Raw genomic sequence first — 117,484 nt, forward strand, 5'->3', positions numbered from 1 at the left:
ATTGCAGATTTGAGGCTGATTTGAGATGGGAGGCTCCAAACCTTAAAACAGCAGCATGATTGCAGGGCTCTTGATCATCTCTCTCAAGGCTGTGCTGGTTTCAGGTAATATTCAGGTTTGATGGGATATCATGTGCCATTACTGTACCTACTTGGCCTTTTGCTTCATCTCACCACATTAAATGATTAAATAATTCAATACATTCCTTTTTTTGTTTGTTTTCTTTTTCTGCAGCATCTTCTCTCAGTGATCAAGTTCACCAAACTCCGTATCACATTCTCGCGAAACCAGGAGACTCACCCAGCATCAGATGCTCTCACAGCATCAAGAGCTATGATGTTATCCTCTGGTACAAGAGATCAGAGGATGGACAGCTTCAGCTCCTGGGTTATATGTATAAAGAAAACAAAAATCCAGAACCTGGAGTGAAAGTGGAGATGGACGGGAATGCAGATAAAGACCAGAACTGCACTCTGACTATTAAAGAGCTCACTATAAGCAGCAGTGCAGTTTACTTCTGTGCTGCTCGCTACCACAGTGAGGCATATCACTGCTCCTTAGTACAAAAACCCTCTGTAATCTGTATAAGAGCTCTCAACCTCCTGCACCTGTGTGAACAGACACTTTTATTCATTCATTGTATGCAGGATTACGTATCAAACGCAGATGTTACACTAGCCTTAATCATAAAAACTTTCTATGGAGTTTGACATTTTCTTTTTGTGGATAGTTCAGCCTTTTCCAAAGACCAAAACTGTCTATTCTCTCCTACTCTGGCTGGTTCACTGCGGGACCAATGTTTTTCTCCAGGAGCCGGCCTGCAACCTGGAAAAGTATAATAATCACCCATCAACTGGACTTTGTTTTCCAAGTGTGAAGATGTTTCGCTTCCCATCCAGGAAGCTTTTTCAATTCAAAATGTCAAAATTAGCCTAACAGTCATGTTTTCTCGCTGTGGTTGGTTTAAGAACTATAAATTTTAAAATGTTATTTGTACATACAGTGTGGAGACTGTTGAGAGCTGACCTGACCTGTATTAATAACCGCTCCATTTGACACAGGTTCTTAGCCCAACATGATAAAGTTGTTGACATACACACTAATCTGAAGTAAAGAACAGAGTGGGAGGGTCAGAAACCTGTCATGTTTTAGTCTCAGGTGCAGAATCACACCTAATTCCTTTATATCTGATAATCTTGGAAATATAATATGTTATCTATTGTATATAACACCTGTTTACCCTACAGAACTGGTCCCTGCTTTTAGAAGACCCTTGTAAACCCAAACTCTTTGATAAAATGCTGTTTCTTTCAAATCAACAGCACACTGTGCATGCATAGGGGCAGCAACAAAACTCCATGCAAAATAAAAGGAAGATAATAAATGAAACTAAGATTTATATATATATATATATATATATATATATATATATATATATATATATATATATATATATATATATATATATATATATATATATATATATAAAAAAAACAAGTCTTTTCTATTGATTTTTCTGTTCCGGTGGGTCCAATCATTTTTTGCCTATTTTTATAAAAAAAAAAAAAAGAAAGAAACTTCAGTTTAGTCAGAAATGTTTCTGAATCTGTCTTATTAATTCTTGGTTAGGATTCACATTTTGATTGAGGTCTGGGCTTTGAATAGGCCATTCTAATACATGGCCCCTTTTGTTAAATAATTGAATAGAATAATAGAAAAAGTTAAAATAATTTTTTTTCTTCCTTGCATATCAACTCTCAGTGATCATTTTACTTCACACCATTTTCAGATTTAGAATACAATTCTTAATATTTAATTGGGGATAAACAAAACCCAGTTCCACAACACAGCCATATTTGCTGATAAATTGAGTTAATTGTTGATTGATAACAATATAATAATCCAACTTGACAAATATATACATTTAAGACTGGTAGCCTCTTAACCACAAAAAAAATTGTTGTGGTTTATTTAGGATTTGAGTGATGCATTGTTATTTATATTTTCCTATTATTATTTTAATAAATATTTATAATCAAATAAGAATACTTGCTCAACATTTGATTGGGTTAGATTAGAAGAAGAGGAAGTATGATGTCACACAATCATAAAAAGGATTTTTTTTTTTTCTCGTGTTAATGTTTCATCATTGGCTGAGGAACACAGCAGCATGTATGTTAAAGACCTACATTATCAGTCTGACTCATTCTGCAGAAAACTGAACACAATGATCATCATCTTCTGCTTAATGTGTAACATAATTCCAGCTTTAGGTAATATTACTGGTTTATTATTTTAAAATCTTGTTTCATATCTATGCATTATTTTTTTTGAATGTCAGTGTGTATTCTAATTAAATTAAGCTTCTTTCAAAAGGTTTTTCCCCATAGCTATGTTGTAATATATTCTATTTCTCTTTCTGTGTTCCATTATATTTGTTGAATCTCCCCTCATGGAATTTTATAGGACTCAATGCTTTCACATTTTTTTCCACAGGCTCTTCTCTCAGTGATCAGGTCCATCAAACTCCAGCTGACTTGTTCCTCCAGCCTGGAAAAGAGGCCATCATAAAATGTTGGCACAGTAATGAGAACTTTGATCGGATCCTCTGGTACAAACAAACCACCAACAACATGCAGTTCCTGGGATATAATGATGCTCTTACTGGATATCCCGAATCTGGACTGAATGTGAAAATTATTGGAAAAGCTAATAAAGACCAGAACTGCACACTAACAGTTGAGAATGTGAATATGATCAGCAGTGCAGTTTATTTCTGCGCTGCTAGACCACAGTGCTTCATATTAAAGCTCCTTGGTACAAAAACCCTCTAGTTGATCTTTGTTTTTTACCTCACAGCTCTTTGCAGCTGTGTTGCTTCCTTTCATGAGGTGGAGGTAAATTTTCACATAAAGTTCTTCATTCCTTAAGATAGCCCATTTATGCACAGGGAGAGGATGCAAACCTCAAGGAAATGGAAGAAAAAAAATGTTAAAATAAGGTATAGAAAAAGAATTCTTAAAAGCCATGGTGGTTGTTTATTCACGTTTATGCTCAGAATGCTTCAAACGCTTTTGCTCCTATTCTTTTTGTAAGAATATCTATGTCTAAGTTATATGAGGTGAGAACATTTCTTACAATCCCTTTTCAAAACTTACTACAGATTCCTAGTTTGACTAAAGTCTGGTCTTTGACTAGGCCGTTCTTACACATGTTGGATTTGAACAGCTGGCTGCTGTATCATTGGTGTCGTGCTGTTAAAAGGTGAAGCTCTATCTTTCAACCGGTCCATCTTTCTTCCAATTCTGACCAGTTTCCCTTTCTGTGCTAGAAAATATTCTCCACTTAAGTATCCTTCTATGTATCATTATATTCCACAGAGAGACCTGTGTAATAGAGATATTGTTCTTGGTCTTTTCTCATCAGTGCAGCTTCCTCCAAGCATTTGTTAAGTGCTCTAGGTAAACTGTAAATACGACCTCTTATGGTTCACCCCTCAACATTGACTTTGTCAGTCTTAAATATACCTTGGCTGTCACAGTTAACCAGTTCTCCATCGTTATCTTGTAATCTCTGCAGCTCCTCCAAAGTTACCATGGAGCTCTGGCCTGCCAAAAAATGTTCATCAGGCTCCTGCTGCTGCGATTTCCTTTAAACAGCAAACATTCAAACACCTACTTCTATATAATCTTGTCTTACGAACAACCTCCTGGGAAAACTGAGATGACTGTATTGGGCTCTGCTTGTCATTCAAAAAATGTTGTTGAGAATCCATTGAGGACAATGCCGGCTATTTCTTTGCAGCTAGAAAAAACTTCCCTGTTAGAAAAGAAACCATTATTTATCTCCTGATAATCTTATAAGCTTCAAGAGAACCACAGCAGAGGAACTGATCACACAGATATGAAATATTACTGTCCACTAGGAGGCGGTGTTTCTCAATATGTCATCTCATATGAGAGCATCTTTTTATCTGTTGATGAAAAATGAAGCTATAAAAAGGATGAAATTATAAGTTACACATACATCATTTAAAGATTAACATCCCAGAAAGCTTTAAAGGAACTTTGAAACCTAATTAAAAACTTCATTGTTTAGAGTTCCCTTTGACTGTGCTTTCTAAACATTGTTTTTAAGTCCAACCTTTCTTTTTTTATATACAATCCTTTTATCTTACTTGTTACATTTTTTAGCCTCTTTACCTCTGCAATGTACACTTTTTAAATAAACTTGACTTCCAGCATAACGTCTCACATCATAAAACCAGAGCTAATATGGAAATGTTTTGAAACTGATCAAAGCATATTGATATGTCAAAATGGCTCTAAGTCTAGGTAAAGATTCAATGGAGAGTCCAAGCAACATACAAAAATACTGTGTGCAGATTTTCTCCAGATTAACTCAACTAGAATTTTTTTTGCAAAGAAAAAACAACAAAAACCTCCATCATTTTGCAGAGTCATACCACAAGCCACTTCTAAATGTATGTCACACTTTTTTGGTGCCATCCTTTCTGCATAAAGATTATTTGCAGATGTTATAGTTTTTGAAACTGAGAAGAGATTGAAGATAAAAAAGACCACCTGCCTGTCTTTCCTCCTAGTGTGAAGAACAGGACAAACAGACCCACAGATAGCAAAACAAAGAGGTGGTTTTCATTCTCTGGTACATTATTTCAAACACTTCACAGGCCTCAGGAAAAATAAAAAGCAAAGGCTTTCTTCCAGAGTAAAACTCTCTCATTGATACATTTTATTTCTGATTACATTGCAAATAAATTCTAGATTTTGTTCTTTTTCTGTTTTTTTTTTTTTGTTTTTTTAGAGAGAGCTCATTCTCAGCAGCAGTGGAGTTTACTTCTTTTTTTTAAAATCAATCCTCCTCTTAGTGTTAATGTTATTTCTCATCTAGCAGACCTGTGTAGCTGTGCAAAATATGGTAATAGCTCTGAATCCGTTTTAACTCCGCCCACCTTTACAGTATCATTCTCTATTGCAGAACTGAGATTAACTTGAGAGGAGAGGCTCAAAACCTTAATTCAGCAGCATGATTACAGAGATCCTAATAATTGCTCTAAGGGCTATTCTGGTTTCAGGTAACTTTTCTTTGCATTGCATTGCACTACATTCAATAATTATTTAATTCGATACAATCTTGTTTTTTATTTGTTTTTTTCTACAGCATCTTCTCTGAGTGATAAAGTTCACCAAACTCCGTATCACATTATCACACATCCAGAAGACTCACCCAGCATCAGATGCTCTCACAGCATCCAGAGCTATAATGTTATCCTCTGGTACAAGAGATCAGAGGATGGACAGCTTCAGCTCCTGGGTCATATGTTTAAAAGCAACAAAAATCCAGAACCTGGAGTGAATGTGGAGATGGACGGGAATGCAGATAAAGACCAGAGCTGCACTCTGACTATTAAAGAGCTCACCATGAGCAGCAGTGCAGTTTACTTCTGTGCTGCTAGCTACCACAGTGATGCATATCACTGCTCCTTAGTACAAAAACCCTCTGTAATCTGTATTACATGCAGCTCTCACCCTCCTGCACCTGTGATAGTTGTGTATACATTGTATTCAGAAGTACTTTATCTAACTCTTTTTATCTACAGTAAGCATTGAGGTTGTGGATCTTCAGTTCCCTGTAGAGACCAAGACAATCTGAGGCAGAGATGAAGTCAAGGTTTAGTTTTCCTTCCAATCAGAAAAGGCCTATTATAATCCAAGCATGCACTACAGCATGAACTCAAGATGAAATGGAAGTGAAGTTATAAGTAAAGAATAAAATAAAATAAAACAAAATCAGTAAACCATGGTGGTCATTTCTTTTCAGCTTATTATTTAGATTGGTCCAAACACATTTATACTTGGCTTCTTCTCTTCAGTGAACCTCCCTCCAAGTCTTAATTGTTTCCTCCAGTATGGTTTTCTTTCAACATTAAATGTGTTCCTGTTGGTCTCAAATGAATCACACCCATCCATATTAGCAGATCTCCCACCTGAGCCACGGACCTCTGCAGCTCCTCCAATGTTACCATGGAGCATCTGTCTGCTTCTCTCCTGTACATTTAGTGCCTCGTCATTATAGGTTTCTGGTTCTCCTTATAGGTTTCTGGTTCTCTTTGAATTTTTATCTCTTTTATGATGTCTGATTAAACAGTGCTCTCTGTATTGTCTAATATTTAGGAAATAGTTTGTAGAACATAACCCAGTTGTTAACCTCTTTAAAATTGTTCTCCTTGACCTTTCTGCTGTTTCCCTTGGTCTTTATGATGCTGTTTATTCAATAATTTCTTTAGATTTTATTTAAAGGTGTCAGGAACTGGTTGGTATAGAAATATGTGTCACAGTTTTATGATTTTCATTCCATTATATATTATTGTAAATGTATGAATCACTTTGTGTTGTTCTTTCCCAAAACGTCTCATTAAAAGTCGCTTAGGTTTTAGGTTATATTGGACAAAATCCATTAATAGTTATGATCGACTCTGCAAGACACTGAATATTTGGCTGTGGCAGTGTTGTGTCATTCCATACATTAGATGGCAGTATTTGGTTTTACACTCTGAGGTGTTCAGAGAGTTGATCGGTTCAGATTAGAGGAAGAGGAAGTATGATGTCACACATCTGGATAAAGGAACTGCCTGCGTTCCTCATGTAAAATGCCTCATCATTGGCTGAGGAACATAGCAGCACGTACGTTATAGAGCCACATTATCAGCTGGACTCTGCAGAAAAATGAACACAATAATCATCATCTTCTGCCTAATGTGTAAAAGGATTCCAGTTTTAGGTAATATTGTCTTCATTTAAAATCTTCTTTTAAACCTTTTTAAGCATCATTATCCATATATCAGTCTGTAGTCTGAAGATATTTTCCTCATGGCTATGTTGAAATATATTCTACTGCTCTTTATGTGTTCCATTACATTTATATAATCTCTCCACATGGAATTTCATAGGACTCAATGCTTTCACATTTTTTTCCACAGGCTCTTCTCTCAGTGATCAGGTCCATCAAACTCCAGCTGACTTGTTCCTCCAGCCTGGAAAAGAGGCCATCATAAAATGTCGGCACAGTATTGAGAACTATGATCAGATCCTCTGGTACAAATACACCAACAAGCAGATGCAGTTCCTGGGATACAACAATGCTGCGAATGGATATCCAGAATCTGGACTAAATGTGAAAATGAGCGGCAGCGCTAGCCAAAACCAGGAATGCACATTAACAGTTGAGAATGTGATCAGCAGTGCAGTTTATTTCTGCGCTGCTAGACCACAGTGCTTCATATTAAAGCTCCTCAGTGCAAAAACATCTTATTTGATCTTTATTTTTCATCTCACAGCTCTTTGCAGCTGCGTGCTTCCTTTCATGAGGTGGTGGTATATTTTTCCTCCAGATGTCCACACTGCAGAGGAGAAGCGAAGCTCCTCCTACATGATAATGATTTAATACAAGGAGGAACTAGTAAAACATAATAAGTCCTCTCGAAAACTTGAAAGACATCTTTCTGATTCCAAGTATTTACTTGAATTGGATTCTGGTTCCAGGTGATGCTACAAACGGCCCTGTTTCTCATTCTGGTCTATCAGACACCAGCTGAAACCTTCCCGCCAGAGGGGGAAGAAGCAAAGATGTATTTTAGTGACTGATATCTAGCAATTATAATTTAAAATAATTTTCTATAATTATTTCAGCAAAGAATACTAAGTAGATAAAAAAAAAAAAAACCTTTAGCTGCAAAGTGAAGCTGCTGGTCAGATAAACTATTGTTCGGAAAAATTTGTACCGTTGTACCTCAAGGCCAAGTTCTTGATCCTCTTCTTTTATGTTTATTTGGTTTTGTTTTGTTGGGCAGCATTTTTTTATGTTTTCACTTTATGTACTTGCATTTTGAAAGCTGTTAACTATTCTTATTTTAAAACTTTTAAAAACTGACATATATTTACTTTATATATTAAGTGCAGTGCCTCGTTTAAACAGAATAGCTGAATAATCAGTGTTTTAGTATTAATTAACCTCATCAATTTCATGCAATTCATTGCAATGCTTAAAAACACCATTATATAAAACAAATATAAGTATAATCATCAGCAAGAGATGTTTTAATAATTGCCTTCTTTGCTGTAACAGTGCTTAACAGAGAGCTTTTCAACATTTTGAGCAACTATATATTTCAACATATTATAATCGGATTTATGCGTCAAACCACCACAAAGTAATGCATCGTTCTGAACTGGAAGGTATGAACTTAATTAAATGGCCAGAAGTCAGCATCCTGGGCAACCATTTTTCATATTTATAGCTGCATGTTTTTAAAGTCTTATATTCAAAAGTAGATGGCTCCCCGTGTATCTATCTAGCTAAATCGCATTCAACACGTGTTGGGACCTTCTGTGAGCACATTTTTAAATGATACTTTTTTACTTTTGAGGGATTAATAGTTGGATTAAATTCTGGATTTTGAGCTCCATCTTTATTCTCATCAACTCTGATCGATCTGCTGAGGGGCATGATTCCCCACAAGGCCTGCAACTAACCGTTACTATTCGATTAATAGTCGGATATCGAAATGTTCCTCAAAGAACCGTTTACACAGAATTAAACTAGTTAAACCAAAAAAACTTTTTGACTTGTGGAGTTCTGGATAACGCCTATTGACAGAGACAATCTAAAATGCTAAATATTAAAACAGTTTTTAACAATTTTGGTATAATTACTGCTCTAAGTGAGTTGCTTTGTCAGCTGAAGGCATATATACTCCAGTTAACGATTAAGTGATTAATAAATTAGTTAACAATTATTTCAATAATTGATTAGTCAGGATTAATCCGATGAATTGTTAGAGCCCTAATCCTTACAGTATGATGCTGGCACCACCATGTGTCACAGCAGGGATGTTGTTTTTAAGGAGATTAGTGTTATAAATTAATTTATAGATTAATATCAGTTGAATCCATGTATAATGCTACAGCATGAGTACCGTTGGGTATTAGTAGTACGGTAGTTGCTTTCCACTGCAACAAGTTAACAGTTTAATTGTATGAAAACCCTTTAAATATTTCTGTAATATACACCATGTTCCTTTTTTATTCTTAGAGCATGTTTAATAACTTGGCCTGATTAAACTGTGAGAAATATTAAACAAATATTCCTATAACCCTCAGACCAGGGTAAAGCACACAAATAGTTCTAAAAAAAATAGTTATGTGTACAATATGGTAACACTTTGCATTGTATTATTACACTCTTCACACACTTAGTTCCATGTTGATTTGTATGAAAAGTCAATTTATTTATAATCCTCTAAATCTGTGTTTATTTATTTATTCCTTACCTGCTTTTGATTTTACAAAACCTTCATCAGATTCTAAGTAGATCCTTATTTTGTCCACTAGGAGGAGATGTTTGCTTTCATCCATGAACATTTCCCCTCTTTATCGTGCATGAAATTAAAAGTGGAAACAATATCAGGGATCATTTAAATTGAATAAATTGTATTAATACTCTAAGGTCTCGGTATACTCTGATGTGCCATTGTGGTTCAGCATAAATATTCCTTTTTATCAAGGAAATGCAAACATTTAGTTTGTAAAGTTTGTTTTTAAATATTGTTTGCATTATTTCCTGGCTTAATCAGAAAGCTTAATTACAACATTTGTTTATATACTGTATAAACATTTAGTCATATCTTTTGAGGTGACAGGAACTCAGTTTATCTACAACAACTGATGCAGTTAATATGTAAAGCAGTGGAGCTAAAGACACCACCCACCTGCATAACTTCACATGCAGCCATGATAACACGACCAAAGACAATCTTATTGTGACAAAATGAGGATCTTCATTCTCTGCTGTTCAAGCCTGTACATCATAGTTGTTTGTGGTACAAAAGTCTTTCTTAAATGTATAATTTACACAGAAAACTGTCTCTTCAATCATCATGTTTTACATTTTGTTCTTGTGTGACCTGCAGGCTCTTCTCCAAGTGACCAGATTTTCCAGACTCCATCTGATATGTTCAAAAACCCTACTGAACAAGCTCAAATCTACTGTTCTCACAGTTTAAAGGACTATGATCGAATCCTGTGGTACAAACACTCAAAGCTTCACCCCATGCAGTTCCTGGGGTACATCTTGGGAGAAAGTGGAACTCCAGAGAAAGGAGCCAATGTGACCATTGAAGGAAATGCAAATAAAGACAAAAACTGTACTTTAACCATTTCAAATCTCAACCAAACCAGCAGTGCAGTTTACTTCTGTGCTGCTCGCTACCACAGTGCTGCATATGCCTACACCTCAGTGCAAAAACCTCACAGCCTTGTGCAGCTGTGTATCCAACAAGACACATAATAAAACATATTGGGCTTCTGTGACTCCGCCCACTCACAGGTCACATGTTAATTATGCTAACTGAAGGGTTTAAAAGGAATCAAACCACTGTGAAATCTATGAACAGCAACAACTTAAATAAAAACTATAAGGAACAGAATGAGAATCTTACTGTTCATAATCGCTCCCAACCTCATACTGGTTTCAGGTAATCACCCTTTTTTCAGAAGTACTTTGGTCGGTTGTTCTTTTAGTAAAAGATTTTTTGCTCTGCAATTAATTACCTTATTCTATTTACAAATGACTTTACAGCCACCCCAATCCTTGTTTGTGTTCTTCCACAGGATCTTCTCTTAATGACAAAGTCCTCCAAACTCCATTAAACATCCAGGCAAATTCAGGAAAAACAGCCAACATCAGCTGTTCTCACAGTATTCAGAATTATGACACAATCCTCTGGTATAAGAGATCAGAGGACAGACAACTTCAGCTCCTGGGGTATTACTATTTAAGCAAAAGCTACCCTGAACCTGGAGTCAATGTGGAGATGAAAGGGGGTGCAGAAAAAGGAGAGAACTGCACTCTGATAATAAAGGAGCTCAGTGTGAGCAGTAGTGCTGTTTACTTCTGTGCTGCTCGTTACCACAGTGCTGCATATCACTGCTTCTCAGAGCAAAAACCTCCAGATCACTGTTTTTTGTAATCTGTAGCACAGATCATCTGCTGCTGCACCTTTGTGGACTCTTCCTTTGTACACTGTTTATATGAGACACACAAACAAAAAGTTGTGCAAATCTATGAAGAAAACAAATAATTCATATAGGTGTGGAACTACCATTAGGGGAAACTGGCGATTTACCAAAATCTGTCCATGCACGTATGGTATTATGCTTTTGATTAAAATAATTTCACTGAAATGTCAGCATTAAGCGTGTATTCAGTCTTCACTGCATTGGATAGTCCGTCGCTGCATATGTGCAAAAAAGATCCAGGAAGACGGCAGCAAAACATATGAAAACAAACTGGGAGAAGGGATTAGAAAAGTGTTGAAAAATTGAGATGTGATTAAACTAATTCAGCGATGCTGTTAAAAGGAGATACGGTAGGAGGAAAGCAAAAAGCTGAACTCAAAGTTGCCAAAATTGATTAGCTTCGTTTTCCACTAACAGTAGTGAAATACTGACAGGCTGACAATGACAACCCATAAGTAGCAGCGAGTGCAACAATAAGTGCAACACCTATAAGGGAGGGTACATCATGGGGATATAAACACTATTAAATATTAAAACTGTCAAAGGGGAGATTTTTACCCTTTGACAGTTTAATTATTCATATAGCATTGAAGAGAGGAAAGCTTGTGGGCAATTTTGAACTAAGCTTTGAATTTTGATTGTCTTTGCTGTAGAGGATGAGGAATCAGTCATTCTTAGTTATCTTTTTGCGTTGAATTTAAAGGACAAACTTTAGGCTTTAAGGGTCAATCAAAATGAATTTCCTCATCATTTTGATTTTAGGGATAAAAGGGAGAATGTACAAAGACAACAACAAAAAAAGGGAAAAGAAAACAGGAGAGGAAGACAAGAAAACGACATGAAAAGAAAAATAATATAAATAAAGGGACAAATGAAGAAGAAAAGAAAAAAAAAGAAACAAATACATAGATTGATAAAAAGAAACAAAAGAAGGAGAAATATTGTGAGGAAAAAGGGACAAAGTTAGAATAAATAATGCATGTGCATTCTTCTAAAATGTCTCCCTTCTGTACAATTAACCTGTTGTTTTATATGTGTTCTTCCAAGTTCAGGGGGCCACATGCCTGCCTTCACCTTGGGCTCCAAATTTCTTAAACCCACCACTAGAAGTCATCGATTTATATTATATATATATATATATATATATATATATATATATATATATATATATATATATATATATATATATATATTCTTTTCCATATATATATATATGTGATAGGATGGTCACAAGTGATTGGTTTCTGTATTTGGAAGAGGAGGAGACAGTGATCCAACCCACAGTAAAGTTCATGCTCTTCTGACTGAAAGGTTTTCCAGGAGATTTCAGTCAAATGAAGGACAACTGATTCAAAACAGAAAATCAACAGCATGATTATCTTCTTCAACTTAGCCTTGAATGTTCTTCTTGTTTCAGGTAATATAGTTTTCTGGATTAGAAAGGGGTTGGTCCACTGCTTATTGTGAAGAGTTAAGTGAATCTTTGAAACTAAAATAATCAGCTCTCAGCTGTTTTTTTTTTTATAGTTCATTCAATCTTTTCAACAGGTTCTTCTCTCACTGACAAAGTCCACCAGAGTGCTGACATTTTCTGCAAACCTGCAGATAAACCTCAAATCAGCTGCAGACATGATATTAAGGACTACACTGTAATCCTCTGGTACAAACAACTAGAAGACCATCGGATGCAGCTCCTCGGGTACATGAATGTTGGAGATGGCTATCCAGAGAATGGAGTGAAAGTGACTATGAATGGAAGAGCAACTAAAGGAGAAACCTGCACTTTAACATTAGAGGGAGTCGACATGAGCAGCAGTGGTGTTTATTTCTGTGCAGCTAGTCACCACAGTGCTGCATGTTACTGCTTCTCAGTGCAAAAACCTCCCAACAGATTTGGTTCATCTGAGGCCAGCAGCTCACTGATCATTGCACCTGCTTTATTCTCCTTCAGATAGCATTGCCCTTCCCTCTGATACAGACATTAAGAAAAAGAAATAAATAAATATCTTGCAGTAGTTAGTTCTTATGTGATTGATGTCTATCAACCAGATTCTACATTTTTTCCCTCTTAACTTTGCACAAGCTCTCCTAATCTTTAATCTTTTGTCATCAATCCGCTTTAGGTGGAATCATAATATTTGTTGCCTTTTTGCTTCCATTTTGAATATTGTGCAGAAATATAAAATTTCTTCAGCAAGAAAAGGATGGAGGGACGGACATACAGATTTTAAGTTTTTTTCCAAATTAGGGTGGCGGGCCTAACCCTTGAGTTTTTTTGGGGGGGTTTTGGGTTTAAATTAAAATTTGAACAAAAAGTTATTTTACTTTATTCATATTATTTTAAATTTCATATTATACTTACACATTTTTTTATTTCTATTTTTTATTTCTTTATTACAAAGAGTGTTAAAAACATTTAGTTTTTGTTTCCCCTGTGTTTTTTAAATTTTTTTTTAAGTTGGCGGGGGGATTTTTTGATTTGGCGATTTGCGGGTTAACAGATGTCTTTTTAAGGGGTTTTGGTGGAGGGGGAAGGGGGGAACTGTGCAACAAAGTTTAAGGGAGAGGGGTTTTCCTTATCCTATGATGTATGAATGTTGGGGGGAAAAAATTCTGGTTTTCAACTGGGTTTTCGGGTTCCCCTCCCCTTTAGGGGTTTTAAAAACCCCATTGTAATCAGGGCGTTTCTTCAAAAAAGGGCTTGGAGAGCGGTTATTTGTTTTCGGGATGGGTTTGAAGTTTTTAACTAAATTGCATTTTCCCGGGGATCCCCATCTCCTTTGAAATGTAAAATTTTACAAAATTTTTCTCGTGTCTTTTCTTTTTTGCGGGTTTGCTGAAAAAGGGGTTTTTTTGGGTGTTTAAACCAAAACCTTAATTGGTCCTTGACCCGGTTTGAAAAGATACCCCGACGACCCCCAGGGCAGGTGGTGAGTTTCCAGTTTTAAGCCTTTTGGGGGCAGAGCAAAGAGCCCCTTTACGGGACGGGTCTCCCCCTTTTTCCCAATTTTGGGGTCCGACGGTTGAAGCATTTCGAGGACGCTTAAAAATTGTGAGTGTTTTTCTTTTAAAAAGGGGAGTGAGTAAATTTTTTGGAAAAATAAATTTTTTAAAAAAATATAAAAAATTTTTTAAAAATTTTAATAAATATAAAAAAAAAGCCCGAAGTGAAGGGCGTGGGGGGTCCGAGTTTCCCCTTTTGAAGCCCTTTCTCAGGGGGGGGGGTCACGGGATTCCCCTTTCCCCAAATTTTTTAAAACCTCGGGGAAGGAGGGGCGGGGGTCCTCTATTTTTAAATTTTTTAATTTTCCGCATGGGGTAACGGGGGCCCCCCTTTTTGTACAAAAACCCTGAAAATTTTCTAAAAATTATCGGGGTAAAAATAAAAATTTTTAAAAACATTTTTAAATTTTCCGCGGGGAGGGCAGGCCCCTGGGTTTGAAAGGGGCGGCTCCCCGAGTTTTTTAAATTTTAGTTAAATTTTTGCTTTGGGTTAGCGGCGGTCCTCTGTTTTTAAAAATAATTTTAAACAGAAATAAAGTAAATGTTAACTGCGCAGTGAGTGGGGGTTGTGTGTGGTTGTGTGGTTGTTTGGTGGGGTTAAGGGGAAATTTAAAGATATCACTAGTTATCTGTTTTTCTTTACCAAAAAGACAAGGGTTTATATTGGGGGGAGTTTTGTGGATGTTTGTAGCAAGAAAACCCCAAACCGAAAGGGTTGAATTTATTTTTTTACCCCCCAAAAAGGGTCGTTGATCACCATTTGTTAAAACCCCCAGTGTTTAGAACACGAAAAGGTTTTGGGGAAAACCCACTGGGCCCAAATTTAGAAAAAAAAGGGGAAAAGGGGGCCCCAAATTTAAAGAAAAACAGAAGTTTTAAAAGAAACTCCAGTGCAAAGATTGGAAAGCGTCGAAAAGGGATGACCCTTGGCGGTGGTAGAGCCATTGTGTCACGGGAAATTAAAAAATTTAGGGGTTTTAATGGAAAAATTGGGAGCACCCCCAAAAAAATTAAAAAATTTTGCAAAAAAAATAAAAACAAAAAGCAAAAATAAAGACACTTTGATGGCAAAAAAAGGGTTACAGGGAAAACCCCCTGGTCGGGAAATGTTTTTTGGTCGGGACAGAAAAGAAGGGGGAAAGGGGTTCCCAAAGAGCTAACGGGAGAGAGGGGGAGGGGACAAAGAAAAGCATTTAGAAAAATTCCCCTTTTCCAAAAAGAGGATGGGGGAAAAAAATGTTTAATTCAAGAATGGGTAAAATGGGTCACCACTTTAGAGATGAGGGGGTTGCAACACCCCAAAAAGTATATAAACCACCCCCTGCATGCAGAAAAAAAGGGTTAAAAAAAAAAAGAAAAAAGGGAAACCCACAATAAAAAGTTAAAGAACCCACGGGTGTTTTATCAGGGGAGGAGGAACTTTTTGTTTTATCAGCGGGCCAGAGGTGGGAGGCCGATGGCAGAGGCCGGGGAAAGGGGAAGGTTTTTGGGATCACGCTAAACTGAAAATTTCCCAGAGGTTTTTGGGTCTTGTGGAAAACAAAGGCCCCCTTTGTTAGACACGGTCAAAAGTAAACCACAAAAAGCAGGAAGCTGCGGGACTAAAATGATCAACCATTTTCTTTTTAGGGGGGTTTGGGGGTGAAAAATATGGATGTCTTAAACCTTTAGGAAGATTTTTTTTTTAAAGAAATTTTAAGACCAAAAAATATTTTTTGTGGTCCGGGGGCACCCCTTTTTAAAATTTTTTTGTGGGGTACAGGACCCTTTCCCAAAACCCAAATTTAAAAAACCCTTTCCCCTTGCAAAATTCCCAATGTAAAGATGTTTTAAAACCTGAAAAGGCCCTATTCAGCATTATTACAGCAAGCAAAGCACCCGGGCACAAGCAGTTTTTACAGAAAGGGCCCCAAATGCTTGGTGCTGCTGCTGCTTCGGGCTTAAACCCCAGTTTTGGGCCAGTTTCCTAAATTTGAAAATTCTACCGGCTTATTTTTCCTTTCCCCGCACCCCCCAAAAGGGGTTTAAACCCAAATTTGGGGGGGCCTGTGGGGGCTTGGTCAAAAGATATGGGGGGGGGCTTAATTCCCCACAGCCCGGGCCCCTAAACCCCAAACCCTTAAAATTTGGTGTTTCTTTAATTTTGAGCGGGCCAAATTCCTTTTGGGGGTCAGGGGCCAGCGGGAAAATAAAATTTTTTCCGGTCATGTTGGTTTTATAGGCCAGGGGCGGTTTTAAAAAAATTTGGGGCCCTGGGAAATGGAGGGGGCGGGGGGCCCCCCCCTGACAAGAAAAACCTAAAAAAAACCCATTTCCTTTTAAAAGATAGAGAAATTTTAAATTTAAAATTAGACTTCATTATTTGTTTAGGTTTTGTCCCTCTGTTCTTGCCCTTTTTTTTCCTCTCTATTTATCAGCCTCTGATGGCATTTTAGCCAAAGAAATTTTTACCCAAAAACTTTAAATTAATTTTTGTTTAAATAAGGATTAGTTGTTTTTAAACTATACATGTGAATAGCCCCCCAAAACATTTTTTCCTGTGTGACAGTGGTGCATGAAAGGGGAAAAACTTTTTAAACAAAAAATTCCAGGTGCTGGCAGGCCCTTTGAGACTGTCATAGTTTCGATTGCTCAAAGGTCTTTTAAAAGGTTTGGGGCAGGGAGTTTCCAGCTTGTGGGGGTTTTGAGGACCCTGAGGGACTCTCCTCCCGGTTTTGGTCTGAAACTGACTTTCCCTGAAGGGTCCAGTTAACCTCTTAGGCAGGGTTGCTTATGTTTTTTCTTGGGACAGAGGCTGGGCATCCCATCCCTGGTAGGGCCATATTGGTCTGGTGTCATTGTTACATGCTTTTTATGCATGCCTTTCTTTTTTTTGCTTTTGATAGGGCATCAAGTATGATGAGGGGAAAATTTTCCATTGTTTAAAAAAAAAAAGGAAAGCATTTTGTACTTTAATAAACATTTTTAAGAAACTACACTAAATAGTGCTGTTTATAAAGGTTTTTGGGGATTTATCACCCGGTTTCGGGTTGAAGGGGGGAATTAGGCTTTTTTCCCAATTTTGTAAATGTTTTTTATTTTGAACAACTGGGGACAGAGGGGAAAATTTTACAGTACTTTTTTGGGGGAATTATTTTGGAATCGGTGCAGATTTTAAAACCCACTCTTATTTTTTTCCCTACATGCTTCTTTTAAAAATAAAAAACTTAAATATAAAAAGGGTTGAACATGGGGGGCTGTAGTTACTCTGTTTTTCCCATTTCTTTTGAAATTTTTATTTGGGGCCCTTAAAAAACATAAATTCATATTTTTGTTTTTTTAAACATATTGTAAAAAAATTTAGTGATTATCATTAAAGGGAGTTTTGGGACTTTTAACACTTTAATATCATGTAAAATCTGGCTTTTTTCCGACAAAAGTAACCCAAACTTGGATCATTAATCATCCCAAAAACGGGTTAAAAAAAATTTTTTAAAAACATTTTGCAAATACGATTTAAAATTTTTTTTGTCTGTCAATAACTTCCGTTGGGCTCTTAAAGGGAGGAAATGTTTTGGTTTCACCTGGTTTAATGTATTTTTAATCTTTTTTCCCAGAACTTTTGGTTCCCAATTTTTTTCAAAAAATTTTAAACGATAGATAAATCGATTTACGAAATAATTTTTAGTTCCCTGTCCAAATTTAGTTAACTTTGGGCGTTTAAACTTAAACATTTCTTATTAAATACTTTGAAAGGGGGGAAGACTTTAACGAAACAAACTTTTTATTAGAAAAACCCTTCCCCTTTAAAATCCATGGGGCCCCCTATAGTAAACCAGAACATTAAACCAACCCTTTCCCAAATAAAAAAATTTTTTTTTTAAAATGAGTTTGCTTTTTTTAAAGTAATGATTTCCTCATTTTTAAAAACGGGGGGTTGAGGATTGATTGAGCTTTGAGCATCTTTTTTACGGGCATATGGATTTATTTTTATGCAAAAAACTTTTTTTTAAAGAAATGTTTTATTTTTTGGCCCTAAAAAAATTTCTTTCCAAGGAAATTTAAGACCAAAAAAAGGTTTCTTTCCCTTTTAAACCATTTTTTCCTTTCAATTCTGTTTTGGTTATAATAGATTTGTTTTCTAATGGATTGCAAGAAAGGATTTGTTTGTTTAGATGAGTTAAAAAAGTAAAATCCACTTTCTTAATTATTTTTGTGGAACCTTAACCCTAAGTTTTGGACTCTAGTTAATTTTACTTTGGTACCTGTTATAGAATACGCATTTGGGGCTCCTTCACCGACTTCAGAGGAAGTCCATCGTACCCAAAAGGGGGGGTTTTTAAAATTTTTTGTATACAACCGTCTCCCAAATTTTGGGGATGATTGTACACAAAATCTGCCGAGAGGGAAAAGGGAAATAGTCCCCTGTGTAAAAGATTACCCATAAAGGGAAAATTTTGAAGTTTTAACCCAGATGATGTTGCAATTTTTCTTTTTAGTTTTTTTTTTTTAGCTCTCACTTCCCGGGCAAGGTTTTTTTGTTGCCCCCATGAGGCCCGCTATTTGTTTTAAAAAGGGCGTCTTTTCTTGGGTATAACTTAATAAATTTAACCCGGGGTAGTGACTATTCCTTTTAAACATTCTTTGCAAAGATTTTTTAAAATTTTACCCGGGGGGAGATTGGGGGTTTAAGAAATTTTTTACCCTTTATCCCCGGGTTTTAGTTCAAAAGAACTCCCAAAAAAGTTGGGGGGTTTTCAGAACCACAGGACAGGGGGGAAAAAAAGGATCAATGGGATGGACATCTTTTGCTTTAAAAAATGGTGAAATAGGGAAAATCAGGGTTCACTGTTAAAACCCTGCCCCCAAAGTTTTTTTACTTGACAATAAACCCCACAGAAAAAACCCTTGAGAAAGGGAAAGGGGGTTTTTCCTCATTTCTATGTGCCGGTCTAGTGAAAAAGATCCATGTTGGGGCATTTTATATTTTTGCTCTGCCCAAAAGTTTTCACCCAAAAAGGAGATGAGATACAAGGGATTTCTTACTTCTGCCCCAAAGGGGAAAAAAGGGTTAAAAAATTTAAAATATTAATTTTACCCTTTTTAAAAAAAGTTTAATTTTTTTCAAGTCCCCCACTGGAATCTCGGGGCAAACAAAAAACGGCTTTTAATGGCAGGGAAAAAGCAGCTAAAAAGGGGTCTAATGATTGTCTTGTGTGTATGGGAGCCAGACCGCTGTTACGTGTGGTTCCTGCCACCATAACTCCTCAATGTCTTCTAAATATAATGAATTATACAGTTCCAACTGATAATTGCACCTATTGGGATAAGATCTATCCCCTGACCACAGATGAGAAGAAAAAACCAATCTTTTTGAAGAAAGTGGCTGTGGCAAATTTCACCTGTGTAAACAGGACCGGAGTGGGCCCAAAATTGGGTACACTAAATGAAAAACAATGTGCAAGCATTTTACTGGTATCCACCTTTTTTAAACCTCAATCCCGCAGTGACATCTGGTGGTGGTGTGGAGATGACAGATTGTTTGACAGACTTCCATGCAACACCACTGAATTGTGTGCTGCAGTCACCTTGATTTTACCTGTTTCTATTACTTCACTCACAATGGATGAATTGTTAACGACTGTAAACAGTATTTTACCTCACACATGGCATACTAGAAGAAGGAGGGCATCTGAAAATGCGTGGAGTCCAGATGACCCTACTTATATTGACAGTATTGGAGTACCCAGAGGTGTTCCAGATGAGTATAAACTAGTGAATCAAGTTTCTGCAGGATTTGAATCTTTCTTATGCTGGTGGTGTACTATAAATAAAAATGTAGACAGGATCAACTACATCCATTATAACGTCCAGAGGCTGGGAAATAAAACAGAACAAGGCTTCTCCGCCGTCCATGAACAATTGTCAGCTACCTCTCTGATGGCTTTCCAGAACCGTATTGCTGTTGACATGTTGTTAGCTGAAAAAGGTGGTGTGTGCTCTATTTTTGGAGATCAGTGTTGCACCTTTATTCCCAACAACACTGCTGCAGATGGCAGCCTCACAAAGGCCCTTGAAGGCCTTCGCTCTCTTAACAGCAAAATGAAAGACCATTCTGGAGTTGACACAAAAATGTGGGATGGATCTGGAGACATTTTTGGTAAATACAAACAACTGGTACTTTCTATTTTGATGTCTGTAGCTATATTTGCCGCCATCCTGACCTTATGTGGATGTTGTTGTATTCCATGTATTAGATTGCTGCTAAATAGACTAATTACCACTGCAATACAACCCATTAAAACAGAAATGTATGCCCTTATGTCCACTGAGGAACACCTATCGGATGATGAAGACAGCGAAGAGGATGAATTCTCTTTACACTTTCCTGACTTTTATCCTAATCCCAACGACAATAACCCACCAGTTTAAAGTACCTCTGAGTGTACCCTTTACAGCTAAAAAAAGAAAAAAGAATGATTTCTTAGTTGAAAATCTGAAAAGAAGTAACTATTGAATGATAAAAATAAATAGCTTAAAGTGAATAAACAGGAGGGAAATGTTGGGTTAATTAATTGAACATAAGTTATTCTACTTTAATCATATTACTTTAATCATATTATACTTACACATTTTGTTATCTCTATCTTACTCATATTACAAAGAGTGTTAAAACATTTAGTTTTGTTTGCTGTGTCATTAATGTTTTTTAAGTCTGTGCAGGAGGGATGTTGACTGCGACTGCTGTTAACAGATGTCGTTAAGGGTGTGGAGGAGAATGGAGAACTGTGCAACTAGATAAGGAGAGGGGTTCTCCTTATCCTCTGATGTATGATGTTGTACGAAAATTCTGGTTTCAACTGGGTTCTGTTCCCTCCCCCTTTAGCGGTTGAAACCACATTGTAATCAGGGCGTTTCTTCAATAAAGGGCTTGGAGAGCAGATACTGCTTCAGAGTGGGTTTGAAGTTGTAACTGAATGCAGTTTCTGATCCCCTCTCCTTGCAAGTAAAATATACTAAATTCTCTGTGTCATTCTTTGTGCAGGTTGCTGAATAAGGTGTTTGGTGTTTAAACCTAACAGTGGGCGTTCTACACTTGCTGGTATTTCAGTATTCAGAGAACCCACTTTGAAAGATTCACCTCTTCCCATCTTGACAAACACATTAACTCGTGTGCGATTTTCTCCAAGAGAACAACACAATGATCATACTGCTATATATAAGTTTTCATTTGTTTCCGCATTCAGGTAAAATACTTTTGCACTTTTAAAGAGGATTTTGTATATAAATTTGCAGAATAGTTTAATCTCTAATGCAGTGAATTATTAAACCTGCTTCACTATTTTTCACTTACTTTCAAGGTTCTTCTCCAAGTGACCAAGTCCATCAGGCTCCTGCACACCACTTTAAACTCACTAGAGAACCTGCTGTGATAAATTGCACTCACAATATTCAATACTATGATCGGATCCTCTGGTATAAACAATCAAAGGACGATCGGATGCAGCTCCTCGGGTACATGAATGTTAAAGATGGCTATCCAGAGCCTGAAGTCAAGGTGAAGATAACAGGAAAAGCAACTAAGGGAGAAACCTGCACTTTAACATTAGAGGCAGTCGACCTGAGCAGCAGTGGTGTTTATTTCTGTGCAGCTAGTCGACACAGTGCTGCAGGTTACTGCTTCTCAGTGCAAAAACTTCCCAACAGATTTGTTTCATCTGAGGCCAGCAGTTCATTGATCATTGCAGCTGCATGATCGCCTTTAAGATAATGTTATTTTGTGTCTACTTACAAAATGACAGCTTTAATCTTTTAAACAGCCAAACTACTTTTTTACCCGGCCTCAATTTATGCCTGAATATTTGGTAACATCTCAGTCAGCAAAGTGAGTCCACAGATATATGTTCAAATATGTTCACAGTTTTACAAGGTATATCTTTGTATTTCTAATAAAATAAAATAATTAAATGTGTTTTTATTCATTTTATTTTATCATCATTTTAAAACAGAGATGGAAATTCAGTTGAAATAAGCCTTATCGGGATGTAAACCAAAGCACAAGTACCTACAAACTTTCAATTATTTTTCCCAATTAACTTAAATGAATACACACACACACACACACACACACACACACATCTATATATATATATATATATATATATATATATATATATATATATATAGATACATATATATATATATATTAGTGCTGTCAAAATTATCGCGTTATTAACGCGTTAACGCGAGGCCATTTTAACGGCGATAATTTTTTTAACGTGAGATTAACGCTATGTGGTTTTATGGTACAATTTTTCCAAGTACATCCCGCTGCAGCCTGCGGGAAGGCGGGGCTATTTTCCCCCAGTCTATGCATTTCTCATAGGCTTCTAGAGCGGAGCTCCTCAAGGGAAAAAGACGCTCATACACTGGGTGACGCTAGTGCCTTTTCTTTAAGCCCCACCACCAACAAACAAGTTGAGTGTCTGGTAACTAGTAGCAACCTGAAATACGCTGAGAAAACTGATTACTGAGGTGAAATGGAATCTCGTAGCAGCCCTCTTGCCGTCTGTGTACGCAACAGGTCAGTATCGCGTGTGTGTGTGTGTGGGTGGGTGTGTCTGTGTGTGGGTGAGTGGGTGTGTGTGTGTTCTCATTTTTGTTAAGAGGCTGAAAAGTAACTTTCTAGAGCATAGACTACCTTCATCTAGTAATGTCGGTCTATTGATTTTTTATGTATTGATTGAAAATTGTTCATTATTACCTTGGTTAATTAACATCTAATGTTAACTCTACTGCATTTTATAGCGGTAGGGTAAAATGCTTGTCTTTGTTCAAAAGACTGTATTAACTGTAAAGACTGTCTTTTACATCAGCCTGTTTTCAGGGCCTTTTTTTTGGCTACATATTTGTTATTTTTTGCTACATGCCTCCCCATCTTCTTGCCATATGTTTCTATGGCATAAATCAGTATCTGTGACCTGTTTTCATTTTAAAAAAAGAACATTGGCACAAACCTAGCCTGTATGTATTTTTTTGTATGTCATCGAGAGTATTTAAATGATTTTCAATCAGGAAAAAAATGTGCGATTAAAATGCGATTAATCGCGAGTTAACTCAGGCATTGATGCGATTAATCGCGATTAAAAAATTTAATCGATTGACAGCACTAATATATATACATATATACAAGATGAAAAGCATAAAATGCTTAAGGTTAAAAGAATGAGAAAAATTGTTTTTATTTCATAATCAGTTATTGTACTTTGCACTTTTGCACTCATCAATACTTTTTAATAAGAGGGATACTCAGACAAAATGTTTTCTATTGTTACCTTGAAGCTTTGGAAAAAGCTGCCTTTGCAAATACAGTACTGTGCAACCAGCTCCCTAGATCAATGATTTTCATTAACACTTTTGCTCTTCAGCAGTTTTTTAAAGTGTGAGTCTCGCATTATTCTCTTAGTCCAAGTTGATTGTGCTTAACTTGCTCCTGGTTGCATGAAATAAAGGCTGCATATAAACTAAACTCTCAGTCAAAGAACAAACTTGAAAATGAATCATCATGGAAGATCGTTTATCAGCTCTGACAATTAAAATTTATTAATAACATCTAATATATCCTACTGTGTTTAGGCAAAGGTGCGGATATCTTAAAGGAATAGTACACCCAAAACATGATTAGCCTTAATTTTCTACTCACCCCCATGCTGAACAACACTCTGGAGTATTTTTTTGATATCTCAAATGCATCTGGAGATCTGGGAGGCTTCTTGCTGTCTGCTGACATTCAAATAATGGAGGTGCCCAGCGCCCGAGGCAGAAAGGTCCATAAAAGTCCACAAAAAACGTTTCAATATTCCTCCATACTGCTCGTCCAATGTATTCCAAGTGTCCTGAGTGGGTAACATCCAGAATTTACTCGAAACGAAGTCATTTAGAATGTTTTTAGAGCATAAACAGTAGTGTATAGGATTTCCTGAAAGCGCGTTCACGACGCTACGGAAACCGCGGCAGACCAAACCAGATGAAAGTGCGCATTCAGCTCGGCAAAGAACTCATGCTCTTCCTCAACACTGAAGTCCTCAGACATTTTTCTTTCGTTGTTTCTTTCTTTGCACAGGTAAACAGCACATTTCTTCTTCTACGCTTGCATTATTGGCAGAGCAGACGCTGAATGAGCACTTTCATCTGGTTTGGTCTGCCGGCTTCCGTAGCGTCGTGAACGCGCTTTCAGGAAATCCTATACACTACTGTTTATGCTCTAAAACATTCTAAATGACTTCGTTTCGAGTAAATTCTGGATGCTACCCACTCAGGACACTTGGAATACATTGGACGAGCAGTATGGAGGAATATTGAAACGTTTTTTGTGGACTTTTATGGACCTTTCTGTCTCGGGCACCATAGACCTCCATTATTTGAATGTCAGCAGACAGCAAGAAGCCTCCCAGATCTCCAGATGCATTTGAGATATCAAAAAAGTACTCCAGAGTGTTGTTCAGCATGGGGGTGAGTAGAAAATTAAGGCTAATCATGTTTTGGGTGTACTATTCCTTTAAGAGAATAGATGATGTTGGTCCTTCTTCATTTTCTTCCAATCAGTCTTATAGGATATACTAGAAAGTCCCTTTAATTTATTACATTTCATCCATTATATTTTTTTATATTTATCCAGTACATAATTTAATTTGTTACTGATTTTTAACAGGGTGGGAATCAAACTGGAGTTCTTTTTATTCTAACCTTTAGTTTTTTTGTTAAGAAATGCTGTTTAAAATTCTACCTCCAAAATCATTTTATCCACAAGGGGGCAGCGTTTCTCAACCAGTCCTACCTACTTTATTTTGTGAACAATCAGCCTATTGCAGAACAAAATCAAAAGTCTGATTGGATAAATTGTGCACCATGTCAAAAATACAGAACTTGAAGTGGATTTCCAATTATAAAACATGGGACCATTTTGGCAAACTGAATTTAAAAAACTAACCTGTACATTAGTGCTTGATATTTAAAAATATGTGAGTTAAACATGATATAAAAAGCTTGCTGTAAAAATTTTTATTTCACTTCATCCATCTCCAACTTATTCTGTCGGGGTTGCGGTGGAGAGGGTCTCTGACATTTTTCAGAGACGATTATATAGAGTTTATTTTGGAAATAAATTAACTTATCAATAGAGTAAAAACCTTTACAATGATTAATTATGGGAAATAATTTATCATTACTGTATGAGGAGGTACGGTAATGTTTAGATTATAAATTATTTTTTTGCATCGTTATGTCCTGTTTTTGCATGTAGTTTAGAGGTTATTGAGTGTGTTTTAACTGTTAATGCAAAGAGCCATTTTGTCTGTTTTATAAACTCACATGATGAGGTGAAATGACCACACCCACCTGTCTGCCTTTATATGCAGTGAGGAAAACAGAAGAATCAGTTCTTAGTAACATAAGATAATGTTGTTCATTCTCTGCTGGATAAGCTTGGAAATATTACTAGTTTCAGGTAAATGAAAGCTTCCATAATCACATTTGAAAAAATCTTTTTGTATTAAGTATTAATACAAAAATAACTTTAAGTATTAAAGTATTAAAGTATTAAAGTTATTTTCTTTCATTAATATTTAGGTTACCTCTTAGAGGTTTTGCCCATCAGAATGTCATAACATTGTTTCAGTGTTCTTTTTTTTTTTTTTTTTACTTTCTTTCAGGTTCCTCTCTAAGCAGCCAAATCTTCCAGAATCCAAATGAGATCGTTCAGAGAAATGGGGAAATGACCCAAATCAACTGTTCTCACAGCATCCAGAGCTACGATCAAATCCTCTGGTACAAACGAACAGAAAATCAAATGCAGCTGCTGGGATACATGCTAAGAAAAAGTCCATTTCTAGAGAAGGGCCTGAATGTGGAGATGACAGGCGGTGCAAATAAAGACGAGAACTGCACTCTGACAATTAAACACCCAACTGTGAACAGCAGTGCAGTTTACTTCTGTGCAGCTCGCTACCACAGTGCAACACATCACTGCTGCTCAGTACAAAAACCACCACCTCACTGTTCCTGTTATCTATATTATCAATCATTTCATCCTTATGCACCTGTGAAAACACAAAGTGATTCCTTCTACTGGGTTTAGTACTGTATACAAATATTTGTGCAGTATTAAAAAAAACAAAAATATATAGAAAATAAATAAATGCTAATAATGGTTTGAACAAAGCACAGACAAAGTCTTACTTTTTAAAAAGGTGGTAAAGTGAAATCTTGTAAATCAGAATGAATTTAGTTGGTCACAGGGCCTAAATTCAAAATGGTAAACAAAGAGGCAAAGGGAATGTTGTACCCAACATATTGTAGTATCTAAGGCAAAAAAAAGTGTTATTTGATGTGATAAACTGCCCTCTCACTAACCTCTCAAGTATTACTTTAAACTCCACGGGTGATAAAGAGAAATAAAGAAGAAATATTAAAATGTCAGTTTTCTTTAAAACATGCATGAAAGTTAAACTAAGAACTGTAAACCTTATCATGCAAAATAAACTTTTTGAGCTTTTATACTATAATGCTATATCTTCATCAAAATCATGTACAGAAGCACCCTGCCTAGTAAAAAATACTACCACTTTCTCAGATCAGGGTGGGGATGTTTGCAGCGCAGCTCATTTCTGCTCAAAGATTAAATAAAGGGACTCTTTAAGCAGCTAATCTGTACAGTGACAGCAACTGTTCTGTTTTCACCTAATGTCTACGTCATGAAAAATTGGGTCAAAGTCTATTCATAACGTTGAAGCAAATTGAGAGCCTTAAATAGGTATTGAGGAGGATTTCTGTCATTTTTTTAAAAGACCTGCCCTTTAAAAAAAAAAAATGCACACTCACAACCCTGTCCCCAAGAGGGAACGCCTATTAAACACTTGCAAGAGCAGGCATGAGCCCATTTCTCCTTGTCCACGCTCTGTTTTAAAGTTGCTGTTCTCATAGCTCATACAAGCTTACTGTGCTCGAACATCCACCCTAACCCCTAAATCCCTCAATTACTATATAGAGCTTGGACCATATATGGACTTTATAGCAAACTCAGTTAACCTACCGTCTGGACAGATGTTCACTGCTTTTTGCTTCCCGTTGGTTATGCAACTCCTCCTCAACCGTGCGGGGCCTGCGCCATGTTTGTTACTAGTCACTGCTGTCAGGTAGCGACAGCGGGCCACCGTGACAGCAAATCCTTTTTGCAAGGAGAGCTCTCCGCGCAAAGTATTCCTGGGATGTATCTGCCTCTTCTGAGGCCTTTCTTTTCTTCTCATACACTTCATAGACACTTTTTCTCTTAAAACCCTTGGACATTTTCAAAGAACCGCTGTTCTTCAAAAAGAATTTTAAAGAACTGTTGCTTTACTTTACTTTAAAAAGAATTTAACACTGAAATAAAATTAGGTTTTTATGCATCAATGTTATACATAAAATTTTTAAATAAGAAATAAATAAATAAAAATGTTCCATTTTAAAATCTTAAAGTGTTTTTTGAAGTAGAGAACAACAATTGTTCAGTTCGGTATATAGACAATTTCCTGACTTTCATATTTTTTAAAACACCTGAACTGACCTTTTGTTTTGTTTTCTTCTTTTTTATGGCTTAATGAGAGACAAAGCCATTCTCAAGCCATTCCAGGCTCATTGTGAGCTTATATATTCAAAAACTAAGACCGTTTGTTTAAATGATTGGATGCAAACTATTGGTACTTCAATATACAAGGAAGCAGATTTCTCATCTCGATCAAAATATTTATTTTATAATAAGAGGCTTAAAAGTTTAATCAAATCCAGTCAAAACACCCAAGAGCGCCTCTCACAAATTCAAAAGAAACTTCTTATCTAAGGCCTGGATGAAGAGATGCTGAGTTTAGAGGCAGAGAACAAACATAGTTCATAAAAACCATGTATGATCCTAATTATCCCTGATACAAAAATCTGCAACAAAACCAAAATGTTTGGACAGAAACTTAACATATGCTGGCTAGATGATGGTGGGGATTTTTTAAATATGTCATATTAAATTAAGCGTTTATTTCCGCATGTTTTGCTCCTGAATGTATTGATAATATAGCACATACTCTCCTTGAGCTCCGAGGAAGTCAGAGTGGAGCACTGGGAGCAACAGCGGAGGCTTGTAGGCTTGCTTTGCACTGGAGGTCTGGAGTGCAGCAGAGACGGAGGATGTGGGATTAGACACTGTCATCAGGCAACATGCGGTCATTTATAAATGTTTTAAATCAGGTTGGGTCCGGATTAGCCAGCAGGTGGTCCGCTAATCTGTGACCTCTACTCTATACCTTTAATATGCCTACATTTAGAAACAAGTAATCTTATAAAAGCAACTAGTAAGATATGAAAAAGCATATTACTGACTAATGATTTGGTTTGGTTTTAAAGAATTAGGAGAAAAATCTTAGAAGAGGAGGAAGTACATAGTGAGAACCCACCGATAAAGGGTGTGTTCCTCTTCTGTGGGAGTTCCTGCAGACACTTAAATACTGAACATTTGCTTGCTGTAGGAACATAATATCAGCAACTTTCATTTTAAATGCTTACAGCAAAGACAATGATTCTCATCTTCTACTTCATGGACATTATTGTTCAAACTTTAGGTAATATTATTGTATTTGCTATAATTTACCACAACAAGCATGTTGAAAAAAATGCATAAAAAAACAAAAAATATAAATTTTGTATCTACTGTGATAAAGTAATTTGGAAATTGCTTTGTTACTTTACAATTTAATATTAATTTTCCATGTTTAAACCTTTTCAACAGGCTCTTCTCTCAGTGATCAGGTCCATCAGTCTCCAGCTGACATGTTCCACAAGCCTGGAGAAAAAGCTCTCATCAATTGTTTACACAGCATTGAGGGCTATGATCAGATCCTCTGGTACAAACATTCAAACAACAAGCACATGCAGTTCCTGGGATACATCAGCGCAATGACTGCATTTCCAGAGCCTGGAGTGAAAATAAGTGGTAACGCAAACAAAAACCAGAACTCTACGCTGACAGTTGAGGAGCTAGATGTGAACAGCAGTGCAGTTTATTTCTGTGCTGCTAGATACCACAGTGCTTCATAATAATAGTCCTCAGCACAGAAACCTCTCAGCTTCTTGCAGCTGTGTTATTTTTGTAGGCTGGTGGTACTACATGTTTCCTCCAGACTTGTAGTGCTGAGATGAAGTGAAGCTTTGATTTGAGAAAGGGAGTCCAAAATTACAACTTAATGTTGCACAGAATGGCAGCCGAAAATGTTTTGTCATTGTCTCCTTTCTATCTCCTCTTTCTTTCATCTTTTGTCCTTTTTTTTCTCCTTTTCTTTTTCCTTTTTCTTCTTCTGTTTTTCTGCTCTACTTACTTTGCAGTGTCCATATAAACTGTTAAACTCCCTGCATAATTATAATAAAGCAATTTATATGCATGAAACAAGTGGAGCAGTATGGCAATTGCCATACCGCTACACTTGTGAAAGTAAAATCTGTTGGGCTCCTTTTGGCATCAAGACAATTATTCTTATTGCCACCTTGCTAGACAGGGCACTGTAAAAAAAAAAAAAAAAAAGAATGGCAGCCGATAATATGATGAATTAAAATGTTTACATGTCTCTATATTAAGTTAATTATGGAAGCCCTAAAAAAATTATATAAGTAAACTTCTACGTTTTTTTTTTTTCCGGCCCTAAAAACCAAGCATAATAAAGCTAATTTTTAAGTTTTGCAATTTTTTGCCACAAGAATCAATGACCTAAGATCTAAACTAGATTTTTTGCAAAGTAAAATATACAGATATTTCTGAGCAACATAGATTTGATTACAGTGGTGAACCTAGATATTTGCAGGAAAACATCAGGACTGATATCTCTTAAAAATCAAGATTGTATTCCCCAAATAACCTCAAAACTTGATGTCAATAAACAAAGCATTACAAAAACAATGACTTAGAAAAATTACACTTTTACTTCTTTACTTGACTTGCCTTTCAGAGTTTCCATAGTTGACAGTATATTACAGAGTAGTTTTATTGCATCTTTTTGATGTTCTTCTTTACATCAACGGGTTTTTCAGACTCCTATAAATATCCACAATAGATGAGGAGGGACTGCTAAGATCCACTGTTTTCAAAATATTCAAAACTACAACCAGATCCTCTGGTACAAGCAGTCTAAGAGAAGGCTGCTCCTCCAGGGTTACGTCTACTTCATTGGTCTTAACCCAGAGAAATGACTGATGTAAAGATGAAAAGAAGTGCAGACAGTGATCAGAACTGCAATCTGAGTCAGTCAGTCAAAAAACTCAACTCAAACATCAGCACTGTTCAATTCTTCGCCTGAAGTTGCCACAGTGCTGCACTCCACTGAATAGCTCTACAAAAAACCTTTTCACAAATTAGCATGTCTGAATCTAAACTAAAGGTCATACAAACTTTTCTAAACAGTTAAAAATAACATCTAATGCAGAATTAAAAACACTTTATTATGCAACATCCAGATTAAGCACAATAAATTTGTTTGAAGGTTAGTGGTATCAGCCTGTTTTTCAAAGAAAATAAATATATTGTTTATACACATTCACTAGTTGAAGGGGCCAAAGAGTCACAACCACTTAAGGTTGTTACTTAATCATATTTTATCATTTTTAGAAAAAAGGGACAAACCAAAAAGTTGCAGTGCAAGATAGTTGCATGTTTAAGTGTGCTGTGATCTGTGATTGGTTAACCTGTTTGGAAGAGGATGAGTCACAGTAACTTCATACACTCAAGCTGGAAAGAGCCATGTGTGCTCATTATAATCCAAATCATTTGAGCTACCGAGAATAAATCAAGAGAGAAAAGTAACAATTATGATCCTTATCTTTTGCGCAACCTTTCATGTCATGCTTGTTTCAGGTAATTTTTTTGTTTTGCTTGCAAAGTTTTTTTTCTGTCTGCAATAATTCTGATTTACTGTGTGAATCTACAGCCATTGATGTAAAATGAACGTTTTGAACAGGTTTTTCTCTCAATGACCAAGTCCACCAGGATCCTCCTGAATTATTCTGTATGACTGAAGACAAACCCAGAATCAACTGCAAGCATGAAATCCAGGACTACAATCGGATCCTCTGGTACAAACAATCAAAGGACCGTCGGATGCAGTTCCTCGGGTACATGAATGTTAAAGATGGCTATCCAGAGAATGGAGTGAAAGTGACAATAACTGGAAAAGCAACTAAGGGAGAAACCTGCACTTTAACATTAGAGGGAGTCGACCTGAGCAGCAGCGGTGTTTATTTCTGTGCAGCTAGTCACCACAGTGCTGCATGTCACTGCTTCTCAGTGCAAAAACCTCCCAACAGATTTGGTTCATCTGATGCCAAGAGCTTACTGATCATTGCAGCTACATTGTTTCTCCCAAATCAAACCTGTTAAAACATTAGCTTACTTATGCAGCACCTTATTTTTTTCACTTTTTTTTCTCTAAGATGCAAAGTATCTGCTTCTGTCAAAGGGAAATAATTTTTTACTAAAAGGTGGAGTTACGGAGTTACGTGACCAAAGAAGAGCGAAAATTTGTGATCATCTGTCCAAACAGTCAGTTAACTATAAAGTCCACTATATAGTCCCCAGTCTATATAGCGATTGAGGGATTTAGGGGTTAGGGAGGACGTTAGGACACAGACAAAGACTCATAAAACCAACAACTTAGCTGCCTCCTCACCATATGGCCAAAGGAGGTAGGACTAACAGTGCTGCGGAAACGCAATGGGTTATAAAGCTCACAAAATGGCCAAAATGAGGCAGCTAGGAACTAACAATGCTGGACACACACCTTTAACACACTAGATGAACTTCTAGGATGAAGCAGGAAAAGAGAAAATCTGCACATGCAAAGTCAATCACGCTCTCATTGACACACTTCCTGAAATTAGCATTAAGTTCAGAACTTTTTCGTATAAAACTCTGTCTCTTTAAGATCATGAGTGTTCAACGAAATGAATGCAAAACCTAACTAACTCTGTCTCGCCCAAGCTAGAGCTATTTATTTGAGTATCAGATGAAAATAAAAGGAAGGAGGTTTTACTATGTGTTTATTCGGTGGACGGGGGGGATTGAAGGGCGGTTTGGTTCGATCTGGCCCTGTCAGGCCCAGAAGCCAGTCCTCAGTACAACAGGCAGCTCTTGGAGAGCCTTGACTTAACCTGATGCAACAAACAAAGGATTTTAATGGGCTTTAATCAGTTTGGTAATTTACGGATGGGTCAGGAGCATCCTCACTCACGATGCAAGCCATAGCTGGATCGGCTCTGCAATGATGGGTCCTCACAGCAGGGGCTGTACAGATCTCAGTGGCAGCAGCAGAATAGTGTGGTTGACCTATGGCGGAAACTCACTTCAGCAGCAGGCAGGAATCGCAATGTCGACGCTGCACTCAGAGCTTCTAAAATGCATGAAAAGGGTCCAGTCTGGATTTGCTGGTGAACACAGACGCGTCAAAGGACTTTGTGTGGTCCGGCAGTGTTTGTAGAAAAAATAGTTATAAATCAAATAAAAAAATTTAAAAACCAGAGATTTTATTTTTAGGCCATATTGACCAGCCCTAAGTGAGGCTCTGCTGAAAAATGAACAACAGAGCCGTAAACTAGCCGTAAACTAGCCCCACCCACCAGCACCAAATTAATCTTTAAAACCTCTTTCCGGTCTATATGTCTTTAACTGCCTAGAATTTGATCTGGAAATCTTCACTGTAGTCTGTCTTCCCACAAGTGCAGTGGACCCAATGAGGGTCATTGTCTCCTTAGATGCTGTCTGTATCAACACACATGGATATAAATATTCTCTTTCTTTTGGCTTCGGAAGTTTTGGGGTACAGACTATTAGTGAGGTCAGTAACTGATTTTGGAGCAGAAGACTTCCTGTCTCTAATCTGATTTACTCCAAAGGATCTCTATCACTTTGAGGTCAAGGCCAAAGTTCTTCCATAACAACATCGGCCTTCTGCTGGAACAGGAAGGGCTCCACCCACAAAGCTAGGAGCAGGAAATTGTCCAAGATATCATTGTGGGAAACAACAGTAGGGTTTGCTGTTGCCATAAGTAAAGAGCCAACCCCAGGACCTTAAAAGTAATCCCACAATATAATCCCAAATCTCACAATTCAAAATCTTACCGTCAGGCAATCAGATACCAGACACAAGAATCAGTTCAAATACGTCTCTAAAGTCAGGTGAAAGTATGCTTGCTTTTTGTTTCCATTTATTGGTTAATGGAAGGTTGCTTCAAATCCTTCCATGATGCTTCTATACAATTTTGAGTTAATCTGACAGTCATCACATTTGGCAAGAAAACCCTCAATTCAATGACACAAAGGAGCATCTCAATACTTAATATTGTGCAGTTTTTAGAAGCTTTAAAGAATAAACCTGAATACCGTCCTTCTTTATTCTGTGTTTATGTTAACTCTAAATGATAACTTTATTAACCCCTCGTTTCTGGTTGCTTTAAATATATTATATCAAATAAATTCCAAAAATGTATTATTGCCCTTTTTTTGGGGGTCATATTAATTTACTTAAGAAAAGCTTTATCAGGATTATGGTTTGTAAACAGAGTCTAAACAGATGTACCTTTGACTTAGCACAATGAAGGTTTCTGTTTCTTCATCACTTCCGTTACCTTCAGAGCTGTGGGCTGACAAACTATCATTACAAGGGTGACACACTGCATCATCTCAGTAGACCTCAGAAACCTTAGAAAGCTCCAACCATGTTGTAGGAAGTTTTCAAACAAATGTCTTCAACTGGGCAAAAAAAGAAAAGAAAACCAGATATCTATATGTTTATGTTGCCTTGCAGCTATTTTTTCCATATTGGTGTCATTTAAGCTTGGGTTTGCTTAGCATGAATAACTGACATATTCTGTTTCATTTTAATTCCATCAGTACCACCCTGCTCTCATTACAAGAAAGGCTTTATGATAATCCAAACCATGAATCAAAGCCATACTGCTGTTTACAAGTGTGCTGCAAGTTATGCACAGACAAACGTAATCTCTTGCATGAGAAAAACTCCAAACACAGTGTTTTATCATCAGTGGTTTTCAAAAGGAAAAAATAACACCTGCTTTACGATTGTCAAGATATTAACTGAAACTGAACGTTTCCTCATTCTTGAAAAGAAAGAAACATGGCAGATATTTTTAATGTAGAGTAACAACAACATAAAAAGATTATAACAGTGTTTAAATGTACAGAGATATTTGCATTATTTGCAGAAGGAAAGTGTGAGTGGGGAACCTAATCTGACTCTTGTTATTGAGGCCAGCCAGAGGGGAAAGAGTGATGCATTTTTTTATTTTTCTTTAAAGTATGAGAAGGTCCAGCTGCAATCTTATCAGCTTGCCTCTAAGTCCTGGAAGTGTACAATTCCTAAATAGAAGGTAATATTGTAGCTTGTTACCCTCTCTGCAGAGGAAATTATACACTGCAGTATTCCCTTGTCCCTGCAGGTGGCAGCAGTGTACTAGACAAGGATGGAGGAGGAGACGATGACTCAATATTGCAGGGTGGGAATGCACCATCACTATCTTTGTTAGGTTTAGCTTCTACAGCTACCACATGAAGTATATTATCTGCTGATCTTTTCCAGTAGAGGGAGGTGATGTTCAGCTTCCTCTTAAGGTCCTGAGCAATAATGGTTTCCAGGAAGCTGAAAGAGTCCGAGGTGGTGACTGATGGGTCATAAAAGATGAAGGGGAGGATGTGTTCCTTTTAAAATCCATGATCATCTCCTTTCTTTTATTTGTTTTTATCATATATAAAAACTTATCATTAAACTTCTACCTCATAAACTTCACAATTATGTACTCCCAGTATTTTTGACTGTGACATGACATGAGACTGATATATATGTAAGATTATGGTTATCTTTAAAAATGGAGAAAGAAAAAAAAACAAAAAAAGCAAGAGGTCTTGAGTGAAGTTGCAAAGCATGATATATTATAATGTGTTTATGTTCTTGTATTTTCATGTTTCCGGAGAATACATCCATTGAGGATTTACTTTATTGCTTTAACCAACTAAAATATTAACATGTTTCAGTTTTTGTCTGACTTCACATCACAGCATATTAAAGAACAGATCAATTAAAGAATAATAAATTTGGGTTTAGTTTTTTTATTTTTTATTTTACATCACCTTTAAGTTTCTAAATCCCTTTCTGGGTTTAGACTAATGGAGAAGACCATCATGTGCATTAAAGTCTGAAATTAAACATTAAAAAGAGTTCTGTTTGTAACTGAGTTTTGAATCCTTTCGTTTAGTGAGGCTGTACCAATGGGCGGTGCTTCCTTATCATGTCAATTTCCTCTTTAGGCATGAACTGAGTTCAAACAGCATTTAGAAGGACTTCATTACTGTGCACCTTAAAATAGTCTAGTATAGGACAATTCGGGGAAATTATTTTACTCTGATGAGGAAAAATGATCTGCATCTTTGGTTTCTTATGTCTTGCTGGTAACTAAATCTTTCAGAATAAGATTATATCCTATATTTGTTGTTTATGTTCACATAAGACATTATGTCTTTCTTAATATTCTTTCTTCTTTTTTAGGTTTAAGTCTGGGTATTGAGGTCCATCAGTCCCACTCTGATCTCATCAAACAAGTTCGTGACAAAGTTCAAATTTCTTGCAGCCATGGAAAAACTGATTACACACTGATGCTCTGGTACCAAAAGTCCCCTGGAGACACAGCCATGAAGCTCATCGGATATTTGAATTATGGTACACCATCCATAGAAGAGTCATACCAAAAGGACTTTAATATGTCTGGAGATCTGAGTGGGAGTACAGCAAAAAACGCCTCTTTGATAATCCAAACCGTGGATCAAAGTCACACTGCTGTTTATTATTGTGCTGCTAGTTATGCACAATGAGAGAAAAACTCTGTGTACTTCAACAAAAACTTCACAGCTGAATCATCAGTGGTTTTCAATAGCGAAATGACACCTGTTGTTTTGGTTGACAAGATGATAACTTACAGCACTGTGGGAAAATAGAGATTCTGAGAGTTCCATAAATGAAAAATAAAAATAGCAGGGTTCCTGGCATGGCTTCAGAACTAGCTGAGGCCCTGAACACGATTATCTGGACTTCCAGACATGTAGACATCAGAGAATCTAAAAGAAGTTTTAACGTTAAGTAATGTTTTACAAGTATGTTGAATTTGTCTTTAAGGAAGGCTGTACACATAAACAAGCATACACTCAATCTAAATTCATGTAGAAATATGGTATGTAATACACAAATATTCAAGGTACCAGTTGTAAAGGAAAAATGATAACATAATGTTGTAAAATTTTACAAATTTTGCAGAGAAGCAGCAATAAGGCTGATATAAAAACATATCAATATACCAAAAACAAGGTAAAATAAAAGTAAATAGTATTTACATGTCAAAAAAATTTGTTGCAAGAAGACAGTGCAAGCAGGGGCCCCCAGCCCTTATTAATGAGGTCAGCAGTAGTTAGGAAGAAGCTGCTTTTGTTGATGAAAGTTTTTGTCCTGATTCACCTCAGCCTCATGCCAGAGGGGAGAGTTTGAAATGTTTTCAGTCAAAGTTGGTCGGGGTCAACTCTGATCTTTGCTGTTCACATTAGAGGCTCAGCGGTGTACAGTTCCTTTATAAAATGAACGTAGAAGCCAGTCAACCAAACCACAGAACAAATTATACACTGCAGTCTGCCTCTGTTCCTGCAGGGGGGAGCAGCGTACCAGACGATGATGGAGGAGGAGAAGCTGGACTCAAGTTGCCAGGATGGAAATGCAGTGGGGCCGCCAGGAATTTGGGGCCCCAAGAAAGACATTGATACACAGCTGTATCTATGTACACATGAATACAAAATAGTGAAAATACATTCCTATAAGGTTTCACTATAACTTTATGAAAGGACACATTGTTTTTATGTCGGCCCTGAGAGCTTATTTTTCATTAATCTGTACGTGTTGAAGAAACGTGGCTGCTGGTGGATCTTTGCTTTACATGATGAAGGAGGAACGAAGACAGTTTAATGTAAATATCCTGCTAAACATCTACTAAAGTTTAGCTGATGTTAACCCTCTGAGGACTACAGTGTTTTTCTGTTGTCTCTGGTTAATAAAGGTAAATTCTCAGCTCTGTGAGATTTCTGGCTTTGTTGCTCGGCCTCTGTTATACACAGGCACACAATAGGCTAAAAAAAAAAAAAGTATTATTCTTGGTTAACTTTTGCTTCAAAACTAAAAATGAAACAAACAAATAATAAAAAAACTTGCAATCATGCTTCATTTCAGCTCCCAGCTGGGCGGCATAATTAATGGTGGGAGAATAACTATGTAGTTGTATGCAGCAGATAGCTATCTTATTCAACTCAACAGGTTAATAATCTATCATTAATTTGAACTTTTCAGTTAACAAACCTTTCTGAAAAAAAAACATGAGGGGAAAAACTGTATAGGGCGCCTTCTCTCTCTACTTTTACTAATTCCTTTCCATACCTTTTTGAAACCCAGACTTTGGAGCAGCCATGAAAGTTTTTGCCACCCTGCTGCTTATTTACACATTTTCTTGTTAATTTGTTTCTTTCGTTGTCACTACGTCAAATGCACTTAACGATCGAACTGCCGGTGACAGACAGGGAGACCTGATGTGATGCAGGACCTGAGCACCAAACCATTTATTGCAATGTCACAGGAGGGGGGGAGTCAATATGCTCATGCTTTGTTTCACTGTTTACTGTTGAAAAATGAGGGAGAACATGAAGATTATTTATTTTACTGCTGGATTTTCTTTTTATATTTGAAAAATATAGTGGGAAAAATCTTTTCTTCTTCTTTTGGGGGCCCCACTCAGTCAAGGGCCCTTAGAATCATCCTAAATTTTCCCCCAATATGGCGCCAACTGTGGAAATGCATCGCTATCTCTGGGCAAACTTAGCTTCTTCAGCTGCCACAGAAACTACATCGCCTGCTGATCTTTCTTGGTAGAGGGAGGTGATGTTCAGCTTCCATTTAAGGTCCTTAGCAATTATGGTATCAAGAAAGCTGAAAGAGTCCATGGTGGTTACTTAGGGCTCATAAAAGAGTAAATGGGGAGGATGTGACTTTGCTTTTTCTAAAATCTTGAACCATTTTTCATAATCAAAAAGTAAACAAGTCATTGATCTTATTCCTCGTATACTTTACAATCATGTAGTTCTGTATGGTGAGCCATCACATGACATCACCATGTAATATATCCAAGTTATGAGTTCTAACCTTTAAAAATGGAGAAAAAGGAAAGCAGTGATGAGTGAATTTTCAAAGCATTGTAGATTATAAACTTTTTTTTTTTTGTTAATTCCAAAAAAAGGGTGCTAAATTGCATGTGCAATCATTTGTTTGCATGCTCAATAAGTAGCCATGTTGTAGGTGATCTACAAAGATTGCAGCACAAATCTTAAGATAAGCATATCGGTTTGGTTTTGGCCATTAAAATGATCAGATTTAATCTTCTACAGGCACTTCAAGAGTGGCTGTGAAGGAAAGATAAAATTCAAAGCCGTGGAGATTGAGGAAATAATTATATTTATTTAAAAGATAGTATTGATAATACTAGATAATATTTATAGTTCAAGTCACAGATTAGCATTATCTAAGTGCTAAAAACAAAAGTAAAGAAAAATAAAACAATGAAAATACCTAAATTAAAAGCTAAATATAAAAAAAAAATGTATATACGAGAAAGTTGTCTTCCGACTGAGACCCCACCAATCCCTCCCAGACAGATCAGTCACACTTAGATACATTTAGAGCAGATTAGGCTTTAAACAGCTGGATCTAGCTCCTCGACTTCTGTCAACTGTAGTTTGAAACGATATGGTGCAAAACACAGTCTTCCATAATAGTTTAATAAATCACAACCATGCTTCATGCAAACTTTTGTTTTAAGGTCCAAATATGTTTACATGTGCACAGAATATCTCTCCATCCCCTGGTATTGTACAAGTGACTCCTTTAGTGCAACAATAGTTTTGCATGTGAGTTTGCACTTGACATTCGGATGTACTAAAAAAGATGCAAAAACTGCTGCAGTTGACTTTCAGACTTGGAAAAAGATAAATGTTTACATTTGCATAACCACCAATGAATTTGCACTGTTTGGTCATTAGAATATGATCTGCATATTGATGAAGCAATACATGCAATAAAGGGTCTGTCTGCTGAATTGCAAATTGGTATAACTTTGCACCTTATTTGCACCTGTTTTAAGTCATGCAATTCTTCTGAAGATCAGGTCGAATGTACTTTCTTTACCACGTTGACCAACAGAGATTGTTGCTTAATTCTGTTTTAAAACATCAGTTTTGGTCTGACTTCATAGATTTTTTTAGGTTGCAATATCAAAACATTTCATATTCGCTAACTGTGGTTTGACTACTGACGAATTATCATGATCACCACTGTCTGAAATCAGACATTAACAAGATCTCTGGTTGCAAAATAAGCTATAAAAATTTTAGCCTAGGGATATACAGTATCACTAAGGGGCGGGGTTTCTTCATCACTTCCATTTCCTCTTGAGCTGAATTCACACAGCATCAAGAAGGACTTCACTTTTGTGCAGTAATTCCTTTACTCTGAAGAGGAGAAATGATTAACATCTTTGTTTTCTTATGTCTGGCAGGTAATTTCTTTCTTCTGAATCAGATTCTATTAACCACTTGTTTTCTTTCGCTCCTGACATATAATCTGTCCATCTCATGATCAGGTCTCAGTCTAGGTCTAGAGGTCCATCAGTCCAACTCTGATCTCATCAAAGAAGCTGGTGACAAAGTTCTGATTTTCTGCACCCATGAAAAAACTGACTACAGAGTGATGCTCTGGTACCAAAAGTCACCTGGAGAGACAGCCATGAAGCTCATCGGATATTTGAATTATGGTACACCATCCATAGAAGAGTCATACCAAAAGGACTTTAATATTTCTGGAGATCTGAGTGGGAGTACAGCAAAAAACGGCTCTTTGATAATCCAAAAAGTGGATCAAAGTCACACTGCTGTTTATTATTGTGCTGCTAGTTATGCACAATGAGAGAAAAACTCTGTGTACTTCAACAAAAACTTCACAGTTGTATCATCAGTGGTTTTCGGTAGAAAAAGGACACCTGTTGTTATGGTTGAGAAGATTATAACTTACAGCACTGTGGGAAAGTAGAAGTTCTGGTTTTCCTGTTTAAATGAAAGGAGGAAAATAAAAATAACAAGAATTCCTGTCATGGTAAAAAAAAACTGGTTGAGGCCATGAAATCAATTATTGGGACAGCTTAACTGTCTCTTTCAAATATAAGCATCCCTAAGGTGTAGAGGTGTCTAACGCATTAATATTTATTTCTCATGTAGAAGTATAAATCCTACCTTTTAAAAACACTTTTGTACAAGTTAGAGTATCAACTTAAAAGTACAATTTTTAAAACAAGTATAAAAGTAAAAGTAATCCAGGAAATAATGTTAAGGGCAGATGCTTTTTACTGCATTAGGCTATTAAAGGAAAAATGTTCTACAATTCTGGATGACAATTTCCTCAGAATTAATTATCTTAGTTTTATAATTAGGGTAGGATTGTGAAATTAAACTTTGCATCATTTTGAAAAACAATTTATTTTGGATTTTTTTTTTAAAGACACCACTGTACTTGTTTTCCCAAGTTTGAAGACGTTTTGCTTCCCATCCAGGAAGCTTTCTCAATTCAAAATGTCTGGAGTAGCATTGAGTTCCAGGCTTAAAGAGTAGCCAAACAAAAGCCTTGTTGTGGCGTAGAAAACGTGCAAATTGACCTGAAATTTATTAATTGTTGATCGGCCTCTTTTGGGGGATTTGAGTTGGTAGGAGTGAATTGCCAGGAACTCCTAAGAGGTTAACAGGTGTAATTATTAAAAAAAAAAAAAAAAAAAAAAAGCTCATAATCTGTATTAGCAGCACTCTGTAGCAGAGCCCTGCGCCGTCTGTATCTGTCTGAATTTAGATTTTAAGGAAAGTGTTTGTAAACCGAGCTTTGAATCCTTTGACTTAGTGAGGTTGCTCTAAGGGGCGGTGTTTCTTCATCACCTACATTTCCTCTTGATGCATGAGTAGAATCGACTCATCAACCACTAGGACTTCATCTCTGCAGATCAGCAAGAGGATTTTCGGCTGTAGACCTAAAATCGTCCAGGATGTTGTAGGAAATTTGAATGTAGGAAAAATGAACTACATCCTTGTCTTCTCATGTCTTGCAGGTATTTTTCTTCTAAATACAAAAATCTTATTTTTTCTTTTTACTTGGACATAAGTTCTATCTTTATGAGCATTCTCATTACCAGGTCTCAGCTTTGGTCTTGAGGTCCACCAGTCCCACTCGAATCTCATCAAAAAAACTGATGACAAAGTAGAGATTTTCTGCACCCATGAAAGAACCAACTACAGAGTGATGCTCTGGTACCAACAGCCTCCTGGAGACACAGCCATGAAGCTCATCGGACATGTGTACTTCAAAGATCCATCTATAGAAGATTAATATAAATATGATTTTGGCTTATCTGGAGATATGTCAGGGAATACAGCAAAGAATGGCTCTCTGATAATTAAAACCGTGAAACAAAATCACACTGCTGTTTACTATTGTGCAGCAAGAGAAGCACAATGGCACAAATCCTCCCTGAGCCTCAACAATAACTGCACAGCGCTTCATCATTAGTGGTTTTAGCTAAACAAAAAAAAAAACAGTGAACATCTCTCCAGCACCTGCTTTTGTGGCTGTGAAGATGGCAAAAAGGTTATTTGAAGAGCCAGTTAAATGAACTAAATAGGCTCAACAGTTGAGTTGTATAATGCATTTGTACAATAAATAAACCAAACTTGTTGTTTGTGGGGCCAGATGATGCAGGTCCACAAACTATGAGAGAATTTTAAAATTAATTTGCAGCTCGTGTGTCTGAATTTTAAATCAAATATATTCAAGTGCATGTTTGGCTCACGGGAGATGAGATATATATATATATATATATATATATATATATATATATATATATATATATATATATATATATATATATATATATATATATATATATATATATATCTCATTTAAATTTAGAAACAACTTATGAAAAATAAAACAAAATCTAAAACACAAACTGGCATATGTCAGGGCATAAATGTGTCCTTGAATGGTTCAAAGACTTTATAGTGAAGTGCTTTTGGGTCCTAGGACTTGATAAACCACCATAAGTACAGGCCAGTCACCATTATATATAATGGTTCTATAGAGTTTTATTTGCAATTCTATGTATTATGGTTTTGTATTTGAATCACAAACCATTTAAGTGAATCATTTAAAGCGTAATCACCAGGACTTTTTGCAGTAAATTTGTGTGGGGATCAGTTAAAACCTGAATGTGAAACAGGATTTTTTTTTTATGGTGTAGGCTCTTTGTTAAAACAAAAATGTCCACTTACTGTAGAGTGAACCTCTCCAAAACATAAGGTTTTGCTAATCTATTGACGTCAATGTTGTTAGGGCGGCAACATAAGCCACGTTCATCTCCCTTCAACTACCTGAAGTTCTGATATTTAGTCACCACCATTATTGACAAGTGGCATCAAAAGTAAAGATATCAGAAAATTTGCACTAACATCAAATGCTCTGTTGATGGTTGCCAATGCAAACAAGAAAATATTTCCATTTTGCCTGCTGAACAAACTACCAGGGAGGAATGGATAAAGTCCATCTTTGGAATCTAAAAGCTTCAGTCCGGTTGAGCTCGTCTCTAAATGTGTGCACAATTGCTGAGATTTTGTTACTCTTTTAAAGCTTATCAAGGCGTGTAAAACCGGGCTAGCCCCCATACCGACTGTTCTTCCTGCGACCAATCAACGCATCCCTTATTAACATAAATGCAGATTAATTGTGCATGTGAAGGCACAGACACTAGTCAAACTCTCAAGTGTACTCTTTCACGAAAAAAAAGGATCCAAAAGGGGGTTCAAATGAGCTTTGTTGAAAAATATTTTCCTAATAATGATAAAACATGCATTTGAAGATAATTTCAGGTTGGGATAGTTCCTTGTGGAAGAAACTAAGTTATCTTATGACATTTTCCTAACTTTGTACATATCAACACTTCAGGTACGGTTATTGTTCCAACAGGACTGCTCTCCATTCTACAAGATAAGGTCGATAAAGACATGGATGAGCAAGTCTGGTGTGGAAGACCTTCACTGGTCTGAAACTGTGACCTAAAACTATGCAGTGTCCAACATTATCGTCTGAGTACACAAATGCATTTGTTGGGGAATATTTAAGAAATCCAGTGATAATCCAGAGGACCTTTATTTAAAATACATTTAAAACATCTAACCTATAGATTTAATCTATAGATTAAAAACATGATGTTACTTAGTTTAATGGTGTCTACCACCTGTGTTTTTTTTAAACTAAAACTTTTAAGCTAAAACCAGATTCTTATTTTCACATACAGTTTTAGCATCACTAATTTAAAACATCTATACTGGTTTGTCAAGTTTTTTTTACAGCACACGGGGGCAGCAAATCCCAATTAACTGGAAAGAGAAAAACAGCAATAAAATATGTGTGCCAGGCCTACCTTTAATAAAGAATTCACTTTGCCCTTATCAAAGCTCCCACTGAGAGAGCAAATAAGAACAGCATAGGCTCAATCTTTATTAGTTTTCTTTCTTCTTGAGTACATTTACTATAAAGAGCGTTATCTGCTAATTCTACCAAACCTCTCTCCTTTTTCCCCCTTTTTTGTATTCTACCATTTCACCTTCATCCTTTTTTCAAATTAATCTGTATAGGACAAAAAGATCAAGAATTTATTACATTCCCTGTTCCTTTATAGTTAATCGAAAACTATAAAATTTTTTCAACATGATTATACTCAGCTTCTGCGTTGAACCAATCTGGGCTTTCTGTTTCGCTTTTTATCAGGAGATTCACATCCATCAGTTTCCCACCAATGTCATAACACAGGGAATTATGTTCAACTTTTTCGCTCAAACAGATTAGTACAGATTTGTGCTGATAAACCCTAAATACGGCAGTATCAGCAGACTCCCCAAGTCAAGGTTCTAAAGTCGAACGTAAAACAACTTACTTCCGTGCCGCAATGGAAACTCTTTGTGTCACACGTGCAACAGCCCTGACCTAAACCTCAACCTATGGCTTGATAATATCTCCCACTGAGTCTAGGTTAAAGAAACTCATCACCCACCACCACACCACAGATACTTGGATGTCACACTTTAGCAGAGATGGCAAAAGTACTCACTTTCCGTACTTGAGTAAAAGTACAGATACTTGTGTTAAAAAATACTCTAGTAAAAGTGGAAGTACTGATTAAACTTCTTTACTCAAGTAAAAGTAACAAAGTACAGGCTTGTAAATTTACTTAAAGTATAAAAGTAAAAGTAGAAACCACTTTTTTCATGCCGTTGCCTACATTTTAAATGGATGTCTGCCATTAGGACTAGATCTCCGTTGTGTTCATTTTCAATCATCTCATCGTCCATCCTACTATGCTAACGCCACCGCCACCAAGCTGTAATGATTTGCCGCCAATGAATACCGCCGAATCTGTCGATTCATCTTGTAGTGGTGCGTCAAATGCAACGTAGATTTCCATCCAATTAGATTGAATTTGGTATTGATGATGTGAAAAATAATAACGGTAACTCCATTGAAATGATTCAAAACTAAAGTAACGAGCCAATTTTTTTTAAAATGTAAGGAGTAGAAAGTACAGATATTTGTGTAAAAATGTAAGGAGTAGAAGTAAAAAGTCTGCATAAAAATAAGTAGTAAAGTAAAGTAAAAATATCAGAAAAATCTACTTGAGTACAGTAACAAAGTATTTGTACTTTGTTACTTCCCATCTCTGCACTTTAGCTAACCTTATAGGTACAAATTAATTTTCCTGCCTTTTAGCATTCAACAGCAGTCAAGATCAAAGTTTCCCAAAACTTTCAGCTTCTGAACCACAAAATGATACCAGAGTCACCTCATGAACCAAACTGTTGAGTTACTACACTAACATTTCTATAGAATGTAAAAATTAGTCATTGGTTTGATAATATTTTAAGCATCAATAACCCAAAGTATTTGGTTTGATCTATTTTTAAGTGATGCATTTATATATTTTTAGAACTGTTAGTATGCTAGTTTATCCCAGAACCCAAGTGGGGTCACGACCCCAACTTTGGAGACCAATGGTCACGAGTTGTTCAGTAGACTCAGCAAAATGTTATACCCTCCTGGCCTGTTTGCCCTCTGGACGTTATACAATTGTAGCTGACAAGGTTTTACATATACTAATTCAACTAAGTTATTTTACAGTTAATTTAATTAATTACTCATAAATAAAATCTAACTGCAAATGGCAGTGAATTAATCTGCATGTAAATGCCTTTTGCTCATGGTCACTTACTACATTAAACTGTGGTCCTCCCACTCCTGGATACTAACTGTTTGTTAAATGTTCAGGGGGGGGGGGGAGTAAGTCTAAACAAGGTAGTAAGGGAGTTGTCCTGGATGTTTGTGAAAATTCATGTAATCTGTTTGGACATAACTTTACACTTTATAGCAAAAAATTACCAAATTCTGTTCCATTACTTGGAACACAAATGAATCCCTCATGTTACAGTAAATACAGTTTACTGTAAATGAAAGTAATTTGCACTGCTTTGGTGGCTGGATAATAAAAAAATAAATAAATTCTTGGAACAGTTCTGTTGTTTGGTGGTATTGTATCTATGAAGAGCTGTTACAAGGACTAGGGCAAAAAAAGGGCTCCTCCTTCATAATAGAGACACAGTTGCTTCCCGACATTCAACATGAATCCTTCTCTTCTCTTCATCACTATCAACTTCTTGATTGAAGGTATTTTATTTTTTTTATCAAATCAGTATTTATTGCCGTTTAAATTTTAACATATTCATCTATGTTTCTTTGACATATATGTTCCTTTGACATCCATTATGGTGATTTGATTAGAGATCTAAAGCTTGTTTTTTTTCACAGGAGTCTACCTCAGTAAAGAAAACCAAGTCAATCAGTCTCCAGCTGAAGTTCTGGGTCAACCAAACAGTACAGTCAACCTGACATTTACCCATACAATTCCGAACTATGACACAATCCTCTGGTATCAGCGCTCACCAGGAGAAACTTCCCTGAAGCTGATTGGCTATGTGTATTATACATCTGTCAATATGGAGTCAGAATTTAAAGATAATTTTCAAATAAATGGAGATGGAACTAAAGAAGCTCATCTTTACACCCAAAATCTGAGACACCCTGAAGACAGCGGAGAATATTTTGGAGCTGCAAGTATGCACAGCAATGAAGAGAGTCGGTCTCCCATACAAAAACCCTCAGAATAATTCAGCTGATAACAACACCCCAACAGGAAACCAGAGATATGAGACACAATATGAAAGCTGGCAGAAGAAAAAAATTTGCAGATTTTAAATTCTAATTTAAAATCAATTAAGACTATGTAATGATTTTAATGAACTTTCTGTATCTTTAAGGGCCCCGTGCGATGCTTTCTTTTTTACGCAGATGACAATGTGTCTTTTTCCTGTGTTCCTCATGAGCCTGTAATGTTGTCAATTAGCTTTAAACAAGTTCTAAGTACTAAAAAAACGTTCTTTTTTTAAAACGACTAAGTCATTCAATCTTCCTCTAATCACGAGTTTCATTAATCACATATTTCCACGTGGTCAGGTGGTCAAAATCCTATTACGGTCCATCTATACTGATCAAATAAACCAGCACGGAAAACACACAACTTCTAGGTTTTCCAAAGAGTCACTTAAGAAAGACCTGATTGTCATTAAGGTCCCTGGTAATAAAGTTATGCGCATATTTATACATTAGTACTGTTTAAATGATTTTAAGGTTCTATATAATATATACATTATATGAGTTGAGCGGAGTGGAGATGGAGGACGTGGGATTAGACATTGTCGTCCGACAACATGCAGTAATTTATAAATGTTTTAAATCAAGTTGGGTCCTGATTAGCCAGCAGCTGGGTCCGGATCCAGACCGCGGTCCACTAATCCGTGACCTCTGGGCAAGGGGATGCAATGGCCAGAGCCCCCCTGGCCACCCCTTTATATCTGCCCCTGTCTAAATATCTAAAAAAAAAAAAAGAAGAGAAGGGGTATGTTTGTGAGAATTGTGTCATAAATTAAATAAAAATTATTAAGAGTTCATTTTTTCTTATTGTGTATTTTATAAAAATAAAATGGTTGTTTATTGCTTTACTACATAATAGAATAGAATAGAAAAGAATAGAATATCGTTTATCGTTCCACAATGGGGAAATTCTGGTGTTACAGCAGCAAAAAGAGTATAGAAAAAATTATAACACAAATATAGACCTTAGAAAAAATGTATAAGAATAACATAATAAAGAACGTTAGGATAAAAATAATACTGTGCTGTAAAGTGTTTAAACAATATAAAACTGTGCACCTTGAAAATAAATAACCAATATACAGCTATTGACAAAAAAATAGCAGCAACATCAGAGATGTGCAAACATGACATCAGCATGTTATTTAACTGACTAAGGTAGAAACTGTGCAAACTATGTACTATATTTTAAACAGTTTCAAAACAGAATAAGCCAAGCTGCCATGCATTATGTGTAAATCCATTACTAATGGACCAAGAATTATGTTAATTCGCTACCATTTAAGAATCAACACACGGGTGACTTAAGACTTACAGTAGGGCCGGATTTATCAAGATCCAATTTTGAGTGCAGTAATTTGCGCTCGCAAACTGGAATTTTGCGCGAGGGGCTGAACCATGGTTTGCGGGTGATTTAACAAGAGTGATTGCGTAACTGGTGGAAGGTGCAAAACTGTTGGAGACGCCCTATTTAAATGATGGTTTTGCGCGTTTTGTGGTTTGCGGCAAAGTAGTTTGTAGTTTCTACAAACTAGTGCATTAAGAACTTTAAATCTTACAGTGATATAAAGAAAAAACTTTGGCAACCTTTATTCCCTAAGGTGGTATGTGGCTGAATTTCTACTTCACTGCAGTAAAAAAAAAAAAAAAAAAAACAGGTGTTTTGTATTGGCCTGTAGAAAAATGCATATACCAAATGGCTCACAAGAAGTGACTGTGGATGAGATTACGCACCCCCGCAGCATTGGCATGTTGCTCCACAGGCGCAGGTGGAGAACTCTCGCTGCAACCGTACGCTGGAATGACCCAGATGCAAAAAAGTGCAATGTTGCAAGGAGTTTTGTGATATCTGGTATTGCGTGGGTCCTCCTAGTTGTGGCTGACTCCAAATCCATTCGGAGTTCCCCCAACAGCCCCAAAATGTCAATGCTGGATAAACGACATGTTTTGATGATCGTTTCCTCGTTCATACCAAAAATATTCACACGGAGTGAAAAAATGCGTTCTCTGCGTCTCCTTGCTTCATTTCGATGTCTCCTTCTTGCGACAATAACCGCTGCCATGTGTGCGCAATTACGCATACAGACCATTTGCGCCTTCTTTTGAAACGTGTTAAATATAGTCAGATACCGTTAGCAAAATTGCTTTCAGGTTTGATAAATCACTTTGCGAGTGCTAAATTAATATATTTACATGTTCTCCTCCCACAAGACGCACTTTTGCGTGTAAACGCCCCATATTGCATATTCATTGCAGAAAAAGTACTAAATGGATAAGAGGCGCTATTTAGCACGTTTTAAAGACCAAATCCTTTTAGCACGCTGTTGATAGATCAGTTTGTACATTTTTTAGCGTGCGCAGTGAAATAGCTCACGTTTTTATACACGCAAACTTTTGATAGATCCGGCCCATAGAGAAGAAAACCAACTATAACATTAGTTATGTCACAAAACCCTAAATAATTGCTATACTCACTTCAGTATGCATAATGCTTAAAGTGATAATTTGGGGTTATACATCTGACCACTTTAGGGGCTTGCAGGGCATTGAAATTTAACTTCTAGACTGTAAGTTATTCCTTAGGAGTTGCTTTTGATATTGTAAAATTCTTTCCTGTCATGACTGTTAAAATCTTTCAATTTCACATCCTTAACCCCTGGAGTATTAGAAATAAATAGAGAATAGAAATACATCAACGATACACATTTTTTTCTTACAAAATGCCAGAAATGTGGAAAGACATAAAAGGAAGGATATAGTTAAATAATATAATTATTTAATAAATTACATAATGTCCGTACGTTGTCCCCAAAATGTAAACCATAGACGACACTATGAGAACATAAAGAATAAAAAAAAAGAATGGAAACATCCGCCAATATCCAAAAATGTAAATATGTAAGGATGTAACTTACTTTAATGAACTAAACCTTAACTTTTATTTTGTTTGTACCCAGAAAAAGGCACTTTAAGTAGTAGATTAAAATGCAATTGATAAAAACTCTTTAGTTCATGCAAGTAAATAATTATTCCTTGGTATTCATTTGTTGAAATCAAGAGTTATCATAGCTCTAGATAAGACTTCCTGTCATTCAATGTGAACATTGGACCTCCTGTTTCCTTTATGCTCAGTCGATCATTGCAGCAGCTGTTTCACTTTGCTGAGGACTACTCATCAGTAACATGACGGCCATAATTATTTTTTTGCCCCTGTTAGTATCATCAGGTGGGTGCAAATTTGGATTTCATCTCAGAATCAATCCCTAAGAAAATATCTGAGTTTAAAAGATGTTAAAACCCAACTATGTATCTGTTTCAGGTTTATCGGTTACAGTGCTTCAGTCTTCAGATCAGATTTCTCGCTCCGGTGTTGCAGCGATGTTGGAGTGCAGAATGGGTGCAGGATATTCCATGAGCAGCTACACCATGGCCTGGTACCGACAGACCCTCCATGGAGCTCAAATAGAGTTTCTTCTGGCAGAATACGATGAAAATATTGACCGCTACCAGTCATCACTCGAAACAAAGAATAACAAGTTTTATCTAAACATTCCAGAGCTCAGTGTGAATGATAGCAGCACCTACTACTGTGCTGCTCGTCACAGTGATGCATGCAGACCTGACGCCTGTATAAATAACAGGGCTGTCTGTGACAGACAGCAGGCAGGAAGAATCTGTAGCTTGTCTGGTAATAAAACTCCCCTATGTTGTCATGTAAAAATGTTCCAATGTTTAAAATACTACACATATTTAGTAATAAAGTATGAATGAGGCAATTTATCAACATTAGTTAAATCCTAATACACTTAAAAGCTTATTGGGTTCTTGGGTTTTTATATATCAGGTTGTCGTTCACCACATCTGCTCCTAAACACTTTCTAAAGTGCTTAAATCTAAGCTAAATTATGCAGCTATACTTGGATCCAGTTTAATAACACTGTTACACTTTCAAATCTGACAAAAACTTAGATTATAGCTTGGAATAAATTGGTACTTTGTCTCCTGAAAGATCTCTACAGCTTAAATGTTTTACGGCACACGTTTCAGAATTAGTATCAGACAATCATGACATCAGTAAATGCAAAAATAGTTAAAAAAAATATTGTCTATGTAACTGATGTATAGATTTATATGTATATAAAACTCTATGAATTTATTCTTATTATTCGCCATGTTGCAACACCATCAGCCTGCTTAGGTCTTAATATGTTTTGATATATTGGATAACTATCAGCAGGCCATATCCTATAAGCATAAATTCAATTAAATTTCAATTCAGTTTATTTATATAATTTACAACACGTCATCTCAAGGCACTTTACAGTTCACCAGATCAGTCAAATTGATTAAAAGTTTTCTATCTAAGGAAAACCAGTTGATTGCGTCGACTCATTGACTTCAATTCAATTCCTCACACTAAGCATGCTTGTAGCGACAGTGGAGATGAAAAATTCCCTTTTAATAGGAAGAAACCTCCAGCAGAACCAGGCTCAGTGTGAGCGGCCATCTGCCGAGGACGACTGGGGTTGAAAGAGACAGAACAGAGATACAAAAAGCAACTGTAAAAGGTGGCCCCATCCGTGAAACATACAGCCAGGCAGAGGAGCTTGGGGCCAATTCCCATGTCAGAGGACGAAGAGAGCACATCCATCCAGTCACAGTCAGAGAAACAGGACTATAAATTATATCAGTAAGTAAAGTCAAGTACAAGTCAAATCAAGCTAACTTTTTCAGCGAACTTCAGCAATATAAATCAACTGAAAAGTGTCAGAGCAGTGGACTACTGGGCTATGTTAACTTTCAAAATCAGTCTTGATTTTAAAATGGGATGTTGGGGAATTTATACCGTTTAAACTGGCCGAACAGTTTCAGTGTTTCTATCTGGAGTTACGCTGGTTGGGTAAGATCGGCTGCAACCGGCCTGTGTGTTCTGGCAAAAAAAATATAAACTTTTAAAACTGCGTCAGCCAAACAGCTGTATGTATTTTCCTGCATTTTTCAGGTCTTCCAGTTGATTTAAGAAACTTGATCAACTGTGAAAATATTATTCCTCCTCCCCCATTGCTAATGCCAGAGTAGAAGAATGAAAAAGTCACTTAAAAGTGGGTTGCCCCCTGTCCCTTAAAAAAAAGGACCTGTCCCATAATAAGAAACAAAGTTAGGTGTCTAAATTAACTCAGATTAATTAAAAGTTTGCAAAATCAATTTACCAACACAAGAAAAGGTCAAAACAAATTAATATTGTCAGTAGGGTGGAAGACAATGCCTGGTAAAGAACTGTCCCTTATTTAAATTTTAACTCTCCTTAAAGGGGATCCTAGAAAGGAACATCACAACTTCATCATCAGCTTTACCTGAACCACCTTGGTACTTTACTGGCTTGTTTTGTTTGTATGACCACCATTGCAGAAAACGACTCGTGAAGTGGGAAGAAGAGCGAGGAGGGCGGGAACGCTGGGACCCTTTTTTCCACCTGGATCCCCGCTCTTTTTCACCCTCCTTGTCCCTTCATTGTCACACAAACTTGCCCCTACTTCCTCACCGCTTCGGCCGTATCTCGACTCACAGCTACTTTGTGATTGTCCCTCTTGTGTTGTGGTGTGGAATAGCACAGACCATGCTTCAGAATTGAGCATAAATCAAAAATGTCTGCGTCATACCTGCGACAAGCTCTCTGCGATACACCACTGCGGGATTCTAACCAGCCCTTTACTAACTCTCAGATTATTCTCAATACCAATCACCCACTACAGCATCTTATTATACCACCAGTGTCAGGGCTCCCGGGGAATACTTTTCTAGGCTACTCGTCCAAGAAAATGTTGATTCACATCATCAAAGCCTTCTGCCGGGCCCCAGCGCCAAATCACTTATTTAATTTATGTCATTATCTGCTTCCATCTCCTTGAACCCCAGACGGACTCTGCCGATGGCCGCTCACACTCCGATAACCTCTCCACCTCTCCACTCTCGTTACATGTATTCATGAGGGATTGCAGCTGATTTTTATTAGATCAAAACATTACCTGTATAGATCAACAAAATAAAATAATACTTTTCTACTAACAGCCTTTATCTGTGTGAATCTCTCCAGGTCTAAATGGAAGAATCACCTCTGAGCAAAACAAAAACAAAACAGAAAAGCTACCTCTACCCGATGCCTGTGCTAATCAGTACCCTATTGTTTCCTCTTTGTCTCAGCAGCTCCACACACCCTGTTTTTCACCTGCCATGGCCAGGCTGGCCTAGAATGCTTTTATTCCCTTTGCCGTGTCTTGAAAACAATGTTGCTTTCATTTGGGTTATGTTTGTCTTCTAATAAATTTTGATTAAAGATTATGTGAAACATAGGAAGTAAACAGCAAGAAGAAGAACTGTACTGGAAGGTGGGCAGTTCCAGAGAAGGTCCAAACCACAATGCCTTGACAAACCATGTGAAAGTTCGTATGAAAAGTTAGCAGTGATCTTGTTTTACCAAGATTCTTTTAATAAATGCTCAAACATCTTAACCAGCATCTTATATAGAGGATATCAGAACTGTAGCTTATTGAAATGCCGCTATGCAAACCTATCTGATGTATCAACTTCACTTAAAATATTTTACAGAGAATCCCTTTTAAAGGAGAAGTTCGGTTTTTTACACTTTAAGCCCATTTTCTGTAGTGTCCAGGATGAAATCGAATGAAGGACACCAAAATTTTGACAATTGCTCCTGTCTCTGCTTTTTGGCTCATTTAGAATCACCCCCTGGCTGCTTTAGAATGGCTAGCATAGAGCATGTCCGATAATGTCCTTAAAACAACCTTAAACGTTCTTTTTTTTAAATATGCTACTCACCGTGTCGTCAGCGCTGTTCAATGACGTTCCAAAAAAAGTTTCGTGAAGAAAAAACGTTCCTGTAGTGTTTTATTTAGCATTTTGTAAATCCCATTGAGTTCTGTTGGAATAGTCAATATTCCGCTGCCACCGGAAACGGAAATGGGGCCTGTTTACACAGTTGTAGTCTTTTCGCTTCACTCTGTGTACTCCGACGTCGAGAATCAAGAATCCACCTTTCGTATTCCATTTTCAGAGTTTTTTAAAGTGTTTAACAGAGACGTTAGCACCTCGACGTCGGAGTACGCAGAGTGAAGCGAAAAGACTACAACTGTGTAAACAGGCCCCATTTCCGTTTCCGGTGGCAGCGGAATATTGACTATTCCTACAGAACTCAATGGGATTTACAAAATGCTAAATAAAACACTACAGGAACGTTTTTTCTTCACGAAACTTTTTTTGGAACGTCATTGAACAGCGCTGACACGGTGAGTAGCATATTTAAAAAAAAGAACGTTTAAGGTTGTTTTAAGGACATTATCGGACATGCTCTATGCTAGCCATTCTAAAGCAGCCAGGGGTTGATTCTAAATGAGCCAAAAAGCAGAGACAGGAGCAATTGTCAAAATTTTGGTGTCCTTCATTCGATTTCATCCTGGACACTACAGAAAATGGGCTTAAAGTGTAAAAAACCGAACTTCTCCTTTAAACAAACCACTTTCAATTTATATATTTATTATTTATATTTCCTTGCCTCTAACATTTGGCATGGCTACACCTTTTGAGTCCAGCAATGTCAGTTTGAGTGTGGCCTTGACAGTCAGATCTGTTAAAGACATCCACTCCTAAGTTACTTTTTAAAATTTACAAAGACTAATCTGTAACACATTAAAGGCTTATAGACAATGAGAACTAGGAGTCTAAATGGTGTGTTTTTTATGTGAATAACACTTAAATGATGGCTAAATGATCAAAGACAGCCTTCAGGTATCACTTGTCATAAACAGCTGTTTGTGATCTTTAGATGCACAGATCCTGCTTAGACTATGTGACTTGTTTGATCTAAACCCTCATTTTAACTTTCGGATCTTGGAAATTGCATCTCTTCATTGGCAGCTAGTGTAATTTATAATATCATGCATTGGCATCTATCTATTATGCAACACTGACTACTGTTATAGTTTTTGTTGCAGTCTATGTAAACAATGCAGAAAAGTGTAAATTTAACATTAAAGGAGCATAGAGTAAGCTCCAGAGTTTTTGCAGGCATTTGCCCCCTCTAGCGACAAGTTGCTATGACACCAGTGTTGTGCCCTTAGAGCACAGAAAAAAAGAAAAAGAACCACAGTCTGCCACTGTGACTGCAGAGGCCTTAAGTTTAGAGGCGTAATGTTATCTGGGTTAAGAATGTTATATTATTGTTATTTTGAGCAGAGAGCTGTATGTAACTTTTTACCAAAAAATTGGGAACTTCATTGGAGATCCTTACTTGTTAAAAGCTCAATCCATCTCTCATTAACTAACTTACTGAACCTATAGAGGCCACTGGGGTAAATAGAGGAAAACTTATTTTATATGTAAGGTAATTCAATTTAATTATATTTACCTTTTAAACTTGCACAGTCCACCTTTATATGCATTGTCATCTGCTTAACCAATCTCCCATTAGAAAAGATTTATGATACAAATTCCAGAATTTGACTGGATATTCCTTAAAACCTTTACCTTATTTGTGGAAAACAATGAGGATAGTATATGTTCTCTTAGAAATATTTCAGCAATCTATTCTTGTAAATGCACATTTACATCATGATTTTTCAATAAATTAAGGAATCTATTGATTAACTTTGATGCAGTTGCAGCTTGTTGGCCCCTAGGAGTCTACAGCTGAACAAAAGAGATCTTTAAAAGTTTCCCTTGAACCAAACAAGAAAGTTTGTCATCAGTTGCAGAAGCTGAATCAGTTAGCTCTAGTTTTGTTTAGGTATAATGAATGCAGCAAAGAACCTGCTCCTGTTCACAGTAATAATCTGCTCTGGTAAGACGATTTATGTTAATGAATAGACCAGCTAGAATATTTTTCTCCATGAATCTAAGGTGGTTCTTTATTTGCAGGTTTTTCCATCGGTCTTGTAATTGATCAGCCCCCATTTAAGCTGACTATAGATGGGGAACAGAATGTGGACTTGATATGCCAACAAGATGATGCTCAACAACTAAACATGTATTGGTACAGACACAGAAACGGTGGGATAATGGAATTAGTGGCTTATTCTGTTGGTAAAGATATTTCAACTATTGAAGCACCTTTCAACAAGTCCAAATACTCCATGATGCGCCCATCGACACTGACCACCACCCTTAAGATTCAACATGCTGAGGCTGGAGACTCTGCTGTGTATTATTGTGCTTCAAGCAAGGCACAGAGCTTCATGATACATCAACAGCTATACAAAAACCCCAGAACACTTCCACTGATGTGGAAATAAAATATGAAAGAAAACAAAAACATTAATTGACACACGTATTTCTGTCATGTTTCTGTAGAACCACAAAGCAGATCAGATAAGACAGCAGGTGTCGACCCAAGATACATTTTCAGCATTATTCTTCTAGAGCTTTCAGCATTATTCTTCTAAAACATTTCACCTCTCTGATTGGATTACTTCAAGTGTTGATTTGCTTTGATCTTGGTGCAACTTGATTAAAAAGTGAAGAGCTACAATTAATGTTACAGGGACCTCTTGTGGCTATATGTATAATTGCAATTAGGGTAATTTGATTGATTCTCAAGACAAAATATATGCCTTACTGAAAAAATAAGACATTTTTATTAAATTATCATTCTAAATAATGTGCTATAAGTGTTTAAAGTTATTTATGGACTTTGGCTCAGCTTTTAACTCAATCCTTCCAGGGACTTCCTTGCCTTGTAGCCTCACAACCTGAGTTTATCTTTACCAATTAGCTCCTGCTGCAGTGACTACATAACCAATAAGCCCCAGGTGTTAAGATTAGGGAAAGTAACATCTGGCCCACAGATTTGACATGACTGATCTGCTATCCCATCACAACCATGTCATCCCAAGTCCCTTTACAGACACAATTCAATCAAACCATTCTGTTAGATTGGTTTGAAGTTACCTTAAGAAAAGCAACAGATTTCAATCAATGACTGCAGCATTTGGTCCTCCTAGAGCATGTGGCAAAGGCAGACATGCATTTACAATGTGTACTACAATCAACACAGAATGCATGCAGTGAGAGTGGAGAGGAAAAACTTCCTTTTAACAGATTCAACCTCGGCCAACTGCTGAGGCCGACTGGGGGTTCAAAGAGACAGAAACAGACACACAAAAGGATAATAGAAGCATAGGAGAGAAAAAGGACTAAACACTGAATGAAAAAAACAACAACACTGCCTTGTATAATTTAAAGTATTGATGACTGCAGCCCAGCTGGGTTTTCTTTCCAGCATGTTGCCGCAGCCAAACAGGACAAAACCAGACGAAGCATATATAACATAGTGGATCTACAGGCTTAGACTTAACAACAAGGATAACATAGGGGACCACAGGAGGTCCAAGAACATTGAACACAGTCCTCTGTATGCATGGGGAGATGGTGGCGCATCTGGACAATAAAGCTCCTGAGAATTTAGATTTCTTCTAACCTATTCTGGAGTGAGAGCGCCTCACATCTGGTGACAAATGCCTAACAATGGCTCTCCTTTCTTAGAAAGCTGGAATTAAATGATTTCTCAACTGCCCTTTACGTGATTGGTTAGAATTGAAAGTATTTGTGTCTCAGTGTGGCAGAGTGATACACTATACAGCACAGGAGAATGAGGACTTGGCACTGATGGAGCATCTGTCTACCCGATCTGGACTATTTGTGCTGCATGAATCCATGAAAGTGGCTGACATATTGCCACAGACTGCAGTGTTTTTCACGGCCCGATCAGGAAAACAACACAGGAACAACAGACTTAGAAACAGCTTCATTTCAAATGCTGTGAAGGCAATCAACCTTTGATGGTCCGAAAATCACATTCCAGCTTACAATTATAGATAAACACTCCTGCTGACAATCGTGTGGAGCAGCAGCCCATTCTGACACAAGCTGCTCTTTTTATAAATACATTACCATGTTTTTCTCTCCAAGGTTTATACATTCTAGATGTGTTTTTATTCTAATTTTTTTATGAGTTAAACACGTGTTTCATATTTTTGATTTTCTTCTGTTTTCTCTTTTATGGTTTATTATAAGAATGCTTTTTTTAATTAGGTGCTTTTAATTTGTGTCTTAAGTGTTATGAACGTTCTAAGCCAATATCTCCACAAAATGTCATAATGCTAACGTAATGACAGTATAGACTTTTTAAAATTTTTAAATTAATTGGTTAAATTCTATTTTTAAGGAACCTATTTCAATTTTTAGCTGTCACACTTTGAAGGAAGAGGGATTACATCAGATTGCCTCTTTTCTCTATTCCAACTGATTGGCTAAAGAGCCTTGAAAAGTTTTTATAAGTTTACTTATAAATGTGAAAGGATTTTATTCCAAAATTACACATATAGTGTCTCCTTTTTATCATACCAACTGTTTTTTTCAAAATCCAACTAGGAATCATGAGAGCAACACTTTTTGTACTCATTATATACATCAGTGGATGTTTCTATCTTTTAAATGATTGGCTGAAGAGTCGTGACCAGCAGAGATGTCACTTCCTGTCAGTAACTTCAAACAAACAAAAACAAGCAGCAGCTTCCTGTCCTCTGTTCTGCCTTCTTTTCTTAGCTGTCACAGAAATAGCAGCAGCCAGCTTGGAGCTGCTCCACCGTCAGTCAGCCCAACCTGCACAGCTGCTCCCACAGAGACACAGAGAGATGGAGGCTGAGATACGGAGAGAGGGGCTGGGGGAGGAGGAGAGGGGGGAGAGAGAGAGGCATCAGGTTTTTGTATGATGCTTTTTTACCGTGGGGACAGGGGGCCACGGTGATACAACCCCATAGAGCCGCCGTACAAAAACCTCCTTCCATTAACATCCATGATGTAGGCGGCTGAGTGGATCTCAGAAGGCCTCAGAGAGCAGGAAAAGGGTCAATCTGAAGGTGGGCAGGATGGAGGCTCAGCTTGGTCTTAAAAAATGATCTAATATGTAGAATCTGGATCAGAAATATGTTTTAGAAAGAGATGTTTGACTTTGTTTGTGGAGCGTTTGGATCATGGGTTCCTCATCTAAAACATTACAGCTTCTTTAAACATTATGAAGCTCATCCTGCTTGTTTAACCCTCCCTGATAATCTGTGTTATTACAGTATGTCTGAAGAAGTTGATTCTGGAAAGATTTTGGACTTTTTAGTCAACGAGGGAATCAGTGTGACACTGGAAATGAAGCTTACTTTGGAAAAGGAACAAAACTAACAGTTCTGGGTGAGTGCGACTTTTAACACGTTCAGTTCAACAGATTAGATTGAAATTTTAAATTAAAATTGAGAACAAATATCAGGAGTTAAAAAGCTGTGATGTATTAACATGAAGTTAAAGCACTGTGACCAACACTCAACCTGCTTACTTTGGTGGAGGAACCAAACTCACGGTTTTAGGTAAATATTACAGTTTAATACATTGTAATGGATTCGGTTTTGATTAAAAATTCGGTCCAGAAGAATCTGTCTCTGAAGGTCTCTGTAAAGATAACTGTGGTAGAAAAACAGTTCATGTTTAGCATTGCTGCACTGTGACAATGATGAAGCTTACTTTGGAAAAGGAACAAAACTAACAGTTCTGGGTAAGTGCGACTTCTAACACGTTCAGTTCAACAGATTAGATTGAAATTTTATGGAAATCTTAGATTAAAGAAATAAAATATATTGAGAGCTAAAAGCTGCTATGTATTAACCTGAAGTTAAAGCACTGTGACCAGCTCTCAACCTGCTTATTTTGGTGGAGGAACCAAACTGACGGTTTTAGGTAAATATTTCACTTTAATACAGTTTTATAGGATCTGGCTTTGATTAAAAATTCAGTCCAGAAGAATCTGTCTCTAAAAGTCTTTGTAAAGATAATTGTGGTAGAAAAACAGTTCATGTTCAGTATTGCTGCACTGTGACAATGCTGAAGCTTACTTTGGAAAAGGAACTAAACTCACTGTTTTGGGTAAGTTGGACTTCTAACATGTTCAGTTCCTTGTGTTACGTTTAAAATATGCAGTTTAGTAAAATGGAGAAAAAAATCTGTTAAGCTTAGGGTTCTGATATTTTGAGCTTAACTGAGAGCACTGTGACCAACAGAGACCCTGCTTACTTTGGTCACGGAACCAAACTGACAGTTTTAGGTAAATATTACCTTTTATTTAAGAGCTATGATGGACAGCACTTTGTTTAGAGACTCAGTGAGGACAGGAAAACCTTTAAAAAGTTTAAGATATATGGAAAGCAAAAAGGTTCATGTTGTATATTTCTACTGTGAAACATAGCTTACTTTACTTTAGGCTGTAAAACTGTGCAAGTTATTAGGCTTATTTTGCCAAAGGAACAAAACTGACTGTTCTGGATAAGTAGGGCTTCAAACCATCCCTCGCTGACTTATTTAATCTAAAGCAAGTCCTTTTTGATAAATAACATCCATATTTTACTGCTGAACTAATGTTATTTGACATAAACTATTCAGGAGTTTTGAAGTGAAAACGAGCTGCTCATTAAGGTTTAGTATTAGAGCTATTTAACAGTGAAAAAATAGGTTGCTGTAACTCAAATAAAAGGAAAATATAAAAAGAAGTGTAAAATCAACAACTTGTATAGTTATAAGTATGGATCAGCTACACTGTGACTCTGGTTATGAAGCTTTCTTCGGGGCAGGAACAAAGTTAACTGTTTTAGGTAAGACACATTCTGTAAAAGGTAAGAAAAAAGCTCAATAAACAAGAATGAAATTAATTTACAAATGAGTTTGTTTATATACATTTAAAAACAATCGATTTGGAACAGTGAAAAGTTTTACGCTTCACGCTTTTTGGCATGAAGCATGAACACTGTGTCAGTATGAAGCTTACTTTGGTCAGGGAACCAAACTGACAGTTCTTGGTAAGTAAAAACATTCTAAATCTTATGATCAGCCAACAAGAGAAGCAAAACACACAACTTCTCATTTTTCTGTTATTTGATAAGAATGAGTATTTAAAACTGTCATTAATCAAACAACCAGTGTTGTTTTTTTCCTGTGAGAAAAAGCTTGAGTTTCTCAACCAAAGGTTCACGCCAGTAGAGGAGCAAAATTAACAGTTTTAGATAAGAAACCCTTTTAAATGTTATTAAGTGTTGCATTAAAATTAAAGTTGCAGCCTCTAAATCTGAGAACTTTTTGTGCATTAAATTTTTTTATCAAACAAAGAAAGAAATAGCTGGTTTATTTACAGAGTAAGAAAGACAGAAGCAGCTGAAAGAGTTTTTGTTTCAGTTCGGAGTCTCTGTGCTCCTACAACGAAGCTTACTTTGGAGCTGGAACTAAACTCACCGTTTTAGGTAAGAAATGTTTAAAAAACTAGAAGCAAAAAACACTGCAGAGATAGGATTGTAAGGAACATATACAATAAACCTGCTGAACAAAATTACTTTATTTTAATTAACTTGGCATACAAAGTAAAATCAAATGCCCTTAAATTGCATTCATGCCATTAGAATGTCTGTCATTGAACAGCTGTTAAACATTTGGCTCAAAGCCCATGTTAATCAGTCTCTCAGTCGGTTCTTATCAGCTCTGTGTAACACTGTGCCAGCCAGTCTGAAGCTTACTTTGGAGCTGGAACTAAACTCACCGTTTTAGGTAAGAAAGTGAAATATGTACAAGAAAAGCTATCCTAGTTAGTTTTTTCTGCAGCTGTTGCTCAGTGTGAGCAACTTGAATCCTGCTTACTTCGGTAGAGGCACAAAACTCACAGTTTTAGGTAAGAAAATTGATCAAAAAGTATCTTTTTGTTTGTAAGTAGATATAAATCAGAAGGATATCTAATTGCTTTGTTTTTCATTTTTGCTTACAAAGGTAGAAATGGATTCTAATTAATGAAGAAAGGCATCATTTTAAAATCATAATTTTAAGCAGAATTTAGGTTTGAATATTTTGCGTAACTTAATAAAAACCCAACATCTTGTCTTTTTTAAGACAGCATTATTTTAAATGATGATTGAAGTCCTTAAGATATGAAGGAATTAGTTAAACTAAAAGAAAAAAAAGTTTCAGAATTGATGAATTCTGATTGTGTCAGGACTCAGAGCGCAGTAAGTTTCTCACATGTCACTGACTGCTGTGCTCTGGCAACTATCCGGCTTATTTCGGTGAAGGAACCAAACTCACAGTTATTGGTAAGATTGCAGAAAAACAAAAAACCTCTCAAACATAGAATGGCAGTAATGTCTGACAGTGTAAAGATTGTCTTATTGTGTCGTCATGCAGTGACTAAATCAACCATTCTGTCTCATCTTTTATTAACAGAAGACGGACGAAAACCTACTCCACCAACAGTGAAAATTTTTCCACCGTCACCTAATGAGTGCAGATACAAAGACAAACCAGATTGGAAAATAAGGAAGACGCTGGTCTGTGTGGCCTCTGGTTTCTACCCAGATCATGTCAGTGTTTCCTGGAAGCTCAATGACGAGGACGTCACTGATGAAGTGGCGACTGACCCGGCCGCCAAGTGGGATAAGAATAAAAAATATTACAACATCACCAGCAGGCTGAGGGTTCTTGCAAAGTACTGGTTCAAACCCGAGATTAAATTCAGTTGCATCGTCCATTTCTACAATGGAGAAAAAAACACCACACACCCAGCCTCTATTTCAGGTACGTGAGGAAAACATTACCCCTAAAGGGACTTTTTACATCATGTGATAATATGTGTAACAGTTTCTTCTTCTATCGTCTTTCAGGAAATGAAAAAGCTAACATCATGACACGAGGTGAATAAATATCTTTTCTTTAATTGTTCCTTTAACTCATATTGCTTAATTTCATTAAATCTGTTGATAAGAAATTGAGCATTAGTCTCCCCACTTAATGTTTCCCAAACACCCCACAGAAAAATACCTGAAGATCACCCAGAACGCCAAAGTCTCCTACAGCGTCCTGATCGTGAAGAGCTGCGTCTACGGGGCCTTGGTCTGCTTCCTGGTGTGGAAGCTTCAGGTCAGTTAAACAAACTGACTTCTATAAGCAGTTATTATTTGTCTAATGAACAGAACCTGATATAACATATTTATTGATGCAATCAAGCTCCACAGTTCCCTCAGTGCAATAAAGTAAGGTGTATAGCAGGATAAAACATTAAATATTTAAAGGCAGGTCCATTAACAAAAAATATAAAATAGTTTGAATGCTGATCTCTGACTTCAAAAAGATGTTTTTTGCTCTATTCAATTAAAGCCATGGATAACAGGATTGCTTGAAAGAGAAGGTAAAAAATCAATAGGTGAGAAAAGGAACCCCCCCAATCCCTCCTAAAATAGCAGTGTGTAATTTATATATAGGTAAAATTAAATAAAAAGAATGCTGATTTGCTGTAAATGGAAACTAAGTTCTGCAGGACTTTCAAAAACAATTACATAAAAAAATCAGATCAGTTGACTTTTCCACCATTTGAAGAACAGTATGAACCCTTTGGAAATTGCATTATTGGTGATGGTGTTTCATCCCAGTTTTTTTACTGCCTCCCATCTGGTTTAAACTACCAAAGAATACACTTCTTAATAATTCTAAATTTATTCTTTGTTTTCCAGAGTTCATCGAGGAAACGGAGCAAGTGAAAATGAAGAAAACCAGAACCAGAGGCTTATTTCAGGATAAAACTCTTGATCTTCTGTAAATACAATTTAAGGGTAGAAACATCTATTTCTCTTTATTAACCTACAAATGAGATGATAAAACTTTCTAAATAAAAAAAACATATATATATATATTCCTGTTAAAAAATTTAAAGCTTTTTTTTTACCCTACTTGCTATTTTTTTCTTAATAAAGACATCTTATCAAATATTTCCATTCTAGTGCTGGTTTTATTCTCTCTTCTCATCAGTGGTTTCTAAGATGCTGTCATATTTTCAGAGAAATGTATGCCTTTTTCTCAGTATAAATGTGTCATGTAGGAACTCTAGAAATTGTTATTTGCTGGTTTAACTGATTCATAAGGAAACTTATAAGCTTGAAAACATTTTTTTTTCCATTTTTCCGATTGCTTCTGAATATGTATATTTCCTTAAAATCATGTTGATATCACATCTAAATATTCATATGAAAACAAATGATCGAGTTACGGTTAATTTAGTTTTTCCATTTTGCATAAAGAAAGGTGATTGTTATGTTTCATACTCTCTGATACTGGAACAGTGGGAGTCACATAAGAGCAGGAAGTCAGTGTTCTGATCTGTGCAGAGAAGAAGGTCAGATCTGCTGCAGAGGAGGAAGACAGAGCGAAAGGAGCAGAGGACAGGATGTGGTCACAGAGCAGCCTGCAGCTCCGTCTCCATACTGAGAAACGACAGAGATGCAACCTTTAACCTTTACCACAACCTCCGGCTCTCTGGTTGCACCTGCATCCGTCTACCAACACGATCACACATTTACACCACCCGTGTCAGTGCAAACAGCTGCCTCAAGCTCCATTTCTGCATCAACCAAAGCGAAAAAAAAAAAAAAAGAGCATCTGTCTTTATGTGTTATATGACAATCAACCAACGAAAGCTGTTCGTTATGATCTGGTGCAAAACTTTGAAATTAGTTCATTAAAACAGCAGGAAAAAAGCACGTCACACTGTGCAGGACATCATTATTTTTTAAGCGTCTATGCCACAAGTATCCTCCAATATTTTTTATTTGACGTGTCCTCAGTTGGGGTCAAGCTGAGAAGGAAGCATCTGTTTCACCCACAGTTTCCGTATAAACATGTTTGTTCTGATCTATGTCCGGAAGAACACACAGGAGCATCTGTGAGGCAAAAACAGACCCATGTTTTCTGTGACACCTGTTGTTTAATTATGTTCCTCCTACTGAAAACCATCCTCTTAAAAACTATTTCACTGTGCAGATTAAGAAAAGTGAAATAAAAAATAAATGACTTTATAGAAGAAAAGTCACAGATTATCAAAATGCAGATATGATATCACTTTTGTTACTTTGCCGCACAAAAGATAACTTTTTCACTTTTTGAAGTTATTCTTAGGAATAGAATAGAATAGCATAGAATAGAATAGAATAGAATAGAATAGAATAGAATAGAATAGCTATCTAGTAATTATGTAGAGAAATGCTAAGTTTTTTTATTTGTTGGAAGGTTTATTGGTTTTCAGGTCTTCTGGCTTAAATCCACTCTATACACTCAGCACCAGAAACAAACATGAATTTACAGCTGTTAGTTTATATGCTCCACTAATCTGGAATAAAATCCAAGAAAACTAAAACCCAAAGGTCCTTTAAATCAGTTTCAAAAAATCTATTTGTGTCTGACTGTGCTATCTAAACATTAATTAAAGGTTGTAGTCATACTTCCTTTCATATGTCAGGTTAGGGATGCTGCTTTGGGAAGTTTAAAATGAGGTCTGGTCATATATAATAAGAAAGCAACCAAGGGAACCGTAATAACTGTAGGGGAACCTCAAAGATCTCAGTGCATGGGGGAAATCAGTCAGCAGGTGAACTAATGGTCACCCACTACACAAATCTAGCCTACAAGAGTTAAGGCCTTGTAAGAATGAAGTAATAGAACGTTTCAAGACATACAGGAGATGCGGCAAACAGATGGAGGATGGTGATCTGAAGATTAGACAAAATTTAAACTTTACACTAAAAACCAAAGAGGAGCAACTAAGACTGATGTTAGCAGCATAATACTAAGGGAATGCTTCTCTTCAGCAGGGAAATAAAACATGGTCTTAAAAAGGTTTGAAAGGCTGCAAAAGACTTGAGATAAAGTTGGACTTTGGGCTTGGACAGAGAAAGTCTAAGTGTTAGAAAGGCTTGGTCAAAGGTCAAATCTAAATCCAGATGAGGATTTAGGTTGACCTTAACAGAGGATCTGTCTAACCAACCTGAGCTCAGTCTGACTGCCACAATATTTATTGGTGCAATATATTCATTATTCTAGGGTTTGATCATTCTAATTTCTGAAAATTTTCTCATACATCCCCTGCATACCTGCAGCTTTTACATTTTTTTGTGCATTTAAATAAAAATGCAGACATTGTTTCCTAAAACTCTGTAAAACTTTAAACCTGTTAATGTGTAAAGCTAGAAGAAACATACCACAGGAGTTCTGGTTCTGACGGGTTTTGACTCAGGCTGTATGCAAAAATGTACTTTTTAGATTTTTATTTGCAGAATAAACAAAATCATTCCCTTCCACGATTATGTGTTTCTGTTGGTCTGTTGCATAAAATCATATAAAAAATGTTAGGTCTACTATAAAAGTTTTAAATGGTCTACACACTTTGGAGGTGTTCTACGTAGAGGTATTCTGGTATAAATAATATTAAACCTTTTGTCAATATGTAACTGCTTAAAAAAAAATCCAAAATAAAGTTTAAATTAAAATTTGAATCCACAAGTAATTCTTAATTATCCTTACAGAAACGTTTGCCTGCATACAATAAAACAGTACTACACATAAATGAAATAATGATAACATCAACAAGGTTTTAAAGTAACACTGAAAATTAAAGTAACATATGCATAGTATAGAAGCATGAAGAGCACTAACAGATCCATCTGAGTACAGCAGATGCAGGCGGAAAAAGAAAAGCAGTAACTCACGCAGAAACACGACACCAAGTGTTTCATTCGTGCATGATCATACTTCTGAATCAGTCACTACTTTAACATGATGTAAAAACTGGATTGATTTAATATAGATTTCATTTTAAAAGACAGATATCACTACTTAAAACAGACAAAAACAGCAGAAAAACCTTTTATAAAATCCAGATTTTTATCCAATTAGTTCATTTAGTCCACATTCAGAACAAAGAACAAATATGTATATATGTTTGTGTATATATGCAGTAAACACAAACAAATAATGATTTTTTCAAAACCTCAAAACTTGTGGTATCAATGTTATCATTGCAATTGTTCCCTAAACATTAAATCAGTTTGAATAGCATAAAAAATTATTTACAATACAATATCGTCATATGAACAACCTTGGTTAACTATTAAAACTAAGGTTAAAGAAGAGATATAGCACTAAAAAATAATAATTGAGGCAGGGACAGTAGCGACAGGTACATTACTGAAGTTTGCCTGCGATGAGCTAAGCTTTTATAAAAGATCTTGAAGAAATAAATGAATTGTCCCTTTCATACATATCTTGGGAGGATTTCACCTTTTTTTCTGACAGTGTACCTCATGAACAGCAGCAATGCAAAGAGCGCCCTCCACTGGATAAACTGTAACACTGCTGTCAATCAGAGCAACAAATCTCTGAGCTAGAACAGATTTTAAGTAAAATCATTTGAATTGAATAATAACAGACACACAAAAATAATAATACTCATAATGGCACAATTATGATTAATTCTTGCAAGAATAACAACTTATAGAGGACTCAATCAAACTCACATCTAACAGAGTAGTTGCTATCTATATATATATATATATATATATATATATATATATATATATATATATATATATATATATATATATATATATATATATATATATATATATATATATATATATATATATATATATATAAACCTTTACATAGCAGAAGGATGTGTGGAGGGCCAAACCTCGAGCCGTGCATATCTAAAAGAGGCCAGCTTATTGTGAAGCTCTGAAGAAAGAAAAACAATCTCTCATACCATGAAAAGACCCTGCATTCAATGTATCTCTTAGGGATGACTAAGTGACCTGGTAAAGGAGATGTTATGGACAATAGTGATTTAGCCCACACAAACTGAGATTTTAGGAAGGAGCTTCCTGACAGGTCAGGTAATTCATAATTCATCCAAGAGCCATGCAGGTAGATATATTCAGTGGACAAACAATAAATCTAAACTTTGACTGAAAAGGCAATATAATAAACATGGGTTTGATGGATCCTACTGTATGTCTGTGTTGCTGTTATGATCCTGGTGTTTGAGTGTCGAATTGGGTGTGACTATGTGTCTCCTTTAAAATAGTTCCCACACGTCTGATATGGAAGCAGCTCATATCAAACTGCCATCTGGGTACTGTAGAAAAGTGCAGGACAAAACAAAGCAAAAACAACCATCATGGCTTCCAGACAAACATTAGAAAGTTTATTCATTCCCTTGATTAATGTGCAAGAGAAAAAAACATCCACAAATCACTGCAGTTAGGATTGACCCATATGAAACAGAAAAGTTGGACAAACTGCATCTGACATCTTATTGACATATTTTACATAACAATCTCCTACATAGAGAAGCTATACGAGCTGACATCCATGGACACATTCAAACAGTGTTTGAGAAACTGTTTAAAGGACGTCCGAACTCTTTATATGAATAATTAGGTTCTGGTGACTGGCAGAGTCAATAACTATTGTATGCATACATGTCCGTCCTAGATTAGAGATAGAGGCTACATTATCAGCACTGCTGACATGTTTAAGGACACTGTGAATTTGGAGAGTTCAACTATAGTAATGTTCTAATTACAATGCATCGTAGGGTAGACTTGCGTAGTTAAGGCATGCACAGCAGAGACATACTAAACATGAACGCAACAGCTACAACACACATACAGCTAAACACTTTTATACAAAAAGCTTGATATAACAGAAACTCTGGCTTGGAAATTTTCTCAGCACACAGCTCCGCTGTTTGAGGTCCCACGAATTTTCAGATTTCTGGAATGTAATGAAAACTGAGCTTTGCAAAACTGTCTGCTCACGTTGGAACATCCCTTTGCCCAGCATGAAACAATCACTGCAAGCTTAGTGTAAACTAAAAGTAAAACAATACGGAAATCTAACTTACTGAGCAGTTTCTAAAGCGATTCTGCCTACCAACATTAGTGACAGAAATGGATACCGCTGACAGTGGGGACACGGAGGGAAGATGTCCGCCTATATTTTAAGGGACCCCTCCGCATCCCCTCTTCCCACATAAGGTTATAATTGACTCTGCTGGTAAAATCCATCATTAGTTTTCCGTTATTTATACTAATTTACATTATATGATGCGCTTAGAGCCCAAATCAAAGATCTGAGACCTAAATTATACAAATACAATTTCATAGAGTGCAAATAATTTGCTCCCCACACCCCTTTCAGTGCTGTGGTATGTGATGTCACATGGTAACTGTACAGAAGATTTAAGGTTTTGCTTGAGGGTGGTTGCTGCCAGTTGCCTGGCTGCACACCATTCATTCCCTACAGCTCATTACAAACATCCTACATTATGATCAGCCAACAAAAAAACTCATTTATTCAAAACCTTGTCTCGATTTCAGTGTTTTTGCTGTGGACATCAGGTGATTAAACAAATATTAGATGTGTACTTTAAGCTAAATAAGTTTTATTTCACATTTTGGGCAAACACTTCTGTTTTTTTTTTTTTTTTAACCAGGCTGTCTTGGTGGGAGTGATGTGACCCAGACCCCCATGCTGTGGAAGTCTGTGGGTGAAGATGCAACGATGGAGTGCAAACATACCAAGGGTTCTAGCTATTACCAGATGTACTGGTACAGACAGCTGCCTGGAGAAACTATGAAACTTGTTGTTTATACAACAACAGCTACAGTAAATCATGACTTTGGAGATTTCAATAAAGACAAATTTTCTGCCAACAAGACTAAAGCTGAAATAGGATCGTTTAGAGTGAAGAAACTGCAGCCAGAAGATAAAGGCTTGTATTTCTGTGCTGTGAGTCAACACAGTGATACAAACACATGTGTGAGCTGAACAAAAACCTCTTAGCACTGTTTATCTCTCATCCAACCACACATTGTCTCACAGTAATAATAAGAACCCCCCATATCCAGCTGTAGTGACAGCAGAGCTCCCATCACACACACTAACAGTGGCTGTTGTCTCTGGGTTCAGTCCTCATAATCCAATAATGGTCCCAGCTGCTTTGATAAGGCAGCTCCATCCTGTATTGAAAGTATAATAAATGTGATTCACAAACAAATGAGATGCAAGTATTTGATAAAACTCATTCTGCTTCGCATAAATTTGAAAACTACCTCAGGATGAATGAATTTCCTGCATCCTGTTCACTAACCAGGGTTCTTGTATGTAAAAAGTAATAAAAAAAAATGCCCTGAAACATGTGTTGTCGCCCTCCATGCAATAGTTTGATCTATTTAAAGAAAATTTAAAAAAACTGGGATAATGCGCTGTCCTCACAGCAACTTTGACCCATGATTACGCTCATTGTGGAAACAGGGGAAAATGGTAACACAAATGATGAGGTTAACAATTGAAGCTAAACTGCATCCTTACTGATTTCGGACATTCAGTTTCACTCCAAAATTTAAGCAAAGATTAAAGTTTAATAGATGGTTTTAAATGCTTATGATAAATAAGCATTAAAACTATTGTGTGATACATATGTTTGCACGGGGAGCCTCTACTATACATAAGGACCTGTCACATAATCAAAAATAGAGCCATATGCCAATTTAAATCTCAAATGAAAGTTCACACAATATTTAAATGCTTTTTCATCTCATTACTGCTCTCCCCTATTATAGAACGACTTGTGGGATCAGATTTACCTGATGAATTGTGACAAGGTGTGCTATAAACAGCACAAAGCGCTCAAAACTTTTTAGATTTCTATGTTTTTGTGTACGTAATCAAACTAGTGTGTCAGTATTACAGACTGCAGTACCCTTGGTCCTTTGCTCCTACCATCAACATCCTGTAGCTTCATAAGACAACACAAAACCACCTCCTTCAGAGATACACAGAGAGTGTCTCATGACTCTCTTCCTTTAACTCAAGCAGTTGGTCAGGCAGCAAAAAAGTCATGTTTAGTCAAAACCTCATCACATTTTCAGTCTTTCTGCTGTGGACATCAGGTGATTAACCATAAATATCTGCTTTGATCCAAAGATTTGCTACATTTAACATTTTGCATGACATCTCTGTTCTGTTCATCCAGGCTGTCTTGGTGGGAGTGATGTGACCCAGACCCCCATGCTGTGGAAGTCTGTGGGTGAAGATGCAACGATGGAGTGCAAACATACCAAGGGTTCTAGCTATTACCAGATGTACTGGTACAGACAGCTGCCTGGAGAAACTATGAAACTTGTTGTTTATACAACAACAGCTACAGTAAATCATGACTTTGGAGATTTCAATAAAGACAAATTTTCTGCCAACAAGACTAAAGCTGAAATAGGATCGTTTAGAGTGAAGAAACTGCAGCCAGAAGATAAAGGCTTGTATTTCTGTGCTGTGAGTCAACACAGTGATACAAACACATGTGTGAGCTGAACAAAAACCTCTTAGCACTGTTTATCTCTCATCCAACCACACATTGTCTCACAGTAATAATAAGAACCCCCCATATCCAGCTGTAGTGACAGCAGAGCTCCCATCACACACACTAACAGTGGCTGTTGTCTCTGGGTTCAGTCCTCATAATCCAATAATGGTCCCAGCTGCTTTGATAAGGCAGCTCCATCCTGTATTGAAAGTATAATAAATGTGATTCACAAACAAATGAGATGCAAGTATTTGATAAAACTCATTCTGCTTCGCATAAATTTGAAAACTACCTCAGGATGAATGAATTTCCTGCATCCTGTTCACTAACCAGGGTTCTTGTATGTAAAAAGTAATAAAAAAAAATGCCCTGAAACATGTGTTGTCGCCCTCCATGCAATAGTTTGATCTATTTAAAGAAAATTTAAAAAAACTGGGATAATGCGCTGTCCTCACAGCAACTTTGACCCATGATTACGCTCATTGTGGAAACAGGGGAAAATGGTAACACAAATGATGAGGTTAACAATTGAAGCTAAACTGCATCCTTACTGATTTCGGACATTCAGTTTCACTCCAAAATTTAAGCAAAGATTAAAGTTTAATAGATGGTTTTAAATGCTTATGATAAATAAGCATTAAAACTATTGTGTGATACATATGTTTGCACGGGGAGCCTCTACTATACATAAGGACCTGTCACATAATCAAAAATAGAGCCATATGCCAATTTAAATCTCAAATGAAAGTTCACACAATATTTAAATGCTTTTTCATCTCATTACTGCTCTCCCCTATTATAGAACGACTTGTGGGATCAGATTTACCTGATGAATTGTGACAAGGTGTGCTATAAACAGCACAAAGCGCTCAAAACTTTTTAGATTTCTATGTTTTTGTGTACGTAATCAAACTAGTGTGTCAGTATTACAGACTGCAGTACCCTTGGTCCTTTGCTCCTACCATCAACATCCTGTAGCTTCATAAGACAACACAAAACCACCTCCTTCAGAGATACACAGAGAGTGTCTCATGACTCTCTTCCTTTAACTCAAGCAGTTGGTCAGGCAGCAAAAAAGTCATGTTTAGTCAAAACCTCATCACATTTTCAGTCTTTCTGCTGTGGACATCAGGTGATTAACCATAAATATCTGCTTTGATCCAAAGATTTGCTACATTTAACATTTTGCATGACATCTCTGTTCTGTTCATCCAGGCTGTCTTGGTGGGAGTGATGTGACCCAGACCCCCATGCTGTGGAAGTCTGTGGGTGAAGATGCAACAATGGAGTGCAAACATACCAAGGGTTCTAGCTATTACCAGATGTACTGGTACAGACAGCTGCCTGGAGAAACTATGAAACTTGTTGTTTATACAACAACAGCTACAGTAAATCATGACTTTGGAGATTTTAATAAAGACAAATTTTCTGCCAACAAGACTAAAGCTGAAATAGGATCGTTTAGAGTGAAGAAACTGCAGCCAGAAGATAAAGGCTTGTATTTCTGTGCTGTGAGTCAACACAGTGATACAAACACATGTGTGAGCTGAACAAAAACCTCTTAGCACTGTTTATCTATCATCCAACCACACATTGTCTCACAGTAATAATAAGAACCCCCCATATCCAGCTGTAGTGACAGCAGAGCTCCCATCACACACACTAACAGTGGCTGTTGTCTCTGGGTTCAGTCCTCATAATCCAATAATGATCCCAGCTGCTTTGATAAGGCAGCTCCATCCTGTATTGAAAGTATAATAAATGTGATTCACAAACAAATGAGATGCAAGTATTTGATAAAACTCATTCTGCTTCACATAAATTTGAAAACTACCTCAGGATGAATGAATTTCCTGCATCCTGTTCACTAACCAGGGTTCTTGTATGTAAAAAATAAAAAAATAAAAAATGCCCTGAAACATGTGTTGTCCCCCTCCATGGTAAGATTTGATCTATATAAAGAAAATAAAAAACTGGGCTAATGCGCTGTCCTCACAGCAACTTTGACCCATGATTACGCTCATTGTGGAAACAGGGGAAAATGGTAACACAAATGATGAGGTTAACAATTGAAGCTAAACTGCATCCTTACTGATTTCAAACATTCAGTTTCACTCCAAAATTTAAGCAAAGATTAAAGTTTAATAGATGTCTTTAAATGCTTATGATGAATAAGCATTAAAACTATTATGTGATACATATGTTTGCACAGGAAGCATCTACTATACATGAGGACCTGTCACATCATCAAAAATAGAGCCATATGCCAATTTAAATCTAAAATGAAAGTTCACACAATATTTAAATGCTTTTTCATCTCATTACTGCTCTCCCCTGTTATAGAACGACTTGTGGGATCAGATTTACCTGATGAATTGTGATGAGGTGTGCTATAAACGGCACAAAGTGCTCAAAAAGTTTTAGATTTCTACATTTTTGTGTACGTAATCAAACTAGTGTGTCAGTATTACAGACTGCAGTACCCTTGGTCCTTTGCTCCTACCATCAACATCCTGTAGCTTCATAAGACAACACAAAACCACCTCCTTCAGAGATACACAGAGAGTGTCTCATGACTCTCTCCCTGCAGCTCAAAGTAGTAGTTCTACATTATGGTCAGGCAGCAAAAAAGTCATGTTTAGTCAAAACCTCATCACATTTTCAGTCTTTCTGCTGTGGACATCAGGTGATTAACCATAAATATCTGCTTTGATCCAAAGATTTGCTACATTTAACATTTTGCATGACATTTCTGTTCTGTTCATCCAGGCTGTCTTGGTGGGAGTGATGTGACCCAGACCCCCATGCTGTGGAAGTCTGTCGGTGAAGATGCAACGATTGAATGCGAACATACCAAGGGTGTTGACTATTACCAGATGTATTGGTACAGACAGCTGCCTGGAGAAACTATGAAGCTTGTTGTTTTTACATCAACAGTTTCAAAAAATCATGACTTTGGAGATTTTGGAAATGAAAAATTCAATGCCACCAAGACTGAGGTTGACAAAGGAACGTTTACAGTGAAGAATCTACAACCAAAAGATAAAGGCTTGTATTTCTGCGGTGTGTCAAAACACAGTGATACAAACACATGTGTGAGCTGAACAAAAACCTCTTAGCACTGTTGATCTCTAATCCAACCACACATTGTCTCACAGTAATAATAGGACCCTCCCATATCCAGCTGTAGTGACAGCAGAGCTCCCATCATACACACTCTTGGCACTGTTTATACTTATCACAGTAAAGTGACGATACAACGGCAATAACATGTGCAATGTATAATATGCAATTACTATTTAATACCCTGTGCAATAACCTGTTTCTCTATATTTAACAACACCCAGTGCAATAACTACTGTATGTATGTGTATATATATATATATATATATATATATATATATATATATATATATATATATATATATATATATATATATATATATATATATATATATATATATATATATACCCTTGTAAACACCCTGTTCTATAACCCTGTATAAAAAAAAACAACAAAACTGTCATATGTGGGTGCACTGTATATATCCCATGTACCTTTTTCTTCCTTTTGCACATTTTTCTTACTTTTGACTATTTGAGCTGATGTAATGAGTACATTTCTCCACTGTAAGATCAATAACGTCAATCAATCAAGTAATAAGACCTTCCCACATCCAGCTGTAGTGACAGCAGAGCTCCCATTACATACTCTAACAGTGGCTTTGGCCTCTGAGTTAAGTCTTCGCTACACAATAATGATTCTTACTGCTTTGATAAGGCAGCTCTGTTCTGTACTGAAAGTATAACTGTGATTCACAAAGACTGCTAAGGAAAAATCAGGTGCAAATATTTGATAAAACACCATCACATACATTTCAAAACTACCTCAGGTTCTTGTAGGCACAAAATTGGGCCTGAAACATATGTATGTAACCCTCAGTGCAAAGATTTCATCTATTAAAAGAAAATAAAGAAATTGTAATTGTGCATCCTCACAGCAACTCTGACCCATGATTGCTCTCTGAAACTGGTAACGCATATGAAGAGTTTGAGAATTGAAGCTAAACTACATTCGTACATTCAATTTTACTCCAAACTTTAAGGAAAGATAAAAGTTAAATAGATATTTTTCAATGCTTATGATGAATAAGCATTAATACTGTTGTGTGATGCATACGCTTGCACTGGGGAGCAAAACTATCCACGAGGACCTGTCACATAAACAAAAATAGAGCCATAAAACAATCTAAAACTGAAATGATAGTCCACACAATATTTAAATATTTTCTTAATCTCATTACTGCTCTCCCCTATTATAGAAAGAGTTGTGGGTTTCAGATTTACCTGATGAATTGTGATGAGGTGTGCTGCAAACACTTTCTAAGATTAAAAATCTGAAATGCTCAAAACCTTTTAGATAATGTCTAGAAGCAACATTTCTACATTTCTGTGTACATTATCAAACAGGTGTTTGTAGAGATACAGACATTTCTGTGAATGACTGCAGTACCCTTGGTCCTTTGCTCCTACCATCAACATCCTGTAGCTTCATAAGACAACACAAAACCACCTCCTTCAGAGATACACAGAGAGTGTCTCATGACTCTCTCCCTGCAGCTCAAAGTAGCAGTTCTACATTAGGGTCAGGCAGCAAAAAAGTCATGTTTAGTCAAAACCTCATCACATTTTCGGTCTTTCTGCTGTGGACATCAGGTGAATAACCATAAATATCTGCTTTGATCTACAGATTTGAAACATTTAACATTTTGCATGACATCTCTGTTCTATTCATCCAGGCTGTCTTGGTGGGAGTGATGTGACCCAGACCCCCATGCTGTGGAAGTCTGTGGGTGAAGATGCAACAATGGAGTGCAAACATACCAAGGGTGCTGACTATATCCAGATGTATTGGTACAGACAGCTGCCTGGAGAAACTATGAAACGTGTTGTTTACACAACAACAGCTTAAAAAAATCATGACTTTGGAGATTTTGGAAATGAAAAATTCAATGCCACCAAGACTGAGGTTGACAAAGGGACGTTTACAGTGAAGAATCTACAACCAAAAGATAAAGGCTTGTATTTCTGCGCTGTGTCAAAACACAGTGATACAAACACATGTGTGAGCTGAACAAAAACATCTGAGCTCTGCTCACCTCAGGCCCAACCACACATTGTGTCACTAATGAGATCCTCTCATATCCAACATTTCCTTTCTCTGTAGTGACATCAAACCTCCATCACACACACTGACAGTGGCTGAGTTTAGTCTTTTAAAAATGTAATAATATTTCCGACTGCTCTGATAAAGCCTTCTGCAGCGCTGCTCTGTGTCGAAGACATAATGAACAGGAGTAAAAAAGGCTGGCACTTCCTAGAAGATGAACTGGCACCAAAAGCTTCCAAGATGGAACATTTCACAATCCCTCTCCCCTGCTTCTACATGAAAACAACTGATTCAAACAAAGAGTAACTCAAAAATAAACTTCTCCATCGACTCACCATACTGCCACCTCCAGAAGCCATAGTTGGCCTTATTACAGGTGGCGACAACTCAGACTATAGACAGTGGACTCAAGACTTCGTGGTCTGGTGTCAGCAGAACTACCTCCTGATTAATGCAGGGAAAACCAAGGAGCTAGTGGTGGAATATCAGAGAAGTAGATCAACCCCACTGACACTGGTGAACATCAAGGGAACAGATATTGAGATAGTGGACTCCTAAAAGGACCTAGGTGTTCACCTGAGCATTAAACTTGACTGGACTGAGGTTTTGTAAAAGAAGGGTCAGAGCAGACTCTTCGTGCTGAGGAGACTAAGGTCTTTTGGAGTGCTGGGGGCGCTACAGAAGACCTTCTTCGACTTGGTTGTGGAATCAGCCATCTTCTATGGAGCTGTCTGTGGAAGTAATGGCTGAGAGAAAGCAGCTGGATAAGCTGAGCAGGAAGGCCAGCTCTATGATTGGATGCCCACTGGACTCAGTGCAGGAGGTGGGGAACAAACCCTAACTAAAATAACATCTCTGTTGGATAATGTCTCCCATCCCCATGCATGAAGCTGTCCTTCAGTGACAGACTGCTGAAACTCTAAATGCACCAGGGAGCGTTATCACAGACCACCGTTCCCAACAACCTCAAGAAGTTGTTGCATTCATGCTAATTCATGATAATTCATGACAATTTTTGCACAGTTTCTCTCTTAGTCACTTCAAAAAAAACATGCTGCCGTCAATTTGGCACATCTCTGGTGTTCCTGCTATTTTCACATATCCATTACTCCTAAAAGGTCCACAGCTGTTCTTATTTATTTTTCAGATGACTACATAGAATTTTCTTATTTTGTTATTTTTATACACTTTTTAAGGTCCATATTTGTGTGACCACTTTTGCTGTAATGCTTTTACTGCTGTAACACCACATGAATTTCCCCATTGCGGGACAATAAATATATTTTCTTTTCCATTCTATTATATCTGCAGGGGGAAGCTGTTTACTAAATGCTTTTGGTTTTATTTTTTAATCCAGCACTTACTTTAAGAAGACAGACAAAACACATTTCTATTATAAATCTGTCTTCTGTAAAGTCATGCTCTAGTGTTGTTTTTTTTTTTACCTTAGATTTCTACAGTCCATTATATTTCATTCAGTCTTATAGTCTCAAGTTCCCTTCTTTCAGTGTTGTAGTGTGGTCTCCATCCAGAGGAGGGAACCATTGTTCATTCTTAAATAGAGCCTGACCTTGATGTAAGATACATATTTTTAACAATCCTCTCTGGGAAGCAAGATAAATATGAAATTAACGGTTAATTTAAAAATTTGCAGGGTGTAGAAAAGAAATCAGATTTCCCAAAACCTGGGACTTTCTAATAACATATGTGAACAATCTACTAGGACTGGACCGGGAACTCTGAATCATTACATCTGCCCTTGAACAAAATCTGTTATAGCAAGTTTTAAGAGCACTGCTTGTTACTGTTTGTTGTGTTTTTTTGTTTTGTTTTTTGTGGGTAAGATCTGTCTTTGTATATTGTTGGTACTGTCTGTTATAATTAGAAAATATGCCTGTTTTATATGTTCAATGAAAATCAGAAATAGTGTTTTAATAAAGGAAAATGTATGATTATTTATTTATTTAGGATAAAATACTATATTTATTGATCTAATGCATGCATGGCAACTAACATTGAAAGTCTTAAATTTACAAATAGAAATCTTGCAACTTTTTAATTAATTGAACGTGTGTCAGTTTTGGCTTTCCACAGAACATTGCAAACTCTGGACAAAACAAGTTGGGCAAATTTTAATTGCTGCATAACTTAATTTAGCAAAGATAGTCAACAAATCCTTGACAGAAACTGCTGATATTTTTGTGTCATCAGAGCACTTACAAACTTTGACACCCCAGAGAACAGAATTTCTGCAAGTGAGGGTGATCCACAGTTAAGCTGTTCCTGCGGCTCCAGGCGGTTTCCTCAGGTGAGAGTTCTATAATTTCTATGTTTAGGTGATGGAGCTGCTGCCTGATCAAGGATGGAGGGGAAACATTGTGTTTTGTATTTTCTAATTGCAGCACAGGGAGCCATATGTTTTACCGCAGTAGCCTGATAAAAAAAAAAAAAAATTATGCTGCATTAGCAACACAACCATTAAGAAGGCATCATAGTTGGAGGTAGTTCCATAATACTGCAGTGGATAATCGGAAGGAAGTGAAAATAGGAAAATATCTGATGTAACTTGCATATAGAGTAGTACTGAATTTCTGTGCTAACATAAAAACGTAAAGAAATAAACAAATGTTCTTGACGAATGATTCACTCAACAGTTGCATAGAGATCAACTATTTAAGAAATACTACAAGAAATGCACTTGTCGAAATCGCTTATATCTGTGTTGATATGGCAATTTACTATGTCGAATTTTGGATTTCATTAAAAGGCTTTGAGTGTGCTACAAGTTAATATTAAACAACTTTTTATAAAAAATCTTCTAAACGTATATTAAGTACAATTCTATGTTCCTGTGTGGTTTTACAAGGATACATATTAAATACTTCCTGTAAAGTTACCACCCAGAACATTGTGATAGAATCTTTGAAGCTACATAAATGTTTTACTTTCTTATTTTGATTGAATGCAGTTCTGAATCTGTATGGTTAAGCTATGGTGAATGTAAAATTCATGACTGCTGAAGCTGTAGTTGACAAAACAGTTTGACCATTCAGAAGAGGAGGTGGAGCTTTTTCAGCTGCTGCCCCAAAATTGTAGAATGAGCCCCCCCTCCTCATTAGAAAATTATCTTTACTGTCTTACTGTTTAATTGTTTTTTTTATTTGGTTTTATTTTATTATATTTGTTATATTCCTTTAAATGCATGTGTTGTTTTTCTACAGTTTTGGATTTACCTGATATTTACAGCACTTTGTGGCAGCTATGGTTGTTTTGAAGGGCTTTATAAATAAAGTTGAATTGAGTTGAGGCATGGAGGCACACCAAAATATATTATACTACTTATAATGTTAACAACAGGACTAGAACATTGTAGGGCCTGTTAAAGGAAAGCCAAGTTAGTTCTCCCTGATTCTTTCATGAGAAGAGATCACTGAGAAAAACACTTAAATAGCAGTTTGCAATGTTTAAGTATAAAATTACTAGAAAACATGGGTAGAATTTAAGCTTAGACCAGAGAAATGGCTCAGGTTTCAAAACACAGGCCTTATGGGGCTTTCATTAGGAAAAGAGGCCTTAATAACAGTTACAGAAGCTTTTTATACATCTGCATTCACACTCACATCCTCAAAAAATTACATCATATAGACGTTGTTTGTAAATGAGGAGACATCACTGGCTCCAAACTAATCAAGATAATACAGTGTCTTCTAACAGTAGATCCAATCCAAATGCACCCTGACAGAAAACTGTCTTAATTCATAAACTCCTTGCCTTAAAAAGCCTTAAACATTAGCATTAATACTTTACAGGTAAGTAATATCAGAGTTTAACATGCATATACATTAACAATAGAAAGGAATGATCTAACAGGTTTTAAGAAAGAACTGAGAATGTTCCCTGCTGCATAAAAGTGCAGACCATACTGGTTTCAGGTAAAAACCACGAACACATACAATATCAGATAAGGAACAGAAGGGAATGAAACACTTGCACGCCAACATTTAAAGCACTCAGCATTAAAAGCAGTTTACTTATGTGCTGCTCACTACAACGGTACTGCATGTTACTGCTCCTCTTTTCATTACCCTCCACTGCAGCTGTATTACCTGCTTTGATGAGGTTAGACCATATGTTATATGACAAATATGATAGTAGACTTTAAGCCTGCTGTAACCACGCCCACCTATAGAGCACTCATTCTCTGCTGTAGCCTCAAATTAGAGGCTTTAAACCATTGAATAGGCTGCTGAGCATATCACAGTAACAGCAGTATGATGCATGACAGAATGAGAGTCATCATCTTAATAATAACCCTCAACACTCTGCTGTTTTCAGGTAATCACTCTTTACTGTATTACAATATCATAACTTAAACCCAGAGTGGTGTTGTATGGTGTTATATTTTGTGTAGTGTTGCACCGATACCAGTATCGCACGGGGTCCCGATACTGCCCTAAAATGATGGTATCGGTATCGGCGAGTACCAACAAATAGGGCGCCGATACCATTTTGAGAGCCATAAGTTTATTCAACTATTGTCACCCATTCCTGGTAGGCAATAAAAAGTTCTAGTGGATTCACTTTGTATTAGATTTTTTCTTGCTTCACAAAGGTAGGCAGCAACTTGACAAAGTTATGATGGCGATAATTTTACATTATTATGGTATCGGTATCGGCCGATACTGCACAGCCAGGTATCGGGTATCGGCATCGGCGCAACACTAATTTTGTGTCATGTTCTTTTTTTTCCAATGTTGAATTATACAAATGCATGTTGTTTTGTTCTTCCACAGGTTCTTCTCTCAGTAATCAAGTCCGCCAGACTCCACTTTACATTCAAGCAAATCCAGGAAACTCAGCCGTTATCAACTGCTCTCACAGCATTCAGAACTACAACGTTATGCTTTGGTACAAGAGATCAGAGGACAGGCAGCTCCAGCTCCTAGGTTATAAGTTCCCTGGGAGCAGTTCTATTGAACCTGGAGTGAAAGTGGAGATTGGAGGGAATGCAGATAAAGACCAGAACTGCACTCTGACAATAAAAAAGCTCAATGTGAGCAGCAGTGCTGTTTACTTCTGTGCTGCTAGTTTCCACAGTGATGCATATCAATGCTCCTCGGTGCAAAAACCTCAACCTTCATTGAAAAAAAAACCAGAGTGTTGCACAAATTGGTCTAAAGACACTTTTAATTCATATTTTTTACCCAAAATATTTAACATTTACTTATAATGTATCGTTAGCCTGTCTGTAACTCAAATGTAGAAATTGTAAAATATAGATATTAAGGCTCACATACTGGCAGAAATGAGTAACCCCTAAAATGAATTGCATAGGCTGTTGAAAAGGAAACATGGGTACAGCTGCTGTTTTTGCTTTGAAACAATTTAGTTTTAGATTTTAATTACTTTAGCAGCATCCAAAATAATTATACAACTTCAAAGCTAAAATGTTTTATTTTCAGTAACATCAAATGGTCAAACTGCACATTGCAGCGACATGAACCTCTCCTCCATCAATACGGAGACCTCCATTGTACAAGATGGCTTCTGCAACTTCGCTTTATCCATCTTGTCAAGTGATGACGAGATGACGAGATCCATTCACGTTAGATCGCTACATCAAGCTTTAAAAAAAGCTGTTTTATTTTAGCCCTAGAAGGACTGTTTCCTATCCTACTTCCAGCATAGACACAGACAACCTGCTGCTTCTCTCATCCCGCTCCGCCGCTCATTCCTGCCATCGGCTGCTTTGATCTTCAGCGGCCCTCTTACCATCTACAGCAGTTAGTGTCCAGAGCCTAGCCTTGTTCTCTTCCTGCTCTGTTGCCCTGGCAATGCCATCCTCCTAACGGTAAGCCGAAGCAACTCTACTCTGCCTTCAGACCTATCTCCACCCATCGGACAAATCCGATCTTCCGTCATTCTGCTTGAGTCCACCGTATTTAGCCTTTAATTACCCTGGCCAGCTGTATCCTCTTCCAGGCCATCAGTGCTTTTTGCGGGCAGGCCTCTCCGAGCTACCGCTGTGCTCCTCAGCTCTCTTCCTGAGCTAGCAGCGGCAAGGTGCTGCCTCTACCGCTGTGGTTGCTTAGCTCCATATCTGACTCATTCCAAATATGGAGCTCTCTCTCAGTCACTGTTCTCACCTTGATTCCCTGCTGCTCCTGCCTGAGCTCACGGATGCCATCTTCCCTCACCTCTGTTGTCCAGGTGAGACAACCCCCTGTTTTTTGGCAGTCTGAGAAAGATGTGAGACCAATCAGGAAATGTAAAAAAAAAATAGAATTAAAATAAAAAAACGGCAATTTAAAATGGTGGTCTTCATAATAACTGGGTGGTTGCAGTTTGCGGTCAGTGCAAGACTTTTTTTTTTTTGAGTTTTTACGGCTGTAGTGGCTCGATTTTTCTTACAGTAGGCTGACAGGAAAGGGGGTATACGAGAGGTGGAGAGACATGCGGCAAAGGACCACAGGTCAGATTCAAACTCGGGTCAGCCACGTCGAGGACTAAGGCCTCCGTCCATGGGTCGTGCGAGCTTACCACTGCGCCACCTGCACACCCTGGTCAGTGTAAGTCTAGTTTACATAGATAATTTTAGTATTTTATTAGTCTTGTTTTGATTGTATATAGGCCTCCAACTTGCTGCAGTCCCATTCGAGTGAATACTGATCAGTATAGTCTCTAGTTTGTCAGCTCTGTGCTTCCGTAGGGCAAAAGATGTTTGCCATGACAAATGTAAACCCACTCCCATGCAGTGTTGGGCACGTTACTTTGAAAAAGTAATTAGTTATAGTTAGTAGTTACTTCTCCCACTCACTGAGTTACTCTTCACTGAGTTACTCCACAATAAAAGTAAGTAGTTACTAGTAAAAGTAACTATTGCGTTACTTTTGCGTTTCTCGCCCCCGTAACCCTCACCGCCAGCTGAATAGAGCGGACGACAAAGACAAGAACCTGCAGAGAGTTTGCCATTTATTGCAACTCAACGTAAATGACACCAGGGGGGAACGCGATGTGAAGTTTTTTTAACAGGGCATTCAGATCTGCTGAGTATATGAAATCAATAACTGGGGATGTCTAATTCTGAAATCCTGTGTGTTTGGGTTGTTATAGATACTACAACATCTATCTATCCATCTATCTATCTAGATGTATACTCTGTGTGTGACATAAAATATGGATCTCCATCCCTGCCACAAAGGCCATCAAATAATGTTTAGAATAAAAAATGAAGTAGGTTGAAAAGGCAGAGTATCCATCCATCCATCCATCCATCCATCCATCCATCCATCCATCCATCCATCCATCCATCCATCCATCCATCCATCCATCCATCCATCCATCCATCCATCCATATTTCTCCCTTTCTCCATATAGGCTATCATTTGAAAAAGGTTCATTGTGCGACCTGAGTAACGCGCAGTAACAGGGTGTCTGCAATGGTAACTGCGTTATAGTTACAGTCAAAGTAATTAGTTAGATTATTCATTACTAAAACAAGGTAACGGCGTTAATAACGCTGTTACTTTCAACACCGTTAGTCCCATCACTGCTCCCATGTAATCATAAATAGCCATTTTTAAGTCAAGGCAAATATAAAGATTGAGACTCTCAGTTCATAAGTGATAATAAACAATATACATATACATTATAAACACAATTTATGACAGTAAATCTCAGTGATTATTACACACCGTACCATTAAACAACAGGCATGATCAGATATAATGGTGTTACAAAGAGCATGAATGCACAAGATAGTGATAAATTTGTGATATAACCTTTAGTCAGGAGATGGTGAACACTGAGTGGATCAGCAGTGTTGAAAGATCTCTGATTTTATTTTCTCTCTTCAGGTAGCCATGTGAAAGCTGTGGGAAAATAAACTCTTGTCTCTCAATAAATCACTCAAATTCAGTTCTTTATCCCTGAGCAACATAGGAGATGTATTTGTACAAACTATTGGATTCTTCGAACATTATCAGAAAATCTCAAAGCATTATCTGATGTTGGTTTGTTTTATACATTCCCAAATCATAGATAGAGTTATGGTTCAGATCATTCTTTGTAAACAAACCTGTTATATCAGACATCCTCTTTTCCAAAGAAACGGCAGGTAAAAATGACTTAACTCCATGATAATTCAACTGTTTCATCTTGTACACATTACTAGGTAACATTCCTAAACATTTAAGGCTAGAGCAATCCTGAATCTTATCTCAGACAGCTGTAAAAACAAATCAGTCCACTTTTCAGAAAAACTGGTCAATTTTCAATAAATTATTTTTCCAATGTGAAGGTCGATAATCATGTTTTTTAAATAATTTCTTGAACCACTCCAGCTCCAGACTCAAATCAAAGAATGTAATCTTGCAGAGAAGTAGATGGAGGCCATCTAAAAGTCATTTCCCAGGCGAGATATATTGTTCATTACCAGATGAGTCCATCAACATCTAGAAAGCTCATGAAAGACTGGGGATAAAAGAGGAAAAATATTTTCAGAGAGTTGGATAACTAGAAGGTGGCCACTACAACATAGATGATAAGCACTGGACATAAATAGGTAAGTCAGGTTTTATCTTTTAGCAGCTTTATCAGACAAGCATCACATAGTGTTTTAGTAATGGCCTCTCTGAATATGAATGAGGCAGTGAGAGAGCAACTTCCTGAAAAGCTCTGTCTCCATAGGTTGGTGGTACCACCGACAACATTTGGCTCACAGACTCTACTTTCCAAAATGGAGATAGAGGATGGAAAAGGCCCAGAATGTATTTAGGGGTGTGGCCATGAATTGCTCTGAATGTTAAAACCAACATTTTAAGATTAATTCTCAGGCATTCAGATAACCATTGGAGTGAGACCAGATCAGAAGATATCTGAGCTCTTCTGTTAGATTTGTTAAAATCCTAACTGCAGCATTCGGTTTAGACTGTAGGGGAGCCAATGAGGAGCTTTTAGAAGTAAAAATATTAGACACTTTGATCTGTAACAACAAGGTTACTGTCACTCCCTTCCAACCTCCTACTTCACACCCCTATAGGGTTACACCCCTCTCTTTGAGAATCACTCATGTTGCCTAAAAAAAGCTTCAGTTTGTTCAGCTGCTAAGCATACCATAGCAACAGTGGCATGATACCTGACAAAATGTGTGTCAGAATCTTAATACTAACTCTAAACACTCTGCTGTTTTCAGGTAATCCCTGTTTCTAGTACCAAATTACCAGAACTTTCACTGTTACAGTTGTACTTTTTAAGTGTTTTTCTTTTTCACAGTTGAATTACTTGATGCAAATACATATTGTTTTGTTCTTCCACAGGATCTTCTCTCAGTAATCAAGTCCGCCAGACTCCACTTTACATCCAGGCAAATCCAGGAAACTCAGCCAATATCAACTGCTCTCACAGCATTCAGAACTACAACGTTATGCTTTGGTACAAGAGATCAGAGGACAGGCAGCTCCAGCTTCTAGGTTATAGGTATTTGGGCAGCAGTACCTATGAATCTGGAGCGAAAGTGGAGATTGAAGGGAGTGCAGACAAAGACAAGAACTGCACTCTGACAATACAGGAGCTCAGTGTGAGCAGCAGTGCTGTTTACTTCTGTGCTGCTAGCTACCACAGTGATGCATATCACTGCTCCTCAGTGCAAAAACCTCAACCTTCACTGAAAACCTATATATAGGAATAGCTATAGAAATTTGTATGAAGACTCTTTGACAGGTTTAAAATTTAAGTCTACAAACTGTGGCTAAAAGCCTTCAGCTGATCCAAAATGTTGCAGCCAGAGTTATGATGAAAATTAAAAAGAGAGATCATATCTCTCCTGTTCTGGCTCTTCTTTGTTGGCATTCTGTTAAATCCAGAATATAAAGCCTTAAATGGCCAAGCTCCATCTTATATCAGGAAATAATTGTTCCTTATGTTCCTAAAAGAGCACTTCACTCTCAATCTGCAGGTTTACTAGTGGTTCATGGAATTTCTAAATGGAGAATGGGAGGCAGATCTTTTAGTTATCAGGCTCCTCTCCTGTGGAACCAACTACCAGTTTTAGTCCATGAGCCAGACACCCCGTCTACTTTTAAGGCTAGACTTAAAACTTTCCTTTTTGATAAATCTTATAGTTAGAGTGGCTCAGGTTATCTTGAGCTATCTCTATAGTTATGCTGCTATAGGCTTAGACTGCTTGAGGACAGAGGGTCAGTTTTCCATCATTCTATCTCTATTCTCCTATCCTGCAGTATTTGTTATTTCAATCTCTAACGCTATGCTCTCTGCTTTTTCTCATTGTAGCTTCATAAATCAGTCATAATCTAGCTGTCTTTATCCATGCTGGGTCAGATCCTGATGTTTGCAGGGAAAGGATGCAGGGAAAGTTTCTTGCGCTCCGAGGAGCCACTGCGCATGTATTACGAGAGGTCCGAAAGACTTTTTGCACCCTTGGGTGGAAATACAGTACATCACCAATCTGACAAAAAATGGAATTAGGCTTTAGTAGTCATTACAGATTAAACATTTATCTTTCACATCTAAAAACATATATATATATATATATATATATATATATATATATATATATATATATATATATATATATATATATATATATATATATATATATATATATATATATATATATATATATATATATATATATATATTTCGAAGTATTTTACAATTTAATCTAAAATAAAAATATGATTTATTTATTTTTTTTTTTATGTCTTAATCAGTGTCATCAGGTGTGGGGAGATGCCCTAGCGCCCTCTATTGGCAAGCCGCCACTGGGTAGTTGACTGAACCATACAGGCCATAACAGACTCTTGTTTATGAGACTTGCATCATTCCTTACTGTGAGATATTTAATCACACTGTGGGCAAGCTGCTGCAGTTTTTGTTTTTAAAAAATGTGATTCAAAAAGAAACTGCTTCTCTTTGGAAGCTCTGTGAGGAAAATGTGATCTCCTCTGTATAACCGTAGGTACATAACCAACCTTACAAAATTAGTCAAAGTGTTGTTATTTTTTTGTTTCTTAATAGATTAAAACACGCTTTAAAATCTCAAGCTTTTGTTAACACAGTCATGAGCTATATAAACCAAATATAAATATAAAACAGAAAGCTTTCACAAAACCCTTAAAAGAACCAGTATAAGTCAAGGTGAGTCAAGTTCTTATAAAAATAAAAACAAGTCCTCATAAAATCAGGGCCCATAAAGTCTATTACCTATGAAAAATCTTTTTTTTTACACCACACAAAATTTTTAGCTGTTCTCCAAATCAAGTATCTTTATCACCTGTAGAAAAAAAACACATAGCATTTTAATTATCATATCATATACAGCTCCCCATAGGTTCATACTCTGAAATTTATTTTTTAATGCCAATAAAAATACTAAGCCAAAGCTTAGTATTTTAAACCCTCCAAACATCCTTCTTTATGTCACTGTGGCTCCGCCCACCTACTGATTGATCTTCTTGTCTTATTGTAGGTTTCACTGAGAGGAGAGGTTCAAAATAACTGCTAACACTCATAGTACTAGCAATATAAATAACAAAATCCCATAAAAAAACATGAATGTCTTCCTGTTAATGTTTGCTTTTAACACTGCGTTGGTTTCAGGTAATCAGACTTTAAAGTTTTTTCAAATCCCTGTCATTTACTCTGATGGTAAATTCATTTATCTTAAAATGTGTAACCATTAGATTTAAACCAAATCTCTGTTTTCTTTTCCACAGGCTCTTCTCTCAGCGATCAAGTCTACCAGACTCCATTTTATATAGCAGCAAACCCAGGACAGAATGCCAGTATCAACTGCTCCCACAGCATTAGGAGCTACAATCGAATTTTCTGGTATAAGAAATCAGAGCACAGGCAGCTGCAATTTCTGGGCTACACTTATCAGACAACCAGCAATGCTGAACTCGGAGTCAATGTGTCAATCAAAGGGAATGCAGCTGAAGGAGATATCAGTACTTTGACTATTAAAGAGCTCACTGTAAGCAGCAGTGCAGTTTACTTCTGTGCTGCTAGCTACCACAGTGCTGCATAGTACCGGTGCTCAGTACGAAAACCTCCTCATTGTTGTGTTGTTCCTCAGGTTACATGCTCTGTATTTGTATTGTTTGCTTTGGTATGCAAACAGGTATTTAAAAAAAATACAATTACATCAGCTGTGATGTTGGTAAACTTAGTTAACTATTTTAGAAATTTTCAAGTTAGACAAAAAGAAAAACAGCAGCCAGTTTATAGGAAGATGAAATAGCTGTGTGGGGGAAAAAAAGCCTTTACACTCTTAATAAACCGTGCAAATATTCTATAAAATGTGTGCAAAGAAAGCATTAATGTCCGAAAGTACACATTAACCCCGCTAAAAAACTATGAAACAAACAGCATAGTTGTAAACACACTGAATGGGCCTTGTAGCGACTTCGATCCACCAACAGAGCCGCTGCTGGCTGAGAAGTTTTGTGCGCTGTGACGTGTCTCCAAGAAGCCATCCTTAGCCCCACTTGCATTTTCTTTTTTTCCAAAAAGTTACAAATGACGATGACAACGGCGACGGTCAACAGAAAAGTTTGACAAAACCTCCTCACACAACTGCCTGTTGGGTTGACTCCTATCTTCTAAAATAACAAGGGACCACACCCCGTAAGCAATCACCCCAGATGTGGGAAGATCTGAACACCTGTGCCACCAAAATAATAAACAAAATATAAACTGTTATCTTTTGCTCTTACAGGCCTGTTGGGAGCAGTGAAAATTATAAAATCTAACAGCAGCTGAAAAGAAGGATCTACAAGAGTGCTTTTTTATGCACCTAGGGTGAAACAGCCTTTACAGAAGTTTAGCGCTGAAGCAATTCATGTATTGGATGGAGGACACTGTCAAAATGTATCCCACCACCTGAACTGTTTGATTATTATCAAGCATTTTATATTTGATAATTACATCGACAAGTTTATTTACAATAACAATTTCTGTGACATTTTAGATAAGTATTTGTCACTTTGCCTAACAGGTAGTTACTTTAATAGTGCAGTAACTTAATTGTAAACAGTTCTTTTTCAGGAGAACTAACTTGCTTCTATTCTCAGTACTTTACACTTTTATAGGGATATTAAATGTCTGAGTTTTTTTCAGTTTTTTGCCAGTAGGTGGTGGCCTATCTCCCACTGTGAAAATAAAGAAGAGCAATCTGATGTGATCCTCCCTGTGTACCTTTTCTCTGTTCCTTGTAGATGAGGTTTCTCATATTTAAGAGGTAAAAGTGCTTCAAGATATCACTTTATGATTTTATGAGAGTTTATGATAAGATGATGGGTTTTCTTTTACATAAGTTTCAATTTTTTTCTTCTCTCAGGTAAAGTATAAAAAAATGTTTTGGACCTTTTTGCATTTAATCCCACACTTTTAAGTTCTTTAATATAGTTTTTGCCATAACTTCACCCACCCCTATCTTTATAGGTTCCTCTCCAGTTGGCCAGCTTAACCAGGTTTCTGAACATGTCCTAAAAGAGCTCGGAGCAGGAGCCATCATAAAATACTCCCACATTATCCCATTCTATGATCGGATCTTGTGGTACAAACAGACGAAACATGGACAGCTGGAGTTCCTGGGATACATGTATAATAGCCTGGCTTATCCTGAAGCTGGACCGGCTGTGAAAACTGGGTGGAAATGCAGATAAAAACCAGACCTGCACTTTAACCCTTGACGTTCTCACCCCAAACAGCAGTGCAGTTTACTTCTGTGCTGCCAGCTTCACAGTGATCAATATCACTGCTCCTCAGTACAGGAACCATCATCTGTGTTTTCCTCCCCTTTTTGTGGCTGACACAGCTTTGCACCTAAAAAGGTTATTAAAGTCAAGAATGCATTTTTTTTCTCTCTCTAAAATGGGAGGATCTGTGAAGCAATACATAACTTATCCTCCCTCAGATATATAAATCATATGAAAAGCCTCTAATGAATAATCTAACATTTTGGAGCCAGAAAAAATGTTGGACGTCTACATCCTTTTTCTGCTCTTGTCATTGAGGATTCAAGGTAACAAATATTTCATTTTAGTATAAGATTTGTGAATTTCAACAGTTAAATAAATTATATTTCCAGCTCAAAAAGTAGATTGAAAAATATGCCTGGATGGAGCAGCACTTCTGCTGAATCTATCAAAATTATATACAAATATATACATTTTCTTCTCCTTACAGTTTTCTGTCAGGACGTCATCCAGAATCCTACGATCAGCTGGAGTTTACTGTACGGATCTGCTGATATGAATTGCAGCCACAAGAAAGATATTTCTCATACCCAAATGTACTGGTACCGGCAGTGTCCAGGGGAGACCATGACCCTCATTGTGTACACAGTATATGGTGGGCAGCAGGACTATGGAGACAACCTTCAGACCAAATACTGAGCATTTAAAGACAACATAGAGACTGGAGCTCTGACTGTGAAGGATTTACAGCCTGATGACAGTGGTGTTTATTTCTGTGCTGTCAGCAAACACAGTGATGTAATTAGATCTAACAGCCGAACAAAAACTGACAATAAACTGCATTAATCAAAACCCACATCTGCACTTCCATTGCTTTCCACTAGGGGGAGCTAGGAATTAAGAAATTATTCCATATTCAACATTTCATCCACAATCCACCTGTTCAAGTGTATTGGAGCAACAGTGATGTGACATCTTGGCTGCTTATCAAACTGCCTTTGTTCGGATTTAGCTTAAAAACTGAAATTTTGATTGATGAAAAAAAATTATTTATACAGATCACAAATTTCACACAACAGGCAGTGTTATGCAGCAGACATGAACCAGTTTTTCATTTTTATGATTTAACAATCTTAATTAGGAATAGACCAGTTCTATTCAACGGCTACAAATTAATAAACTGAAATATAAGTAAGTTAAACTGTCCTGCAAGAAATGTATTTCCTATTAATTTAAGCAGGTATGTGAGATAATTTGGCAATGGAATTTCATCACTTAAAATTAAAATGAGCTAAAAAAAAAACTTATTTCAAGTGCATAATACCAAAATACTTATTCCATATGCAGATAATTTTACCTGCTCAATTTAAGGGCACATTTTTACATATTTAAATAAGTTTTACATTTATTTTCAGATTAGTTTTTGCAGTGTATTTACCCACATTTGAAAATAAAGTAATACATGATCATATTGTTTTTATTTCGACTAAACAGTCATTCCTTGTACATCTAAAATATAACTTAGTTGTTTTGAATAGTGATTCAGTTTAAATAGATAAAAGAATAACCTTTTCAAACTTCGCTTTTTATGAACCAAATGATCAGACGATATTAGCAAGTTGATATTTGTTGACCTTGAATGAACGACTTTTTAGGCTAACCAAAAGCTTTTCTCTCTTAGAGGGAGAGTTTAGATTTTTTGAAAGGGAGGTTAAGTGATAGTACACGTACTTATAGTTTGCATTTTGATTGATCAGGTGGATTACTGTTTGGGATTACCTTAACTTTTTGCTTAACAAATGGTAACATTTCTGTTGATAAGCAGCCAAGCTTTCACAGGATCAGCCTGCATCAATCTACAGCTAAATGTGGTATTGTACAAAAAGCAGAAAAAAACAAAAATAAATGTTTTCTCAAATTGATCAGCATTGTGATATGGGTAGTAATTGCACCTGACTTCAGTTTAGCACAATAAGAAAGGTGTTCGGCTAAAAAGAGATTCAAACATATTTGTGATTACAAAAATGGCAAATCTAGTCTGCCAAAGTTGTGCATCCCAGAGTAAAGGAGATCTTTTCATTTGCTTTAAACTGAATAAATAATCATCTTTACAGGAATTTGGTTCAGACAAACAAACTTTTCATGTGACATCTTGTGAAAATCACTAAAAGTAAATATAATGCAACAGCCAAAACTAATAAACTTAGAAAGTATAATTCAATGATTTTTAAAATAAGATAAAAAGTTTAATATATAGGAACTAATTACAGTATAAAGTGGGGCTCAGAAACTAGATTTTAGATCATCCTAATACATAAGACATTGTCTCGGTGTATAAACGCTAACTTTAACGACATTTTAAGATAAAGTCTTATTCTTTTTGCAGTTTGCTGAACTTAGACAAAAAGCTTTGACCTCATCTATAAGGAGGGTTTGTGTTTATTCGTCACTTCCTTTTCCTCTTGAGGTTTTAGTTAAATCCACAACACAATCAGGTGCTCATTACATGTCGTTTCACTTGTATATCAGAAAGTTTTATCTGGTAAAAAATAATAAAAATAACAATCCAAATTGATTTAAAGGTGGATTCTCAGCTAATGCTTAGTGAGCAGGAGTACAATGAATCCCATCTTCATCCTTCTATGCCTGGCAGGTAAAAACATATTAAGATACAACCAACTTTAATATTTTTTTTTTCCAACAATACTTACCAAAACTAATTTGTAGGTGTTGCTTCGGCCTTTGAGGTCCATCGTTCTCACTCTGATCTCATCGTAAATGCTAATGCCAGAGTGGAGATTTTCTGTACACATGATAAAACTGACTACAGGCTAATGCTGTGGTACCAGCGCCCACCTGGAGACACAGCTATGGACCTCATTGGATTTTTGAATTTCAAGGACAAAACCATGGAGAAGACCTACGAGAAGGAGTTCAACATCTCTGGAGATCTGAGTGTGAATACATTAAAAAACTCCTCACTTGTAATCTCTTCTGCAGAGGAGAAGCACAGTGCATTCTACTTCTGTGCAGCAGGCAAAGCACAATGACAAAAAATCCCTCTGATCTTCACAAAAACTATTAAATGTTTTCATCATCGGTGGTTTCCAGTCAGTCTTGCAGTCAGCTTTATTGTGGTTTATATGTGAATGTATTTTTTTTTTTTACCAAACAGTAAAAATTACCAGTCTTTGATTTATTTAGCTTAATGTTATCAGTCTCATCAAACTCTGCATCTCAGCAGATATTTTCTTTTTACTGCTTTTAGTGCCCCCTAGTGCATGAAGGAAGCAGGATGCCTACTGATTTGCGCTTCAGAAACGAACCTAAACAGTAACATTTATGTGAACATTTATATAGTTATATATAGTACAACACAAACCTCTATTTATTTTTATTTATTTTATTGGGGAATTTATATGATAGACAAACAAAATGTATCCCAGAATCATGCAGTGAAAGCGTAATTTTATATAAGTCTTCATATTCTTATACATAAAAATCTAAAAAAGTATGGTTTATATTTGAACTGTGCAAAACTAATGTTTGGAGCAAAAACAGTGACAATTCTTTTGGAATAAGTTTCAGCTGCTTTGCCTATCTGAAGTCTGAATTTCTTTGGAAAAACATCAGCATCAGCATTTTCATTGGCTTTTGGTCTGGGCTTTGACTTAATTTAGTTTAAGCTAAACCAACCCACTGTAGCTCTGGGTGTAGGTTAAATGTTGTGGTCCTGTTCGAAGGGAACCTCTGCCTTAGTATCAAGTTTATTGAAATCTCTAGAAGTCTCCTGTTCCTACAGGGGGAAAAAAGCTAGAACAAAGCATGATGCAGCCACTACTTTGTTTTACCAGAGAGCTGGTCTTATCAGAGTGATAAGACGATGTATTCTCATTTCTCTTCCATGTAGGCTTTATATAATTAGATACCTAAAGGTTAGGGTTTGTTTGTTTTTTTGTCTGTTAGTAAAGCTATTAAAAAAGAGGGATATTGATGTGCACAACTTAAATTTTAGAAAAAGACAGGATTTGATGGGTGGATGGCTCTTAGTTAAAGCAAAAAAATCAACACAACCGGTTTCTTTAAATATTTTTCATTTCTTGTCCTTATTGAACTGATAAGAAACAACCATTTTTTTCTGCTGTCAAAATCATTTTCAAATATTTAAGTGTTGCTGGAGATGCTACCTCTACCAGCACTATCTGTCTGCATATCAGTCTGTCCCTCTGTCCATTCAACATTCAGAAAAAATGTAATGTATTTGTCATGTTATTTATATGTTCTCTTTGTTTTTAAGCATGCAGAGGGTAAAATGTCACTTTCAGTCTAGAAAATAACCCCATAAAATCTCTATAGTAATGCTGCTATATGCATACAGTAACCTGCTGGAGTACATAGGGACCAATTGTTATTAATCTGCTTCACTTCTGATTCTACTTCATCTTTCCAGTTCTGTATTACTTGTTGCTTCCCCCCTAATTTTATGGTCTGTTTTCCTAATGTCTGTAGCTTTTTGTGGCCTGGAGCTCTGTTTAGCTGTGACACTGTCTTCGAGGAAGATTTCAACTGGGCTGCTGCCATTAACAGCTTTTGTTATATGTGATAGAGATGGGCTTCTTTTTCAATGTTTAGTCCTGCTTTTCTCCTAGACAAAGCTTTGGGGTCCTCTTTTTTGCTCTGCATTATCTCTTTTCATTTAAAAACAGGCTCATAGCTCATCTGCTTAAATGTATTTTGACAGAGCCACCTAGTTTACTATTACCTTATGTAACATTAAAAGTATTTTTGGATCAATGCTTTCATGTATCTTTTGTATTTATGCTTGTCTCCTTGAACCCCTAGTTGGTCTTGGCAGAAAACTGCTCACACTGAGCCTGGTTCTGCTGGATGCTTCTTCCTGGTAAAGGGAGTTTTTCCGCTCTGCTGTTGCTGCTTGCATCCTCGGTGTAAGGGATTGCTGTAGAGTGAATGACAGAATGCAAGCAAATACTGTCACCACATACTCATCCAGGAAGAGCATGTCCTGCAAAGTGAATGTCTTAATGCAAGCAACTGCGTTTTCTCAGTTAGGAAACTTTAAATCAATCTTACTGTATGAATTGTTTCTGTGAAGTGCCATGAGATGGCGTGTGTTGAAAATCAGCACTAAATTAACGGAATTGAAAGAAATAAAATTAGTAGAGGGTTTGTTTAATTGTCGTTCATATATCGGTATATCTAGTGGCTGTTAAAACATGCTATTTTTGTCAACTGTTATTTTTTATACATTATACTTTGACATCCCTTTATAGAATTTAGTCTACAGTTTGAGTTAAGTAGTGTGTTAATAAGTGTCCAGTTTATTTGATTAAAGGGGATATAAAAGGTTTTTATGGGACATCGAATTAAAGAAATATCAGTTTTCCAGCAATCAAGATACTTTATTTATGGAAAACAGAAGACTCATATGCACTCATGGTTATTACATTTCTTTGCTGTTGATTAAAAAAAAAAAAAAAAAGAGTAAGAAGCAGCTTTCAGCTTGTTTCTTCTTCTGCCACGTGACTCTGACATCATTTCCTTGTTTGTCTGCTTGTCTTTTGTGTGCACTCTGCTCCTCAACTTCATCATTATCAAAAGAGATTTTGCATCATAGAATCAAAATGTTGTCCATTTTATTTTTTTGTTACCTTACAGGTTATTTGAATTATTAATCTTTTTAATCAGAATGTATTCTATTTAACTGTTTATTTTAATAATCTTTTTTTCTGTAGGTTTTTCTCTGGGGATTGACATCCATCAGTTTCCTTCTAATGTCATCAGCAAAACGGGGTCTGAAGTTGTGCTTTTCTGCTCACACGAACAGGCCAGTCACAGAGTCATACTGTGGTACCAGAAGTCTCCTGGAGATGAGGATCTGAAACTCATCGGATATGGATATGGACAGTTCAATAACGACAGCGTGGAAGAAACGTTTAAGAAACATTTTAGATTAGATGGAGATTTACAGTCAGCCAAGAAAAACCTCTCCCTTTCTATAGTTGGTCTGAAGGTTGAACACACGGCGACATACTACTGTGCAACAAGGGAAGCACACTGTGACAAACATCCACCAACCCTGAACAAAAACCTCCACCTATGGCACCATCTTATCTCCTCCTTGAATCTAGGTTAAAGACAGAGACTGCAAACTGCTGGAAAGTCTTCACTTGGTTATCATCCAGCAACAGTGTCCAGTAGTTGTCAGTGTTGTAAAGGATTTAGTAGATCTACAATCTAGAGCATCAGCCAGAAGTACCTATACCCCTTTATCATATTGAATCTTGTTTTTTTGTTTGTTTGTTTTTTGGTTGTAATTTTAACACTATAAAATTCTTTATTAGGATTTTATATAAGACACTGTTAGCTGAATTCATAAACTCAGGACAAGAGATAAAGTCTGACTTGACCAAGCAGGATGAGTTCATCCTGGCTCTATTTTTTTTTTTTTTAAGATATGAGTAGTGTACCTAAAAACCTTACACAAATAACAGTAGCACTACCTTAAGATCTTCTTACCCAAGTAAAAGGAGTAAGTATTCACCCAAGGGTAAAATAGTACTTGGTAAAGTACTGCTCAATCACTGATTCTTTGTTGGCTTGTAACTGATTTGATGTTTAAACTTATACTATCAGTCAGAGGGCTATGAGAAAAAACAATGAATAAAAGAATTGCAAAATTACAAATTTGGGCAGAAAATAAAATTATAAATGAAAGTTTTCAGCTTAAACTCATAAAATAATTCCTTGCAGTAGGTAATGCAGATAAGTCGGAAAAGGAGAAAGAACATCCAGGAACAGTATCCTCTTTTTTCTGTATTTTCTACCAGAGTTCAAGGTGCTGGTTGTGGGTGGAGAAATCAGAAATGTTACACAAGAAAGAATAGTGATACTCTCACAAAATATTATTTTTTATTTTTCTGTAAAAGTAAAAAGTTAAGGTCAACTACTCCAAAATGTTTTAAGAAGTTACACGTGTAATTGCAACAAATGTTTAAATGTAAATTAAAGTTTTAGAAAAAATTCATGGAGGGACTGCTTGGAAGTCCTTGAATGAGCCAGGCCTCTCTGGCTGCTTGTTGCTGACCATGCAGTCAGCATCACAGATTATTTTAAGCAGTAAGATGTGTTCAGAGAATGTAATTTACATAATAAATTTAAGATTTTGTTTTTAGGTCTAACCATAACTCAGTCTCTTACCTGATCGTTGGGATTTCTTTTTTTAACCTCCATGTGCTCCAGAGGGTAGTTTTCTTCTTAATGTGTGCACAGTCACACGGTCACTGGAGAATCCTGTTTAAAGGGGGAAAAAAGTCTCTTTACCTGTTCTTAAATGCCTTTTGTGATGTGTAGCCTACTTTATGTTAGGTGCAATATTTTACAGTCCCTCTTCAGTTGTAGTTCTTTACCATGTGTCCTGGGAGAAGTTAAGAACATGTACTTATATCCCCAGAAAAATTGTAACACTTATTTGTCTTGAAAAATGCAAATATGGGCAAAGTATTAGTATGAAGGAAACATGTGTTTGAAGGTATTTTAAGGCCTGACACAGATCTTTCATTAATCCTTTCTATACAGCAACTGTCAATTAAAGGCCTTTCTGTCAAATTTAGAACAGCCGTCTGAATAACACAAACAGCAACAAAGTCCAAATAGGAAATTCAATGTGAATATGTCAATGTGGGGGGTGAGGTTGCTTGAGGACCCAAATGCAGAGATGAGTTTCTGTTGATTTAATGAAACACAAAATTACATAGAACCAAAAAAAAACAGCAAACATCAGGGAAACTCACATGGGGAGCCAGAGACAAGGAAGCAACAGACAACAAGGAACCAGCACTGAATAACTGCACATGGAGAGTATATATGTGAGACAGAACAAACACTGGGGTATTAATCTGATATGGAGCAGGTGTGGATGGAAGAGAATAGAAGGAAGCCAGGGAAAAGGAGAAAGCCACAAGGGGGCAACAGAGAGTAACTTAAGACTGCTTGAATATATTGCAAAATAAACCAAAGATCAACAAAACAGAATATCTGATAGTTAAAAAAGTCCCAAAAGGGGAGAACCATAACCGAATAATGGTATAGTCTACCATAATAATCTTAAAATATTTAAAGCACTCGACTAAGTACCACTTACTATTTGTGTTATTCAATGGTTTATAAAAAATACCAAAGCTTGCAGATATGAAAATGTTTGGGTAGCTAGTATATAATGCATTATTTACAATAAATAAAGAGTGAACAAAACATTATTTTAACTAAAACCTAATAGAACTTTGATATCAGCAGAATAACTATTCTAAAATAAAGTTGAAAAACATAATGTAGACCCCTGGTTAACCCTAGCTAAAACAGTGATCTATTAAAATGCTATGAAGACAACAGATATCTGATTACCTTTTTGATAGAGAGAATACCAAGGTGAAGCCTTCTTAATTGATTGAAAACAGAGGGATACATTCATACAGTCCAAGTGAAGAAAGAAATAAAACAACTGAAAGCCGAGCTGTTGTATGTGTATTTGCCTGTCCTGTGTACTTTTTATTTACGTAAACTATTTTTATTAGTGGAACAATGTTAAACCATAAGCAAATAAGGAAAAAGTTTGAAGTGGGGGGAAACTCTAACGATGCTCTAAAATGAACAAGCCTGACTTGTAAAGCATCCCCACAGCATGATTCTGGCATCAAATTTTAGGACAGAGATGGTGTTTTTTTAGGAGATGACCGCTGTCCTTTTACTTCCTTTTACTTTAGTTCTCTTCAGATATTTTACCTGGCTGTGCTTTAAACCTTTCCACAACGTAACCCTGTTTGCTGTGTTCATCGCTCACCTTGATGCTGTTTGTTTAACAAACAGAAAGATTAAAGCAAATGCACTAAAAAAGATGACTCCTGACAGCACTTTGGATTACATTTGGAGCAATCATTGGTAGTCTAAATATATTGTCAACATATGTTACATCACTGGTTTCATGTGTAGGCAACATGTCATCTGCCACTGGTTTCTCATTTACATAGCATGCTTTGCCATTGCTTCACCCAGTGGATGTATCATGTCATGCCTAGAGATACACATATACAGTACACAGCGGCTAGTCTCATTGGTTTTCCATTAACATAGCACATTAATGCTGTTACTTTCACAGCATGAAAAAGGGATCTAGTCCATCTGGTTTCATGTTAACATATCAGACTATGCTATTGCTTTCACATGGATATTCCGTATTATCCCAATATATTCACACAAACATACAGCAGCATCTGGTCTAATTAGTTTTCCATTAACTTAGCAGGTAATGTCATTGGTTCACATGGACATATTATTTTATGCCATTGTTTCCACATGGAAAAAGGGATCTAGTCCCATTGGTTTCACATAAACAAAGACTCTTATACAACTGAATTAACATGGACATAGCATGTTATGCCAATGGTTTTACATATACATATCATTGTCATGATCTTGTCGCTAATGACTGGCTTGATTACTCATTTTATTCTCCTGCCTAGCTTCATCTAGTTTCTCATTACCTCTCATCTGTTCCACCTGCTCTAGCCTCTATTTAACCAGCCCTCTAACCAATCATCAGTTCCAGATTATTCTCGAACCTTTAGTGAGAGTTCTCTATTGCACCTATTTGTGTTCTTATAGCCTGATCCTGACCCATTCTGCCTTTGAACCTCTGAGCCTTCCTGTTCCTGTTCTGATCTGATCTGTTTGCCCTACCTGTCTTTGGACTGGCTGGATTCTGCCTGTTGACTGAACTGGGAAGTGTTTCCTGATACTGATCTGGATTTCCCTTCTGTACCTCTTTAGATCTCTGATCTTCTGGCTTGGACTCCTGGGAACCTCTTTGACACCAGCCTTGGCTTCGCCTTCTAGATAGTCCTGCCTTCCTTCATCAGGTGGATCTGTTCGTCATCCTTATTTTCATGAAAAAACAAAATCAGATGGAGTAATAGTTCCACAAATATCACATTGAAATGGCATGTGGTTACATTGTTTTCATGAGGCAATACCATCTAGTATCAACAATTTCACATAGACATGGCCTGCTATGCCACTGGTTTCACATGGACATTGAATCTAGTCCCATTTGTTTAACATTAGAATAGGCTCAGTCCCATTGGTTTCACATTGATCTAACATTTTTCATCATTTCATATCTCATTTGTTTTGTCTGTTATGTCATTCAACTCATGTAAATAGCATCTAATGACATTTGTTTTCTTTTGTTTGCTTTTGTTGGGGGTTCAAATGGTAGAATCTCAAAAATCAAGACGCCTTCACTCGATTATCTTATTTGCCCAAAGGACGGGGGAAACCATTTATTTTTACAGATCAGATTCACACACTGTCTTCAGTAGACCATTTCAGCGCTTCACATCATAACAGACAATCTCGGCTTTTTCCAAACTCTCATTCCATCTCAGGCTGGTTTTTAGTTTCAGTATTCTCAATATAGTCTCAACACCTTCCACCCTCTGCACCAGACTGTAGAGGAGCTGAGCAGCTCCTTTAGTGAAAGACTTTTACACCTTGTCTGTAAAAAGGAGCACTACCGTATGTCATTCATCCCTGCCGCCACCAGACTCAACAGCAACAGCAATACCTTGCGCAAAGTATAATGTGCAATTTTACTATTTGATACCCTGTGCAATAACCTGATTCTCTGTTTAACGCCCAGTGCAATAACTATTTATATAAATATAAATACCCTCTATATAAATACCCATGTAAACACCCTGTGCAAAAACAACTGTTATATGGAGACGCACTGTATATACTGTATTTATCCCATGTGCCTTTTTTCTTCCTTTGGCACCTTCTTCTTCTGCTTTGACCATTTGAGCTGATGTAACAAGTAAATTTCTCCACTGTGAGATCAATAAAGTCAATCAATCAATCAACACCCTCTTGTGCAACTTGTTTTACTTTGATATATCATGTAGTACCATTAGTTTCACATGGACATAGCATCTAGCTCAATTGGTTTCACATGTACATACCACCTAGTTTTTTTGGATTCCCATGGACCAGTCCAGTCGCACCTGTTTCACATGTTTATATCACCTAGTCCTATTGGTTTCACATGGACATAGTGTCTATTCCCACTGGTTTTACATAAACATAGCATCTAGTCCCATTGGGTTTCACATAGATAAACCATCTAGTCCTACTGGTTTCACATGGAGCTTATCTGTGGCAGATTTAAGGATGGCAGTCTCATGCTGTCAGTACATTTAATTGAAGGACAAAAAAAAAAACATAAACAGGCATTACATGCAATTAAAGGGTTACCTGGGAATTTTCAAGAGATTTTCTACTTAGAATTGCATCTAACCAAATGAGTTTTGCTTGAACATTAACATGCAATCCCATGAGTTTCCACATGGGCATCACATTAGAGAATGAGGAAAATATTTAGCATTCTGTATCGCAAGGTGATCATGTGACTGTGGTTTGTTCTGTTAAAGAGAGACACAGCTTCATCACATTCTTCATTCAGCTGAAGCAAGACCACCACTGACATGTTTGCAAGTGTCAGTTATTTTTTACTTTTGATACACTCAGGTAGCTGATTTATGAGAAATTCACAAATGTGAATACTTGAGATTTAATATTGTGATTTCTTTTTACATTATTTTACTCTGGTTTATATTATTATGAAAGACATTGTGACGTTACTTTTTATGTCCTACAGGTTTGTCTGTAGTAGTTCTTCAGTCTGAAGATCTAATATCTCCTCCAGCAGTCGATGTGACACTGAAGTGCAAAATGGGAGAAGGGTACAGCATGAGCAGCCAAACCATGCTTTGGTACCGACAAAAGGGCCATGGAGCACAAATGGAGTTTATCCTTAAAGAATACGAAGAATCTGTTGGAAATTATCGCTCTTCGCTTGAAACTTCAAAAAATTTGTTTTCTCTTCAAATCCTGAAGTTGTCTGTGAACGACAGCAGCATCTATTACTGTGCTGCCAGTCACAGTGATGCATACTGATCTAACAGTCTTACAAATAACCAGACCTTCTGTTGCACTCAGGCAGGAAGGAGCTGTGGCTTTTTTGGTATTAAAGCATCTCAACAAATTGTTTAAAACATTGTTTATCATATATTTCCCATCAAAGGGAATTAAACTACAGTTTTACATGGATTATAGATATTTATATTAACAAAAGGGAGTATTTTGGTTGGTGTATTAAAGAAGACATCTTCTACAACAATAGATGACTTTTTAAATTTTTTTTGCAGTTTTCAGTTGCCTTTAATAAAAATATGCCTTTTTTGTTCAGTTTATGATACACATGTATTTGCCATCAGTATATACCTATCTAGGAGAATCCAAATCTTTATGAGAAAATTAAGCAAATTGCTCTCAAAAGCAACATAAAACAAGGGAAATAATTTTAACACATATTTGCATATTCAACAACAAATTTTAAAATATGATATAAAATATACTTATCTAGATTTAAGATCATGAAATTTCATTTGAAAAATGAGTGATATTGTTGGGCCTAATCTATGTCTATAAACATAAACCTATACAATTAAATAATGTGAAGGAAACTCAGAATGAAAATTAGAGTAGCATTAGATAAAGATTTAACATCATTAAATGGATGGATGGATCTCTTCCTCTTCTTTCTTGAGATCTTTTGCATAATTTTGTGTATAGAAATGTTGTCGGGGTAAGTTAAAATATTAGAGTTGCCAGTTTCTTGAGAAACAAGACCAAGATTAAAGTTAAAATCCTTCAACACTATAGCAGACTTTAGGATAAACATCAAAGCAGACCACTGATCAGCTAATTTAAATTCAAAACGAGTTGAAATTAAACATAGGATTTTAAGTAGAATATAAACCAAGATCAAAAGGTTATTTGCAGCAGGTACGATTTTACCAAAATCTCTCTTCAAAATCATAGTATGGCATTAATAAAATACTTGAAAATGTTTTTTAACAAACCAATACATTCATGTTTTGTTTGTTTTGTTGTTGTTTTTTTTTTGTCTCATCAACTTTTTTAACTTAACCTAACATCAGGAAATGTTAGTACTATCCCTTTAAGTCTGCTTGCCTCTAGGAGACTGCAGCCATAGAGAGAAGCTCATTCATGACTCCTGAGGAGGAGGGTCAGATCTTTTTTTGCTGCATTATTTACAGCCGCACGAGTTAAAACAGCAGATTCAGCTCAGAAATGAAGCTAGTTTTGATAGTGCTTTTATTATTCCATGGTAAGATAGCAAATTAATTGCATTTGTTTTGTTTTGTTTTTTATTACCAATGTTATTGACTTTTTTTCTTGTTTTCTAGATTTTTCAGATGCTGTAAATATTCACCAGCCTCCATCTGAGTTGGTCAGAGATGGAGAACAGAGTGTGACCCTCAAGTGTGAGCAGGACAGTGATCAGATTTACTACATGTACTGGTACAGACAAGCAAGCAGTGGGGAAATGGAGTTAGTGGCGTATTCTGCTAGTAAAGATGCATCAAGCATTGAAGCTCCATTCAACAACTCTAAATACACCATGACCCGTCGAGAGCTGCGGAGAACTGAGCTGCAGATTCACCCTGCTGAGGCCAAAGACTCTGCTGTGTATTACTGTGCTTATAGCACCACAGTGCTTCAAGCTGCTGCAGAAGCTTAACAATTACCTCTGGAGGAAACAACAGACGTTTTGGAAGATGGGGGTGAATAAAAAAAAAAAACATTAGAAGAAATATCAGAACTGCATTATGTAAAAATGAAATAATACCAGCTTAAAACAAACAAATCTATAAAAACTCCTAGGTTTTTGGAGGCAGATCTGCCTGTTTGGTGCTCAGTCATGTTTCCTCAGAGCCACAAAGCTGATTTGTTCAGATAGCAGAGCAGGTGTCAGTATTGTAATATTTTTTCCATCTATAATATCACCCCCACTTCCTCCTCATGTCTGTCTGTTTTCCTCTGTGATTCAGTCTGTTCGTTATGGTTTTACCATGATCCTTCATTACCCCTTGATAGACCGAAAAGGAAGTTCAGATGAGGATCTTTTACTGACCTCTACTGGTTTTATATGAAATTACAAGTTGATTATCTCATAAAATCATCCATAAAGACTTTTACTATTACACTATTAGAAATTATCTTCATATAAATGTTGAAAAATTGCCCTTATAAACAAACAAAAAAAATCAAAAGCTGTTCTGACGTTTATATCGTCTTTGGTGATGCTAATAATATTCAATGTTTATTGAAAATATCTTTTCATGCTCAATGATTTTCACATTCTTCAAACAAAAGCATATCGTAAATAAATCTCCCCTTTATTCTGCCATACATTATTGTCCATCTGTTCTGTTAAGATCCCAGTAGTTTGTTAACTTTACAAGAAGCATCATGGAGTTAATGGGAAATATGCAAACAGGTCTGGGATACAGTTGTACACAGAATTAAAGTGGCATTATGTTATAAAACAATATGAAATACTTTAGATGTCTAACAGAGTTCTGTTATGAAAGGAGTTTGGCAATACCTCCAAGCTTACCACGTCATCTCTAGACTCCCCCCAACATTTTACCTGTTCCAGTTCGCCTACTGACAAGGACTGAGGACGCCATCTCCTCCGCTCTTCACCTAAGCCTGGCACACCTAGAGGGAAAGAGCACCCATGCAGACGACACTATGGTGGGGGGCCTGACAATGACCAGGACTACAGAGAGGAGGCGGAGCAGCTGGTGGGCTGGTCCAGAGACCGGAACAACCGGATCCTGAATGTGGAGAAAACGAAGGAGATCATCGTTGACTTCAGGAAGAACCGGCCTAACCATGCCCCACTGGTCATGAACAGCTCAGCTGTAGAGGTGGTCAGCAGCACCAAATTGCTTGGGTTGCAAATCACAGACACCCTCACCTGCAATGTAAACACCACCTGACTGGTCAAAAGGGAACAGAAGTGCATGTACTTCCTGCGGTGGCTGAGGAGAGCCCACCTGCCCCCATCCATCCTCACCACCTTCTACAGAAGCACCATAGAGAGCGTTCTGACCAGCTGTCTCAATGTATGGTGTGGAGGTTGCAGCGTCTCATACTGGAAGTGACAAGGGAGGGGAGGAAAGCAGAGAGGATAATCGGGGCTCCTCTTCCCTCCATTAAAGACATTTCATCTAAGCTTTGCGTATCCCGAGACATAACATCATCAATGACCCCTCACACCCCCATGGACTGTTCTCCCTGCTGCCCTCTGGGAAGAGGCTTCGCAGCATCCGCTTCATGTCCAGTAACAACTTTTTCCCCACTGCCATCAGTCTGTTGAACTGTTAAACTCTAAACTGGACTTCCCATCACACTTGCAACATTATTTTGCACTACCAATGTGCTAACCTTTTGTATTCCTTTTAAATAGGACACAACTCAATGTTTCTACTGCATTTTGCACCATATTTATTTCACACTGCATTGAACCTTTCCATATTAACGCCCTTTTGCAAAATTATTGCATAATAAGTGGTTTCCTTTTCTCCTATACTGTTAACATCCTGATCACTGGTGCACTCTATCGTGGTAATGTTCATTTCACTGTTGTAAGCTGTAAGCACCATAATTTTGTTTGATATACACTCTCTGTATACAAGATGACAATAACATTTTTCTATGTCTAAGTCTAATATATATACATTTTATCTAACAGGATAGCAGCAATCAGGGAAGTAGCAAATATCCATGGCTCTGGTGGGAGAATTAGCTATGTACTCCATAAATCTAGTCCTGTTTGTCTTTTAAGAGAGGTCATCAGAAAACAAATTTTATCCATACCTAAAAAAAAAGCCTCATGTTGAGCATCATAAGACTCTGAAAACAACTTTTTAAGTGTGAGAGTGCTTTTATTGGCAAAGAAAGAAAACCTGGTTAGAATTTATAGAAAAGGGGAGAGAGGTAAATACAGATCCTGATGTAAGGGCAGAAGTTTTTCCAAGCATTTTGCTTAGAAAGATGTGCAACACTTTTTCTACATGTGCAGAGCTGTTAAGGCAAACCCCAGAAGAAAGTTACTTATAAATGTTAAAGAATTTTATTCCAACTTAAAAAATGTTTCTCCTTTTATCATACCAGTTGTTTATTTTTTAAAAATCCAACTAGAAATCATAAGAGCAACACTTTTTTTGCTCATTATATACATCAGTGGATGTTTCTATCTTTTAAATGATTGGCTGAAGAGTCGTGACCAGCAGAGATGTCACTTCCTGTCAGTAACTTCAAACAAACAAAAACAAGCAGCAGCTTCCTGTCCTCTGTTCTGCCTTCTTTTCTTAGCTGTCACAGAAATAGCAGCAGCCAGCTTGGAGCTGCTCCACCGTCAGTCAGCCCAACCTGCACAGCTGCTCCCACAGAGACACACAGAGATGGAGGCTGAGATACGGAGAGAGGGGCTGGGGGAGGAGGAGAGGGGGGAGAGAGAGAGGCATCAGGTTTTTGTATGATGCTTTTTTACCGTGGGGACAGGGGGCCACGGTGATACAACCCCATAGAGCCGCCGTACAAAAACCTCCTTCCATTAACATCCATGATATAGGCGGCTGAGTGGATCTCAGAAGGCCTCAGAGAGCAGGAAAAGGGTCAATCTGAAGGTGGGCAGGATGGAGGCTCAGCTTGGCCTTAAAAAATGATCTAATATGTAGAATCTGGATCAGAAACATGTTTTAGAAAGAGATGTTTGACTTTGTTTGTGGAGCGTTTGGATCATGGGTTCCTCATCTAAAACATTACAGCTTCTTTAAACATTATGAAGCTCATCCTGCATGTTTAACCCTCCCTGATAATCTGTGTTATTACAGCATGTCTGAAGAAGATGATTCTGGAAAGATTTTGGACTTTTTAGTCAAGAAGAGAATCAGTGTGACTCTGGAAGTGAAGCTTACTTTGGAAAAGGAACAAAACTAACAGTTCTGGGTAAGTGCGAATTTTAACACGTTCAGTTCAACAGATTAGATGTGAATTTAATGGAAATCTTAGATTAAAGAAATAACATATATTGGGAGTTAAAAAGCTGTGATGTATTAACCTGAAGTTAAAGCACTGTGACCTACACTGATCCTGCTTACTTTGGTGGAGGAACCAAACTGACAGTTTTAGGTAAATATTTCATTTTAATACAGTTTTAATAGATGCTGCTTTGATTAAAAATTCGGTCCAGAAGAATTTGTCTCTAAAGGTCTTTGTAAAGATAATTGTGGTAGAAAAACAGTTCTTGTTCAGTATTGCTGCACTGTGACAATGCTGAAGCTTACTTTGGAAAAGGAACTAAACTCACTGTTTTGGGTAAGTTGGACTTCTAACATGTTCAGTTGGTTTAGGTTTTATCAAAAGTTTCCCTTGAATCAAACTAGAATGAAAAGTTGTTCAGTTTTAACATTTAATATATTGAGCTGGGCTGAAAACACTGTGAACTATGGAGAACCTGCTTACTTTGGCCGGGGAACCAAACTTACAGTTTTAGGTAATTATTTTTGCTTTATTACTGTGTTTTAATAGGTTTCATTTAATAAACCTTAATACTTTCGGATCATTGGGTCAATTATGGTAATTTTATTATAAATCTGACTGTTAAAGAGGTTCATGTTCAGTATTGCTGCACTGTGACAATGCAAACGAAGCTTACTTTGGAAAAGGAACTAAACTCACTGTTTTAGGTGAGTACTGATTTAAGTAAATCCTTATTTTAACCCATAAAGGTGATTAAATTAGCAGCACTTATGCAGGTGTTTCCAGATTAAATTATATTCAATGTTTTTTGATATGAAGCTGAAGCTCTGTGGTGACAGAGAAGCTTATTTTGGCCAGGGAACAAAACTGACGGTTCTGGGTGAGTAAAGCCTACATAAAGTTAATCAGAGTATTAAAATTACATTCAGGGGATGATTATTGAACATTAAAGCATTGAGCTGTTTTTAGCTGTAAAATTACATTAATGAACAAAGTAAAAGCTGCCTGTTGGAGTGTTTTATACACTGATCCTCTGCACTGTGCCACTGGTGCAAGTGAAGCTTACTTCGGAGGAGGAACGAAATTAACAGTTTTAGGTAAGAGTCATAAACTTTATCGTTTACCGTAGACAAGATTTTATAAACCCTCATTAATCTGAGCAACTATAGAAATATATTTAATCAAAGTTTAGCTGCTCTCGAGCTCCTTGCTACCAGAGCTTTTTGTTCTGAACATTAACTGCTGTGCCAACTATGAAGCTTATTTCGGCCAAGGAACAAAACTGACTGTTCTGGGTGAGTAAAGCCTCCAAATCTGATTCCTTTAAAAGCAGTCAAAGCTGATCTCTATCCTGTAAAGTCTTTAGATTTATTTCAAACTTCATTTGGGTTTTAAACAGTGAAAAGTTTGTTTTGGTGAAAGCAAAGACCAATGCATGATTTAAACAAACAAACAAAAAAACTGAACATGAACTAAAAACTAGAAATTAATACAATGAAGCAAGAAGAACTTGGGGTTATTTTGAGGACTGATCTGGTGCACTGTGGCTTTGGTACTGGCTCTGAAGCTCATTTCGGAGCAGGAACAAAGCTGACCGTCTTAGGTAAGAAACACGTTCAAAAACAACATAAAAAACAAACTCAGCTCCTAGTTTACCTGATAAACTCAAACTGTGTCAGAAAGTTGCTTGTTTAACTGGATAAAGGGGTCATTTCTGTCTGTATAGAGGACTAACATTCAGCTTTATGAGCTTTTCAGTCTTGCGTGGTATAAAATAACCTTAAAATAAACAGAAGAGCAAAGGGAAATCAGCCTGTTGAGCTGTTTCTAGCACTGATTCAGCTCACTGTGTGAGCACGTCTGAAGCTATCTTTGGTGGAGGGACTAAACTGACTGTTTTAGGTAAGAAACTGTTTCCACATCTAAATAACTGCATAGTACGACATGCATGCTTTACAGCTCGACCAGTATTATAAATACTAATAGAACTTTAAAGCTGTTAAAATGCTCAGACCTAGTGTAATAATATTAATGCTAAGTGAAGCTAAACAGATTTGTGCAAACAAATCATTGAGTTATTTGTGTGTAATAAGTTCAGAGACGTCCTGAAAAGATCTTAAAAATCAGAAAGAAAGTCAGCATCTTTTCTGAGAGCTGTACGAAGAGTTTGTGTTGCAGCCTGGAGTCTCTGTGCTCCTTCGGCAGCGAAGCTTATTTTGGAGCTGGAACCAAACTCACTGTTTTAGGTAAGAGAAAACTGAAATATAACCAACATCAAAGTGTTTCATTATTTTGACCAGGCTTTGTTTAAAATACAGACACCTAATGCATGAATTCAGCTTATCCTGAAAGCCCTTTCCATGTAATCCAGTCAGATATGGGCAGCCACTAAATGTTTGGCTCAAAGCCCAGATTATTAGTCTGTCAGCCAGTTTTTATCAGCTCTCTGAAACACTGTGACTACCAATACTGAAGCCTACTTTGGAGCTGGAACTAAACTCACCGTTTTAGGTAAGACCAAATAGATTGCAGTGGGAGAAGCTTTCAGTAATGGATTGTGTATGCAGTGCTTTTATTTTCCTAAAATCACCAGTAATCCATTAATTCAGGCTCATGTTTACATAAATTAATCTCTTCTGTACTGTTTTGATGCCACTCTGGGCTGGTTTGCACAGAAAGGTCATTTGTTTGAAATAGAAGAAAAAAGAAAGTCTTTAGTTTTTACAGCTGCAGTTTTTTCTGCAGCCATGTCTCACTGTGAACAACTTAAACCCTGCTTATTTTGGCAGAGGCACCAAACTCACTGTTCTAGGTAAGAAACAAAGAAAATTTACTTTTTTATATTATATAATATATTATATTAATCTTGAGGAGTGACTGGAAAGAAAAGAAATACACTGATGAGAGCTTTTAATGGTATAAGGTCTATAAGGTGATGAGCTTAATAGGATGTTTTTTAATTAAAACTTCTAAAACAGGCCAGAAAATTATTTTCGGTATAGCTGTCTTGATGCAAACGGTTCAGTTTTTCAGAAAAATAATACGACAAAGTAGTTGTTGCTTTGCACTGCTGAAAGCTTCAACAGCTTTATCTGCAGCTGTTTCTCAGTGTGAGCGGCTACGATCCTGCTTTCTTTGGTCGAGGCACAAAACTCACGGTTTTAGGTAAGAAAACAGACTCTTAAAAGGAACTTTTTCTCTAAACTTTACTATGAAGAAAAGGGCTGGAAAGAAAAAAAAGCTGTAACCAAAACAAGCCAAAGGCATCCAAAACATCCAAAAACATTAAATATGAGTTTTTCTTTAGGCTGCTCCATGTGGTTTGGTTTAGTTAAAATAAGAGAAAAAGGCAGCATTTAGCTCTCAGTGCTGAAAGCTTCAGCAGCTTTTCCTGCAGCTGTTTCTCAGTGTGAACAACTATGATCCTGCTTACTTTGGTCGAGGCACAAAACTCACGGTTTTAGGTAAGAAAACAGACTCTTAAAACTCTTTAATTTCCCTTTGAGGAAGGGTTCTAGAAAGAAAAAAATGTTGTAGCCATAAGTAAAACTTGCAATGTTTTGTGTGGAACAAAGTATTTGATTACTGTCAGTAATTTCTTTATTTATATCTTCTCAAAGAGGCCGAAAACTTATCTTTAGAATCAACAAAAATGTTTTATATTACTGCTTTAGTTTGGCTGCTCCTTGTGGTTCAACTTTAGTTAAAATGAGAAGAAAAGGCAGAATTTAGCGATCAGCACTGAAAGCTTAAGCAGCTTTTCCTGCAGCTGTTTCTCAGTGTGACCAACTACGAACCTGCTTATTTTGGCAAAGGCACCAAACTCACAGTTTTAGGTAAGAAAACAAGAAATTCACCTACTTATTATTTGCAAAACTGTCTTCCTTCAAAAACAAATTCAAAGTTTACAGTTTTGATCTGTTACTACAACTAAATTGATCTAGGGACGGATCTGGTGAACTATAACTAGAGGAAGCTCATTCAGAAACATTTGTTTTGTTGGTCCTTCAAAGTACAAACTTAGAGGATTTGTGTCATTAAAGCAAAGTTATGGAGAACCTCAGACCTCCTAGATCTAAATCAGTTTTATAACGGCAGCTGAGCTCTGTGCTCCGGCTCATATCCTGCTGAATTTGGAGCTGGAACCAAACTAACAGTTCTTGGTAAGACTATCTAAGAAAAAAATTTAAAATTGCTATAATTAGTGTGTTAATATGTAAATATGTGGCTGTTTTCATGTCATAATTCTGGGATTTGTCTGTTTAAGAATGAAAAAGTAGTTTGTAGGTAGTAGTATCTACTAAAGCACTAAAAGTAGTAGTGCTTATTTTTTCCTCTTCTCTTTTTAGTTCTGCACTTCTAAATATTAATGTTTCATAACTTTGTTGCTTGTATGCCTTTATAGATCTAAAACTGGCAAAAGTGAAATTTAGACAATAAATTCAAACTTTAAAAAGATGAGTTGATTAAACAAAATGGAACAAGGTAGAGTAAACAACAGATTAAATGTTTGGAAGCTGCTTCTTCCTCTCAGTCTTACACCAAGCGTGTAAAAACCTATTTAAGCTTAATAATACTTAGGTTTTCACTGCTTTTATGGATATGCATGATTTTTCAGAAATTTATAGATGTTATAATTTATTTTAAGTCATTTCTGAGTAAAATAGAACAGCAAGAAAAGTTCCGCTTTGTTTTAGAAATGAAAATATTCAAAAGGGTCTCAGCTATAAAAGGAATTGGTAAATACTGTATTTATTACTGTTATTAAAGTGAGAGGAGGATACTTTGGAAGAAAGGAAATTAAATTAGTATAAAAGCAAATAATTATTTGTTATTTAAAAATTAAGATGTTCCATATATAATATCATGTTCAGATTGTTGCAAAGTATACCGAGAAACTTGTCCTTTTTGGTATAAACATTTGGTTCTTTACTTTGCAAACCATTTGCTCATAATGCAATGATATAATATTGAGAACCTATTAGGGCAGAGATGACAGCTCAGAGATATTGGTTCCATTTTATGACATCCATGCCCAACTCCACCACTTCCTGAACTTCCACCATCTCCTTCCTGTCCTTCATTATAGGACAGACTGATTAATACAGTTGTGTCTGGTCATGGCTACTGAGTTCAGACACACCTGATTTAGTTAGTTTGTCCAGTAATGAAAGAAAGTAAACAAAGGAGCTGGCTGAAGTTCAGGAGGTAGTGGAGATGGGCATAAAGCCCATTGGAACGCAAGAACCTGATGGTCTGTTGTTAGTACGGATGTTATTGCATGTCTATTAACATTTATAGATAATAAAACCATAGATTTGAAGAAAAAACTTCCTTACATCAGGTCAAAGTTCACACATCAAAATATTATAATCAGGTCTTTCAGATAAAGACATTGATATCACACCCCCTAAAGTGAAGATTTAAACTAATCCTAAACCTTTTTTGAAAGAGATAAAACCAGTTCCATTTTATTGGAACCTCTTTATTGAGATGATAGTCTATTATTAGTTCAGGTGTTGTACAGATGTTGTTACATGTCAATTAACCTTTATATATCATAACAACTAAATATCATAACTTGGGCGATTGCAGCTCTAATTTATTGATTTTGTTTCTTTTTTCAGAGCGCGAAGTAGCATATCCTACAGTGAACGTTTTCTACCCTTCTGGAAAGGAATCCAGAGACTATGACAGGAAGAAGAAGAGGACCCTGCTCTGCGTTGCCTCTGATTTCTACCCAGATCATGTCAGCGTGTACTGGAAGCGCAATGGAAGGAACATCACTAATGGTGTGGCGACTGACCCTGCAGCCAAGAAGGGGGAAACATATTACAAAATCACCAGCAGGCTGAAGATCCCTCTGGAGGAATGGGTTGATCCAAATAATGAATATACCTGCATCGTCAACTTCTTTGATGGAAAGCATTACACTGATTACAATAAACCCATTAAAGGTTTGTTCCTTTAACACATAATTATCCTAGATCTATTATTTCAGGTCATGATTCTTGTTTTCTAATCATGTCCACTTTCAATTCTTCCAGTTCGTCCTAATGAGAGAGCCATCACTCGAGGTAAACTGCAACATTTCTCTCTTCCTCACTCTAAAAGCAAATAAAATGTTGCCTTCAGCACCTTCATGGGATTGAATTAACTGATCTGTTTGTTTAACCAAACCTTCTGACTCCCTGCAGGGTATTACATGAGGGTCACCCAGAACGCCAAAGTGTCCTACACCGTCCTGATCGTGAAGAGCTGCGTCTACGGAGCCTTCGTCTGCTTCCTGGTGTGGAAGCTTCAGGTCTGTCCAAAACATCCCTGTTGGTTCTGATTAACTGTCCTGTGAGTAATAGAGAGCTTCTGACACTGAGGGACAATATTCTTTTGTTTTCCAGGGAAAACGTGGAAAGCAGAGAAAGTGAGAGCTCAACTGAAGCTTTAACTCTTCCTCCCTGTACATAATAAACCTGATCTGATGTTATTCTATAAAGCCCTTTCATTTTACCTAACAGATCTAATGAGTGGTTTACAAAAACAATTTTTATTATTTCAGATACTTTCTAAGTAAATGCTTGTTTCTATCTATGTGCTCTTTAATAAAGTTGTTTTAAATAGTGTTGGATTTCTTTGTTTTCTCTTTTTATCTGCAGCTTGTTTGGACAATTATTTTAAAATAAATTATTTAGGTGTTAAAATTGATGTTTTAATATTGAAAAACAAACTTAGATGAGTAAGAATCAGACATTTCTCGGAAACAGCATAGAATCTGACTAAAAGGAAAATCTCATGTTGACAACAGTAAGTAAAACTATTTAACTAAAGTGTCATTTATTCCATAGATAGTGTTAGATATTTATAGCTGACTTCTGAGAAACAGCTCATTTTCTCTCCCCATGTACTCAGATCAAGGTTCTCTGTTTTGCAAAACAAGAACTTTTTTTCCGTTAGTTCAAACATTTTAGTAGGAGTGTGAGAGTGAGTGTGCCACATGAGAACAGGAAGTCAGCATTGTCATGTGTGCACAAAAGAAGGTCAGAGATGCTGGGGGAGGAAGATGCAGCGAGAGCTGAAAAACTGCAGAGGAGCAAAGTGCGACAGCGAGGAGCAGGATGTGGTCGCAGAGTAGCGTACAGCTCCGTCTCCATGCAGAGAAACAACGGAGGTGCAACCCTCAACTTTTACCGCAGCATCCGGCTCAATGAGTGCACCTGCATCCGTCCAATCAAAAAAAAAACACCCCCACACACATTCACACTGTTCATCTCCCAGCAACCAGCTGGCAAAGGCTAAATTTCTGTGTCAACTGAAGCTAAAAATGTTTCTGTAAACGTTGAATTATAAACAGCAGCTGTTTGTTGTGATCGGATCCATTTTTTTTTTTGAGGGGGGGGGGGGGGGGGGGGGGGGGGGGGGGGTGTAAAAAGTTCCAGAAGCACATGTATTTTTAAAAGAAACTGAGGAATTTGAATGTTGACAACATTTTCATGTTATATTGAATCTATACTTTGCTTTGCTTTGAGTATCAGAACTTGTAGGACTCACCGACACCCTCTATAAGAAGGGCACTCTGGACTCAGTGGAGGAAGTGGCTGAGAGGAGGGTGCTGTCCAAGCTTACAGTACATCCATCATGAACAACACCTTGATCTCCCTGCAGCAGACTGTAGAGGAGCTGAGCAGCTCCTTTAAAGAGTTATACAACCTGTTTGTAAAACGGAGCTCTACCACAGGTCTTTCATCCCTGCTGCCTTTTGACTTTACAATTCAGCACTATAACTGCAAAGGTTGTGCAATACCTAATGTGCAATCACTATTTAACACCCTATGCAATAACCTGTTTTATATTTCATACCCAGTGCAATAACTATATATATATATATATATATATATATATATATATATACATACTTGTTTATATAAATACTTATTTGATACCATGGGCAGTAACCCTGTATAATAATCCTGCTAAATTAGAGACTTCAGCTGTATATATATATACTTGTTTATATAAATACCTATTTGATACCATGGGCAGTAACCCTGTATAATAATCCTGCTAAATTAGAGACTTCAGCTGTATATATATATATATATATATATATATATATATATATATATATATATATATATATATATATGGACACATTGTATATACTATATATACCCCATGCACCTTTCCCTTTTTCGACACCTTTTTTTTCCTTTTTGGCTATTGAGTCAATATAACAAATACATTTCTCTCCCGTGAGATCAAGTCTATCAATCAATCAATCAATCAATTAATCAATCTGTTGTTATATCCTGTCAAAATGCAGGACTAATATTCTGAAACATTCATTTTTGCCTGCTTGTAACTGACATGTTTTTTGTTTGTTTTATTTTTGTTTTAATTATCAGGTAATGATTGAGTAAGAGATTGCTCCTGAAGGTTTATGTATTACTGTTAGCTGTGCAACTTAAATGGCCCTAAGGGGACAAGGAAGACATTTTGAATCCTATACTTTTCAAACTTTCATCCTTCACATCGTCAGGAATTTTTTGCCCCAGCCCATCTTCCCGTGTTTTAATTCTGGTTATGTCTATATTCGTATTGTTGAAGATCTTACAGAAGTATGACAAATGCCCTGCTTGATAGGGTTAAATGTATTTAGTGCTTAAAGAATTTTGATGCTCAGGTACATTTTTACAAAACTATATTTTTGCCTAACGTCTGAGATCTATGTTGGATATAAGTGAGCGAAACATGCAAAGGTTCTGTTTATGTAGAACAACCTATAATTTATGTGTAAGAACCTATAAAACAAATGCCTTTTGGTCTCCATGGCTCAAGAAAGCATCACTAAGACCTTAAGCTAAATAATGCTTTTCACAAAAAAAGACTATCAAAACAAACCTCTGTGTCATATATATATATATATATATATATATATATATATATATATATATATATATATATATATATATATATATATGTATATATATATATATATATATATATATATATATATATATATATATATATATATATATATATATATATATATATATATATATATATACATATATATATATATATATATATATATATATATATATATACATATATATATATATATATATATATATATATATATATATATATATATATATATATATATATATATATATACATATATATATATATATATATATATATATATATATATATATATATATATTTTTTTTTTTTTTTTTTTTTTTTTTCTTCCACCATGACAGAAATGATAATGGGAAGCCCAACAATACAATTTAAAACCTGGTAAGAAGAATCCCTGGTTTACATAAGGGTTTGTTGGAGATTCTAGCATTTCTATATCATCAAATAAAGGGAATTATATTTTCAGAGATGTTAAAAGTGTGTTTAGTATAACCGATTTTTGAGATTTCCCTAAGGAGGCTTTTTTCATCCATTTCTGTGTTCAATGTGCACATTTGGAGTTTTGTCTTTTAACACTTATTATTTTTTTTTTTGATCTCCTTAAATCCCCACAGCATGGCATGATCCCTGCCTGACCGGTGAAATGAAGAAACAGATTAAAGAAAACCTGTCGGAGAACATGAAGCAAACTGAACTAAAAACTTAACTAAAAAAAAAAGCCATACAGGAGGACCTGCTGCTTCAGGATCTGGACAACTTGCAGTAACTGATGCAAACACAAGTTCAGCTCTCTGGCAGAGACTCCTGGAGGAGAACATCTAACCATTAGTAAAAATACCTTAAGATAAATCGGATTAGGTTAGATGTAAATAAAGGAAATACAATGATATATTCAAGTCACACAAGAAAGTCTTAAAATCTGTTTTACTTTCTAAAGAAAGAAAAAACAGAAGACATTAACTGACAATTAAATGCGTTTATATTTGCATTCAAATGAACTTTCCATGGATTTCTCTTGTAAACCACTAAAAAACAAACAGTTTTTGCCATTTCAAAAGAATTTATATCGCTAAAGAATATTCTTGGTTTTCTTTAACAGTTTTTTTCTTTCTTCCTGTTTTCTTCAGTTAAACATAAACCATCTGAGATGCAGTAGAAAGATGTTTCATTTAGACTCTAAAACTGAGCCACAGAATCTTAAATAAGATATAAGATTCTGTGTATATATACTGATGTATTTACAACCCTAAATGCAGAGACTAGTAATAAACATTAATGCCCCATAAACAGAATACAGACCATGAATAAACATTAATGGTCTTTAGTCTGAGGGGCTATAATGCCCTTTGCCTCACAATTTATTTTTTTTTACATTTTATTAAATTCAGAATGTTTAACTTAGATCTAATAAGACAGACTAATAATTTTTGGTCAATAACAGAGAAGAAGAACTAAAATCATTAAAGATTTTTAATGTCAGCTTTTTTGGGGGTTAGTTTTATGGCCATAATGTATGTTTTCAGCAGCCACTTGCCACTAATAACAGTCGTTATTAGTCACTAATAACAACAATTTAATGGTCTATCACATCCGGAACAGGTGGTTTTCACCCCCTTTAGCTTTTACCCTATGAAATCCAATTTTACAGTATTTCTTTTTTCGACTTGACCTAAATATGATATACGTAGAGCTCCTCTTTTTTAAATTTGTCGAAGCCTAATTTAAGATGCTTAGGGAGACCTCAGAGATTGGTTAGTCTGTTTGTTGCCATGTGAACTAAACAATTTTTCCTGCACGTCACCCCTGAATGTTAGAATAGC

The 117,484-nt window shown here is 36.6% G+C and overlaps 2 protein-coding genes and 6 gene segments (V, D, J or C); all 8 read left to right on the forward strand.

Moving 5' to 3' along the window:
• Window positions 1-25,532: 25,532 nt before the first annotated feature.
• On the forward strand, window positions 25,533-26,214 carry LOC119794965. The segment is given in 2 exon segments: window positions 25,533-25,584; window positions 25,790-26,214. Coding segments are annotated over 2 exon segments (474 nt in total).
• A 2,435-nt stretch (window positions 26,215-28,649) lies between these two features.
• On the forward strand, window positions 28,650-29,198 carry LOC119794966. The segment is given in 2 exon segments: window positions 28,650-28,723; window positions 28,891-29,198. Coding segments are annotated over 2 exon segments (372 nt in total).
• A 1,758-nt stretch (window positions 29,199-30,956) lies between these two features.
• Window positions 30,957-63,435, forward strand: LOC119794940 (M1-specific T cell receptor beta chain-like). The gene is made up of 8 exons (XM_038302722.1): window positions 30,957-31,002; window positions 31,106-31,399; window positions 42,956-42,968; window positions 61,300-61,349; window positions 61,895-62,245; window positions 62,332-62,361; window positions 62,481-62,587; window positions 63,178-63,435. The coding sequence occupies exons 1-8, from the start codon at window positions 30,957-30,959 to the stop codon at window positions 63,202-63,204; spliced, it is 918 nt and encodes a 305-aa protein (XP_038158650.1). The 3' UTR covers window positions 63,205-63,435.
• Window positions 63,436-80,283: 16,848 nt separating this feature from the next.
• LOC119794967 lies at window positions 80,284-83,897 on the forward strand. The segment is given in 4 exon segments: window positions 80,284-80,364; window positions 80,823-81,148; window positions 82,446-82,598; window positions 83,886-83,897. Coding segments are annotated over 4 exon segments (555 nt in total).
• A 1,245-nt stretch (window positions 83,898-85,142) lies between these two features.
• Window positions 85,143-85,711, forward strand: LOC119794968. The segment is given in 2 exon segments: window positions 85,143-85,222; window positions 85,347-85,711. Coding segments are annotated over 2 exon segments (429 nt in total).
• Window positions 85,712-87,555: 1,844 nt separating this feature from the next.
• On the forward strand, window positions 87,556-90,449 carry LOC119794969. The segment is given in 4 exon segments: window positions 87,556-87,648; window positions 87,765-88,067; window positions 89,714-89,819; window positions 90,317-90,449. Coding segments are annotated over 4 exon segments (591 nt in total).
• Window positions 90,450-95,313: 4,864 nt separating this feature from the next.
• On the forward strand, window positions 95,314-113,364 carry LOC119794941 (T cell receptor beta chain MC.7.G5-like). 4 transcript variants are annotated; one of them, XM_038302724.1, is made up of 7 exons: window positions 95,314-95,426; window positions 95,504-95,820; window positions 106,259-106,269; window positions 107,997-108,040; window positions 112,373-112,822; window positions 112,943-113,049; window positions 113,144-113,364. In XM_038302724.1, exons 1-5 carry the CDS (start codon window positions 95,393-95,395, stop codon window positions 112,714-112,716), a joined length of 750 nt encoding a protein of 249 aa, XP_038158652.1. In that variant the 5' UTR covers window positions 95,314-95,392; the 3' UTR covers window positions 112,717-112,822; window positions 112,943-113,049; window positions 113,144-113,364. The 4 variants fall into 4 exon arrangements, with proteins under 4 accessions (XP_038158652.1, XP_038158655.1, XP_038158653.1 ...); XM_038302727.1 differs by having other exon boundaries at window positions 95,504-95,815; window positions 106,260-106,269; XM_038302725.1 differs by lacking the exon at window positions 107,997-108,040 and adding an exon at window positions 110,160-110,209 and having other exon boundaries at window positions 95,504-95,815; window positions 106,260-106,269.
• On the forward strand, window positions 102,911-103,469 carry LOC119794944. The segment is given in 2 exon segments: window positions 102,911-103,017; window positions 103,097-103,469. Coding segments are annotated over 2 exon segments (372 nt in total).
• Window positions 113,365-117,484: the final 4,120 nt, after the last annotated feature.

Source organism: Cyprinodon tularosa, unplaced genomic scaffold, assembly GCF_016077235.1.
Source record: "Cyprinodon tularosa strain WSP-4 unplaced genomic scaffold, ASM1607723v1 ctg499, whole genome shotgun sequence".
NCBI lineage: Eukaryota > Metazoa > Chordata > Actinopteri > Cyprinodontiformes > Cyprinodontidae > Cyprinodon > Cyprinodon tularosa.

Coding starts and splice junctions, on each gene's coding strand:
- LOC119794940 (XM_038302722.1), top strand. CDS start 30,957: ATGATCCTTATCTTTTGCGCAACCTTTCATGTCATGCTTGTTTCAG. Junction 61,350..61,894: donor CACAAAACTCACAGTTTTAG/GTAAGAAAATTG, acceptor TTTTATTAACAG/AAGACGGACGAAAACCTACT. Junction 62,588..63,177: donor TCCTGGTGTGGAAGCTTCAG/GTCAGTTAAACA, acceptor TTTGTTTTCCAG/AGTTCATCGAGGAAACGGAG.
- LOC119794941 (XM_038302724.1), top strand. CDS start 95,393: ATGTTGTCCATTTTATTTTTTTGTTACCTTACAG. Junction 95,427..95,503: donor ATTTTTTTGTTACCTTACAG/GTTATTTGAATT, acceptor TTTTTTCTGTAG/GTTTTTCTCTGGGGATTGAC. Junction 108,041..112,372: donor AACAAAACTGACTGTTCTGG/GTGAGTAAAGCC, acceptor TTCTTTTTTCAG/AGCGCGAAGTAGCATATCCT.